At 36.4% G+C, this 144,179-nt stretch overlaps 1 long non-coding RNA gene across 2 annotated transcripts; it reads left to right on the top strand.

The window, feature by feature from the left end:
* The first annotated feature begins 22,907 nt into the window (after nucleotides 1–22,907).
* On the top strand, nucleotides 22,908–104,201 carry LOC106148750. 2 transcript variants are annotated; one of them, XR_001234421.1, is made up of 3 exons: nucleotides 22,908–22,998; nucleotides 23,193–23,330; nucleotides 104,067–104,201. It is a non-coding gene; the product is annotated as an uncharacterized LOC106148750 (long non-coding RNA). The 2 variants fall into 2 exon arrangements; XR_001234420.1 differs by lacking the exon at nucleotides 104,067–104,201 and adding an exon at nucleotides 24,231–24,335.
* Nucleotides 104,202–144,179: the final 39,978 nt, after the last annotated feature.

Raw genomic sequence — 144,179 nt, 5'->3', positions numbered from 1 at the left:
GAGCCAAGGTTTCATTCAGCTCAGTCACGGTCCTTGGAGAGCTGCAAGTGCGGAGCCCATCAAAACACAGCGGTAACAATGACACAAGGGCCTGCGGGCATGGGGGTATTGTGCCAATGCACCGGTGTGTAGGAAGTCATAATTCTGAGAACTTCAAACAGAAAAGCCAACAAAAGCTCCTAGATAGCCCAGATCATGGGGCGAATCAGCGCCAGATGGGGTAGAAATGTATCAACATGTTAATATCTTCAGTATAGTCTCTAGATAGCTAAAATTTGAAAAGAAATATTTTAGGAATGCATAAAGGAAGCTAAGAATGTTATCTTTTACTTTATAAAAATATAGAGAGCAGTGGAATTTGTAATGGGTGAATGCAAATCAAATTGAGAAATGGGAACATAGAAGATTTCTTCGAGTTTAAAACATTTATTTTTACTTAAAAGAACAAATTTCTTAAAGGTGTGACTGTGTGATAGATGTCAGAGTAGGATAAAATCGTGAGTTATAAACTTCTTTACTTGAAGAAAAAATGAATTCAAATATACATCCTTAAGACTTGACTAACTGTAAGTTAGTTGCAGTAAAGTTTAGACACCTAATTCTAATTTTCTGTTTGCTTCAGTGGGATCTTAGTTAATTATAATCATCTAGCTTTGCAGAGATACTGTGGGAGAAAGACAGCTAAATGTTTAATTTTTTTTTTTAGTCCGAACTGGTTTCCACAGATAGAAAAATTCTTGTCCTTTTCGCGGAGCTTCTGTAGCCTGGCATTCAGAGATCTGCTTTTGCAACATGACCTTCTGAGCTTCTATCTCATTTTTGCCGCTTAGTGAATGTGTGACTTGCAAGTTACACAACTCTCTAAACTTCCATGTCTCCATTTATAAACTGGAATAAAGCATCAATGTCTACCTTCTGCAATTAAGATAAAGTTCAAACAAGATAATAAACTGTTTAAACAAGTGTTTAGCACATTGTAACCATTCAAAAATGTTAATGATAATGATTACCATAAGCTAAGATCAATTTCTTATTTACTAGTCTCCAGAAATACCAGTTTTTTTTTTGTTTGTTTGTTTGTTTTTCAGTACCGGGAATCGAACTCACGACCTTGCGCTTGCCAGCCAGGGGCTGTGCCGCTGAGCTAAATCCCCAGCCCCCAGAAATACCAGTTTAAATAGTGCTATATTCAAGCCCCAGGCCAAGCACTTTGTCATCGTTATCAATAATAAAGTTTATGAGATTTCCACCGAGAAGGTCCCAATGTTTCCAGAAGATTACAGGGTCAAATCATTTGCAAATAATATATGGGTGCCACTGTTCAATTTTTCTCTTATTCCTATGTAGTTTCAGAATGTAGTAGATTTCCTTTTATACATAAAACCTTTTGAGGAAGGGTAGAAACAAGATAATGATAATACAATGGAAAGCATATGTTTTGCTTAGGACTTTTTATTTGTATTTTAAAACCCAAAATAAAAGTTGTACTTAATTGGTTAACATGTGTGTGTGTGACTGCATGTGTGTGTGTGTCTGTGTGTGTGTGTGTGTACATGGAAGTGCATATTCTGTCTTTCAGGGTGCCATTACCAAAGACATCTATAGCCACTTTCATAGTTAAGTCTTAATCTAGTCCAGAAGTGTCTCAGATTAATATGGCTGCCTTTATTAAATTAAGGAAACTTTAAGCATAAGAAACTATTTACTAATCTTTACTATATTATTAAAAATAGCTGTTTTGTCAATCATAACCTGTTGCTATTACTCAGCTGGGTCAGGTTCATGTTGTTTCAGTTACTTGCTTTTGTATGCCTGTTATATTATGGTCTCTATTCCTTATCTCCAGTAGGAGAAGTGGCTCAGAGCTGCAACCACAACCCAGAAACAGGGCTCATTTTGGCTCTGAAACAAAAAGCCAGAGGCACCAGACCTTTCCGGCAAAATGCAATCATTATGGGCATGTGTTCAGCCCTTGGTTATTTCATTTATTAAGCCAAGAAGTTCTTAACAACTTGCTTTTAGAAAACCATCGTGTTCCTTTTTTGCCTGTGTAAAATCTTGTTCCAGATTTTTCTTTTCAATCCAATCCCAGGACTTGTGTCTGGCAGTAAAATTAATTTGCAGAAAACAATGAAGTGACTTCTGGTCACAATTATTTTTTGTGTGCTCTTTTTTTCTTTTAATCTCAGTAAGAACTACAGGGAGAAACCAGTTTTGGAATGTATTTTAGGTATCAGGCAAGAACATGAAATCTTTACCTCGAAGTCTATGAGAATTCCACTTAGAACTACTGAAATTTTCAAGCAGTGTGGTCCTAATCTTCAACATAGGTGGAAGATCCTAGAAAGGAAAAATCACATGGGATGTAATAGCAATTCTCTCTTTGTGGACTGTTAAATTTTTCTAATAATTTTTGGTGCAATTTTTAAGTTTGTTGTTTTTAAGTCTTATTATCAACTTATAGATTTTTTTTAAAGGAAGCTGTGATTTTTCAAGGTAGGAATATCATACTTCTCTCTTGTCACCCAGTTAATTGACTGAATTTTGTTGCTACGTATCTCACAGTATTTCCAGCATAATATTCCTAAAGCATATTTTATGAGAAAGTGGGACCTTGGGCAAATGCATGCAGAAATGTTGACTGGTGTTTTGTTCTTTCCGGACGAAAGGACATTAGATGTTTAATACAATTAGACATATGACTAGATTATTCAGAATCTCATGGTATAAACCCCATTTTAGTTTGCCAGGGCAGCAATAATAAAGTACCACACCCTAGGTGGTATAAGCAACACAATTTTACTTCTTACAATTGTGGGGATTGGAAGTCTAACATCAAAGTGTCAGCAAAATTAGTTCCCCTGAGATCTCCCTTCTTAGCTAGTAGATGGCTGTTTTCTCTCTGTGCCTTCACATCTCTTCCTTTTATGTCTCTGGATTGTAATGTCCTCCTTTTTCCATGATACAAATTAGACTGGGTTAGAGTTCATCCTAATGACCTCATTTTAATTTTATTACCTCACCCTACCTTCAAATATCACATTTTGAGATGTTAGAGTTTACCACTACACTTTGTGAACTTGGGGGTAGGATATAATTCAACCTATAACAGACTTTGAATTTATAAAACAACAAATTTCAATCTGAAGTACTTGTAGTTCAGACAGATTTTGCAAGGAATGATCCATCTTGTATTTTTTGGGTATCTAAATGTGTAAATATGCGTTACACAGGTATTACATATCATTTTCAGTTATTTGCATAGATTTAGTTATCCCTTTGGTTTAGAAAATTGTTCAACTGAATTCCATCATTAGCTACAAAGAAGTTAAAAATCATCCTTTGTAGGGTCTGTGCCAGAATATAAGCACTGACTTTATAATGATACATAATTTGGAATATTTTCTACCCAAATATATGAAGAAATATAAAAATCAGAGAGCGTCAACAAAAATGTTAATTTTTGATATGTTTGCTTTCTGATTTTGACAAGAAAAAGCAGAGACTAATGAATTTCCAGGGAAAGGATAGAAGTATCTCATAAATACAGTGTCTGGAATTTGATCCTCTCAGGAAATGTGTGATCTCTTGAGCAGTATAACTGTGTACTAAGGAGACTCACATTAGTGGGGCTTAATTACTTTCAGGTAATTTTATGATCTAACCATTTGCCACTTTCAAAAATATTAGAATAAAATCTCTGCAGGATAACGTACTGGGGAAGTTTGATAACACCTTAGGCAGTTTCCATAATCATAGTTTTAGTTTAAAAATTTACAATTTCAACTAGATAGAAGAAATATATTCCAGAGCTCTAAGGTCCACGATAGTGACCATCATTAATAAGAATACTGTATGCACTAAAAAATCACTGAGTGTAGATTTTACATATTTTCATCACAAAATATAGCAAGTATGTGTTGTGGATTGACAACTAGTGGTTAACTTATAACACCCAGCTGAACTAAGGAAGCATGGTGCTGGGTGTGGGAGGCCCACCTGAGTACTGCTCCGAGTGGCGTAAGAGGCAGAACTGGAGAAGAAGTTAGGCTGTTGGGAGCTGGTAGAAGTTTTTGGGAGCCTATTGGAAGCTGTTGAAAAGCTGTAAGGAGCTGTTGATTCTCTTGGAGGAGCTTCTCATGCTGGCTTTCCTTATAAACTTGGCTGTTCCCATTGTCCAAGGAGCTTGGGACCTTATTGTCACTGAGAAGGGCTTTGGTTCCCTTTGGGGGAGCTCTGGTCCTCACTCTGAGCATTGCTTCCTAGCTCCAGAGGGGAAGATGGTGCACAACTCAGTCTCCTGGAGAAGCTTGTCATGTTGGCTTTCCTGATCATCAGAGTTGCTTGGGACCTCACTGTTGCTGAGGATGGCTGTGCTACTTTCTGGGGGGAGCTCTGGTTTTTAATTTGAGCATTGCTTTTTGGCTCCAGTGCAGATCCCTCAGCCTGCTAGCACAGATCTTTCATCCAGCTTGCACAGACTTTCTAGATTCCACCACTGACCTTTGGGTCTTCCCAGCACAGATCCATGAAATGGGCCTGAGTGAGACATTGTCATGGGCTCTAGGCCTCCAGCTGGATTCATGGGAGGCATTGTTATGGGTTCTAGGTCTTCAGCTGGACTCATGCAGGACATTTCCATAGGATACAGGCCCTGGACTGGATTCTTTAGTCTGTAGTGTGGACAGATTTCCTGCACTCTCTTGTATATCAGTTTTTGGGTAACTATTATAAATTATCTTATAAAATATGTGTCTTATCTTATATTGTTCACCTTGCAAAAACCCAAAACCACGTCAGTATGTTAGGTAATATATGTGAAAATTAGCTCAATTTAGCTATTCCACAATGTGTACATATTTGTAGATAACACGTCAGACACAATAAATGTATACAATTTTGTCATTTAAAAAGAAAAATTTTGGTCTACTCCAATTTTCTCTCACTGCAGTAGATAAAAGTGCAAGTCTAAAGTGAGTCCCTAGTAGACTTCTGGCTTTCTCTTTCCTCATTGCTGGCCCCTCTGAAGTAGAGGAGGTATGGCAGGTTCTTTTACTTCCATCCCCCTTGTGCACTTTAGTGTGTGGGTGAATGTGCAAAACACAACTTAGTTATGTGCCTTTCAGTGTCCTCCCACTCCTGGTTAGCTTTTCTTTTCCTTTAGTCTATAAAGTCTTGCGGAAAGGAGGTAGTTTTATCATTGTTTGATTTGTTTTGTTTTTTTTTTTTTGAAACAGGTTTCACTTTAACATCCAAGTTGGCTTTGAACTCAACATGTAGCCCATTGCCCTGCAGCTCTCGAGGCCCTCCTGCCTCAGACTGCTGAGTACTGGGATTGCGGGTGTATGCCACCACTCCAGGTGTGAAAAAGAACTTTAAAAAAAGGACACATCACTTATTTCTGTGACTGTGCTGAAATTCTGGTACTCTCTGAGAGACACCCCTTTTACACACACACACATGCTCACAAACACAGCGTATAATTCCAGACAGAGGAAACTGTTCTCATCTAAATCCCTTTCAACTCCCCTCAGCACCTGCCCTGGTGCTGAATCCCACCTGCTCTTCCTTCTTAATTTCCTTCTGCCAGCCAACATCCTTCTTATTGAGCTTCCATGGATTCCATCTAGTTTCCGCAGTGTCTACCTAATCCACAGAAAACTGCATTTTTGTGATGAAAAATGGTGGGAGTGCATAGTCTTCTATTAATGCCTCCTCTCTTACCCTACAATCAGTTTATTATTTCATTTTCCTTCTCAGGGAGCCATGTGGAAGACTAACGTGATTCTTTTTGAGTCCCCTTCAGTTTCTTGTTTGATTATTCCCAGAAGTCAAGTCATTCATCCAAAATTTCTCACAAATAACAGTCATACAGATGGAGAAAAGAGTAGAGGTTAATATGCTAATACTGGTCCCAGGGGAAGAAAGTATCTGCAGCTTTGTTTAGATTGTGGAATATGCGGAAATTTGGTCTCCAGTTCATGTCTCTATTTTCCCACTCTGAGGCATTCAACATGCATTAATGAAATATTCATGCACCTAGAAAGTAACTGTGGTGGGAATGGCCTACTTGTGAGACAATAAATTCTAACACATTGCCTTGGAATTTCCTTAGAAATTTATTTGTTAAACAATGGTAGGAAAACAGAAGTTATTGTTCAAAGCAGATTTCCACAATTCTTAGAAGTTCTAAATATAATCTTAATTGTATGGCCCATAATAGTCTAGGTTTATGTCTTTGCTTCCTAAATGTAATTCATGTATTATTGTATGTATCTTTATCTCCTTAGTTGCCATTGTCCATATTTATAATGATATTAATAATTGCCTTATTTATATCATAGTGTTTTAGGATTAAGAAAAGACATATAAATGTTTTATCAACTGCAAAATGCTAATATTAAATAATATTTTTTACTACTTACCTCAAAGCCCATTTCCATGTAAAAGTGAGCCTGCGAACAAGACTAGGCTGAGGCAGGAGTTAAAAGAAATTTAACCTCAAATTTTTTTCTTTAAATAAATCTGAAAGCAAGTCTCAGTGATGACTGATCACTAAGGCTCTGAATTAGAGACAAGAAGACATCCTTCCTGCGCCCTTTAAAGGGAAGGGTGGCGCTGGGCCATAGGTGCTGAGCTGGAGCTGAGTTTTGATCAGCCAGGTTTCCCTGAGGAGGCAGTATTTCAAAGTGAGACACATGCATTTGGAAAGTACTGTGTCTCTGTCTCAATTGCATATAGCATGACCGTAGTCAAGTAGCTTTTGCATAAATGAGCATAACCGTGTTACTACTTGGGTGGATGAAAAACCAAGGAATATGTAAGAGTGCAATTTTATCCCATACTAGTACACAGTATTAGCTTTGGCTGTATTTTAGCATTATTTGAAGGGTATTACATGTATTTGAAGGATGTTACACAGTATTAGCTCTGTCTCTCTTGGCTGCATATTAGCGTTAGTTGAAGAGTATTACATTTATGTAGTTTGAAGTATTTATATACTTTATGTGTATTGTGTACTTACATGTAACTATATATGTTTTAAGCTGAAAGTTAGCTATCTGTAAAAATAGCTAACAAAATCAAATGTGTCTGTTCTCCTTAAAACTTGTGAGCTGTAAACCATCAGGATGGAAAGCCTGGGAACACTGAAGAAGCAAGCAGAGCAGGCAGGGCTGTAGACCACAGAATTAGGGTTTTCCCTTTGACCACTTAACTTGTGGCAATGGCAGGCTTTTGTGCAGATTTCTTTGGACATGTGCTGCATTCTTATTTCATCATTTTTCATTACTATTCTACTGGACATAAACTTTGCTTATTTTCTCTCAGGATCTAGTTTCAAGCCTGAAGGACCACATAGTCACAACTAGACATGAGTATGTCTAGAATGGCTGATATATTTGCTGTGTCTAAACAGATACAGACCAAAACTGCTTGATAAACTTCTTCTTAATCTTATATATTTAATATGGTAGATCTTGAAAGGATATTAGGCATATCTGAATCTATGTTATTCAGAAGTCTCTGAAGGAACTAAATATATGTTATGATAAATAAAAGATTTTATGGTTAAAAGAATTGGAAAATCTTGGGATATATAAATTAAGTAAGTTCCCTTACTACTTCCCCAAATATCCACACTACTCTAAATGTGCTTCTTAAATCTACAAGAAGGGTATAGAGAATGTGACATCTGTCTATTTGCCCAAGAGCATTTTTTCATTGAGCTTCTCTTGGAAGTAATATTCTATGGAGCATACTTTGGGAAATAAGTCTCCCATCCTCATTTGGGAAAGGAAACTGAGGCCCAAAAAGATGATTTAGACAGTATTCAGAATGCTAGTTTGGAGTCTGCATAAAGACTGTCCCCACTATTTCCCATCCTTCTTCATCAAAGTAAAACTTTGATGTATATTTGACATTCTAGTAGGTAGGCCATTCCACTGGATGTTCTTTTAACCAATCATCTTACAAACCTAAATTTCCTTTATCTTTTCACAGGGGTAAGAAAACCACATTTCAGTGTGTTTATTTGATGTCTTATTTCTAAATTCAATAAAGATTCAACCTACTCTGTAGATAAAGGCCTTTTATCATGCTTAGATTCATCTGTCTGGTACTTAGCCACAAAATTCCTTTATAAAAGTCTTATGTGAATCTGAGAAACATTCTCTTTTGACTGCCATTTGGTTTGGTTTGGTCATGTCAAAGAATAATGGTTGGGAATGGGTGGGTAGAAAATTTCTAATAGGATTACTAGATGTGAATTAGTGGTTTCTGTAACAAAGGACTTAGCACAGAACTCATGGAGGACACGTGTCCTTGTAGGTACTTTTGTGGGTAGGGGTAGCTCCTTGTACCCTTGACTTTGAGGGAATAAGACTGCTGGACTAATGTTTTAGTCCAAGTATGTTGCTATAAAGGAATACTGCAGACCAGTTACTTATAAAGGAGAAAAATCTATTTCTCTGTTTTCTGGAGGGTGAGCTGTCTCAGACCATGGGGTCAGAAGATTTCTCTGCTAATGGCTGCACTCTGCTTCCAAGATGGTGTCGTATTAGCCCATTCTTTAGAGAGAAGAAACACTAGATCCTCATATGGTAGAGCACAAAAGGACAAAACACCAAATGCTGCAGAAACATCTTTTACAAGGACTTAAATCCCATCCACAAGAGAGAAGCCCTCATAACATAATGAAGGTCTCACCTCTTAGTATTATCATCCTGGCTACAACTCAATTTTGGAGGGAATACATTCAAGTCAGCAAGGAAAGGGTAACAAATCTTCAGTATAATTTACTTATCCTCTAACATTCTCTCTGAAAATATTATCCAAATTAGGCACACACTAACACTATATCAAGGATTTTTGATCTATAGAAAGTTCTTTCAGGACAAAGATCTTTATTCCCCACAGGATTTTTCTAGAAGTTTGTGTCATTAAATGATTTACATAGCACCATGTTTTCTCCCTTACATTTTATTGTTTCAGACATCATAATATCTTTAGAAAATCATGCATATATGACTCAGACAAAACTTTGAAGTTATATTAAACCTGCTCTTTCCACATTACTTTCTAAGATGGAGTTTCCAACCTTGCCTCTAGTTACCATCCGCTCCATTAACAGTTCTGTTATTCCTTGTCACTAGGGTTTTTGCCCAATGTCATTGTTACTTCCTGTTGTAGGATCACTTTCCTTTCATCATTAGACACTAATTTCCTCTTCCTAGAAGTGCTTCCTCAGACCTGTAGTGTGACAGTCATTTGGAGGTGTGAGCCCCTGAAACTTGACTTTAAGTACTTGAAGAGATCACTTGTTCAATTCTATTTGCTCAGAATTAAGGTGCTTCTTTATTTAACTGCATGATCTGCATATTTTACTTATCATAATAGATTTTACTTAGTACTATATAAATTAAACTAAGAAGTATTAAAAATTCTTTAAGAAGTAAAATTAAAGAAGTATACCAAATACATATATAGATACATGGTAAATTTTTATTCTATAATTTATTGATTTGAGTTAGTGATTCTTATTAGGAGTGTATTTACATATTAGATCATATCTGACCATGTCTGGAGATATTTGAAATTGTCATACCTGGGGGAAGATATTGGCATCTAGTTGACAGAGGTGAGTAATACAGGTAAACATCTTATGATTCACAGGAATAGCTCCCTACCAGTAAAGAACTTCCAGCCAAAAATGTCAATGGAACTGCTGTTGGAAAAGTATGATTTAGCTAAGGGGGTTACATTTTAATGTTCCCCAGAACATTTGCTCGTATGTTTCCTTTGTAAAATGTTCAGCAGATGAATGGAAAGCCATAGAGACTTAGTCTACCTTGCAAGAATCTTACTATTAAATAAATAGTAGGACACGTCTAAGATTGTCTTAAAAATAGCCAGAGTTAATGGGAATAACATATTTCCTTTCTCTACCTTTGACTCAGATTTCTCATGCAATCTTTCCTGTTTACCATTTCTTACTTTCTTTAGAATGAGATGGTTTGGCCTTTTGTCTATGACTCATTTGTTCTTAGACTCCATCTTTTACTTACTTAAAAGACTCCACCTTTTACCTAAAAGTTTCAAACCGTCTAACCTCAAGCCAGTTGTATTGGCAGGTCTCTCCAACGCCTTTAGCTAATCCATAGTACAGACAGCAAATTTTCTTTTAAAGCCTTAAATCCTAGGTTGTAAAGTCCCTATAAATGAATGTTTTCCTTGTGGTGGGAAAATGTCTTATTTAAAATTTGTTTAATAAGCTGCCACTGTCAAAGGCTAACATTTAGACACTCAGCCAAGATACTGGTGTTGATGCTAATTCTCTTCTGCTTTTTATAGCTCAAGCACGACTCTCACACACTCAATATTTTAGTTGTGTGCTGTGAAACTTCAAGAGAAGCAATTCTTGGAAACAATATGATATCATGAGTCTGTTACAGTTATTAAGTCATGGCAGCTCTAGTGGAAATGAATACAACAAAAACAATTTATATAGGAATATGTTTCTCAGTGGATCAGTTTCAATATTGTTCCCTGTGGTTGAATCAAGTTTATCCTAGAGGCCAGTGTTTTAGCCATTGTCCACATAGACATAAATATCACAGTGATGACAGAACTTTTATTTCCTTCAGGTTTGAGTTTAATGTAAGTAAATATCTGAAACTTACTCTGCAATAAATAATACTGTGAGAAAAGTGGGGAAGAGCAGTAATATGGGCCGTTATCTTGCAGGAGGTCATGTTCAGCGCTGGCTCTTTCAGATGGGGATGTGCTTCTGTTCCCCAGTAACTTTGTAGGACCTCAGTCCTGTCTGGAGAGCTCCAAGCTTTCAGGAGTTTTTAGGGAATTACTATTGCTTGCTGTCCTTTGCATGCAATTGCCCTTTCTATTCCTTTCTCAAATAGTCTTCCGGTTACCTTTGCAACACTTTTTTCTCTACTGTGCAGTTTTTCAGTGCATGTGAGGCATGAACAATCTACTTCCCTGGAGAACACAATGCCCTAAACATTTAGACTTTTAAAAAAACGTGGGTGGAAATCAGTTTCACCTTTTAAAGAAATATAACTTTAGAGAACCTATCTGCCTTGATGACAGTGAGATTGGGATCACCAGAAGAAGGAGAGTTTGAGGAGTGTTGACAAAAAGTGTCATAACTTTTCCATAAGAGCTGACTAAGATCCTACTCAGGAATGAAGAAAAAGTTTGTTTGCTCTGTGATATTTTTCTTTCTTTCTTTCTTTCTTTCTTTTGTCTTTTTGAGACAGGGTCTCGCTGTGCAGTTCACGCTGGCCTTGAGCTCACTTTGTAGCCCAGGTTGGTCTTGAACTCACAACGGTCCTCCTGCCTCAGCCTCCAGAGTGCTGGGATTACAGGCATGTGCCACCACGCCCGGCTTGTGATATTTTTCATTGCATGAGAAAAGATAAATTTGACACAAAATATGAAGTAGGAAGAGATTATCCTTACAGGTCAAGCTCACTTTTATGGTTTGAATACAGAAAATGTGCTTCCAGTCCTGTGTTTAGAGGTGAGGATTTGGAATATGATGGGGTCATGAGGGCTCTAACTTCATCAGGCATTGATCACTGAGGGGATCGTAATCCGATGGCACCGTTGGGAGGTGATGGAAACTTAGGAGGTGGCATAGTTGAAGAGAGTTGGTCGTGAGCACGATATAACCTGTTGGATGGCATCTTGTCCCTTTCCTGCCTGCTCTTTCCCTGGCTCTTTCTTGGCTGCCTTGAGTTGGAGAGTTCCTCTGCCACAGCCTTCAGCTATGATGTTTCTGCCCCAGAGCCAGTGGGCTATGGAACAAAACTTCTGATATTATGAGCCAAAATAAACCTTTCCTTCTTTAAACTGATTTTCTCTCTTTTTTTTTTTTTATAGCTATGTAAAATTGACCAACACATTCATTCTGAAGTCGCATAATATTTGCCCAACAAAATACCACCTCTTTATGTGATAGAATTAGCTTTGAGAATTGGTTGAGGAATAAAAATAATTCAGCCATATCTTGTAATTTTTAGAAGGGATATATATCTCTTGAAATTTTAAGTTCTATTTCATCTATCTTGTGATACTGTATTAGTCAGCTTTTCTGTTTCTGGGACACAATAACTAACACCCTCAATTTAAAGGGGCACAGGCTTACCTGACTCCTAGTTTCAGAGGTTTTGATCTGTTTTGTGCTGGTTCCAAGGCAGAAGCAACACAGTGGAAGGAATTGCCAGAGGAAAGCTGCTCAGGCCATGGCATCCCGGAAGCAGAGAGAACAGGGAGAGTCAGAGATGAGAATATAAGCTCCTGGGGTCTGCCTGCAGTGACCCCTTTTCCAACCAAGGGTCTCTTCCTCACAACATGTTCAGTATGAACTCACCAGTGGATGAGGTTATTGACCCCCTCTGGTCCGATCACCTTTAAAAAGCCCCACCTCTGAGCACATTAGATTTTGGGGGGACATTTGAGCAGCAAACGTGAAAGATAAGGACGATTTTTTTCTAAGTAGAGACCTCCTCTTTGTTTTCACTCTTGATTAATCATAATAAAATACAGATTTTTATTCTACTTGACACAGGTCCCAAAACTATCAAATAATTGTTAAGTCTTGTACTTCAGCAAACCTCCAAGATACATGCAGCACTTAACCACTTCTTCACCATCTGTCTCTACCACTTTAGTCAAAAAAGAATGAAACTCCTATCTAGCTTCCTGGTCTTCGCCTTTGTTTCTTCTTTTCTAACCAGAAGTGAATGTAATTATTTGAAAGGTCAGATTTGGCTCCTCTGCTGAAATTTTCTAATGGCTCCCACAGCTGCAGAATAATAATAAAAATCCCTTTCTGTGTTCTCCATGTTGTACGGAATCTGAGCCTCCTTCTTCCTCTCTGATTTCACCTCCTCCAACTCTCCCCTCTGTCCTGTTCTCCGTTCAGCTCACCTCCTTGTGTTGCTAAAAGGCCCAACAACCTCTCTGCCTTCACCTCTTGCACTTAGTGTTGCTTCGGGGTGGGAAACTCCTCCCCCACAGGCACGCGGGTGGCGCCTCTCTTCCTTTAGGAGCTGCTGACTAGCCTTTCTACACCGCACGAATCACTTCCCCTGATCTAGCCATCATCACTAGGCATATGGCATGTTTATATATTTATTGTTTATCTTTCGCGCAGGAAAGAGGATTGGAATTTACACTGCGTTCTTTTCTGTTGGTCCCTAGTGTCTGTTTCCTAGGGACAATAAATACTTGCTGAATGAACAGGATTCTGAGTAAGTGAGTGAATAAATGAATGAATTCATCATCTGAGAGTTCTAGTGTTAGCTTTCCTAAATTACAGCAAGAACTTGAAAATAAGAGGAAAGCAATCTGAAACACATTGTTTTTTTTTTTTTAGATTTTTCTCAGCCTCCTTTGATTTTTTTATGGTTATCTTGGCTACACTTGTTTTTCAACAATTTTATTATAGTTCTCACTAACACTTTTGGGAACAAAAATAAACTGACTCGGTAAATTTACATCTTATTGGGTGGAAGAAATAAACAGACATGGCAAAGACAGGGTAGAGAGCAAGTGTTCCTTACGTACTGATAGTGTTATACATACTACATTTCCTTAAAGGTAACTTTATGTCTAGGCCACACAAAAGGACTAGGATCTTGCAGACACACATTTAAGTGCTCATTATCTTATAGCGATCATTTAATGGGCAATGAGCACTTGGTTTTTGTTTGTTTTCTTTTTGCTTTCACTTATCCCATAATCAGTCCAATTAGAAAAGAACTGCCTTAAAATTTCCTTCAAATGCCCGTACAAAGACTTTTTGTTAGCATAACAATTTCATTAACTTTGTTCCATTTCTCTGTGAAAATAAATTAGTACTGACTGAATATGGAAATTTGGTGGAAGATAGTTATATTCATGTTCAGCTTTCAAACTTCCATTTACAAAATTCGAATCCTGTTAGAAAATGTGTAGTGTTTTTACTGTGTTTCAGTGAAATCAGCTACCTTTACTTGACAGCCATCACTCTCTCACTTACTAACATTAATTAGAAAACTAGTGGGTTTAGATCAAAAACTTGCTGTGTGTGTTTTTAATAGGAATTATAGAGGAAAAATACAATATTATATTCTCACATACATATACGGTACTATCAATACTATCAATACTATCAACCAGTAGTGGTAAAGAGAAGAAATCTTTACAAGAAGAAGGAAATATAAGGGTAAAACAAGGAAAAACCAAAAGACAAAGAAATGTACTTCCAGGAAAATCAGAGTTGCTGCTAAATAAACCGCAAAGCCTGGCTTTAGGAGACTGCATGAGACTGTACCATGAAGAAGGACTTTGGTTCTTAGCTTCACGACAGCAATTGAAAGTGCCCAGGAGTGGTGAGTAGGATTTGGGTAGAGTTGCAGCTCTTGCTGGGATCCCGTCCGCATGAGCCCCGGGTGAGAAATGGGCATCACAGTGACGGAGCATATGGCTTGGCAGGGGGAGGGCATTGTTGTTGTGTCAGTTCTATAGCGCAGAATGAAAAATGGAACTCTTAGCTATCATTGGGTGAGACCAAGACACGCAGCAGTTCTCACAGAGTGGTGACTGTCATTTGTACTCACAAATGGAAGCTGAGTTTCCCTAAGGGTCATGAAAACACTGCCATTAAACCTAAATGAACACAGGCAAGCTCAGTAGATAGAGTGATAGAGTTGTGTGTGACGTGGTGAAATAATATTCTACAAATCCAGATACACATCTTTGCAATGAGAAACAATTAATTCCACAAGTTCTGGGGCACGGTGAACTGCAGAAACGTTGGACCGTTTGGGAACAAACCTCATTTTCAATTAATCTCTTAGTACATGAAACATATAATTCTTTCACAAAGATTTAGTATGCCATTCCAGCTGCCACTACTAGCAAAATATCTTGCATATTAATAGAGGATAGGTAAAATTATTTTTAATATAATTAATTTAACAGTCTAATGAATTAGATATCATTATTTTTCACATTTTGCCCACAAAGAAACTGAGGCTTAGCCACTCTGAAGGACCAGTTTCAAGACTCAAAACAAGGAAAAAATAGGCAAAGACTCAAACACAGGCAACCTTGACCCAGAGTTAATGCCTTGCTCCATGCCTCAGGGTCTTACAATATCATATTATTAAAGAGTGGCTTTGGAGTTAAGCTTCGGGGTTCATATACTAGCTTTGCCTTTTACTGTGTGAACTGGACAAGATACTTAACCCTTCTAAACTTTGTTATCTCAAACCTAAAATCAGACTGAAAATATTATTTGCTTCATAGAGGTTTGGTCTGGTTAATTAAGGGATTTAGAAGAGTCAATGAAATACAATTAGCATTCACTCAGTGTGGTGGGTTGTCAACCTGTTACACCCAGCTGAACTGAATCAGCACGGTGCTGGGTGTGGGGGGCCCACCTGAGGCTTGTTGCCTAAAACATAAAAATGAGAACTGGAGAGAAAGAAAAAAAAGCTATTAGGAAGCTGTTGGGAGCTCTTGGTTTTCTCCTGTAGCTGCAGGTTTTCCTGGAGGAGTTTGTCGTGCTGGCTTTCCTAATGGGAACGTGGCGTTCTCATTGTCAGAGGAGTTCAGAACCTCAATGTCGCTGAAGATGGCTGTGGTACTTTTGGGGGATTTTCTGGTTCTTACTTTGAGTGTTGCTTCCTGGCTCCAGTGCAGATCCCTCAGCCCGCTAGCACAGATGCTTCATCCCGCTGGCACAGACTTTCTAGCTTCCACCACTGACCTTTAGGCCTTTCCAGTGCAGATCCATGAAACAGGTTTGCATGAGTCATTGTTGTGGGCTCTTGGTCTCCAACTGGACTCGTGAGGGACATTATTATGGGCTCTAGGTCTTCAGCTGGACTCATGCAGGACATTGTTGTGGGATCCGGGCCCTCAGCTGGATTTTTTGGGTTTTAGTGTGTGGAAAGATTTCTTGCACTCTTTTTGTGTATGACTCTTTGGGGGACTATTATAAAATAATTCTCTAAACTATGTGTCCTGCATTAAATTGTTCCCTCTTGCAAAACTCCAAACTACAACACTCAGGAATGGTTCTCTCTATCTATCTCTCTCCCTCAGCCCTGTCTTTACTTACACACACACACACACACACACACACACACACACACACACAGAGTTAGTAGGACAGATTTTGTTATTAAATCCTTACACATGACATCTTGTAGGTGACTTAGTTCAGTCAATTAGAATTTAATAATCCCTTATAATCCTAAGGTGATATGAAAACATACTCTATCATGTCTGATTTTATGTTATTTGCTTTTCATCTCTATGGAGTCAGTTTCACTAAAATTCTTCCAGCTCTCTTAAAGTACTTTTTATCTAATCATGGAATTTATTCCTTGTTTTTTTGTGTATTTTGTTTTGTTTCACACTTTGAAGCCTATTTAAAAAATCATATAATGTGTACTTTTTAGCCAAGAATGTTTTATAAAAGTAGACATAGATTCTAAAACAAATTTTAAGGTCCTTAAGTGGGAACCATACTTCTGTACTGCTTCTGTACTTTAATTTCTGTATTTAAAGCTATTCTGGTTCTGGACAATCAACTTTACTCAAAAGATGCTCATTAAAATTGTTTATTTGGAGAAAAGAAATGACTTGATTTTCCCCCAACACAGAGATTTATTTCATGCCTCTTAGAAATGAAAGAGAAAAAAATATTGTTAGGGAAAAATCGTAACTATAGCTTTAAATAATCTTTCTTTTTCTTTAAAGTCAAAAACATTAATTAAAACAGTTTGGAAGATGGTTAAGTCATTGGCTTTTGTTTAAATAGTTCCCTTGAAGATCATGTTTAAAACACTATTAACCCAAGTCTATTAAAATAATTTCCTATGGTTATCTTGATTAATGGCAATAGAACACATGTAGAAAGATTCCTGCCCCACCTGTGATAAGAAAGAAATTTACATATATGAATGCCTTATTGAGTTAATTAGCTAGTAAATCACTCTTAATCAGTGATTCTTAGAAGAGAATAGCTATCTGATTAAATTAACACTGGCATTAGTGCACCAATTTCAGTTCCAAGTAGGATATCTGAGGGGCGTCCCCTGGGACAATCCTTTTTTAACATCTTGTATGTCAACTTTCCTGCATGTTGGTAAGCCTTATTAACTTCAGCCTGTTAACTATGGACTCCACTGTCTGAAGCTGTGAGCCAAATAAATCCCTCCTGCTTGTAAGTTCCAGTACTAGGCATTTTGTTCCAGTGAAGTGAAAGTGACTAACAAAAATAATGTGGCGAGTAAAACATTTGTGGCTTGAAATTGATTTCAACACAAAAATTTGACAGGAAGAATCTAGATAGAAAAAATGAATGTCTGGCTTTATCAAGCTTTAATTCAGTGTGTGATGAAACTAGGCCACTAAACAAGAAAGAAATATGACAAAGGAATTTTTTATGTATGTCATTCATCTTTTGATGTCTTATAAGCTCTAAAAGGGACTTTGATTGTAGGATATCTCAAAGACTCCTGAGTAAACTATTACATACACAGTTTTGTATCTATTTTATTATTTTTACAATAAATTTTTTCCATAATTATAAGAGTGCAAATTTTACTAAGTGAAGCCATGAAAATATCATTTTTTTTTCTTCCACTTTTTTCTTTTAAGCTTCATGCTAAGTCTTTTTCTTTTCTTCATTTTAATTTTTAGGCCATTATTTCATATTAAAGACTTAAAATTTCCTTTAGTTTATCCAACTTTAATACAACAAATTCCATTTCTTTTTTGCATAGTCATCATATTTAAAGACAAGAAACCAAAAATATATTTAGTTGGTTAATGTCAAACAAGTAAACTTTTTTCAATAATGTATAATATTCATTATAAGAAAATAATTTATTTCTATTCTAATGTATAGAAAGCAAAATGAAGCAGGAGATAGAATATGTTCTATTTTACTTTATGAAAAGTTCAGCCGTATACAAAGTTTCATCAAATCATTTTCTTTCTACTGAATTTATAGATCACTTGGGAAAGTAAACTTCATTAGAGAGAATGGTTGTTCTAAGGCCTTATTCACTCTTCCATTAAGTTTCAAAGAGAAAATCTCTACATGTTTTATTCAGATAACTGAGGCATATGGACCAATAAAGACCCCAAAAATACTCTGAGAAATCTGATGAAAAAATCATGCTTCAATATAAAAAATGACCCTTAACTTTCAAGCCCCAAAGAAATCATTGCTTTCCTGATTTGGTACATCTCTGTCTTTGCCAATATGCTAAAAATTGTTATTTCCTCCCTCTACCACCCCCAACCTCAAACTTTTCCATTGCTACTAATCCTCTATACAACTTGGTAGGGGACTAATGCCTGGGAAGACCAAAAAAAAAAAAAAAAATGCTTTTTTTTGTTTTGTTTTCGGGTACCTGGGATCAAACTCATGACCTTGTGCTTGCCGGGCAGGCATTGTGCCGCCAAGCTAAATCGCCAGCCCCTGAAAGGGGCCTTGACTTTTTCCTTTCTTTTGGAAAAGACTTCTCAGCTCATACACAACAAGGACAAGGAAGACTGGCTCTTCCTGCTAACATTCTCCATCTCTCCTTTTCAAATCATCAGCCCCCTTCCAAAGTCAGTTTGAAATAATGAGAATGACATATGGCTAAAAGAAGTATCACTCTTATGTCCAGCCAACTGTCTTGCTCTATCATGGTGTCAATGAAAAAGGAACACAGTTATTTTTCTGCCTCCTAACAAGAGAAACTCCTGGGAAAAGAGCAGCCCCATGTGACTGATTGTCTATTCACTCTCCATTGCTCAGTCACGATTCAGTCACAGTGTTTTCAAAGTGTGGACAGTCTTCCAAAATGCAACAATACAGACCTTGCACAGTTTCCTAAGGAAGTCAGGACTTCAGGAAGTCAGATGGCAGAGCTCTCAAAGAAGAGTCTCCTCTTGAAAGGAGCAAGCATGCTTTATTTTTACTCACATACCTTTTCCCTTGCGTGTGAAACCTGCTGAAGGGGAACGTGACTTTATTTTCAACCAACTATCCATGCCAACTCTCTTATCCGACTTCCTGGCCCTACATCCACATTTCAGCAATCCTTTCTGACAGTGACGCGGTCAGCTTGCTTCACATCCTTTCCCAAAGTCGTTACAGGTCAAGCCTGAATTCTCCCTTTGATCTTTCTAATTCTCAGTCATCTGGATTATTTCCAAACAGTAGCTGGGATTTGCTTCATCCATCTCTCTCAGACCTTCCTTTCCAATTGCCATTGTCTATTTTTTTCACTTCAGCTATATGTATTGAGAGTCACACTTGCTTGATGTGTTCATTTTACCCCCAGTTATATAAGTAATAATTCATGCTGAAGAAAAACAAAAAAAATAGTTTACTATTTTTAGACTCAGCCCATTGATTTGGTACATCAATGTACCCACAAGTAGCCATCTATTTTATGAAACACTATTTTGATGAATTATAGTATTGGGAGATTGAGTTTGTAATCCTATCCATGATTTGCAATATTTTCTGTTGTTTCTCAGTCCTACAGACATTTGGAGATGGAAACAGGAATGATTTAAAAATAGTTTCACTTGAGCTGAGGAAGCACAGATCACTCAGAGTACTTCTTTTTGCTTTGGAGCAAGAGCAGACTTCCTGGGGGACTTAGAAACAGATAGATTCCTGAACACCAGGCAGCACTGAGTTTAAGTTATAAACATGCTCGATTCCTACTCATTCTATGAATGGCTTCTGTAATCCTAAGAAGGCTTAGGGATGCTAGAATTTGCCCAGAAACTTTCCTACTGTTATTTCACAATGAGAATAAGTGAAGGCATTGATTTTCATTTCCAATTACACCACCACAGAGATGATAAATATGCCATATTAATAGTTACACAGATGATAGATTATTGTGATTTTATTAATCTGAGATTTTAATGTATCAAAAACAAAGATAATTTATACTGTTGTTACTAATTTTCATATTCAAATAAAACAATTTAGAATAAATTATAATTTTCATTTGATTATCTCCTAAGCAGAAGGCTCTATGGTGTGTGTGTGTGCAAGTATGTGTATTTCAGATAAAAGAAAGAGGAATGGTATAATATGCAGGTTCTGTGAAAGGCTGGTTTTGTATTTGTGTGAAAGTAAACTGAAGGAAGTTATGAAATTCCTTTTCTGGGAAGTCTTTAATGGTACAGTGGGTTGCATCTGTTGGGATCTGTATGACAAATTCTGCCTACAGGCAGGGAAATAAATTTTTGAAGATTTTTCATTTTTATATCCTCAAGAGTATGTGAAGCTAAATTTGAAAATTTAAAGGGATAAGATTCCAAAGTCTAGTCATTTCAAGCAAGTTTGTTTTCTAAGATTTAGATTTCTTAGATTCAAGTTTGATTTCTTAGATTTAGGTTCTTCTTCTATAAAGTGACTGTGGGAATAAATCAGTAATTCGTAGTATTCTTCTTGTTGCAGAATATAATCTTGGTGAGGCTGATATCACTTATTTGGTGAATCCCATCTATATGAACATTCTGGAGTCCCTGGACTTTGCATTAAATACTACAACTAATAATTCTTAGAGTAGCATAGTTAGGTTTGATTTTTTTTTTTTTTTTTACTTTAAACATTATGAGAGTGTCCAGAAATAAATAGGAGACATCTGTTTTTAGGAAAGTGCTTCCCTCACAATGAAGACATAGCACATTATATAAAAGGCCTAGGAATACTTCCACATGTATGTAACAAGCTCAGATGTACAACTAGATGTCAGGGGTAGACAAAAGCTATGCCAAGTTAGAAGAAAACAACTTAAGTAGATTCAAGTCAAGGAGGAACAGTGTTTCAGATAGAATCAAGGAAGGATAAGAAAATAAACACTCTAAGACTCACCAATATTGTAAGAAACAACAGACATGTTTCTTGATCAAAGAAAGATGTCACATTAAAGGAAAAGGAGAACAAGTAATTGAATTTCCTTGAAGATCCAGCAGAGGAAGTTAATTTACTTTCCTAGAACTATAGATCAATTACAAAGCTACAATGAGGGGAAGTAAAGTTGGAAAAGATAATATTGATTAAATAGCAGAACAGTGAGAATGACGTATTTTGTAGAAATCCACTTATGTGGGCAACAGAAAAATGAACTAGTACCTTATTAGATACAGTGAAGTGGTATAAACCAATGTAAGCCTAAATTCAAAATTATGGGAAGAAGTTTTCAAATGAGGACTTTGGATCTGAGTGATCCATCTGTAGCGGGAGAGCCTGGCTTCAGCTTTGAAATGTGGAGGTCTAGGATAGCGATATGTTCATGGGGCATCCTACTAAGGAATTCCAGGAACAGTGGAATGGAATGAGAGGGCTTAAGTGATCTGAGACAGGTTCAAAGCACACATGTGCACACACACACCTGAACATTGATTTTTATGCTTGAATTTCTTATTGCTCCTGTAAGTTCATTTAGAATCAGAGTGTCCAAATATTTGTCTTGTAAAATATATATGTGCTATTTTTTAGCATTGAAACCTGGTTGGTTAGCTATCCATTCTTTTTAATATCCTGGGAATCCTGTCATGGGAATTCCTTCAATTTTTAATAGTTTGCAAAATAAAAATAGATTAAGCTTTCTGTTTTATAGTGAAAATGTTAAGGCCCATAAAATATTATTAAGAGAATCCTCACTGGGGCTGGGGATATAGCTCAGTGGCATAAGCACCTGCCTGGCAAGCGGAAGGTCATGAGTTCAATCTCTAGTCCAGCAAAAAAAGAAAAAAAGAAGAGGAGCCTCACTGGTCCTTAAAGACAGAAACTAAGTTTTCTAAAATAGTGCTTTTTCTTATTAAATTGTAAACTGGGCCAAATCCTATGATATGATCATGTGACTAGTCTGCTACATGTGCAGTGGTTTTAGAAAAAAAGAGCATTCTCTAGATAACAGCACGTGGGTGTATATCTGTACAGAAAATATGCACATAGATATGCATACACACACAGAATAACAACATGTCTCTTCAAAATGTATTCCTTTCATCATACTATTCCAAGCAATTTTTCACATACAAGTTTTGCAGTGCAGATCAGTATTTAGTCCAGGTTTTACTAAAAGACCTCCAAGTGCGTGAATGAAACAGACTTCCAGGGGCTGGGGATTTAGCTCAGCGGCAAAGCGCCTGCCTGGCAAGCGCAAGGTCGTGAGTTCGGTTCCAGGTACCGGAGAAAAACCAAAAAAGAAAAAAAAGACTTCCAGCTGCTTGAGGAGACTGAAGCAAAAGGAAAAATCAGTAATATATTGATCCGTTATAACGGGATTTACAAAATATTGCTCCCCTAGAAAAGGTGCTGCACTTACACCCTTCTACTGTACCAGAAAGAAGCATAATGTCTAGAGAACGTGCTTAGATTCCGGAGGGGACACAACCTCGTTTGGACATGTTTGTTGGAATACTTTATTCACTTATCATCAAAGATACCAACTTTTGCCCAGCTCAGAGCAAGAGATGTTTTCCAATATGATTCTAGCTGCTCAGGTTTTTTATATCTTGGATATGGGAGAATAAGGATCTCCATGGAGTTTGCAGCAAACTAGCAGAGGTTCTGTGAGTATGGAAAAAAGCCACTAAGTTTTAGAAAATAATTCTCTCTCTCTCTCTTTCTCGACAGCTATTCAGATATTTCTCAATTTACCTTCTTTTCTCTTGTACATAAGGACTTGCACGTATAAAGTATGAGTCACAAAATTACTGTTGGCTGAATCAAAAACAAGGAATATGACTCATACCATTAAATAAATCACTCATTTTAACATATCCTTAATTTACCACTCGCTGTATATAAACAAGTAAAGAGCAGTGGGTATGTGAGTAAAGGTATAATAGTAGTCATCAAGATACTAAGAATGCAGCCGTAGACAAGTGGGTTTGTGCTAAATAAAGGAAATATATTTCCCTTGGAGGAGAGAACCACGTCGTCAGGTATCATCCAGCATCTAGACTATATTTTAAAGTCATAACCAAAGCTTTGTACAACGTTGCCTCTTTGGGAAATTCACAATTAGGCCATTGTTCAGGGTGTCTCATCAGATCCCTACATGCACCTTGGGTAAAACTACAGCTACAAATCCCTACTGAGCCACAGATACCCACCTTTTCTTTCTACCTACCTCTAGCAAATCCCGGTGGGATTTCTGGATACTTAAATCTGCCTGACTTGGATTCCCAAGGATGTTGAGATGAAATGGGACAGAAGCCAAGAGAACTAAAGAATGCAATCAGGGACGCGGGGAGGCAAAGCCAGCTCTTCAATGGTGAGTGAATCTGTGTGTCTGCTGTCTTGGTGCCATGTGTTTCGCAATGAGTGAGGAAGTTGTTTGCAGGAGATCATAAAAATTCGTAGTGAAGACAGATTGTATTGATGTCTGTTTGCTCCTTCATTTCATGTTTGGTTATGGGTTTCAATAGCAGTGAGACTTCAGGGGCTATAGACACTGGGTAGCGAAACTGAAAAGCAAATGTGCCAAGAGAAACAAAAGCAGGCAGAAAAGTCAATAGTATCATGCAGCTTACAAATGTGTCACTTTTGCAATGTGTGCTTCCTTTCTGGGGAATGGACACCACGGTGCCATATAAGTAGTGTCAGAGGTGATGTTCCTCTTCTGCCCCATGGGAAAGAAAAAAACTAAAATTCTGTCAATACAAAAATAGTTCCACAGACTCTGAGATTTAGGTATGTAGGATCTACCCCTTCTCAGGAAAAAGGCTGATAGCCAGGAGTTTTTACAGCAAAGTGACTCACTCTTGAGGATGACAGCTCAAGTGACACGTTCACCAGTGTGACAAGCCTGATGAATGTATTTTCTCGAAACTCACCCCAAAAAGCCATAGGTCCATGGCGGCTCCTGAGTAGCTCCAATAAGCAACACTTCTCTCTTATACCTACAAAGGGCTAAAGTCAATTAGTACTGCTTAGTTTTGTGATGTTTGTGTAATTTCCAGCCCAGGCTACCCCCATCTCATCAATAGCATAAGCCAACAGTGATCACTGGAATTCACAGCTGGCACCAAAGTTAGATCTCCTTTCGCATCTTACACTTGCCAAGGCAATCAAATTAATGCTCCTTGCCAAGCCATCCAGCCTAGTAAACTCTCCTAACTTAGAAGGGAAACCTAGTCATTAATATCAGTTCGTATTGTTTTTCTCCCCTCAGTGTAATGTTGGGAATCTTGCCAAGGGGGCTGATGCCTGTCGTCTGATGATGCCATGTGAAGACTTTAATAAGCTGACATTTCCTGTTGCTGAGCTGCCATGTCTGCAGGCCAAACCAAACAGTTTGTGCTCTTTGAATCACAGTCTATGTTTTTGTCTCTCTTCCTTCCTTCTCTTGATCCAGTCCTCAGGTCTTCTCACTTCTGTTTCTCAATCTATCCTGTGTAACTGTGTAGTACAAGGGTCAGAAGGCTAATGCTGCCTTCCAACCAGACTGAACCGCTAAAAACTCCCTTGAGAACAGGGCCACCAGAGGTGTGGTCGTGCCTTTGTTCTGAGACAAAAAGAAACATTGGCTGGCAGTGTTTCTTCTAGGATGGAGAGGCAGTGTGAGGAGGAAGCCTAGGAAGCCTAAACACTTTTCTGTTTCAAAGCTTTTATTGCTGTTAATGGAAACTTAGGAGTAAAAAATAAAAATGCTGAGGTTAAAAAAGTAAAAGTTAGAGGAAGAAAATGAGAAAGAGTATTTCCAGCTCAATTGGTTTAAACACCTCTTTGCAATGTTGTTTACTAAAGTGCAATAATGGATTACATCCTCAGACAACTAAAAATGAAAGCTCCATAGAAGAATTTTATAATTTTAATATTTTTTAAATATGTGGGTTAATTCATCTTGTCGAGACTGCTGAGTTGGCAGGCAAGGACTCTCACCTCTAGGGCAGGTGAAGAGCATCTCTAGGGTTGGGCTGGGTCTGACCTGTATGGACTCTTCAGTGACTCTGCACCCTAGCACTTCAGGAGGATGCTATTGGTTATCCTTGTGTGTCAGCATCACAGGGAAGTGTGCTGGCATTCCTGGTGGCGCTTGGAATAGGGTGACGGGTATCATTTCCTTGGGAGGTCTTAAAGGTATTGTACTTACTATACTATATCCTAGCCATGGTGTCACAACCCTAAACGTATAAGCAACTATTTTTCATTTTTCCCCAACAATTTACACAAAAATATTCCTACATAAGGATATTTGGATCCTTCTGAGACCCTTATTTTTCCTCATTTTCTGTAATTTTTCAATGTGTCAAGAAATACATTTATTTTTATTACGGCAAGAAATTAACTTTCTGAGACTACATAGATCACTAGTTTTCTCTGGAGGATGACCATTTTCCCAGAACTAATTGAGTCTGACTCCTTCCTCTGTGCAGCTTCATCAGGAAATCTGTTTCCACTCAGTGTAACAACATTAACTTAGCAACTGGAGAACTCATGTGCTAATGATGCTAGACAGTTTCCTCTAAATTTATGGTCTAGGCTACAGCTTTGGTTTTAAGAATAGGACTTGGAGTAACAAACTGAAATGCCTAAAGGATCCAAGCAAGTAACATAAATAATTGGTGAAATGAGTTCCACATAAAAGTCATTAAACACTCAACATTGGAGTTCATAAGTAGAAGGCAGGGAATAGTAGTAAGGGATCCATATAGAAGCAAATATTCTGTTTTTACTGCTTAAAAAGTCTGCAAAAATGTGAGAGAACCCTAATCCCTAGAAGAGAAGCTAAGAACAATCCAGATGATGAATCATATGGGAATACTTTACAGAGAAAATGTAGGCCTAGATGGAGCTACAACATTAACCAGGGAGCAGAGCACACAAAACCAAGAGAATGAGGTGCACGGTCTCCTAGTGCATGGAAATAACCAAGGTTATTGATGACTGAACCTGAGAAACTGCATATACTTAGGACTGACTGTGGAACCATGGGTGCTACACCTGATCACCCATGAGAAAAGTCTACGTGGGAGTGGAAAACCTGGGCACCAGGAATGACAATTAAGCAGAGTGTTTGGGGACAGTGAGCTATCACTCATTTTACATCTTTCACTAAGGAGAACTAGAAAAGTGAGGCAGAAGCATTTTGGGTTTTTGTGGTAATTTGATACATGTTTTTAAAAATAGAAAATAAGAAAAAACCAATAATTTAGATTGTTATATTGAACATAAACAAGATAACTGCACACACAAATATCACAGGCATTTCAAACTCAATTTGGCCCGAAGTAAAATATCTCCTATTCTGCTTTTCAGAATATAAGATTGTCTTACTTAATGACACTGATATATAACTAATCACTTGAGCCAGATACCCAGAACTCATTCATGATTTCATCTTCTGCTATTCCTTAGTCACTATGAAAGTCTATTAATTCTTCTAAAATTTTCTACAATTTGTTCTCTCCTCCCTAAGTCCCTGCTATTGTCTTAGCCTGTAGCCTTATTTATCACACAATTGAATGCAATAGTCTCTAACTGATCTACTTGCTATAAGTCTCTGCCCTACAACCATTGCAGCCAAAGCCACTGTTCTACATCTAAAGCACAATGTTAATTCTATTTCTCTTCTAAAAGCACTTCAGTCTTCTTGCTAATTGCCTAACAGAAGTCACAAAATAGCTGCCTGTGTGCTTACTGCATCAAACACTATATGATGCTTGGTTTGAGGCAAACAAATGTATAGGATATAGAAAAACTTTCATTGGGAAATACTGATTAATTGGACTACATCAAAATTAACTATTTCCAGATACTGTTTGAGAAGAGGACAGAGGTCAAGGGGAGGGGATAGAAGAAAAAAACAGAAAATAATGGAAGAAGGAAGGATCAAATTATGTTATATGCATGTATGCCAATGTCACAATGAAATCCATTATTCTTTAAATTAACATGTGCCAGTTAAAACAATTAAATACTTGTAGTCATCAGAAAGCAGCTTTCAGAGTGTGAAACAACAGAACACATAGCAATAGGAGACATTTGCAAGTTATATGTCTGGCAAGGGACTCATATTCAGAATTTATGAAGTCTTCCTAACATTCAGACATAAAAGCCAGCTAGACTAATAAAACAGGCAGAAGACTAACAGGAATTGCAGAACAGAATATACCAATGGCCAGCTGATGTATGAGATGGAGCTCAAACTAGAAGCACAATGAGCTACTGCTGTTTACCAATCGGAATAACTAAGGCGACTATTGTAGACCGTATAAGAGAGGATATGGAGCGGGAGAAATATCCTCACACTGTTGGTAATAATGTGAGTTGGTGAAAACCACTTTCCTCAACACAACTTTATTCTCAGTGCATGCACAATGGAGTCATAAACATGCGCCGAAGACAAGCCGTCAACAATATGTTGTGTAGGCAAGCTTTGGAATACTCTATAACAACAAGAATAAGAAAACTCTGCTGTACAGAAAACATGGGTGAATCTTAAAGTCATAAGGGTCAGAGAAAGAATTCGGATGCAAAATGTTTTCACACTGTGTGATTCCACACATGTACATTTCAAAATCAGACAAAACTAATGTGTGAGGTTAGAAATCAGATCAGTAGCAACTCTTCAAAAAAGAGATAAGAAGGGGTTTCAAGGGAATTGTGTAGGGTGCTGATAGCATTCTTTACCTCTGTTACAATGCTGTGTTCACTTGATTGGAGTTCATTTACCGTCACACTTTTGACTTTTTACTTTTCTGTCTATATATTTCCTCTGATAAAAAAAGTTTAGAATATATCTTTGTAAAAGACATGAATATGGGCACATTCTTTAGTAAGAGCGAACTTCTTTAAGGAACATAATTAAATTTTGTTCTTGCTTTTAGAAGGTGTATTCTACATATAAATATTATATGTAGAAATATAGATAGATAGATGGATACATAGGTGAATATATGATTTGGAGTATTGGAGAAAGGGTGTCACTATCTAATCCAGGCTGGTCTTGAACTAGCTATGTAGCTCAGACTGGTCTTGAGCTCACTATCCTCCTGCTTTGACCTACTTAGTGCAGGGATTACAGGTGTGCACCACCATGTCCTCTTAGACTTTCATTTTAGTACTTACCCAATTTGCATTAGTTTCATTCTTACTGATTTATTTCCTTACACAGGCGCTAAACTGCAGGCTTCTCAAGGACCTTTAAATCATCCTCTGTCCTTTTCACATTATGTTTTACAATAAGAGAAGTTCTTACTGAATGGCTATTAAATTAAGTATGTTCTCCTCTCTATATCATATTACTTAGAAAAAGGGAACTGTGGGGCTGAGGATTTAGCTCAGTGGCAAAAGCGGCTGCCTGGTAAGCACAAGGTCGTGAGGTCGTGAGTTCGGTTCCCGGTACTAGAGAATAAACAACCAAAAAAAAAAAAAAAAAAAAAAAAAAAAAAAAAAAGGGAACTTTATAATCTATGAAAATTTAGGTGCTTACTTGACATAGTTATATAGCCTTTATTTATAGTGATTTGGTTATTTTCTCATTTCTATAAAAAGAGGAATAAAATATAAATTAATATTTGTGCTTGGGTGTATATAGCACAATATTAACAAACAAATCAGAATATATATATATATATACATACATATATATGTGTATATATCATGGCAGTTTGTCACTTTTTCTCCATAGTAAAGTAAAAAAAGACATTTTAGTAAAAAAATCACTATGGTAGTTAAAAAAAATCAGGAGGGTGTGAAATCAGTGTCTTCATATTTAGGAAACTCTTGGAAAGTAAATCTTCTGAGCTGAATATGGAATTCTAAGTGTAACAGTTGAAAAAAGTATTAAATAGAGTTGTACATTTATTCTTAAAAACTGTTAAAAAGAAAGAAATCCTTATTAGGTTTTACAGTTTTGAGGGAAAGAGTAAATTTCTGGGAGTTATCAGAGACTTACCTTATCATGAAAAGATACTTATTATATCAGAATATTTATATTTGTCCTTCTTGCTAATGATAAACTTTAAGAAGAAATTGGGCTGTTAAACATAAAATTCAGGTACTATTACTAAAAAAATTGACCATTTAGTAACAGGTAAGGATCAAATATTACTTGTTATATAAATTATGCTTGATTTGTAGAATTTTGGGGAACATTCATTACAAAACCTGAGACTTAACCTGGTTTCAGTTTCAAATAAACCTAAAACTCAGACAGGTTCAACAAAAGTTTTGCCAAAGTTCATGAACTTTCATTAAATGTGGGCTGATTTCTTTTTTTTTTTTTTGGAATTGAACCATTCAATAATTTTTACCATGTTTGGATTAGATTTCTTTGCAAATGAAAACTTGCAGGTGAAACCAAAAAGAGGTTAAAATGAAAACATTCCTGTGCTTACTTTTCATAAATGTAATCTGTAAAATTTTTCTTCACACTTTTTAAAAAGTTTAAGCCAATTTTGGCAGGCAAAAAACCACCTAGTTTGATATTTTATCATTTTTCATAGAAAATTAATGGATAGTAATATTACCTGTGATGATTATTTTTATGAGAAACAAATATCAGTGCATTTAGAGAGCAACAATATCAATACTCATTTAGTTATTGTTTTAAAGGTTTTATTTGAGTTGATACTTGTTTTCAAAATAACAAATGAAAAGGTCTGGAGAAGTAGCTCAGTGGTAGAGCTCCTACCGAGCGTGCATGAGGCCCTGAGTTTAATCTCAAAGATTATACATGCACACATACACAGACACACAGACACACAGACACACAGACACACACACACACACACATGCACACACACACATGATCTTTGAAGCTGTGCCTGGTGGCAAACACCTATAATTCCAGCTGCTCTGCAGGCTGAGGTAGAAGGATCCTCTGAGCCCAGGAGTTCAAGACCATCCTGAGCAACAGAGTGAGACACTGCTTCAGAAAACAAAAATTGCTTTGATTTGGGCTAAATCTTTTTTTGGGTACATCCTTCATAGACAGAAGGTGCACAAGGATATATAATAGTCTGTTTTTAGAATTCTGGCCTGTTTTCATTTACTAACTAATTCCTCAGAACAAATAGAAGATTTTAAAAATACCAGATACAGATTTAGATGACATTAAAATTTTATTCCAAATAAAATTATTGGATGTTTTGTATAGGACATCCATAATTCAAAATCAAGAAGTCAAGTACAAGCTTTCATTACATTCACTCAGCTGACTCTTGCAAATCCCTTCAGGCTTGAGTTGTAAGATTTGAACATTATGTTAGTAGGTATGATACTGGAACCTACACGGATGTGGTGAAGAGCTAGAAAAAGGAAATACATTAAATGATTAATAAACCATCCTTTAATGGCACAACCATCCAAATTCATAGCTGCCTAAACATGAGTTCAGTAACATGTATAATAACAAAATTGCAGTTGTTTACTCAGAAAATAAAACTAGCCATGTGGCAGGATAGCTCTCTAAAACAGATTCACCACTTTAGTCTCCTATTTATTGCATGCATATTCCCACTTATTATGGTTTCCTGGCTTCTTTGTAGTTCAACCTTGACAACTGTAAATCACCAGAAAAGACCAGACAGTGGTAAATCAAAGTGAAGAACAATTACTTAACTAAGTAGAAAACATGCTTGGTACTGTGGTTATAAACAACTTGTACAGCCTGTAGCAGGAAAATAGAACAGCCTCTGATTGTGCCAAGAGTATAACGAATGGCATTTTCAGCATTATAAGATTATTTTTTGCAATAAATACATACAAGAGTAATTAATGTATGGAAAATGTTAATTGCATTGTGCCTATTAGGAAGTAGGGTTTCAAAATGAAATTCCTTAGTCTTTAAAGCTATTTCTTAAGCATTTGTTTAATCAGTTCCTGCTTTGGGTAGACACTTCATCTTCAGATCAGATCTCTCACGGTAATCTTGGGTTCCTTTTGGAACCCTGTACTTGGCTGGGACATACATCAGAGCTAAAGTATTCTGTTCTTGATAGTGATCCTATTGCTTAGCCTCAGCCCTAAAGGATTTGTATTAAATGTGACACTGTTGTGCACTGTGAAATTTCTCTTAGTTTAAACAGCACTTGGAGCATATCCTGTATGTAATGCACTGAAGGCAAATGGTAGTCAATCATCAGTTTTGAAGCCTGCAAGACTGTCAGTCTTCAATTTAATCACAGTGTCTGCACTTCTTTCATTTTTCCAGAGAAATGTACTAAGCATACTGCTAGCTTAGTAAAGCTAGACGATGTGCTAGATGCTTGATTTCTCATTGAGGTATGTTGAATCTTTAATAGTGGCTAAAGCTGGAAAATTAGTTTTAAGTCCTCTTATAAAATGTCTTCCCTTTAACTCCCAAGCTTTCAGTCTTGGCCAACCTGCTGTCTTGACCTATAATGAGCTTAGGTATTTCCTCCAGGATTTTCAACATTATTTGACACACATCTTTACATTCTACCTGAAAAATATAGCATAAACTTTGCAATGATATATGTGAAATGTGATCAGAATGAATGCTGTCTATGTAAACTTGACAAGTTCAATTCATGGAACATGTTGAAGTGTCAACAAGGTCTTCACCAGAATGTTACACTTTCTTGCAATTATTATTACTATTATTATTATTTTATCTCTCATAGCAACAGATCATGGTTTGTGTAAGCTAAGTAATTCTTCAGGAGGCTGACAGTGAGATTACTTAGTGCATACTATGGCTTGTGCTTGCTAGACTGCAAAGAATTTATCCTACTAGATTTCACAAATAGCACCTGCTCAAGCCTGCTAGAGTTGTCTGTCTGCATGGAATGTGTCAGAGCAAAATTTGGCAGAACTGACAGACTGAATTCTCAAGAGCTAAGGATGTTTGCTCTTTACAAAATCTGCTGTCTGTTTATCCCAAGTGTCTGTTAGAAAATTAACCTCATATTAGCCAATCTCAAATGAGATTGCAATCACAGTATGATTTTGTATATTGTAAGATATATAATAAGTAGTATTGATTGGTCTAATATAAGTATTTTAAAATACAACAGGCATTCAGAATCTTCTAGAGTATCTATAGATATCAATATTAAAAGCATGATTAGATATCAAGAAATATTAGTCAACATGGATATAAGGTATTTTTCAGGTTCAGCAGATAATTTTTTCCAATTCATATGGTAGCATTTTTTAAATGCTACTGATCATCACCTTTCTGAGTATCATCCTCCTTGTTGTGTAATTTTACAGATTGTGAATCTCAGTTGTAGAATATTATTTATATACGTGAATCTGAAAAGGTTTTATGATTTTTCTTTGCCAATAGAGTGCTTTGCCAGTTTTATTCTTCAAGAAAGTTACCTTACTTTTGCATTCTGTCTGTCCCTCCATCTCTGTATGCCTTTGTCTCTCTCATACCCTGTCACTAACCCTAAACAAGTTTGGGTTAGCCTGCTGAACTATGACATCACTTGGAGAAGTCTCAAGGCTTCCCTGCCAGAGACTTTATAAAAAGTCAACTTTTGAAACCTGCCAGTTCCCTCTACACATTCAACTGAGCCTAGCCATAGCAGCCAAGCCAAGCTTGAATCAGTAAAATCACTATCTGACTAATGGACTCAAGAGAAACAGTAAATTTTTTTTAAGCAATTAACATTTTTTATTAATTAAATGTATTGCTACATTTTAGACATACATAATGATCATATTTATCACAGGCAATTTGTGTTCATTCAACATGATTAAGTTTTAAGATGAAATTCTTTTGTGCATCAGAACATAAAAGTGCTTGCTGGGTGATGATCAGGCTATTTAGTTGTAACAGTAGACTGATTTATAAGCTATTGTGTTAGTCAGCTTGGTTGTCACAGTGAAATACAAGAGACAAAACTCATGAGAGAGCCCTCAGTTTTTCCCCTTCCTCATCCTAAGGAGCCACATAAACAAATGGAGTCTAAGCGGGGCTATAAAGTTTGCCGAAGTGTTGAAGGAGTCCCCCCAAACAAGACTAATGTGCAAAGACTGAGAAAATATATTTTTGTTCTCTTTCTTTTTTTTGCCTCAGAGGTTTACAAACCTCTGTTAAAACAGCAGGTGACCACTGGCTAATGGAAAATGGACTTCAGTGGTCACCAAAAGAAAGGATACAGAACTTGAAAAAGTAGTTTAGAAAAATTGCTAAACAAATCAAAAACAACTCATAAGAATAAGCAACAATACATTGGAAAGAATAAGGAAAATGTGATTTCTGACACTGTCATTTTATACATTAAAAATTTTTAGTTTCGATAATAGTTTTAGGCATGCAAAGAGAGAAGACAGTATGGCCTATTTACAGAGAAAAATAAATTAATAAGAACATTTAATTCTTCCTTGGAAGAATATTAGATATTGAGCTTCCTAGACAAAGACATTAAATAGCTATTTTATATACAAAGAGCTAAATGAATCTATGGGTAAGGAATAAGAGGAAACCAGGAAAACAATATCTCATTAAATAGTAAATATTAATAGAATGAAAGAAATTATTTTTAAAAGAACCACACAGACATTCTGGAGTCAGAGACAGAAATTGCTTTTAAAAGAGCCTACTTGGAGCCTTTCAGAGTCTAAAAAATGAAACAAATGTGCAATAGAAAATTACAGTAGAAGATTTAAACTGAAAGAAGAAACAACCAGAAAATCTAAAGATCATTAGTTGAGATTCTCCAGTTTGAGGAGCCAAAAGAAAAAGGAATAACAAAAAGGAATGAGATCTAAGAGATGTACGAGACACCAGCAAGCTGACTGACATTTACATAGGGGGAGTTCTAGTGGAGGAGGAGGAGGAAAAGGAGCAGGAAGAATATTTGAAAGACAATGCACAAAGTCTTTCAAATTGGAGGAAAGACATGAATCTACACATTCAAGAAGCTCAAACAACTGTAGCTGTAGTAAATTGAAAAGGAATTCATGTTGAAGCACATTATAATCAAATTATCAAAAGCCACATCAACTGCATTATATACTTTCCCTGTGACATGTGAGTGCCTTAACCTACACTTGTTTTAAGAAGTTTTGTTTTTAATTATGGTCATATTAGTGGACAAGTACTATATTTCTGTGTGTGTGTGTGTGTGTGTGTGTGTCTGTCTGTCTGTCTGTCTCTCTCTCTGGCTGTACTGAGGATTGTTTGAACTAGGGTCTTCACCCGTTCACACTGAGCTATATCTCTAACTCTTTTTATTTTTTATTTTGAGATTCAGTCTTGATATATCCCCAAGTTGCCTAAGGTGGACTTCATCTTGAGATCCTCCTTAATTAACCTTCCAGAGCACTGATATTACAGGTGTGGACCACCATACCCAGCTTCATTTTTTTAACCTTACCTCTCATTAGAAATGATGCTGAGCATTTCTGTGTGGTTCTAAAGAAAATGCTATAACTGATAACCAAGGAAAAGCCTATTGGCATTGACCCATTTAGTGCAAAGATGATTCAGGCAGTTTCACTCAGTGAAAGAGATGAGCTTAGCCACCAAGTCAGTCAGGGATAATTCTCACATCAGTCTTAGTGACAAAACTGGCCATAAAAACTCTGCTCAGGTGAGGGTAAGTTGAAATAAGAAAACTACATGGAGCGTATGAAGAAATACTACAGAAGGAAGCAAAGAAATGTCACCAGAAGAGTCTCATATTGCCATAAAGGTTTCACTACCAGAGAAGGGCACAGCATTTCAGAATCAGAGCTGCACTTTCATTGTGTTGCCAGAAGGCCTGGACTCCCTGAAAATGCAAATGTCAGAACTACTCAACATGAAAATGTGAGGAAACAAAGAAAATTTATAAAGGTAAAAATTCCAATGTGAACTATTTTTAACCTTCCTTGGAGCATTAAAAAACGTAAATGACAATGCAGGAATCAGTGAGCAGGAAAACATACATAAACTCTCCTTGAGTTAACTAGAAAGTGACAAATGGTAACAACCTGATGGTTTCCAGAATATGCTTAGGATAAGTCCCCACCCATTTGTGTTCTGATTATACCTCTTCCCTATGGGTAAGGTGATCTTGCTCAAAAAGTGAAGATGGGGTTGTTTAGGGGAGAAGATTCCATCACAGAGCATCAGGGCTTTCGGACAGTGTGGACCCTTAGTCATTTTCCCTAGGTCTATGCCTGTTTGCCTGGTTTCTCCCACCACGCCCCTACCTACAGAAAAGGATAAAGGAAACAGCAGATAATGTACTGACTTCACTGTGTCTGTTTACAGTTCTCGTTGTCATGGTGATAGGTGCCTTGGAATTAAAGATGGTGTCAATGATGTTTATCTCCACCCCCAAATCCTCTATTACATCAACAAGGCATCTTATCAATGCTCGTGTCTAAGCAGAATTCATGTCCTCACAACTACAATGAATGCTCTTTGCATATTGACTCAGATCTTTTGAAGAGTTAAACAGCTTTCCACTGCCCCAAATCCTGATTTTCTAAGTAAGACTTCAATGAAAAGATTCTTAGAAATATAATTTGAGTAACTTGACACGGCTGAACACAGTTTATCACATAAAATATGATGCAATCCCAATTACTGTGTTGTAGTTGGGAATATTTTTGTCATGGTCTTCAAAAGAGGATAATTTTAGATTGGGACTTTAAGAAAAGACTAGGCAATAAGCACATGCAACAGAATTCTCTAAAATTATTTTAAAACTGCTTCAATAACAACAAAAAGTCAGTTGTTTTTAAACAGTAACTCAAGTTCGAAGAGCAAGAAAAATTATAAGCCAAACCATGGAATCAATAACTTAAAACTTAAAAAAAAAATTATTGAAATCTCCACAATTTGAAAAAGTATTGACTTGGCCTTCTTTAAGTGTTATCTTGACCTAAAGCACATCCTGTGACTCATGTTCCAATTACTGTTATATTCTTTGTGATCCAAATTGCTGGGAGGAAGGGAAGTACTGCTCTAGACTCTTGAAGTGGTTAAGTAACCTAGTGTACACAGTCTTGTAAAAGCTGCACCTTGAGAAAGATGTGCTCTTTCTCATTTCTTTGTTCTTGTTTCACTTTTATGAGCCCTTCTTGGAAGGAAGGTACATTTTGTCCTTACTTGAAAAAAGATGCCTAAGTAACAATAACAATGCCAGCATTTTGAATCTCCTAACATACTCTAAATCTGGCTTTTTTAATGCAATGATTCTGGGTCCTCAGTCAAAACTTTGTATATTAACTTCTCCTTACAGGTGACCATAACTGTTAAGTCTCTTCTTTGCAAGAAATTCAGCATGAGTGAATTTAGCAGCAATTTTATAAGATCCTCATGTGCAAGACCAACCGGAAAGAAGAAACAGTTTGAGGGCTTGTGTGGAGTGTGGAGCAGCACACTGTAGCAATACCACATCAACTTCAAAGTGCCCTTTGTGGAATCAGATGGAAAATTCTGTGAGATGAAATTTTAAAGAAATGCTTGCCAGCCATTGTCAAATTAAATGCCTCTTATTACAAACACCTAAGTGACAGATTACAGATATCACAGCATAGTTTTTCGTATTTTTGTATCACAGATATTCCTTTCTAAAGTCTGAGATAAGATGACCTCAGAAAATGACAATAACACAACAAAGGAAGAGACTTTATAAAATAAAATATTTCCCATAGTTCTTAAAGGAGCAACTGTACACTTGCTCAGCTTTAGAACTTTGATTTGAATGCAACTGTTTAGAAAAATGACCTTCACATGGCTCATTATGAACTTTAATTCTTTAAACTAGATCTCTTCTAGAATTGTCTCTTGTGCTTAGATACATTAAAGTGTCATTTTCACAACAATATTTTTCATCCTTTTCAAAGCAATTGTTCTGTTAATGGAAAATATATATTTTAAATATTATCTTAAATATTTTTTCCACACTATTATTCAGTTTTTTTTTAAACTGATTTCATTAGCCATGAAGGGACTGTCTGGATTTAATTATTTTATCAAGCAGCAGTTATCTGGGTTATCACTGATAAGATAATCTCAGCACAGAAAAGTACTTATTCAGGAAGTTAACTCCCCCTCAAGTCCTAGGGGTGGAAGTAACTGATCCTCTTGTACCACTGAGTTTCATCCTAGTCTTTTTTATATTTTATTTTTGAAACAGGACTTGCTTAGTGACCTAGGCTGGCCTCAAATTTATGATCCTCCTACCTCAGTCTATTGAGGAGCTGGATTACAGGTGTGTGACACACCCAAATCAGGGTTAATACTTTGTTGTTAGTGGTGGTGATAATTTACTTAAAAGTTTGAAAAAATTGAATCAGGAGAGTAACAAATCAGGGAGAGAGAGAGAGATTATTTTTGGCAGTTTATATAAACTCACATATCTAACTTAATATAGAGGCAGATTCTAAAGTTGCTGTTGTATTTTCACACCATTTTGCTAAGGAAGAAGTAGGAGTGAATGAAAGGATAGCAGCTGTTACACTCATAAATGATGGCAGGCTTATTTGAAATATACGAATATAAGTAACCCTAACACTGAAACTAACCCTAAACATATCTCTAGCCGTAGATCTACAAAAATTCCTAACCCAAAGCCTAAAGCTTCCCATAACCTTAGCCCCATCCTAGTCCTAACCCTAGCTCTAGCCCTACGCCTAACCTTACCCTAGACCAAAACTTAGGCCTAGACATAGAACTAACTGTAACCCCTCATTCTAACCCTAAACCTACAACAATCCAAACAAAAATGTAACCCAAACTTGAACTCAAATCCTAAACCTAACAATAACCCTAGTATGAGCCTCAGCCCTAGCCCTAGACCTAGCTTAGCCCTGCATCTAACCTACCCCTAACCCTAGTTAATGTTAGTGCTAACCTAACCTAGCCAAACCTTAACATTAATCCTAACCACAAACCCCAAGCAAACCCTAAAGCAACCTAAACGAAACTTAAACCTAATGGTAAACTGAAACAAGTTCATAGCCTCAACCACAACCCTAGCCCCAAACCTAAAACTAATTCAAACCGTAATTGCTACCCTAGTATAATTGAAAATGAGAAAAAAAATCTAACCTTAATAAACTGAGCCATAGCCTCAGCCATATCCCTAGCAATAACCATAACCCTAATTTTAACCCTAACTCTAACACTAAACCCTAAATCTAAACCTAAGTCCAGCCACAGTTGATTCTTTTAATTTTTACTTTTAGGTACCAGGAATTAAACTCAGGACCTTGCACTTGCCAGACAGGCACTTGTGCCACTGAGCTATATCCACGGCCCTACAGCCACAATTGTAATGCTAACAATAACACCAAATCCTAATCCTAAACTAGCTGTAAATATAGACCTGATGGTAACTGTAAGTCAAAAATATCTCTAAAACTAATCATAATCCACAAAACCTTGTTCCTGGACCTAACCTTAAACTTAACTTTAATCCAACATAAACTAAAATGTAACTACAGCTCTCTTCAAACAACAAACTAACCCTAAATTTAGGCCTACCTCTAGGAATAACACTAAACCTAATGCTAACGCTAAATATAATCTCATCCCTAAACCTAAAACAAACCCAAGCCTTAGCCTTAGCCCTAACCCTAACCCTAACTACCCTTAGCACTACGCTACCTCTAACCCTACGCCTGACCATAGCCCTAACACTGGCCCTAACACTAACCCTAACCCTACAACTAAACCTATTCCTAGCTCTAATCCTGGTCTTAAGCCTAGACCAAGTCCAACCCCTAACAATAACCTCACCCTAACCTTAACCTAGCAACCCTAACCCTAATCTTATCCATAGGGCTGGCTTCACATATAGCCCTAGGCCTACACCTAACCCTACTCTTAACACTAAAACTAATGCTAAACCTAAACCTAGCCCTGATGCTAACACTAACATTAACCCCAGACCCAACCCAAACCCTACTCCCTAAAATCCAAACCCTACTCCCTAAAATCCTAACCCTAAGATTAAAAACAGTACTAAAACTAACCCTAGCCTGGGCATAACTTTAACCCTCACACTAAAACTGGGTATAGACTCTGCCTAGGCCTAACCTAACCCTAAACCTAAACCTAGCCCTATGCTGGCCAAAACCTTAACACTCTAGTCCCAAGACTAACCCTAAACCTAAACCTAATCCAAAACCTAACCATAACAATAACACTAACCCACACACTACCCCTAAACTTAATGCCTAACCCAAACCCTAACCATATCCTTATACTTAGCCTACTCTAGCTCTAACCTTACCCAACACTAACCCTAAACCTAGACCTCATCATAGCCCTAGCCCTAACTGTACCTCAATACTAATCTTAAGCCTAAGCCTAACTTGAACCCTAACAATAACTCTGAGACCTTAGCCATAAATCTAATGACTAAACCAAACCCTAAATCTAACCATAAACATAGACAGAGACCTATCCCTATCCCTAAATCTATGCTAATGCTAAACCCTAAACCTAATTTGAACTCTAGCTCCAGCAGTAATTCTAAACCTAACCCAAATCCTAGCCATAAACCTAACCCTAACCATAAACAAATCCTAACTGTAACCCTAACATAAACCTAGCCCTAGCCCTAGCTGTAGTCCTCACCTCCAACCTAACTCTATCCTTAGCCTCAGCCCTAAACCTAATCTTATTCCTAACCTTAAACCTACCCTAAACCTAATCCTAACCTTCACCCTAGTGCTCATTCAAATCAAAATCTAACCCTAACACTAATCCTACACCTAACCTTACCCTAAACTCAGCCCTTGCCCTAGTCCTAGCTTTAACTCTAACCCCAAATTTAACCCTAAAACCTAACTTCAGTCCCAACTGCAAGCCTAACCCCAAATCCTAACCCCAACTGTAGACCTAACCCTAACCATGATCCTAACACATCCCTGACATTAACACTAATGCTAACACTACACTAACGATATGCTATCTCTAGATCTAATCCTAAACCTAACCCTAACCTGGACCCTCGCCCTAACCCTAACTGGAACCACAGCCCTACCTTCTCAAGGGATAAGACTTCCTGAATGTACACATTGCGCACAGACCTGGAGGTGTTTCTTGTCTTTGGAGCGAGCAGAACATTGGCCAGCCAGTACTGAGAGGTAGGGACCTCAAACAAGGGTGAAGTGAGTTCAGAGAATGGTGAGTGTGAGGCTGCCTATCAGCTACAAGCTGGGTCCCTGGGCTTAGGCACCAGTGTGGAAAAAGACAAGCCTAATAATTTCAATTGCAAGAATATGAGAGAGATTGTGTGCACGCGTGGGAGTGTATGGTACTGAAGACTGAACCCGCAGTCTTCTAACTGAGTACCATCCTCAGCTCTTTTTCTAAAGCTTTTTATTTTGATACAATATCTTGCTAAGTTGCTAAATTGCCCAGCTTGAGCTCAAGCTTGGGCTCCTCCTGCTTCAGCCTTCCAGAGCCCTGGGATTACAGGCTTTCCCATCACACCCGGCATGAGGAGCATTTAGTTACACATTGCCAGTACATAAGCTTATCTCCTCTCCAAATACCAGATGTTTTTTATAGAAGACTTCTGGGATGAAATATTGGTAAACAGATACTGAGTTCGTTGGGACTTTGAATTAACTGTTTAAACAAGACTCAGCAGCTTTAAGTGCTGCTCTTAAGATTTAAGTAGGCCACCAGCCAGGTTTTGCAACTCAGGAAAAGAGTAAGCACTCTTTCCTTCCGCTTTGTGTTTTGTTTTATCTTTTCCTTGTTACGTCTTTAACTCATCCCATGTCGCAGCTTGTTAAAGGCTGGAGGCTTGTTGGTGGGTGCAGCACAAGTTGAAAGACGAATGGGAAGCCTGTCCAAAAGATACTCTGAACAGACAGTCCTCTTCAGTAACTGCCAGTTCACATTTTTCTTAGTACTCCGTTGGCTATGAAACAAAGTACATTTATTTTTAATTGATTATTTCCTGCTCATAATTACGCTCATCTTAGGGAAAGCATTTTGTACTTTAAAATGACACATGATTATTATTAATGTCTCAAAAAAAACTGTGGTTCTTTTCTTTTGGATCAAAATAGATTTCTAACATTAACAATAATAATAACTGAGTGGATCAGGCTCTCAATTCTTTTTTTTTCAATTTTATTTTAAAGGGAAAGAAATAAAAACAAAGGCAAGAATGAAAGAATAAACATGATACGGAATTTTAAAACAGGGTGAAAGGAAATTAACAATGATTGTTATATTACATATTGTTATCTTCAAGGTAGTTGCTCAGATTACCAAATATAGGTATGCAAAAGTGATCAAACAATTAACTATTAACTGTTTCTTTCAATAAACCAGTAGAAATTAGTAGTACAATTATCTTAGCTATCTTTTGTATACATATATATACATGTATATATATATATATATATCTTTTTTCCCTTCCTTCTCTTCTCCTTTCCCCCACCCAAGTTCTTTCCTTTCAGAAAAAGACAAACAGCAATGAAACCTTAACTTCTTTTAATCCAGTACTGAGCATGTAACCCAGTGGCACTCTACCACTGAGCTATACCCATAGCTCATTTTTATATATTATTTTGACACATGGTTTTGCTAAGGACTTGTGATCCTTCTGCCTCAGTCCCCTGAGCAGCTGGGATTACAAGGTGTCTGCCACTGTGGCTGGCATAAGTGCTTTATTTTTATTAATTTATTGAATCCTTCCTTATCATAACTTTAATAGGTAAGTACATGTGCTTTACCCTGTTTACAGGTGAGGAAATGGAAAAGCAGAGAAGCAATTTTCCCAAGTGCACTCAGCTATTAAGTAGTAAAATCCCAAATAAAACACATCGATTGTATGTGATTATATTAATAATTTAACAATTTCAATATAAATTTCATGAAAAGATTTTATGTTCCGTCAGGGAATGACCATGATATTTAAGATTATAATAACAACTAGGAAATGTATAATTTATTTCCAGCTATATATTTTATAAATATTCTATACATTTTAACTGATTTAATCCTACCAGCCCTGTAAGCCCTGTAATTGGAGATATTCTGTTAATATCTCCAATTTGAAACTAACATATAAGGGAGACACAAAGTTAACTAACTTGCTCACAGTTGAATCAGACAATGTGACTTGTGTCTGTTTCTCTACCCACTATGCTTGGTATTTCTCCAAAGCAATGAGGAACTGTGACCTCCATCAAAATCAGACCATTTCACGTCAGCAGCTATTCCTACTTCCATTCACATTTTTTGCATATTAATAGCTGTATCTTCATTTTCTGCATCTGACAAAGTCAAGCAATCAATAGATATCTAGTTAAGTTATATGCATGATGTAACATTATCAATATAATTTCTGTATTAACATGTACTCCAAGGCCATAGTCACAAAACAGCAGCATGGACATGGTACTTGAATAAAAATGGATGTTTAGACCAATGGAATAGAATAATGGATGTAGAAACAAATCCAGACAGTTGCAGTCATCTGATTTTCGACAAAGGAGCTCAAATCATAGTGTAGAGAAAAGATAGCCTCTTTATCAAATGCTTCCGGAAAAACAGACTCTCCATATGTAGAGGATTAAAACTAGATGCCTATCTCTTACTTGGTATTAAAACAAATTCAAATGGATAAAAGACTTAGACATGAAAGATCTGAAATTTTGAAAGTGCTAGAAGAAAACTTCAGTGAAATACTTGAAGTCATAGGGAAAGGCGAAGACTTCCTGAATGTGACTCCAATAACCGAGGAAATGATACCAGAAACAAAAAATGGGACTGAGTCAAACTAAAAATCTCCTGCACAGCAAAGGAAACAATTAACAGAGTGAAGAGGCAGTTTACTGAATTGGAGAAAATCTGTGCAAGCTACTCTTCAGACAGAGAATTAGTATCTAGAATATATAAATAATTTAAATACTTAATACCAAAGCATCTAATAGCAAATCAATAAAGAGTAAATAAATTGCATAGATACAGATACTTCTCAAAAGAAGAATTTCAAATGGAAAATATCTTTATGAATAGTCAACATCTTTAGCCATCACAGAACTTAATGAGATTCTATCACATTTCAGTCAGAAAGGCTATCATCAAGAATCTAATAAGACTGGGGGCTGGGGATTTAGCTCAGCGGCAAAAGCGCCTGCCTGGCAAGCGCAAGGTCATGAGTTCGGTTCCCGGTACCAGAGAAAAACCAAAAAAGAATCTAATAAGAAAATCCAGATATGGTGGTGCACTCCTGTAATCCCAGCACTCGAAGCTGAAGCAGGAGGATCACTGCGTTCGAGGTCACCCCGGATTACAAAGTGAGTTCAAGGCCAGCCTGAATTTCATGGTGAAACCCTGTCTCAAAAAAACAAAAGAAATCTAATAAAATAAAATAAAAGCTGATGTAGATGTAGGGAAAAGAAACTGCTAGAGGAAACAGGAATTGGTGTAGCCACTATGTAAATCAGCATGGAGTTTCCTCATAAAACTAAAACATAGAACTATAGTCATACCTTGGTACTTGACTACTTTGAAATTTATCATATTGGGTACTCAGTGCATTTTGATGTGAACATTTTGTGGGTTTTTAAAATTTTATTAGTACATGTTTGCAGTTCATGATTAGACTCATCATGGGGAGTTGGTACATGTGCATAAGACATCTTTATCTTCCCAATACACTGCCTACTTGGTATTCAACATGCAAATTGGGACTTTTGGGTGTTGTCTGGTGCCTTTTCTTGATAAAACACTTTGGTTAGTACTTGTCCTTTTTGGTCCTGTTTATGTCTCCTGAAACCAATTAATGATGAGTACCCAGTGTGGAGGTACTATGTGGCCAAGCTATACCACTCTGGTAAATACCTGGAGGAATTAAAGTCAGCATGCCATGCATAAGAATACATGCATGTCCTTTTTTATTTGGTGACAGTTCACAATAGGCAAGATATAGAACCAGTCTAGTTTCCTATCAATAGAAAAACTGATGAAGGAAATGTAGGAAATACACAATGGAGTATTATTCAGCCACAAAGAAGAATGGGATCATGTAGGAAAATGGACAAAACTGAGACCATCATGTTAAGCAAAATAATCCTGACTCAGAAAGTTAAATGTCACATTTTCTCTCATATGTGGAATTTTAAAAGAAAAATTAACTAGAGGTTAAAAAGTGGAGAGGCAAATGTAAAGTAGAAGATTATTAGAGATGAGGAAGAGGACTGGGGGAGGAAGAGCAAGGAGGGAAATGAGCTAATAGGGGAGCGATCATCAAAGCATGTTAGTTACATGTATCAATACCCCATAATGAAGACTGTCATTTTGTGTGAGCAATATGACCCACGAAATTTTAAGGAAGAACCTTCTGCATTGAGAAAAAGAAGGACTTAAAATGCTGCCACGGTGAATTACCTAAAATTCAGATCAAGAGTAGTTACTGAATGGCCATACTAGATTCCTTTTAATAACCACTTGCCAGTCAGTGGTTCCCCTCCTTCTGGTTGTGCCTGAATCTTGTATTTCTTCGGGCAGAAAGTGTTCAGGAATTCCACTGCCGGTGTGAAATTTGGCTCAACAACAGATTCAAAAAATTAGCAGCATGTATCATAGGATGTTGAGACTAAATGTTTTGGTCAGAAGGACTTCCTTCTTCTGTGAGCTGTTTTGCTTTCCTAATGAACTCTTCTTCACTTCCGTTTGGAGGATCATTTTAAAAGCAGAAATTTGAAGATTTCACAAGATTCATTAGATAGGCTCTCTTCTTAACAAATCGCGTTAGGGTTTAAGCAGCCAGAAAGCTTTTCTAAAGCCAGTTTTAGAGTCAAGACCTTGAGATGGTTTAGATAAGGCTTGAGTAAGCGGCCAAATGTTCTGAACCAGAATTCCAAACCTGTTAGTAATGATATTACTTAGCACTTAGATAATTCTTTGCAGGCAGTAACCATTAATCACTGGTATCCTGCTGTGTAACATGCAATTTTTAAGATGATCAGTTTATAGAAGCAAATATCAAAGTTGAGAGGTGAAGGGTGCGATCAGGGTCAAAACCATGGTTACTGCTGGAGCCAGAATTTTGCATGTAGCTTTTCTAACTCTGTCCCTATCATATTCCACAAGACATTATCTATTTCTTTGTGCCAAGATTTTTTTTTAATGTAACTATTTGAATATACAAATTCAGTCAAATTCTGCTTGCAGCTCTCAGGTTGTTTATAGAAGAAAGCGTGGAGAGGAGAAGGAAGACTTAGGTTGGATTCCTTATGCAAACACATTAGTGTCTGTGGAATCTCGAGCAAATTCCTGATTATATTTGAGCCTCCATGTTTTTATCTGCACAAGCGATTAATATTCAACTCATGAAGATTTTGAGAATTGAATAAATGTATAACTAATCTTTTGAGTGTCCACTATAGGCAAATGTTCAAATTCTCAACAATGTGTTTATATTAATTCTGATTTTATAGATTTATTTTTTTATTCATCAGATATTTTTTTGGATCCCTGCAGTATATTTTGCCTTGTAGAATAATAAGTAAAATGAACTTTCTGGTTTTATATATTTTAATAAATGAGTATGATATCAACTAATAGTAAATGTATTTGTAATATATAAATTCAAAGTCTGATAAATTGTGTGATAAACACCATGAGAAAAAATAAAAACCAAACAGACATAAACTGAAGTGATATGGATTGGGTATTATTTTATACAGTGTGTTCAAGAAAGTGTACATATTTGAGGAAAATAGAAAATTTGAGGGACAGCCTGCTGACATTTGAGATAGGAGGATTTCTAGGTAAGGGAACAATAATGCAAAAGCTCTTGGTTTTCTTAGCTTTTCTGAAATCAGCAAACCCTGGTACCTGGAATGGTATTAGGAAAGAAAAACAATAAAGGGCAGAGGGATAGCAGACAGCAGATCGCTTGGAACTTTAAAGGTCAGAGTAGGAATTTTGGATTTTACATTGAAGTCATCTAAAAGACTTTCAAAAGGGTTAAACAAAAGACTGAAATTATTTGATTTATATTTTTAAATGTTCGGTTTGGTTGCAATACTGAAAATAGCATATGGGGAAGTGTTAAAGCAGGGAAACAATGTAAGAAGTTACTGCAATTAAAAAGTAATTGTGTAAAATGTGTGTTGGAGATGTCAGATTTAACATGTATTTTGACATGTTTGCTGTATAATAAAAATTCAACTGATGAGGCTAGAACGGAAGTTAAAATTGAAGCTGACAGGGTGCTGATGTATTAAAAATCATGGGTTTGGATGTGATTGCCTAGAGAGGGAGAGAGAAAAACAAAATTTTATGGCAAAGCCACGGTATACTGCAGTTTATCTGCACATAAAACGACCCAGCCAAGGAGACTCAGAAAGGAAGAAAGAAAGAAAGAAAAAGAAAGAAAGAAAGAAAGAAAGAAAGAAAGAAAGAAAGAAAGAAAGAAAGAAAGAAAGGAAGGAGGAAAGGAGAAAGGGAGGAAGAAAAGATTGTACTGCTGTTTATTGGTTTATTGAAAGGAACAGTTAATGTTTAAATTTTTCTTTTTTACAAGACCACTTTTGGATGCTTATATTTGGTAATCTGAACAACTACTCTGAAGACAACAATATGAAATATAACAACCATTGTTGAATCCCTACTGTCTTGATTAGTGAAACTCTGTATCATTTTTAATGTTTTTTATTATTTTTATTCTCTTTAATTGTTTGATCAGTCTTACATTCTTACATCCAGTAATCTGAGTAACTTCGTTCAAGATAACAATATGTAATATAACAACCATTGCTAACTTCCTATCACCTTGTTTGGAAATTCTGTATCATTTTTATTGTTTTTGTTTTGTTTTTAAGTTGGTTGTTATTCTTTTCTCTTTAAAATTAAAAAAGAAGCACAATGAAGATGCATGAAGGATAGATGAAGTAATATTTGGGAAAGAAATAGTGATTAATTGTGTTGAATACTTTTGAGCAGTTGGGAAAGATGAGTGATATTTGACTATGTGATTAGTCAGGTTGGTAACATTAAGAATTTCACCATGTGCCCAATCTTAAAAGAAGTGGTGTTTGTTTGTTTTAAAAAATTATTTAGTTAAAAGTTTACAGGTCAGAAACTGAGATGAGTTGGGCTGAACAATTTCCCGGCTCACTTGAATGTTTGCTGGTCTGCTCGTTACTGGCTGGGCAGCCAGGCCAGGGAGCTCTGTGAAAAATGAGACCTGCTAGAGATGTGCACATTAAAGCCTGGCTGTCTCTTTTCTGAGCTGTGACATTAGCCTTCATGCCACCTCCACTCCATGCTCCATTCTTCAGAATTACTTTTTCTTTTTTTTTTTTTTTGGTTTTTCTCCGGTACCGGGAACCGAACTCATGACCTTGCGCTTGCCAGGCAGGCGCTTTTGTCGCTGAGCTAAATCCCCAGCCCCCAGAATTACTTTTTCAAGGCGAAAAATCTAATAATGTTTCTATGGTTTAAAAATTCCAATGTCTTTCTGTCTTTTTAAAAGCTATTTATACAAAGCCTTCATTTGTGTTCTAAAATTCTGCTCTGTGGAATTCAGCCACATTGGTTTATTTTCATTTCTTATACTTCTCTCCATTTCAGAGCCTGTAGATTACATATCACTCCAAGTGTTTTATAGGGTCCCAGTTTTGACATTTTGTGTGATCATGAAATGAGGGAGGGTCTTCTGGGACTGATCACAGGCTCCATGGGGATGAGACTACGGCATGGTCATTCTGCTTAGTGTTATAACTTTAGTCCTAATGTCGCAGGGTACTATGGATCATTATGGCACTCCAGTAGTATTTATTTGAGTGAAGAAACTTAACCCAACTTTCATGGGTTTTTTTTAATCTAAGAATTACTTTTAGGATCCAAAAGATATTTCTTTGATGGGACTATCAAATATGGACTGTAATATCTATTATGATTCAACATTCTAATTACTCTGACAAAATTAAAGTATCTTAGGGAACAACAGAAATATCCAGTCCTTCCTTCTTTAAAATTGTAAGTAGAATCTTAGAAAAGGATTCAAAAAGTCATCAAGAATGCTCATTTTTCACATCCTCACTGATGATGTTCCTAATATACTGACTTCCACACTGTAGGAGTGATTGTTTCTGGCCAGAAAATAAGGTAAGAAAATAATTCTGCTTCTGTATGGCTCTCCCAGAATACTACTGTTGCTATTCTAATTCAAATGTCAACTGAGGTTTTCCTCTACCATATTTTTTCACTGATTAATCTTTCCAGTTAGCAGAAAGGAAATGTGAAGCAAGTAAACAGACATGCTTGTCAAACATTATACTAGATGAACCTAGAGCTTTCTTCATGAAGTGTTTAAAATATGTCACTCAACTTTTGTAAGCACAAGATATCAAGAACAAAATGTCATGATCTTCATTTTAAGGAACAAGCATTTTACCAGAAAGGTAAAACCAAATCAAGTTGTGGAAGAAATGCAGCCAGTCAGCTTTCTGTCCTTGTGACAGAATTCCTGAGATAATCAGCTTCAGAGGAGGAGCAGTTTATTTAGGCTCATGGTTTTGGAGGTTTTTGTACATGGCGGCTTTGAGGTTGAGGCAGTATGGGTATCATGGTAGGAGTACAAGGTGAAGGAGTCCTGTTCACCTCACAGTGGCTGAGAAGCAAAATGACAGAGGGAAATGAGAGTTCCAATGCCTCTTCAGGGGCCCGGCCCGTGACTTTCACTAGGCCCCACCTCCTAGGGGTTCCATGGCCTCTCAACTGTGCCAGATTTAGGACTAAGCCTTCCTTTAAGGACATTTAAGATGTATAAATCTAAACTATATCCAGTACTGTGCAGTCAACCCTGGCTGGTTTCCTGTAGAAAATACAGTGAATACGGACCATGGGTATACACTTCCATTCCATGCAGTAAGCATTCTATGTAGAAATGGCAGGATAGTCACAATGTATTCAACTGTGCTAAAGGAGAAACAGAATCAAAATGGTTTTTCAGAGCTAATCATGCATTTAAAAGGACAAAGTTTGTTGATTCATCAGATAATATCAGACTTATCTGATTTTAATCTGTTGTTTTTAGTAATAAATATCATGTCTGGTGGCAGCTGGGTGTTCAAATGATGACAAACACCTTAGAGAGCATTCAAGAGAAACCACACGCTTGAGACCTTCTATAGACAGAGGTATTTTGTAGTGAATATTCTACAAAAGAACGTGTTAATCACCTTTATTATTCTGTGATTTCTATAACAACTGCACAGTGGCTCATATAGCAAATCAAGCTCTAATGAAGAGAACAGTCAACTTGCTATGTCAGATGATTATAAATCCAAACTTCTTTTATGTAGAATTAAAGCCAGCTACATTATCTAAATACTTTCGGTGGACTATTTAATAAGCATTTCATGTTATTTGCTTTAGTCCCCTACAACAGTCATTGTTATCGGCATTAAACAGGTCAGGTACAGTTAAGAGAGTATAAGTTATTTGTTCAATATCATGCCATAAGTAAATGTTAAAGTTTGGTTTCCACATCTGCCTCATTCGCCATTTAATTTTTCCAGCATTTCGTATTGATAAAGCCACTCTAAAAAGAAATTGTTTCTGATTATCTTAGTTTAAATGTTAGATATTTCAGGTCACAATGGAACTAGATCATATTTTTCGAAACAAGATCCATGTAACATGGGAACAGGAGGTCTTTTGTGTCTATCACCACGTTGACTGGTAACTAAAGCAATGACATTGGGATACACTGCACTGGTTGTGTATCTTGTGTCCTGAACAGAGACCAAGTGAGCATAAAGAAATAAAGTTTAGGGAGCCCTCTGGTTGCTGAGCTCATAGTTCTGTCTGGGACCCTGCTTCAGGTCAGAAGAAAAGACGCTTTATCTAACTGCTCTGCTATTATGGGGTATTTTTTGCAATATTTCCCATTTTTACCACAGAAAAGAATCCCTTTTCAAGTTGCATAGGGCCCAGAGACATGTGCTTACAGCAATGTAAACAGAACCTGTTATTTGCATTTCAGTACCTGCAAGAGCATGGAATGCTGCTGCTAGATAAACCTTCAGAGGTATTTTGTAGTGAATATTCTACAAAAGAATCTTTGCTCCTAGGGACCTCCTGAGATGGGAAAGAGTTCCTGGATAGGTCATGGAAAGGAAATAAGGAAGTTAGCAAAGGATAAAGAATTTTTAGTATCTGAAGTCATTATGAATATGTTTAATCATAGTTTTGGAAGACAAAGCTATGGATCCTGATAATGCACTTTCTGAAAGTTCTGTTATGTTTTAAATGTTTTGTAATGAAAATCATTAGAATTATTTTAAAACTCACTTCATATATCTGAACTTCTTCCAAAGGACTGTTTAAATTAAAATTTAAGATACTTAATGTTTTGGTGAAAATATATTTTATATCAAATCAGATTGAAGGGAGAAAATCTTGATAAAGAAAACGAAAGGATGTCCTCTGAACAAAACTATTTTATAATTAAATATAGTACAGGTCTTTCTCATTTTAGGAGGTCTTTTGATTGTCAAAAAGTAAACATAAAGTAGCACAAAATATGAAATTTTATTTATAATTTTATTCTATGCATTTATATTTTTTTAGAAACTACTGGATCAGCTTATTGCTTCAATTAAGCCTTTGTTTATTTGTTTTGATGATTATAGTTATGGATATAGTTTGTTAGATGGGAGATGAATGGTTAGGGGACCAAATGCAAGAATGGGAAACATGAATTAATGACTTCAATATATACATGTTTTTATTCTGTCAAATGGCCAAATTTTGGTTTTCTAGTGTTAGGCATTTAAAGCTCTTTTGAGGAGAAAATGATTTTGTTGAGTGACTCATTCCTTGAATGCTCTCACCAGCCTTGGCTTGCCATAGTGGAAAAAATTAGGATTACAACCTTGGTAAGGATGGCTTCAAGAAACCTATTTTCCCTTAGTGGAAGTCTTTAACCTGTGTCAGTTTTCTTTTATTTATTTAATTACTTTGTTTGTAAATGTATGCTATCAAAGGTTTCCAATACTTTCTGTACACTCAAGTTAATGGCACTATATATATCCTCTGTCATAAAGGAACACGCGAATTGAATTCATGGAAGAAATGGCAGTGATTTCAGATGCTCGTGATAGGCATACTTCCACCAGGCACCAAAGAGCTCACTATTTGATAGATATGCACATTTGCAGCCATATTTTCCAGGTCAACTGCCTATGAATACCTTTCAGAACTCTGAGCCTTTACTAAATGGCCATGGAAAGAAATTAACCAAAGAAAAATTGGACAGACTCTCAGGAAAAGTTTCCTAATCGTGAGAACTATTAAAATGTGGAATAAATAACCCTCTCAAGGAGAGGATGGACGCCCATCTCCAAGGCTTTAAAAATAGGGCTAGTCCAACTCTTAGGAAAGAGAAACGAGGACAAGATTTATTACTGGCAAGGAAGGGAGCTGGATGACATAATGATCTTTTCTCTTTCTCATACTGAAGCCTATTTGATGTTTTCATGTAAATGGTAAGTTAGTTTCAAAAACAGATATTTGAATATGGAGAGAAGACCCAGGTTTCAATGAAAACATCACTGGAAAAGGCCTGGGATGAAGTCCACCATTGCTCACGTATCAGGCTAGCTTTTGTATTTGATCATGGAAGACAATTGGACAGCCAACTAATGCATTTCCTGGCACACTCTTACTGTGGTTACTCTTCTTTATCTGTATGTCTATCTTGCCCAGGCTATGTTTCTGCTTCTCAGAAAAATAAAGTGTGTTTCTGTGCTCATTAAAGCTAACCACTGCCTATGGGACTGCCAGTCTTCTGCTTTTCCTGTCTGCTCTGTGGGCAAGCCCATAAATCCAGTGTGCCTGGGTCAGAGAAATACAAGCAGCTTTTTAGCTTTAATAATGTGACGGGGAAGACTGAGGCAGATTGGAACTGTCACCATCAATCAAAGCCAGTGAGTAGGTGGTTTTCCAGGTGGTACAAATGGCCTCTGTTTGCAAGTATTGTTTTAGTTCTTTCATCAGTGTTTATTGAGAGAAAGTGTGAGGATTTGCACATGAGATATTTCCACAAAGAGCCCCAAGTGAGTGGGTAAAAATGTCATAATTGGGATCTGGTTGAAAATATAGGTCTATCTTCCATTTAAAATAATTTTATTTATTTTAAAATATTATTACTATTTAATCCCCACACCTGATTCTTATGGGCTACCTTATTTATTTCTTGTCTTAGGCTGGCTAGAGATGGTGCCTGGTTCCCAGGTGTTCAGTCTTCCATTCCTTAACCTTTTCTGATAAATTACAAGGAGAAATTTATGTAATCACTTGAACCACAGTATACTTTGTCTTAACTATTTAATCAGTAAAATTGAGATTTTAGCCAAAGCACTATGGCTATTTCTAGCTAATTAATGTAAAGGTAACAGAAAGACTTTTGAATGAAGTCATTCATGAAGGTATATTGTTGTCTTTTTTTATATCTGGGTGAATCATGACATGTATCTGTTTCTGCTGTCATTAGCAGCTCAACAGAACCATAAAATATGCATAAAAAAGCTCCTGGAAGTTATAAGATGAGGAACTGCTTCTCTTATCTTCCCTCTCTCTGCTGTAGGATCGGAAGAGTACTTACCCTGGAGCCAGTATACCCCAAGAGCAGGGGGGTGTTAGCGTATAGCCTATGTGTTTACACAGGGTAATGGGTAGTGATTGTCTCAGGCAGCAGTCTGCATGCAACATGACTCTGCAGTTTGGAGGACATCAATGTACATAAAATCCAGTGTACATTCTCAGTGCTTGTGAGTCTCTCCATTCTCAGTGCTTGTGAGTATCACTAGGAATAAGAATTTCATAATTCAAAGGTGAAGATAGAAAATCTGTTTTTCCAGGGTCTAGGAGTCACCTCAGGGTGAAATTTTAAACCTAGATTACTACAGTCCCCTGTAGATCTGATCTGCCCCTGAGACAAAAACTGGCCCAAATACTCTTTCTTGTTGACAGGATAGAATCTCAGGATAGAAATGTAAATCTGTTCAGACACACTGAAAAATAAATAAATCACACTGAGGAGAAGGAGAATGCAGCTGCCAGAGAGAACGAAAAGACAGATGCTCAGGAAAGGCACAAAAAGGAAATATATATGTTATGTGGAGCGGTGCAGAGTTGTCAGACATGGAAATGCTACCAAGTCATAAATTGCTTAGAAAAATTATAGCACCTCCTTGACATACTAGAAAAATGAGCTTATCTGTACTCATGAAGACCAAATTTAAGTCCTGGCTTTGTGCTTTCCTGGTTGCAGGATACTGGATAAGTTTCTTCTCATCTCAACCTTCTGATTCATATCTACAATTTAAAAAAATTGAAGTAGACACCAAGGCCCCTGTAAACTCTTCATTTTAATTCAGTCACATCCTGGTTGGCTTTAATTAAGATAGTCAGTAATGCGTAATACATTAGGACCCATTTGTTTGGAGAGTATTCATAGTCATTTCATGAAAACAGAATGTGAATGGTTTAGTCATGAGTTACAAAGAAGCAACCCATTTTATTTTCAGGCAAGACCCTGGTTTTCAAATCATCACCTAAAACTTGCTTATTTTCTTAAACTCTTGTATACAGAAAGTATTAGCTTCAGTACTGTGGCTCTATGTATAGGAGAATGACTGGATTAGAAAGAAAACAGGAACATTGGACTAAATTAGGGAAATACTAAGACAGTATTAATACTGCTTCCTAGGACCACTAGATTTAACTAGTTATGGAAAATATAGTTGGGAGCGTTTTCTGAGTTAAAAATTGGTGTGTTTTCTTTTTATCATGTTATTTGTGACTATACAAATATAGCTGTGTTAAGGTTTGCCTCTTCAATTTTCATCAAGGGCGCATGCATTGAAGGTTTGGCCTGTGGCTCTACTGGGAAGGATTGGAACCTTTAGTAGGTGGTGCCTGGTAGAAGAAAGTTAGGAAGTCAGGTCTAGGAATATGCCTTTGAAGCAGATGTCAGGACACTTTCCTCTCTTTTTTCTTCTCAGATCCTGTAGGGTACACAGACTTCTCTGTCACAGGTTAAAGCCATGATGTTCTGTGCAACCACAGAACCAAAGAAACAAGGCCAAGTCTTTGAAACCATGAGCCTAAATCAACCTGTCACTTTATAAGTTGATTTTCTCAGGTATTAGGTCACAGTGACCGAAAGTTTATTAAACTCAAGATGTCTCAGTGCTGGTTACTTCAGTGGGCAGCACTTGGTATATTAAAGTCTAAATATGTGTCCAAATCCAATGGATCCTGTTAATTCCCTGACTGATGTACTGCATACACTGCTGACCCACCAGAATGAGGACAAAATGCAGTGAATGATTTTTCCTCAGAGACTGAACGGTGCTCTCTTTCCTAGATGGCTTATTGTGGGAAGTTGAGTTGCTTAGATTTACAAGATATGTCTTGATTATATCTTAGCTGTATATTTGCACTATTTTCTATAGGGTATGGAAATAATGCAAAGCTAAGACAAAGCTTTAATGTCAGTTAGGACAAATTCAGGGCTTTTGGAAAGATGAGACTGACATTTGTAGTGACAGTGAGGTTGGATATACATTCCCATTACAACTCATAGTCTCAACAGTTCTTTGTAAAATTCTCTGGCTTTCTTTATGTAGTTAGGAACATTTTCCAGCTGGAAGATGTATGCAGTGACTTTCGTATGTTATCCTGCTTGTTTTGAAACATAATGGTCAGCTGATGTCTATGACACAGTTTATTTAGTCTTTTTCTTTGATGTTAATATTCTGTTTTGTGCTTGTGTTGCTTCCTCGCTTAGTGGAACAAAAAATGTTCTGGGGCAGCTTCCATTTGGTAAGACAGCTACTTTTGGCTCTGGGTAACATACAAGTGGGACTGGGCAGTGGGAAGTGCAGTTTGCTATTTTTGGTGCTTAAATGCTTCTTTCACAGTTAATAGGTCCATATGAGCCTTGGTTGAAGAAAACCAACTTGGGTATCTTTTTATATTCCTTACCTTTACTGACATTGCTGATTCATTTGTTACCTAACTTTCCTCAAAATTATGTTTCTTTAATTTCTTTGTTTCTCTCATTTGGCTTGCTTAAGAGTCCACTGATGGTTCTCCCAATCTGTTTACTTTAAAATATAGCATTCTCTATAGTTCATGCTTCTTCCTTGGTGTCTTTCTTATCTTCATGCTCTATTCTTTAAGATAATGGTTTCCAAACATTAAGTTAGTAGCTCTCAAACTTGGTTGAATTTCTTATAATTTCTGAATTGGAATGCCTGGACTACTGCTCCAGAAATCTTGATTTGATAGCTCCTGAGCAGGGACCTTAATCTCTACTCTTAGAAAATTTTGCACAGATGATTTTTATGAGCTTTAAGTTTGAGAATCACTATTTCATTAATCTCATCTCTATTCTTATATGAACAAACTGTTAATTGTTAAGTCTTTTTTCTTAGCCCTGGCTTATTATCTAAGTTTAAGAGCAACAGCTCAAATCTAAGAAACATATCCTCCTGGATTATCTATGCTCCCTGCAAATTCACTATAGTCAGTCAAACTCATTATTTAATTCCATCTCTTCTATCTGCTGTCTCTTCTTGTTCTTACTTTGACAGTGCTACCTCTTGTACCAATGGGAAACCTTATTCATCTTCATTTTCATCTTGCGTGATCCCCTCACCCCATCATTCTCCAACCCATACCTTTCAGGGTTAACTTTATGTGACGACGTGGCTGGATCACAGTGCCAAGATATGTAGTAAAACGGTATTCTGCGTGTTTCTGGGAAGGTTTCCGGGCAATACTGACATTTAAATCAGTGGACAAAACTTACTGACTTCTCTAAAGCAAGTGGGTCTCCTCTGATAGATGAAGGCCTGAATGGAACAAAAAACTGACCGGCTTTTGAGCAGGGAGATGCTGCAGCTGTTGACTTTTGACAGGAATGGCAGGCCTGGCTCTTTCGTGGGTCCCTACACTTTCCTCTCATCCTCCAGTTTTGGGACTTGCCAGTTTCCACAGTAACATGAACCGATACATTGAAATAAATACTTTTTTCTTACACACATACACAAACACTCACACACATATGCACATGCACACACGTGTAGTTTCTTTTTAATGGAAAACATTGATTAATGCTTGTAACAATTTACCTTGAATTTCTCTTTTACGTGTATCTCTCTTCCTTGTGTCTCCACAGTTTCTTCTTTAGTGTTGATCTCCGTCAAATTTTGCCGAGGATAAGCCTACCTGTTTCCTCACTGTTACCTGTCTCACTTCCACCAACTCAAATGTCCATGCTGACTTGAATATAATCTTCCTAAATTAGTTAATTGATTGCTGAAATTAGGAGGACTTTACACTTCACTTAAAAATGAATAATGAGCATAATTATGGGTACTTAAAATTAAAAGTTGCTTATTTAAGGTTCTCTTAATTTCAGAATATTTACTAAACGGCTCACTGATAAACAAACATTCCTATTTTCACATAATGGGCCAGCCACCTTCCCACTGCCACAGACTGATTGAAAGTCAAGCCTTCTGCCATGCTTCCAGACCATAATGTCCTATCCAAAGTAATTCTAGTTCCTTAAGTTTTAAACCCTAATCTATCTTGCAATTAACACTCATAAAATCTTTCCCTTCCAAACAATACCAATCTCAGGTATCCAGTCATTCTGTTCATTTCCATCTGTGGAATTCTGTTAATTTCCTACAGTACCGGCATTCACTCTGCAGTAAGGGCAGAATACTTGTTTAACCAAGAAACCTCAACAACAGGGCATTTTCCAATTTAATACTGACTGGAGCAATCTCCAGAGCTCAGGTTATGTGCAAGAGATCAAGGGACCTGCTAATTGAGGGTTCACAAACAAATTTCCCTATCAATTCTTCTTCTTAGTTAAAACTTATAAGACATACACAAAGGATTTCTCTAGGCACAATGCACAGCTCAAGGGAAATTATTGACATTGGAAATAGTAATTTTTTTTCTATTTTAATCACACCATACACTATTTAACACAATTTTTATTCGTGTTATGACATATCAAAAATATTACATTTCCCTTCAAATTCAAGCCAACCATTTGGCTCATCTGGGACAGCAGACATATGAAAAGCTTAGATGAGTTTTATTTATGTATTCATTTATTTGACTAAAAGAAAAACTGAGGAGAAATTTCTTAGTTCTCCTTTCACAGCTGTGATTCGTGAAAACAAAAATATGAAGTAGTGAGATTTATAGAATTATAAATCATATTCCATTTTCAAATCCTGAAAAATTATGGGATTAGGATCTTGATGAAAAGATCTTTATTCTGGCTTTCATGGGCATATGTTAGTTAAACTACATATATATATGAACGTAGACCATCTTGGGGTGCCCCAGTGGGCCACTCATGTGACTTTAGGCTCACACATGATTTTGAAAAGGCAAAAGTTAAAGGTAAGACATTAATGGTGTGAGATACTGTGCAGGTTGAAAGTAGGGTTCCACTTCTTTGGAAATCTTTAGTTCCTCAAAAACAATGAGAACAACATCCTCCAAATTGTTTTTCCTCCAAATTGATTTTATTTTAGAATTCCTTATGTTACTAAGATTTATGAGTGTTGCTTCCCATGAAAAAAATGGCATATCCTTTAGCTCTTAGTGTGTACTTTAATGGAAATAGTGTGCTTTTATGGAATAAAACCTCTCTGAAGCTCTGCCTAAAGCTCTTTCAAAGCAGAACCTCTACACTCTGTCTGGAAAATCACTAACAGACAAACAGACCAAGAGGGAATAAGTCTGGTTTTTCGATCTTCTTTCTGAAACTTCCTGTGCACATTTCTTGCTAGGATTTTTATTCCACCATAACTATAGAATATTCATGATTTGCATTTTAGAAAGTTATCCCGTGTGCTATTTATATCCACTGTATCTGTTTCTGTTATGCCCTCAACAGCTGCATCCCACCTGACCATTTAAGGAGCTGTGAAAAAGCAAAACCTTTTACAGATAAAGGTGCATAAAACTGCAAAGTTAATTTCCCAATGAAAGGCAAGAGGAGAGTGATATTTTGAAATAATGATAGTTCTAAATGTTTTATATACATCAGCTTACTATGATTTCATTCAGAAGGCAGACCTTTTGGTAATCAGATATAGCTGATACTCCCCCAACGGAACAGTGGAGAAGTAGGGTAGAAGCCTTAGGGAGTTCTAGATGACATAACCTACAGCATGCTACATCTGAATGAAATTGATGCATAGGTTCTCCTTCAAGAGTTTCTTAATTATTCTTTGGTACAAAAAATTTCTGATGATGATGATGATGATGATGTCATATGATGATGATGATGAGGAGGAGGATTGATAGGGCCTCACACAAGCTGAACTAGTGTTCTACCACTAGGCTGCATCCACAACCCTGCACATTATTTTTAATCCAAGCCAAATTCCATTTATATATTCATGCTTTGTGAATCATAGAATTTTAAATTTGTCACACATCTCCCTTAACAATTATCCCAACAGGCTATCAGCCATCTCTAGGGATGAGAAGTTTACCACCTCAATCTGACTTCTCCCACACACACACAAAATTCTTCCTTGCCAGAATTTGCTGTCACAACACCTTAGAAACATGGTGTACAGCTTTTAAAATATGAATTTTCAGCCTCACTAAAAATATGTGTAATTAGTTGAAACAGGTATAGTTTTTATTTCACACATTTCAATTTTCTGTACCTGTATACTTTGTATAACATTATGTGACAATTTCCATATTAAATAAGCACAAAAAAGTTAGTTATATAGAACTTTCATAATACAATTACCTATCTTAACAATTTGAAGTGAAACACTGTGTCAACATTCTATTATGATTCATTAATCTCTAGTTAATGTATAAAATGGTAAATTCATTTCAGACTCACATTACTTTCTGAATTTCACATTATCCTCCATTTCACAAGGAAAATTGGAAATTTTTGCCACATAAAACTTCTTTTGTCCTCTTCTGTTCCTCCCTCCTCTCATCACCAGATGACCTAATTTACTTTGCTTTATGAAAGGATTCAAGGTGGCTCTTTCTCAACTAAGAATAATAGCAAAAGTCAAATGTTTTCTGTGAATTAGTACCTCTTATGTAGGAGGAATATAAAATTTCCCAGATAAAGGCCCAACTAAATCAGATAATTTTTTGACTGAGATGAAAGAAATTTATACAGATTATATTCTATTTCCAACTCTAACTGCCTTTTAATTTGAAGTTACTGAAGAAAATTGAAAGGAAGATATTTGATTAAGTAATGAGATAGTTTTGATATACAACATTCACTTTCCACTGATTATTTTTCATTTATTAACATATATCACGACTTAGGGGAAGTAGCTGTCCTATTGGTTACTTTGAACAGGTTCTGAGAAATAGGGGCCCAGAGAACAAGCATTTTAACTGAAAACAATTTCAACTGAAAATGGCTAAAAGTATAAGTTAGCTTTACAGTGTGTAGTGATTCCATGTGTAGTGATTTTAACAGCATTGCCTCAAAAGTTATATCCATATCCTAATCCCCAGAACCTATGAGTGTTAGTTTATTTAGAAAAAATGTCTTTGCAGATGTAGTTAAGTTAAGGATACTGAGATGAAAGGGTTATTCTGGATTATCCAGAGGGGCTTGAATTCCAATGACAAATGCTTTTATATAAGAGAAAAACAAGAAATCTGAGACAAACCCAGGAAGAAAAAGAACAGAAAAGGGATGTAAAGAGGGAAGAGCAGAAGGTGTATGGCTACAACCCATGGACTGTCAGCCACCACCACAAGCTGGGAAAGCCAAAGAGCAGACTTCCCTCAAGCCTCCAGACATAGTGTGCCCCCGACAGCCCCTGAATCAGGACTTCCTGACTCCAGAGGTGTCGCAGGCTATATTTTCATAGTTGCAAGCCATTCAGATTGGATAGCTTATTTTTGCAGCCACAGGAAACTAATAGATCATGTGAGCTCACTATTATAAATATCTGTGGGACTATCAGTTTCACAAGAGGAGAACCACTAATGTTTTGTTGACAACTGTAAGTTTTGCACAGCTTGCCTGCTGAGGGAGAATATCTAGGCACATGATTAACCAGAAATGAAGTTTTGCCATATTCCTTTGCACCTGCATGTAGCCCCAGGACAGTTCTGAACCTAAAAAACAAAAATCCATGTTAAAATATAGAGGGCAATAACATAAAAGTGTTGGAATTCCTAAATCTCTATAAAGATTTCACTACTGACTTAAATTCAGTTGTGGTGGTGGTTGTGTAATTCTGCAAAAGTGCTGGGGCCTATGGAATCTTATATTTTAAGCTTGTAAATTGTGTGGTATGCAAATTTTTTGTTTAATAAAGTTGTTTTAGTTTTAAAAAGAGAAATAAATATCTACTACTTTCTTTTAGCTAGAGGAAGGTGAGGTTTGTCATAACCAAACTGAGCTCTAATACATAAAATAGTATTTTTTGTATATGTCTTAAGTTTCTGTATAATTATTCAATGTAAATACTTCTAAGCTTTTGTTTTAAAATTAATTTTATTGGTACTCTTTACCCTTTCCCCCTGCATTATTCCCCTTCCTATTTGAACACTTTCATCCTACTTCCCAATATCTATCATCCATGTAGGTCCTTCTGTATGCTTTTGGTTTCTCACACAAGAAAAACAATGCAATATTTTAAAATGTAAGTCTAATTTATTTTCCTTGAAAGTATAGTCTAATGGTTCATCCATTTATCTAAAATCATCTCATTTATACTTCGTGGCAAAAGAAGGATATAAATACAGAAAATATATAAATACAATATTTTTCTTCATCTGTTCATCTGTTGATGGGCATCTGGTTTGTTTCCAATATTTAGCTATTATAAATTGTGCTGCTGTGCACATGGGTATGCATATGCTGCTGTGGTATAATGTTGTTAATTCTTTTGGGAAGATACCAAGAAGTGGAATAGCTGGGTCAAATGGAACCTCTAGTTTTAGTTTTTTGAAGACTCTCCATGCTGGTTTCAATATTGCTTGCATCAGTCTACACTCCCAGCAACAGTGGAGAAGAGTTACATTTTCCTGACAACCTTGGCAGCATTCGTTATTGATTGATTTCTTGATAATAGCCATTCCTTCTGTAGTGAGAAGGAATCTCAGTGTTGTTTTAATTTGAATTTCTTGAATGATCTGTTCTGTTGAACATTTTTGAATATGTTTATTTACTATTTGTATTTCTTCCTCTGAGAAGTGTCTATTTATTTCAGATGCCCAATTTTGGATTGGGTCTTTAAGCCAGAGGATTTGACTTTTTAAAGTTCTTTATGTATTGTAGATATTAGTCCTTTGTGGAATAGCTGTAAAATTTATTCCCATTCTGTAGGTTGTCTCTTCTCTCTCTTGATGCTTTCCTTTGCTGTGCCAAAGCTTTTTGATATGTTGAGATTGCAGTTGTTGATTCCTTATAATATTTCCTGTGAATTTGGAATTTTCTTTATAAAATCTTTGCCTGCATCTATGTCTTCAAGAGTTTTACCTATTTTATCTTACAGCAGATTAGGTGTTTTTCTGTTTTAATATTTAGATCTTTGATCTATTTTTATTTTAGTTTAGTGCTTGCTGAAATACATGGCTCTAGATTTAATTTTTGCCATGCAGAAAGCCAGCTTCTACCCAGTACCATTTATTAAAGAGCCTATCTTTCCTCCAGTGAAGGTGTTTGACCCCTTTGTCAATGAAAAGGTACTTGAGTGTATTTGGAATTGTTTCTGTATTTTCTATTCTGTTCCACTGATCCATGGGTCTGTTTTTTTTTTTCTTTCCAGTACCTTGTTATTTTTATAAATAAATTGGGGATTGTGATTCAAATTGGGGATTGTGATTCCTTCTGCCTTGTCTTTTGAGGCCCAGAATTGCTTTTGCTATTCTAGTTCTAATCTGGTTCCAAATGAATTTTAGGATTGTTTTCTCTAGCTCTGTGAGATATGCTATTTGAATTTTGATCAAGATTACATTAAATTTGTACTGTAGTTTTGGAACTATAGGCATTTTCACTATATGTGTTCTCCCTATCCAAGAGTAAAGGTTATCTTTCCATGTTCTGATCTCCTCTTCATTTTCCTGTTTTATTCTTCCTTTGTTAGATTGATTCTTAGGTATTTCATTTTTTCTTGATGCTATTGAGACAGGTATGGCTTCTCTAATTTTTCTCTCAGTGATTTTTCTTTATCTGTATACAGGAGTGCTGTTGATTTTTGTATGCTTTGTATCCTATTACCCAATAAATTTGCTTCTCAAACCTAGGCATCTTTTTTGGGTTTTTAGGGTCATTATGTAGAGTATCAAGCCATCTGCAAATAATGGTAATTTAACTCTTCCTTTCCTATTTTTGTTCCTTGTATTTCTTAATTTTGTCTAATTGATCTGGCTAATGTTTCCAGATTATACTGAGGAGGAGTGTTGATAGTGTACATCCTCACCTTTGCCTGATTTTAGAGTGAACGCTTTCAGTTTTTGACCATTTCGTATGGTAATTGTTCTTGGTTTGCCATAGATGGCTTTTATCAGATTGAGATAATGACCTTCCATTCCAATTTTCTGTAGGACTTTTTTTTTAAACCATGAATGGGTGTTGGACTTTGTCAAATGCTTTTTCTGAATGTACTGAAATGATTGTGTGGTTTTCATCCTTAGTTCTGTTAATGTGGTATATTATACTTATTGATTTGTGTGTGTTGAACCATCCCTGCATCCTTGGGATGAAACCTACTTATTTATAGTGTATAATATTCTTGATGATTTATTGAAGTCTGTTTGCCAATATCTTGTTGAAATTTTTTACATCAGTGTTCATTAAGGATCTTAGCTTATAGTTTTCTATTTTGGTTGAATTATTCTCTGGTTTCGGTATCAGGGGTATGCTTGCTTCCATAAATGAGTTTGGGAATATTGCTTCCCTTTCAGTCTCATTAAAGATTTTGAGAAGTAGTGGCACTATATCTCCTAAAAATTTCTTGTGTAATTGTGAATTGGTCAGGATATGGGCTTTTCTTTATTGTAGCTTTTTAATTACATCTTCAATTTCATTTGACTGATATTGGGTTATTTACAACTTTTATACCTTTGTGATTAAACATTGGTAATTTACATGTATGTAACTAGGAATTTGTCCACTTCTCCTGTGTTTTCCATCTTACTATAGTATAGGCTCATGAAGTGGGTATTGATGATCTGAATTTCTACAGAACTCATCGTGATTTCACCCTTTTAATTCCTAATTGCATGCATTTGAGTGTTTTCTTTCCCTTTTTGACAAGATTGCCTAAGGATTTTTCTATTTTATTTAATCTTTGAAAGACCAAACTCTTTAATTCATTCATTGTTTGTATTGATTTCACAGTCTCAATTGGATTATTGTTTGCTCTGATCTTTAGAATTTCCTCCTTCATATGCACTTTTGATTTAACTTGCTCTTCTTTTCCTAGAAGCTTGAGATTCAACGTTAAGTTGTTTATTTGAGCTAGCTGTTTTTCTGAAGCAGTAATTCACAACCATAAACTTCCCTCTTAGAACTGCTTTCAGTAAATTGCATTGCATTATCATTTCACTGTAGTTTTAGGAATGCTTTCTCTAGATATGTGAGGTATGATAATGGTATTTTGATCTGGATTGCATTAAATCTGTATAACAGTTTGGGGAGTATGGCCAGTTTCACAATGTTGGTTTTGCCTATTTATGAGAAAGGGATATCTTTCCATTTTCTGATATCCTTCTCATTCTTCTTTTGCAGAGTACTATAATTTTCAGTGTATAGATCTTTTACTTAGTTTGTTAGATTGATTCCTAAATATTTCATTTTTTTCCCCAATACTATTATAAAGGGTATAGTTTCTCTAAATTCTCTCTCAGTGAATTTGTTGTTTGTGTACAGGAATGCTATTGATTTTTGATTGTTGACTTTGTATCCATCTATGTTACTAAATTTGCTTATTAATTCTAGAAGCCTTTTGTGGAGTTTTTGGGATTTTCCATGTAAAATATCATGTCATATGTAAATTGTGATAATTAAATTTCTTCTTTTCTGTCCTTATTGCTTTTATTTCTCTCTCTTGTCTCATTGCTCTGGCTAATATTTCCAGAACTATGTTGAATAGAAGTAGTGGTAATGGACATTCTTGTCTTGTGTTTGATTTTAGACTGACAGGTTTCAATTTTTGTTCATTTAGTATGATGTTGGCTGTTGGTTTCTCATGGATGGCTTTTATCAGATTGAGGTAAAGACCATCTCCAATTTTCTGTAGCGATTGTATCATGAATGTGTGTTGGACTTTATCAAAAGCTTTTTCTGCATCTATTGAGATGGTCATGTGCTTCCCAGAAGCACAAAGATATTTCATATCACTTGGGGAAAATGAAAGATTTTTTTTTAACTTTCCCACTTACCTGCACACTAAGGCAGAACGTGTCCTATTTCTTGGATTTTAATAGGAACACAGTATCTATGCTGTACTTATACTTCTCCCCTTCCTATAGGAAATATTTTTATTGGTTTCTTTTGAAAATGTAATGCACTTTATCAATAGAGCCAAAGAGAAAAATCACATGACCATCTCAATAGATGTTCATTATAATGCCTACAAGCTGAAGTACAAACTTTAATTTCTCATGTCTCATACTAGGTTGTAAATTTCTATAGAACAATAAGTATAATTGCATCATAATTGCATAAGTATAATAAGTATAATTGCATCATGCTTATCATGTAAGTACTGTAGAATTACATATTTCTACCTTAATTATGAGAAACTCACTTTGCTTGAGTACATTTGAAAAAAGGTTTCTAGAAAAAGTCTTGGCAATGCACCCAGAGTACCTATTATCTCAGCAAAAACTGTGACACTGTACAGTTTAACTGTTACTTCCTTACAAACATTCACTGCTTATTACTATCTTCTGCATTGCTGTGTATCTGTCAAGTAACCCTCGCAGAGAAACTTCTTCCAGCAATACTAGATGGCTATGCATATTCTGATATTTAAATAAATTCTGTATTCTGCAGTTTATCCTGTTACCTTTAGAAATGTTAGCCTAATCCATCCCTAACAGGTGATGCCTCACTCTAAATTTTCATAGCTCTGTAGAAAATCTTCCCTTTCAGCTGTCTATTCTTGAGCTCATTGTGTCCTCATGGTAGTCAAGAATAGGACAACCAACTGGCACATTGAGAAGAGGTTTTGTGGAAAAGCCCAAAACATATGATGAAGCAACTTTTCCCATTACTCTTCTGTTATTTTTCTCCATTTAAGACTCACAATCATGTTCCCATTTTTAAGATTCAAATCAGTTGTGTCATGTACATGTACCAACTACTCCCAAGGAATGTAAACATCATGTACTACAAATATGTAAAAAAATAAAAGAAAGGGGGGAAAAGATACATGGAAGGGAGAGGGAGAAAAGGAAAGGGGGCTGAACAAAGGAATTAAGAAGTACTATGTACTTGTACCAACCCCTCCCAAGGCATGTAAACATTATGTAATACACACATATATTAATAAAAAATGAAAAACAAAGAGATTACAAAAAGATTCAAGTCAACAAAAGTTTCCTAATGCAGATTAGCAGAATTAACTACTTGCCTTTTTCTCACTACTTAGGTTATAATCATTTGTACGACTTTTGCTTTTGTTGAGGAAATTTATAAAAGAGCACACACATGGCAGTTTGTTACATGTGGTAGTTTCTAAAACTTACTGATATTCTTGAAAGAAATTCCTTGAACAATGTCGTTGGTGCCTGATCAGGAAAATAAAGCCAAATGATGGTTTCAAGCACTAAATGAATAAAAGAAATGGAGACAGAGCTGCTTGGGGAATGAGGATACCCCGACAGGTAGGATGAATTGGCAAGGATGTCAAATCCACATGCTGGAAAGGCCAAGCTTTCAGTGGATCTGATACAGATTAGCTTTGCACACATACTCAGCTATGTAAGAAATATGTTGATGGCTCTAAATAGTTGAATCTTCATCAAAGTTTGCCATGGATGAATTCATTCAGTATGGATAAATTCAGGAAGGAAGAATTCCCTGCTTTTTCACTTAGGATTTCTCAAACAAAATAAAAGCCATAAAGAAATTTGAACTTATGAAGAATGTTAATGCCCTTTAGAATTTACTAGAGATGGTTACAATGAGACATGTACTTTTTATATTTTATGTATTAGTTGAGGTCACTAGACAGATGTTAGGAATGCAATGCTTAGAGTATAACCTTCAATTCTATGGTTTATTTCTTTTCAGATTTTTTTCAGGGGTTTCCCTGTGTTCAATCATATGCTTGTCACTTTTCAAAATATATTAAGCCAGTACCTTTGTCTGGTGTCAGTAATCTGTCTCATACAATTTGTAGTAATTATTATTTTCCATTTTAGAGCTATTGATTATTTTACCACCTCAGTCTCTTAACTAAATTGGACATTAAAAATGCGTTCTGGTTGAGTCACATAAAGTAACTTAGAGAGTTGTTTTGCAGTAATGTAAACCATAATACTGTTGACCATGTTTATTGCTCAACTATTTTAATGCAAAATTCAGTTTGGTCAGTTTTATAAACATTAGAGCAGGAGTGCAGACAGACTGCTTGATTCACTCCTTACCGCAAGAAACACACAAGCAATTTCAATTCCAGCTAAGCATTTAACATTTGTGTGTTATGACCTTTCCAAAACCTGACAAAAATATCATCAATGAAACTGAGAAAAAGCATTTTTGACAGACTTTTTGTTTGGCTTTTCTGGCATTCCACTTGCCAAATTCACCAAGAAAAAAATGCTGTATACTTCTCAGATATTTACTTTTGTAAAACACAAATTTAAGAGGAGGAAATAATGAAATCAGCAGCACAAGACAGAGCTGCAAACAGAGCTGTCGTAATAATCAAGAGAAAGGAATAACTGAAAGTCCTGGCTACCACTATCCAGGATGCTGAGTTGGCTCTGAAATAATAGGAAAAGCAATGTGAAGGATCATTAACAGTACTTGGAATTCTCTGCACTATTTGACAACTTCAACCATTAAATTTATATTTATCAGGGTGAAAGTTTAAATCAGAAGTATAAGTTTTCAAAATTTCAGGATACAGCATTGAAAAAAATTGTTATTCATCTTAATGAGATAGACCTGGTCCTTTAGAAAAAGGAAAGTCTGCTTTTCTATTACATAAACTATAAATCTAGGCCCTTAGGGTAGAAGATGTTTATCAGCTTAACCACTCACCACATAGCTGCATTACCCCAAGGTACCTGCCACCAGGCAGCTGTCAATAGCTATTGAGTTTTGGAGCTCAAATGTGAATCTGAGTCTTAACTTTGCTGTCCTTTCTCATGGTGATCACACTACCATGGTCCATAGGAAAAAGTGATACACTTCCTTTAATGTACACTATGAGCAGAAGATGATGCACTTTGATCAGTACATAGGAATTAAAAGCAAAGTTTAAAAATATCTTGAAACATAAGACACCAAAATTTGTTGAATACAATGGAAGAACTTCCAAGTGGAAAGCTGGCAACAATAATTGCCTATATAAAAGAAAAGAAAGATCTCAAATACTCAAAGTCACTTTTCAAGGAAGCCCAAAGAGATAAGAAGGAAGAAGATAATAAAGCTCAAAGCAGAAATAAGTGAAATACAAACTAGAAAAATAGTATAAATGATCAACAAAACTAAGAGTTAGTCTTTTGAAAAGGTAAACGTAATTGATAAGATGAGTTGGACACTTAGAGATGACAAAAAGAGAAAATTTAATTTTAAAAAGTCAAAAATGGAAGGTATTACAATTGATACCCCAGAAATATGAATGATCATAAGGCTACAGTGAACAATTGTATGCCTACCAGTTGAGTAACAGAAGAAATGGATAATTCTTCAATGTATGCAAATTAGAAACAATGAGTGATGAAGAAATAAAAAATCCAATTTTGAATAAGATATTGAATCAATACTAAAGTATCTTCTACAACAAAGCAACAAACACAAAACAAAAACTAAGGACCTAGCTTCATTGTTGAATCCTACCAAATATTTAGAAAATTACTACTAATCTTTCTTTCACCCTCAAATTGAGAAAGGACAGCACTGCCAACTCTTTTTACAGGCCAGCATTACCCTGATAATAAAGGCAGTCAAGAATATTGCAAGAAAATCACAAGCCAAGCCATCTGCTTTGTAAGTGAAAAGCTTCTGGCTGCTTCAAGCACACACTGTCACCATCACCACGGCACCTGAGAGAAATATGGGATAGCCAGGAGGCAAATCGGAGTGGGACTGAACACCCTGGGTCCCCATGTCCCTTTATCTCCTGTCTAGCCCTCTATCAGTAGTACTGAAAAATGCTTTTGGGAGAGGTGGAAGGGAAAATATGAGACTGCAATTAAATATATTTCTCTGCAGATCATGCAGTGTTAAAATTTGCAAACTCCCATTAAAAAATAATGAAGTTAGATTTATCCTTGCAATGAAAGAATGGTTTAAAATGTATAAATTCGTGTGATATATCACACACAGAGAATGGATAATGAAAACATATGATCATCTCATTAGATGCAGAAAAAGAATTTTCAAAATTTAGCATCCTTTCATGATGAAAGTTCTCATCATATCAGGTATAGAAAGAATGTACCTTGACACAATAAAGACTACATATGCAAAGCCAACAGCTCATGTTATACTCACTACTAAACAATTGAATTTTTTTCTCTATGACAAGGAATAAGACAGGAGTTCCTATTCTAAATACTTTGATTCAACATAGTATCAGTAGTCTGTGCTACAACAATTAAAAAAGAGAAAGAGATGAACATCATCCAAGTGAGAGAGGAAGAAGTAGAATTGTCACTGTTAACTGATGACATGATCTTATGTATAGGAAACCCTGCAGACCTCTCCGAAAAGTTTAAAACTGATAAATAAATCCACTAAAGTTACAAGGTACAAAATTAACATATAAAAATAATAACCTTTTCATAAATTAACAGAAAGCACACAGGAAAGAAATCAAAAGCGTAATCTCATATACAATATCTGCCAGAAATAATAAACTTAACCAAGAATGTAAAGACATGTGCATTGAAAACTATAAAATGTTAGGAAAGAAACTGAAGAGGATGAAAATAAATGTAAATATATCATATGTTCTATGGACTGGAAATCTTACTATTATTAAAACATTCATACTATCCAAGGTAATTTACAAATGCAATGCAAACTCTCAAAATTCCAATGTCACTTTTTCATAGAAATAGCAAAAACATCTTTAAATATGGAATCACCAAAAAAAGCCTGAATAGCCAAGGTAATCATGGACAAAAACAAATAAAACTGGAGCCATCACAGTATATGATTTCAAACTCTGTACTGTAAAGCTATAATAATTAAATCAGCATGCTACTGGCACAAAAACAGACACATCAATCTCTGATGTAGAATAAAAAGTTCAGGAATTAATCCATGAACTTATGGTCAATTTGTTTTCTTTTATTAAACCTTTTTTTGTTTTAAAGAGAAAGAAAAAACCAAAATAACAACCACCAAGACAAAACAAAACAACACAAAATAATAAAAATAATAGAGAATTTCAAAACAAGGTGATAAGGAGTTAACAATGGTTCTTATATTACATATTGTTATCTTCAGCAAAGTTGCTCAGATTACCAGATGTAAGAATGCACGATTGATCAAACAATTAAAGAGAATAAATAATAATGAAAAAGGTCAATTGATTTTCAACAAAGATGCCAAGAATCCACAATGGGAAAATCAATAAACAGTGTTGGGAAAACTCAATATTTGCACACATTGGATTAAAATGGGACTCTGATCACAGACTGAGTTGAGTTAATAAAAAATTAACTCAAAATGAATCAAAGATCTACTTACAAAGTTAAATCTATAAAATTACTAGAAAAAACATACGAAGAAATAACATGACATTGTTCTAAGCTGTTATTTTTGGATTTGACCTCAAAAGTTCAGGCATCAAAGTAAAAACAGACAAATAGGAGCGTGTCAACCAAAATGTTTATCTGCAACAAAGGAAACAATGAACAGTGCAAAGAGACAGTCTATTCATTGGATTAGAAGAAAATACTTGCAGTCTACACAGCTCATAAGGGGTCAAGAGCCAAAATATATATGAAATATGAATAGCTTAATAGGAAGAAAAAATAACCTATTAAAAAATGGACAAAAATTATCCCCTAAAAATTATCCCCTAGTAACTTACAAAAATGGTCAAAGATACATGAAAAATATTCCTTAGGGAAATGAAAAGTAAAGCCATAATGAGATATCACTTCAAAATTCTTAGAGTAAGCCAGGGATATAGCTTAGTGGAATAAAATGCATGCCCAGCAAGCACAAGGTCCTGAGTTTGATTCCCGGTATCAAAAAATAAAATAAAATAAAATAAAATAAAATAAAATAAAATAAAATAAAATAAATAAAATTCTTAGAGTGGCTATTACTAAAAAAAAAAGTGGCAAAAAACAAGTATTGGGAAGGATGTAGAGAAAAGCAACCTCTTGTATGGTGTTGGTGAGAATGAAAACATGGCAGCTATTTGAAAAAGTTTTATGAAGTTTTCGCACAAACTAAAAATAGAAATTACCATTTGATTCAGCAGTCTCACTTCTAAGTATTTAGCAAAGATTTCAAGTCAGTTTGCCAAAGAGATACCTGCATCCCCATCTTTACTGCAGCATTATTCGCAGAGCCAAGAGATGCAAACAGCCTCACTGATCACTGGCAGATGAATGGAAAAAGAAAACATGGTCAGTATATGTGGTGGAATACTATTCAGCCTTAAAAATGAAAGAAAGGTCATTTGCTACAACATGGTGGAATCAGACAATATTATGCTGAAGACAATAAATCAGCCAAAGGATGACAAAAGCAATACCACAAAAATCTCACTTATAGGTGGACCTAAAGCAATCAAACACATTCGCAGAATAGAGTAGATTGGGTTACAGAGCCTGGGGGTGGAGGAATGAATGAACAGGTCAGAAAACCCTCCCCTGCCCCTAAACTAAACCTCAGTGTTGTCTATTCATTCTAGAGCTGAGGAACAAACTTTAATATGAATAAAAGATCTTGTACAGTCCTCTGGTTGTCCAGCCTTACTAACATTCCGCTCCCTAGTCTTGCTTTCTGCTGCAAACATGCTGGCCTGTTTCAGTTACTCACATGCTTCTTCTCTAAGAAAGCCCTCTCCTCTTCTTTCCCCTATCTGATGAAGAGCTGCTCACTCTTCAGAGCTCAGTTTAAAGGTCATTACTTCAAAGCAGTGTCCTTGACCCTACAATCCAGGCCAGGAGGTTTTTTTTCAATTCAGTACTATAAAACCACATTCCTTTCCTTCAGGCAATTTTTTTTTTTTTTTTGTCTTTTTGAGACAGGGTCTCGCTATGCAGTTCAGGCTGCCCTTGAGCTCACTTTGTAGCCCAGGCTGGTCTCGAACTCACAACGATCCTCCTGCCTCAGCCTCCTGAATGCTGGGTTTACAGGTGTGCGCCACCACGCCAGGCCTTTAATTTTAATTATATATCTAATATGGTGTTTTCCCATCTCCCCGTAATTCTCTCTATGAAAAATAGTAATTATGCTTAATTTTGCCTAGTTGTATTTCCTAAGCAACTTTGCAGTTTAGAACATAGTTGGGATTTCAAGATTATTTCCCAAATGAATGAAGGTGAAAAATTGTTTTAGCTGGTGATACCAGAGGAAAAACATTGTAACGTAACTATGAATGAAGGAACAAAAAGTAAATAAACTATGTACATTATTAATAAAGAAGAAGAGATAAAAATGATAGGAAAGGTAATTATTTTGTCCTTTAATTTCAGTTCCTCAGTTACCATTTTTGTGATCCTGCATGTGTTATTAACTTTCTGAGATTAATATCAGCTGGGTGTAGTATACCTCTTTTGCTTGTTTGTTGGGGAAATTGAATAAAATCACTGGTGTAGCTTGCGTTTGGAATCCCTCCTCCCCGTGACCCATGCCTTCAGGGCATGGCCCCTATTCTGTGTGCTCTTGGGAGACTGTGGAACTTTTAAGATGTAAGATCAAGTTGGAGGATTAAGCCATAGAGAGTGTGCCCAGGGGAGGCTATTGGGACCCCTGAGCATTTTCTGTCTTTCTGTCTTTGCTTCCTGCCCGCATAAGGTGAACAATGGTCACCTGTCCCGTGGCATTGCTGTGATGCTGTGTTGCCAACGGCCAAAGTAAAAGAGCCACACAACCATGCGCTGAAACCTCAGAAACTGTACATCAGAATGAGTCACTTTACCCTTTTCACTTGATGACTTCAGGCATTTGTTATAAAAATGGAAAGCTGATTAATAGCATCACCGTAAGTAATTATCCCTAAACACAACTTCTTGCATAGCGGTGTAACAGAAGTGTTCTTCCCAGAAATACCACCGGAATAAAATTCTAGGAAGGAATGAAGCAGAACGTAGTGCTGGGTGCCAAGATAATTTTGGTTCCATTTCAATTTGAACACAATTCCTTAGTCTAGAATCTATTAGATGAGCAATAATGCAGAAGGATTCCAAAAGCTCAGGAAGGCCAGCATTTGATATATACAAATCTTAAAACTACTTGAATCCAGCATTGCAGATTGTTATAGTCTTGTAATTCACCTAAGGCGCTGCAAAATACAAGGAAATATAAAAATTTTAAATTCTATTTTGTAATTCTTGGCACATACCATAGTGTCATTGTACTGTCATCCAGTGAAAGGAAATATGTATGTGAAGGAGAATCTTTAGCAATAGGTCACATTTACCGAAATCATCTGGTCCACAGAGAAACATCCTGTTATTGCTGCATCGGTGCCTGTGTCCTCTGATGTAGGTTCAGATCTGTTGAAAGGAATGAGACAAGTTTTCCAGTGGCCTTGACTTGATGTCCTTAGTGAGCCGCACATGGTGCACAGCTGTGGGCTTATTCTCCAATCTGCAATCTCTTCTGGACTTTTCCTTTTTTTTCTATTTTGCCAAATACAGCATGTAATTGTGATAATTTATCAGCCTGTAAAAATAGCCAGAAAACACATTATGACAATAAAAGCAAACTCAAATAAAATTCTCACTTCTAACAAAACTTCATCGACTCATTCAGAATAACGTGGGCGTGTGTGTGCACATGCGTGCCTGTGTGTGTGATCAATAGCATAACTTTATTACTTCAGTTGCATTTAACTCAGGCAAGACAACATCACATGTGGTATCACCAAACACCATTTTATTGGAAGATTAAAAGAAGCATCCCACTATAGTGAAAAGAGTATGGACATGGAGAAAGAAAGATGAATTTGGGACCCAACTTTTCACTCTGCTAGCATTGTTTCTTGGGCTAGAAACTTGAGCTTCCCAAGCCCTCAATGTCCTCATTAGAAAATTAAAGTGTCAGGTTTTATAATGATCACAAAAACATACTAAAGTACTTTAAAAAATCAAAAAAGAAAGCTTCCATCTGTAACCTAATTATGTAATTGCTTGCCACTGTATGATAGAAATGATAGAAGAAGCAATGAAATTAGAGCTGATACATGGAGGGATAAAATATATTCTTTTTAACATTAAGAATGTCCCAGTAACACACAATGAAAAATAGACATTTATTATCATTTAACAGAATTAAGAAATATAACTATATACCACTTTCAGAGAAAAATATTTTTTTCCAGAAAATGATGTAAAGCTTTGTAAAATTTAAAATAACTATAAACTGATGCTTATGTTTTGTTTCTATAAAATTAAATTATGATTAAAATTGCAATTAAAGAACCCTGGATAAAATCTTTTTGGGTCAAATATATGACTGATAGATGTACAATTTATTTCAGAAAGAAACTGCTTTGTAATAATATTATCATATACCTAAGGATACTGCTCTTATCTTTGGCTTATTACAATATTTATATGTAGTTCTAGCCAAGGCCAATGTTTTTAAAGTTGAAATTGAGCTGTACCTATAGGTTGCATGGGTTGTAATCACATATACATTCCACATGATTGTATAAATACAATAATAACATTTTGCTCAGTGAAAAATCCATACATTTTTAGCCTATCTACGAGCTGATAGAAACTATCATTTCACCAAGTGAGTGAACAGAACATGTGCAGACCTTTACACTTAATCCCAAAGTAAATTCATTTTGAGTTCTATTTATAAAAACAGATAAACACTTCACACTTCATTTTTGTAGTGCTTTATTTTGGGTACCGGGAATCAAACTCAGGACCTTGAGCTTGCTGGGCAGGAGCCTGTGCTACTGAGCTATTTTCCCAGTCCCTACAGTTCATTTTTGTATGTCAAACATGAAATTCACACCAAATGCACAAAGAGTTAACACAGAATTTTATCTTGGTTACTTCTAGTTTGCTTTGAATGTCTCCAGATAATAATTCTCAAGTTGTATTCTAGAGAAATCGTTCAGTGTATTTCACTGGTGGCCTTTTAGTAGAAAACAGGAGATTTTTGTTGCACCTTCGTCTAATCCAGAAAACATTGAGAAGCACAACTAGTCAGTTACATTTATGCTCCAAAGCCCATAACAATTTCTTTCATTAGTAATTTTGGTTGTACATATGAACAATTATCTATTTTAAATCTGAGTTACATGTGTACAAAAAATTATTGTATCTTTCAAATTCATTTACAAATTATCTTTTAACTGAAAAAACATGAGTAGCTGGAATACAGTAAGTATTAAATATGCTATTTTAAATCCTTCACTTGAGACAAATATAATTTAAAATTTCAACCCAACACTTAACACTTCCCTGTGTCAGGTGTACTGCATTTGGCATTTATACCCTGCAGTTTACTCTGCCTTCCGTTCCCTTTCTGCTGCGGGAAGCTGATCATATGGACACCACTGGGAAATGACTTCCTGCTAGATTGATGCTTTGGGTGCCTGGCGTTCAATTAGAGGAAATGAGGTCAAGGTACTCGTTCATGCTCCTGGCTCCCTGTGTGCGTCCGCAACCCATGCTGGTTTGCTTCTGCCGCCTAACAACGCCTTTCTTCTCCAAATGACCCTCTATAATATTATCCCTGGAGTTTCTGTAGTAATCATTTTCTCCCTCTTCCTATTAAGTCTTACCTATCTCACTTCTTTTCTTCACTGCAACAAACTCCCAGTTACTTAAGTATTCTCTTCTACTTAACCTATACTTCCGTAAGTAAATTTTTCGTAAATAAGTCTTCCTCAAATTATTCTGATTCAAATGTGCAGTCTGCTTCCTATTGGTATCCTGACAGATATACATGGGAAACAAATATTAATATTTTGGAAGAAAATTTATCTACAAGCGAATGACTAAAATTGTTTTTGAAGATCTTACAAAACACTTGTGATGTACACGAGCAATAGTGATTTATAAATAAGTATTTATTAGCCTTACAGTTGAAAAAGGGCCCTGGAGTGTGAGAAAACAGTGTAACATCTTGGTGTTTCAGTCTCTTTGACAGTAAGAGGAGACTGATACAAGAGTAGATTTATCATATTGATTGAGTATCTGCACGATCAGTAGTTATTTACTTAGTATCTACAACTTGTAAGACTCTTTTGTTAAGCACCAAATTAAAACTCTCCTTTGCTTATAGATTTGACAGCATAGATACTATACACATTTGATGACATTTCCTGGGAAGGGAACTAAAATTTCTTTTATTTTCAGGTTTTATTTATTAGAAGAAATAAAATCATACCTCCAAAAACTGTATGCTATTACACTAAACATTTTTTAAAAAGCAATCTCAGTGTAAACTTTGGATTTTCCATTTCTTAAAAGTTGCACAGCTGGAACTAGACATATATGTTTTGCATTGCATAACAGATGCCCTCTGAGAATACAGAATACATTATTATTCAATCCCTCACAAACTGTTAATAACGGCCACATGGTGTTCATCGGACAGCTTTCTTTGCTGCAATCCCTGAATCACTGCCATTTGTTTATTCTAGAAACTCAACCTATTTTGAGAACAATTTGAAGTTAGGTTTGCCAAATAATATATTTTAAAGCAGTCTTCAAGTCTTTGACTTCATCATAATTTGCTTCTGGCTCATGCCAATAAATAAAGGGATTATATTTTCAAACTGTAACAGACACCACTGAATTAAGAGTCAAGGTAACTTGCCTGCCATTTGCATGATTGTTTGTGCTGCAAGAGGACCTGACCAATTCCAGAGGGTCCTCCACTCTTTTCTTTGCTCAGCTTCAGTATTTGCATTACTAAAAATATTTTATGATCGTGGCTGTAGCTTGGAGACTAATGAATTCTATTGTTTTCTAACAGGAATTATTGTGTAAAAGCCTGTCAATTATTACTAACCATCTTTTTGAAAAATCATAAGGGCTTATTGAGGATAATGTCCTTAAATTAATTAGGATGTCTATTATTTTCAATAAGAATATGAGAGAATTGTCACACGTACACATGTGTCCTGAAAATTATTGTATTATTCTGGTTAACATTTAGGATATTGGTAACCAAAATTATTATGCTTAAAAGCAAATGGATACATCATAAATATATATGATATTTATTTGACAATTATACCTTAATAGAGACAAAACATTTCCCATGAGTTTATATATAAAGCATTAAAGAGAAGCAAAGGGAGTAAGAGAAAAGTAATAGAGGCATTGCTTCTCCATCAGAGCTTATTGGTCTGAAATTTGCTTAGCTCCTTCACTGGCTTGGGGGACAATGGTTATCTAAAACATTAAGGAGTAAAGATAGTTAACAGTCTTACACAGGCTTGGAACTATGATGCTGGACAGCAAATATGAGTCAGAGCCTTTTTTGCATTGAAAAGAGATATCATAACTATTCATGTTTGCTTTTGATGTATAATTTTAATATTTCATTATCACCAAATGTTGTTTATTGCAAAAAAAAAAAAAAAACAACAGAGACTATAAAGTTATCTCTAGGTAGGCGCTTGTATCACTGAGCTATATCTCCAGCTAAAGTTATCTCCAGAATCAGGCAGTAAACATTTTAATGTATGTGTTTCTATTTACTGGTTGCTCATCATGTGGCAAGAAATATGCTAACCAATTTGTATTTGTCACAAATTATTTGGTTGTCAAAATAGCTTTATGTGGTAGACACGGTGACCAGAAAAGCAAATCTGTAAGAAAAAGGTATATATCCTCTGTAGGAGAATGTGGAACCCCTTTTTGTGCCCTGAACTCATCTAGTGATTCATATACATTATTTCTAAACCTCATAGTTGGTGCCATTTTGTATTTTATATTGTGTCAGTGATGAAATGCTTGTAGAGCTGAAGAATTTGTGCAAGCCTACAAAGCTCTAGCAAAGCAGTGGCTTGAACCTGGTTAATACAGGCTAGGGTTGCACCCCTTACCTGAGCCAGGTGGCTGTACTATGGCTACCTGTCCTCCTTGCCCATTTGAGGAAGTTTCCAAAGTTGCCTTTATATGAATCCAGACTCCCCTAACCTTAAAAAAAAAAAAAAGACAATGCATGGAGATATATGTGAGATCAAAGCATAAGCCATAAAAAGAGTAAAAGGATCAATGAGATTAGGCAAATGAGCTCATTTGAAAGAAGACAAATCAATCATCAAGTAATTCTTTGATTTCCCATTGTGAGGTGTTCTTTTTACCTAGTTCTCCCTTCATCTCATTTGCTAAGGCTGTAAGTAAGCTGTGGCTCGGTAGTTGAGATGGCCAGCTAAAAGGTATGTTCACTACTGAGAGCTTCTTTGTTGTCTTATTTCTGCATTTCTACACATCATATTTTCCTTCTGCCTTCTAGCAGATTGCTCTTTACCACTTCCTTTCCTCTCATATTTCTCTCCATTTAGCTAGTGATTCTGAATAAAAGGGGATAAGACAATTATAAAATCAATTCAGAGGATAAGAATAATAATTACTCTTAAGTATAAAAAACAGAAAAATTCAAAAAAGATGAGATTTGGAGAATAAAGAGCACTTGACCTGGTAGAGGGGGAGGAGATAAAAGGGAACTTGGATTTACATCTGATAATCAACTGAGAACAAAACGGATATTATTGTCTTCCTTAGTAACATTGTAAGTACTGAAACATGAGAATATGTTACTGCCCATATTTTCCATTTGAAAAGAATATTATTAAGAAAATAGGGCATAAAACATTATAGTCTTTTACCAACTGACTTCAATATGTGGGAGATAAAGGACTAATTTCTTTTCCTCTTTCTCTACCTGACCATAGATGATGACCAAGTAGCTTCCATTGGTGTGCAAAGGGTAGGACCAGATGTCAGACCAAGTGTCTTCGTGTTATGGACCTGTAAGTACCAACGCACTACTGTTCATTAAAACTCTAGTTTGTGGTTCCTAAAAATTCAATCTTTTCCCCTCCTTAAACATTCTGATTGTCAAGAGGGAATATCTATCTTGAAACAGTTATTCACTGGTTCCTGTTTTGAGGTTCTTTTGCCTAAGATTTAGGGAGGTGAAACTCAAGACATACTCCCTGTCATAGTCAGGGCTTATAAGGGAAAAGATTTAATACAGGACACATAATTTAGAGGATTATTTAATAATATTCACCCAAAAAGTCAAATGCAGAAGAGTGCAAGAGATCTATTCACACACGAGACCCAAAAAATCCAGCTGAGGGCCTGGATCCTATGACGTCATCCTGCATGAGTCCAGCTGGAGGCCTAGAGCCCACAACAATGCCTCATGCAAGTCTGTATCAAGGATCTGCACTGGGAAGGCCCAAAGGTCAGTAATGGAAGCTAGAAAGTCTGTTCCAGTGGGATGAAGGATCTGTGCTGTCATGCTGAGGAATCTGCGCTGGAGCCAGGAAGTAACACTCAATGTAAGTATCAGAGCTCCCCAGAAAAAAACCACAGCCATCCTCAGTGACAGTGAGGACCCAAGCTCCTCTGAGGATGAGGACAGCGAGTTCATATCAGCAAAACCAGTGTCAAGCTTCTCCATCTTGAGAATCAACAGCACACCATCTTCCCCTCCAGTTCTGCTTTTAGGCTGTTAGCAACAGTCCTCAGGTGGGTCTTCCACACCCAGTACCACACTGACTCAGTTCAGCTGAGTGTCACAAGTTGACCATTAGTTCATCCAACACAGTCCCCAAAACAAAGCTGCACAGCCACTAACACTCTTCACCTTTGCTTATTCGTCACCATCATAATGAGCACTCTAGCGATGGTATACAGTCCACACCATACTTGACTCTTTGTGCTTTTCTTATACTTCTTCCTCTGGTCCAGTACAGACCACCTTTGTTTCCGTGAGGTAAAAATAAATTGGCAATAGGGAGGGAGAAAAAAAGCTGAATCCCAAGATGTGGGCTTTACCGGCTTGCAGCCCAGCCACACCACTCAGGCCACATTTTGGTTTTATTGGTGAGGTGCTGTGATCCTCTGGGGTCCACCCTCAATTCAGCCATCAGTGTGAGAGAACTGGCATTGCCTACACACTGTGGTGAGGACAGAGCTTCTCAGATCAAGGTTGTTTTTCTTGGGAAAGGTTTATTTCCTCAAAGCTCATCAGGAATGAACAGATGTAAATCTAGCAGAAGGATATATGGCTGTTTTCCAAGAGTCAAGTTTCCAAAGCCCGTGTATGTACATAGTAAGAAATGATGACCATCATCCACATATCTATCCCACTGCAAATGAAGAATCACATCCAAAGAAGGATATAGAAAGCTAGAATACCAGACGAGTTAAAGAGAAAGCAGAAATGCAATGGTGTGTAAGAAAAACTAGGCTTAAGGCAGTTCTACGACACCATTAAGTATAGCTGGGGAAGAGTATGAGGTGAAACACAAAAACTAGTGAGGGAATGGGTGATAGACATCTGCATATGCTCTGTAAGATCATTTGAATTTTATTCTTAAATTAATCTTAAGTCATTAAAGCAGAAAATTTATAATAGTGTTTATATTTTAGCAATCTCTAGCAGGAGTGGAATTTTTGATATAAAGAGAGCATAGATATTATATTCCAGGTAGAATATTATAGCACAAACATGTATTGAGGACCTGAGCTGATGCCACACTAATTAGGATAATTTTTATGGAAATGATATGACAGAGCTGAGCTAGGTTTAGCTTATAATACAATCAGCTTTTGGTGATTAATGAGATGTGGCAGGCGGCACAGAGGAGAATTTTAGGAGGACTCCTGCATTCCCGTGTTGAGCTCCTGGGTGCCTATTGGACAGCAGGAAAAATAGCAGGGAGCTACATGTGGAAGCTAAAGTGAAAGGATGATTTGGGGGAAATACATATTAAGTAAGCATTATTAAAAGAATATATAAAATTGCCCAAGAAGCACATGAAGAGTAGATTAAAGATGAAGCTCTTTCCTTATATCTGGTGGCCCAGTCTCACCCCAGCACACCTTTTGTGTTCCTCAAGTATTTCACAGGCCCCGGTGAGTGTCCTCATAGTCTTCATGTTATTCAATGGTTGTGGGTCACCTTGCCGCAAGTTGTACACTTCAGGATCTGAGTTCACTATATTAAAACTATAGGCCCAAGCTACATTAAAACTCAGTTTCTCCTAGAACCTGTCTTCCTGGTTCATTCTGTTTCCACCAGTATTCAGCTCCATTTCAAAAATCTGACTAGTCGTCTACAGGGAAAAGAAACAGCAGATCAACTTTCAGAACTGGATACCAGAATGGACGCTTTTATTATTCTAGGACAGCTTAACATCCAGCAAGAAATGTGATCATTTGAACTACTTAGAAAGGTCTGTGATTTCCTCACGATAGGAAATACATTTTCAGTGTATTTTCCTGTCTTCACCAATTCTTTATGGCATATTTCCTGAAAAAAAAAAAGAATATATGTAAGACATTGATTTACTGCCGTTGATATTTCTACCAAATTTGAATGAAGATCTTTCATGAAATATATGTGTAAATAAAATAGAATTTTGGTATATTTAGCACTCAGTGAGAAACTCATGTGGGCAACAACTATTAAAATGAAGATTAAGTGGAATTTCAGCAGAGCAAAGGAATGAACCAGTGAGAGATCTCAGAGGGGGATGTGGCAATCACTATCAGGAAGCCAAGAAATTAGAAATTTTCAGGAAGTAAGAAAAATAATATTCTACAGTGGAGGGTGGGTAATAAGAAACAAAAGAGAATAATTCACTTAAATGTAGTCCAGCCTGATACTCTATTGGAGCAATAGATCCAAGAGAACACTATTAACAATGTCTCTCCCTTCAGAAACTCTGCTGTCATCACAGGTTGGAGGAACTCCAACAGCACTAAACATCAATAATAAATTAAATAATATTAACCAGAGTTTTGAAGTGTTTACTTAAGATTGTGTATCAGCCTGTCTTTCACAAAAACCCAGCAACCGCCATAACACTTTCTTCTGTCTAATAGCCAATGGTATTCTAGAAATAGAGAATATTTAATATCCATTGCAGAACAAAAGATGGAATTATTTCTTTTCTGTCTGTGCAAGAAGACTGAACAAGAAGTTCTTTTTTTTTAATTAAGGAAAAGTTAACATAGGAAGAAATTACAAAATGCTACCAGACTATGGCATTTCATCACATTCTTCTCAGTATAGCTACAAAGTTAATGAGAGAAGAAGATTTGGGTAATTAGCTAATTGTGTTAGCTATTTATTTTCACAGATAATTCAGTAAGTACATTTATTGAGAGAGAGAGATGTTCATAAACAGGCCATGTATGCTACTCATTTCTGGAAAGGATTGTTGAGCTTGGCAAAAATGTCCTATTTTGTTTTCTTTTAGATACTAAATTGCATGTTTTCATCAGCCAAAGGCAGAGAATAGTTAAGACATTCCACTTGATACCTGTATTTATACGCTTTATGTTTCTAGTTTCAATGCTTAAAATTAAGTTAAGAATACAATGGATAGAGTTTATTTCTCATTTGTAATTTGATTTAAGTGTTTATGATGGTGAAAAAGATAATATTCACCATGGCATTAATTTCAAAGAAAATTACTCCTCAAGTTCTTCCTATGTTTTTCCAAAAGAAAAATGCTATAGATTCACATTACAGATTCAGTATAAAGTTCATCTGAAGCTCTGTCATTCATTAAAGTATTCGTCTGACTTTCAAAGTTGCATTTCATGAACAGATTCAAATTGTTTAACAGCATGCCCAATTCTATCCTACACAGTCATTCTATGGTATAGTCAATTTGCATTTGAACTCAAATAACTTTTGAAAGAATATGTAAAATTTCAATGTCATTAGAGGAAGATGGAAATTGAGGTAATTGAATCAAGGAGAAAGGAGACATTGATTTTGTGGTTGGACCATCCCCTGTCTCCCATAATCTTTCTACCATGGTTCTATTGACTTTCAATAATCATTATGTAAGAGCTTGAGGCAATTCTGGTTGATACACAGCCTGTTAAATTGAATTATAGTATTTAATCCTTGCTTATTGAAATACTAAGAATGAATGAAAATGTGTTTGTTTTTTCCTGTAAAAATATGTATTGAACATGTACCACATACTGGAAAAGTCTTGCAAATTAACCAATGCCTGACTCTACACCAAACTTCAGAGCAAAAAAAAAACCTTCTGTGTTATTCCATCTTCCAAATCTTACAAACATTTCTGATGGCCAATTACGAACTGGGCATGTGGGTTGTGGGAAATGTGGTTCAAGCTTAGCTAATGTCCAATTCTACAAAGCTAGAAAAATGAGTAATTTGGGAAAATATTAATCAAATAAGTACATAGACATGTACAAATGCCCTAAAACTAGTACCAGAACATAGGAAAGAGTTCACACATTAGCTTTCAAAAGGCAAGTTGACTGGTGGGTGTGGTGGTACACAGCTACATTTCCATCACTTGGGATGGTGAACCAGGATTGCCATGAGCCTGAAACCAGCCTGTGCTACATAGAGAGTTCAAGTTCATCCTAGCTTACATAGTGAAAGCCCCATCTCAAAAAAGCAACAAATTAATGAATTAGTTAATCAATAAATAATTTGACCTCTGCTTTAAAGGATAAGAAAGATTTATTAAGCAAACTTTTCTAAAAGTAGAAAGGGTAGGCTCAAAGTCCTGATGAGAAGCTCCACAGCACCCACCTGACTATATAGGGAAACTTATACTAAACTTTGAAATGTAAACATTTATATATACATGTATTATGTACTTACATGAAATATAATTACAGAAAGTTAATCATTAAATATGGGTATAGATAAAATTTACAAAAAGATGGAAACCATTGAATTTATAAACAAATAGGATGGCAGATATATATATGATGAAGAAAAAACAATAAACTTGTTCTTTAAATGCATGAATCATTTTAAATCAAATTTACTTGTTAATTCTTAAATTGTCAAAGTTTAAAATCAATCAAGTAATGAAAATCAGTCTACTAGAACAAAATACATATGTAATTACAAAATACCAAATTCATTTATATAAAATTAGTTATGAGTATATTAGTTATAACTAATTAGTTATCAATATATAGACATATATTGCCAGATTATTGTAGCAAGATCTGAGTACGCAGATGGATGGATGGATGGATGGATGGATAGATATGTAGATGAATATATAGATAAATTCACTCAGGGAGTTTGCACTAGAAAGATACGTACACAGAAATCAACAACAATGATTACGTTCATAAAAGACAATGTGGAGTGGATTCATCATCAGAGGAATAATGTCAGGATGATTTCATGAATCATTTAGAAAATGACCTTCCAAGAAAAATTAACTCCATATGAAAATATACTGAAGAGAGTATGAGCACATTTATTCAGTCCAGATACCTCTATATGGCAGATATTTTTCAAGAGCAAAGAATGAATAGAGACTGGTGTGGCTGAGGGGAGGATAGTAACTAAGCCTCAAATAGGAAGAAATTACATATATTAAGAAATTAAAACTCTATCCTATAGCAAAAGTAGGAAAGAAATTTTGATCATTAATGATCAATGAATAGACATACATCTAATAAAAATCAAATGGTAATAATGAAGACAGACTGAAGATACACAATACAGAAGCAACAGTATTTCCACCAGAGTTCCTTCTTGATTTCTCACTCTCTAGTCTTTTACAATCCTATAAAAAGATTTGACTGATTTCTGACCTCCCTCTCTCTTGCATTCTTTTAATCAACTGTTTGTTCCACTGAGTCTTCTGTGCAGGTATTGGCGTCTCCCATATTTACAATACATGGATCTAGTTCTCTTCATTTATTTGCTAAATTAAGTATATACATATTTTGTGACATTGTGTTCAACCCAGTACTATATTCAGCAGGTAGTCGAGAAGAGAATGGAAAAGAAGAAAAAGGAGGCGGAGAAAGAGTAATAGAACATGTAAAACACCTAGCGTAAACTCTGGTATAAACTACTGGTATAGATGCATCATTGTAACAAGCGTACCACTCTGGGAAGGACATTAATAACGGGAGAAGCTAGGCCTGAGTGTGGGCAGGCAGTATACAGGAAACCTCTGTATACTCTCCTCAGTTTTGCTGTGACTCTGACTACTCTAAAAAGTAAAGTCTATTACAAAAGGGATTTAAATGATACCTCAGCAAGTTTTTAGTATGCACTCTGCAGGTCAGAAAAGGAAAGCCACGAGAAAGGACTAGACAGGAGAGTATTTCAAAAGGAATAAGAACATGCATAAATATATCAGTGCATTCCAGGAGTTAGCATTATATTGTTAGAAAGGCACAAAGAATATATTAGATTCTATATAAAAAGGTCACCAAATTGCTATATTTTTCAGATAAATAAAATAAAGTGACAGAAATAAAATAACCCTGACAGGTATCCCTACAGCTAAATATAAAACCATTGCTGGTTATCCAATTTAAATAGAATTTTTTTTCTGTTTACCATACTTGTTTTGGTTTCTATAATTAGTTTATTGGTATAATTAAGATATACAAACATCACATTCATCATAGGGAACCTGTTCCTGTATATGATATATCTTAGTTCATCTTTTTTTTTCCCATTCGCCTCCCCTCCTTTCAACCTTTCTTCCCCTCCCTACTTACAAAGCTTTGTTTCCATTTTATCCTTTTTTTCTTGTTTTCCTCCCCCTCCCTCCCTCCCTCCCTCTCTTCCTTCCTTCCTTCCTTCCTTCCCTCCCACCCAACCCCAGTTCCTTTTTCCTTTTGAACAATTTATTCCTGTTTCACGACATCTATTAAACATTTTGGTTCTTACTTATACATTCAGTTTCTCACACCAGAGAGACAATGCGGTATTTACACCTGTGTCTGACATATTTCACTTCACTTAAGAGTATGGTCTCATGTTCCATCCATTTAGCTGTAATGTTTGAAATTTAGCCATCTTTATGGCTGAGTAGTAGTACTCCACTGTATAAGAAAAGCACATCTTTTTAAGCCACTCATTGGTTAATGGGCATTTGGGTTGTTTCCAAGATTTAACTATTATGAACTATGCTACTTCAAACATGGGTAAGCATATATCACTGTGGTCTGATGCTTTTTATAATTTTGAGAAGATATCAAGAAGGGGAATAAATGGGTCAAATAGAACCTTTTGTCCTAGTTTATGCTCCAGCATCAGAGCAGGGGGCTGCTTCCAGGCCTTTGTCACTAGGGCTAAGACTGGCTTTTGGGGACTTCTTGAATAGAATCTGGGTGGGCCCAGCTCCTGCTTCTCAGTAGAGCTCTCCCCAGTCTGCTGTCCAACTGCTACTACTATGACTGGATGGCTCTTCCCCCATTGCACTTCAGAACAGTGGCAGTAAAGCCACCCTGGGATTGTTCTGCTGCTGGAGTCTGAGCCATGCCGTCTGCCAAGTGCTGCTCCTCCATGCAACTGTGTGCCAGGTGCTGCTCTAGTCCACCCACCAACTGCTGACTCTGGGGGTGGGGTACACTTGGGAAACAGTGTCTCTTGTTTTCACTGCTGCCTCTGACTGCACAAGACTCTGGACTCTGTCCTGGGCAGGTCTCAATCTTCCAGTGAGGAGCAAAGTTACTTTCACTGCCTCCTCACCAGCCAGTTCGGCCACAGAGCCACTCTAGCTATACGTGGTCTCCAGTCTGCGGAGGTGAGCTGTTTCCTCTGTAACAATGAATCCTATTTTCCTCTGTCATTTCCCTTGTGGTTCTCACGTGGCCCACACTCCCTTTGGTTCCTCTCAGGGCTGTGGTTTTCTGGACTCTGACCACTTTGTTCTAGAGAAACTGATTTGCAGACAGTAAGCACTATCCCATTTCTAACTCTCTTAAATAGAAGCTTTAAAAGGTGTAATTTGCTCTGAATACTTCCTCCAGCTCCAGAAATTATACTTTTGTAGTTTTCTTCACCATCAATATCCTAGTCATGTATTCAGTAGTTACCTGAAAACAAGAGTTTCTGATGCTTTCAGTTGCCTAACATACATTAATTAAGACTGAACTATGTTCATAGCATTAGGTACTACGTAAGAGGACATGTGCTGGATTCTAGAGTAAAGCATTAAGCTAGATATAAAGCACACTGATCCTCACCTCACATATGTCCATGTAATGAGTTACAAAGCACAATACATCTGGTTTTTCTCTTTTCAAGCTATGCATGGCTTCAGCCAAGTTATCTATGGATTTCATACATAAATATGTTTATTATATTTAACTCATCAAAGTGTAGAGAATTGGAAGAGTATATATAAAGTACTCAATAGACATCTGATACAAAATATGGATTAAATAAATACTTACTAAGCACTTCTTTTACTGTGGATAAATACTTGGTTCATGTGTCTTGTGAGTGTAGACTTTAGCCATAATAACAAGTGGCAAGTGACTTTGATATTTCAGCCTTCACAGCAGTTAAGGCGTGTGCATGTCTGTGTGCTGGTGTGTGTGTACATGTGCACTGTAAATGACAGGAAAGATTATCCTCAGAGCATGTGTCGCAGAGAGCAGGACAAACATTACCCCACTTTGAGTCCCTACCTATCTCCCTGGGCTGTTGTAAGAATCACATTAGAACAAGAACAAATCTGGCAGCATCATAATACCTAACTTCAAATTATACTACACAGCACGATACTGGCACAAGCATGTACATGTGCACGCACACACACGCACACACACACCCCAGATATGTGGATCAGTGGAATTGAATAGAGGATGCAGAAACAACCCCAGACACATTCAGCTATTTGATCTTTGACAAAGGGCCAAAAATATACATTAGAAGAAGACAGACCCTTGAACAAATGGTGTTGAGAAAAATGACTGTCTATATGCAAAAGACTGAAGCTGGACCTATCTCATAATATACTTAACTACAATCAAATTGGGTCAAAGATCTAAATACTAAATTTGAAACAAACTATTGGATGATAAAATAGGTGAAACTTGATAAGTGTAGGCAAATATTTTTAAACAGCACTCCAGTTGTGCAAGAAATTATAGCAAGAATCAACAAATGGAATTTTATCAAATTAAAAAGCTTTGGCGTGGCAAAAGAAACAACCAACAGAGTGAAAAGACTACCTACGAGATGAGAAAAAATTTTGCCGGCATTTGTCAGGCAGGGAGAGTATACCTAGAATGTACAAAGAGCTTACAAAAATTGCACCCCCACCAAATGAAAGACCCCATCAAAAATTGGCAACTGAAATGAATAGACATTCTTAGAAGAAGAAATACAAATGGCTAATAAACACATGAAAAAATATTTAGCTTCATTGTCCATTAGAGAAATGCAAATTAAAACATTGCTGAGATTTTTATCTTACTCCACAAAGAGTGGCAATCATCAAGAAATCAAATAATAACAAATGCGAACATGGCTTCAGTAAACAAGGAAGCCTTTCATAGTGATGGTTGTAACGTAAACTAGTACAACCATTACAGAAATCAATATAGAGATTTCTTTAAAACCTAAAACATAGAAATTCCATTCATCCCAGCTATTCCCCTGCTAAGTATCTTCACAAAAAGTTAAAGATATCCTATGATAGTGATAACATATATAGACATCTTTATAGCAGTGCAATTCATAATAGCTGAAGCTTGGAAGCAGCCTATATGTCCATCAACTGATGAGTGGGTTAAGAAAGTGCATCTATACATAATGAAACACTACTTGGATATAAAAAAGGATAAATTTTGGAAATTGTAGGGAAATGTATGCACCTTGAAAACACAATGCTACATGAATTAATTCAGACACGCAAGCTTAAACTGTATACAGCTCCTCTCATTTGGGTAACTCAAAGTACAAACAAAGAGCAAAGTAAAAGATATATAACAGGAAACAAGGAGATTGGCCTTATACAAATGAGAAGGGAACCAAGAGGCCAAGCATGAAGGGACAGGACAAGGAGAAAGAGGTAGAATGTGTCATGCACACATGTACCAACTACCTGCAATGAACTTCAGCATCATACGTCACAAACATGAAGTAAAATAACAAAGATGATGAAAACAGGAGAAAGGGCTCTAGAGCTGGAGGGTTCAGCAGAGGGGGAGGGGAGAAAAAGAATGAAGATATGTTAATTTTACATTGGGTTTTGGAGAAAAGATTGTTTCAGTTTGTGTTTGCATAGAAACAAGAGTGTATTGCCTTTGGCTATTTGTCTTTGGCTCCCTAAAATAAATATGAATATCACGTAAAGCCAAAATGTACTAGTAAAAATCATAAATACAGCACATAAAAGACATGGAAAGAATTACATTAAATAACATATGTAATATATAGCATAGATTATTATAAGTACCTGGTGTAGCCTAAGCGCTCAGGCCAATTACTGATTTCTAGTCCCATTCTTCTGGGGTTTGAGTTGTGCTTTGTTTTACCAGTTACTGAGATCTGGAAAAGTACAAAAATGGGATGGGAAAAAAACTGCAAGGAAAGATAGGTTGTTTTATTGCCATGGAGAAAAGAAGTAACTACTAGAACTGATTGTAAACCTGCCTAATCTATAGCCATAGTAACAAGTAAAACTCATAACTGGATTTACATCTGTCTAATTGAGCAGTGACAGCTTGCTTCAGTGAACATGTCCCTGAAGGCCAATCAATTAGTAATAACTTCATGCTTTGAAAGTCACCCAACTGGCAGTCAACTCAATTCGGTGAACGTGCTTCTAAAGCTCGCATTGAGCTATCACTACCTATGTAAATTATTAAACTATGCCTCTAAGACTACAACTCCTGCCTCTGCAACCAACACAAAACATACTTCTGTAACCAACGCAAAATATGATTCTATAGCTGAGGGCAATACACTCTTGTTTCTATGCAAACACAAACTGAAACAATCTTTTCTCCAAAATCCTATATAAAATTAATAATTTGTAATGCACAGCCAGGCTACATCTGATCAATATAGCTCTTTGCTACCTAAATTAGCCATAAATCCAACCCCTTGACTTAATATTTTGACTAGAAAATTCAGGCTTTTATAATTGATATAGTTTTTCCAAAATAGTTTTCAACTCTTGCGTTAAGAGGTATAGCTTGGGATTTTCAGACTAATAGATATACCCAGTCCCCTTTTACCCAAATTTCATTTGTCCTTAAGATTTCATGCCAGGCACAATTATTTTTAATAATCTGAGTTCTAATTTGTTTCACTGAATTCACATTACAAAATGTATATTGCTACCTTAGAATTTGTTTTAAGTAGTTTTGATGTGTAAAGTTACCAGATGCTTTGCGTGCAAGTGCATTATTTGGTAAATACTTTTGCCACTAATGCTTTTGTTAGTGGTTTGCTTTGTATTTTTGTCTTTACCTTCTTTTTGTGTACAGATGTCTCATTTTTTAAAAAAATATGAGTCATCTTCCGTATGGAAGTTAAAATGACTTTTCCCCTCAACAAATTTACAAGATATCAGGTGTCTTTATGAATTTTAAGAGAACTCAAGGCAAGATCTAATAAATCATCTTAGTACAAATTAACCTGCAGCCTAATGGACTTCCTATCACGATGCTTTTGGGCTAGCTCAGATTATATTGGAGATGAATCATCATAATTTACTGTGAAGAATTTGCATCTTTCCCTACTACACACTGTTTTGCTGTGGCATCTTCATGATGTTAGCCTTGAAGAGAGAGTTGGTAATTATTTTCTCCTTCTTTGCTTTTAAACAAGTATGCATAAGACTGGTACAATTTCTACTGAAATATCTGATAGAATTTAAAAGTGAAGCCGTCTGAGCCTGAACTTTTCTTTGTGGAAGAAATTTTCACTGTAAAATTGATTGCACACATGTACATATACTATTAATATTTTTATCTCTTCTTTTTAAGGTTTGATTATTTGAATCTTGCATTTGTTCATTTCAGGTGTAAACTTGTTCATAGATTGTATAAAAAGAGTCCAGCTCTATTTTTCTCTGTTTAAGTGCTGACAGCTTTTGAACCACACTTTTCTGTCTCTTCTGTCCCACGTCTGGGAAACCAGCACGAGAGTCTGCACATTTCCTTCTCTGGTGCCAGCTGGAGTTTCAAAACAGGCAACTCCCCATCTGCACAGGGAATTCCCATCACAGCCCTAGCCATGACCACAGTAAAGCTCCAAATCATTCTCCTTGCCCTGTGTTCTCAAAACATTTTTGGATAAGTCTCCTCCTGAAAAACCTCATCATAGGAGTAAGAAACATTTTTATGACTTCTTCCTGTGTGTGTTGCTATTGTCCACTTTGACATCTGAACTGAATTTTGGGTAGTGGTCCATCCTGCTTCTGAGGAGTTGTCCTTCCTAAAGTATTCACTTTCTATTTTTAAATGTCTATTGGATTATAATGATGTCCCTCTTTCAATTCTCATCCTGGTCATTTTTCTGACTCTGTCTGCCTAGATGATTCTTTTGTTATTTATCTGTAAAATATCACTTTTTGGGTTTCTCTATTGATTTTTTAAAGCTAATGTAATGCCAATTTTTCATTTGTTTCCTGCATTTTGTCACTGAGTTTAAACTGTACTTTTTTCTTACTATTTAAGATGTAATCTTAGTTTTTAACTGTACGGGTTTTTTTCTTTTTTCTGAATAAAAGCAGTAAAAGGTGTTATAGTCTAGAGGGCTACAGGTAGTATGATAGAGTTATCTCATAGATTGAGTGATGCTGTTTTAAATATCACACCTCCCAAATTATTTTCTAAGAGTATGTCATGTCATAAGAGCTATGAATATGTCAGAAGTTAAATAGGTAGCTGATACTTTTCTAAATATTAGAGTACTGTGCACATAAGAATTTATATTTTGTTATAAATATATATTTGGTATTATTTATTAGACTTTCAAGCACCTGCATATGGTGTAAAATTGTAACTATTTCAGATTATTTTTGAATCTATCTATATTCATCTGTTGTTCAATTGAGTATTTTATAGATGGCACCTAGATCCAAGTGGTTGATAGTATTGTTCATTTTCTGTATGCACACTTATATTTAGTCTACATGTTCTGTTAATTGCTGGGAAGGAAAGGTTAAAATCGCCACATGCATTTTGTATACAGCATTTAGTTTGTTTGAATGCATTTTTTTCTTTATGTATTTTGACACTCTCCTACTATGTTTGTAGACTTTGAGGGTTTTTTAGGTTGCCTTGATTAATTTAACTTTTAATATTAATATATCTTTTGTATCTGGTGCTGCTTATCCTGAAGCCCCCATAGTTTGACATGGCATGACCACTTAACCTTTCTGATGTCTAGTGTTTGTGTGCCTGTATCTTTTATGAGTCTAGATAGTGAAAAGATGTTTCTTATTGATATTGTATAGATGGCTCTTCTATTTACTCAGTTAATAATCTATGCCTTGTAGTTCAAGCATTAAGACCATTTATGTTTAATAAAATTATTAGTATTATTATATTTAACTACGTTGTTTTACTGCTTCTCTTCTACTATTTTTGCTTCTGTTCTTTCATTTTAACCTGCTTTTGTATTTGTTTTAGTATTCCATTTTATCTGTTGAATAAATCATGAGCTGTGATATTTTCTTATCTCACTGATTTGAGTTTGTACTATACCATCTCTAACTTTCTATAGTCTGTCTTCAAGTTATATTGACTCTTTCATCTATAATTGGGAAGCTTCCAACACTATTCATAAAGTATTCCCTCCTTTCTTTCATGCTAACATTCTTATAAAATCCACAATACATTATGTTCATTTTTGGTTAAAAGAACAAATATGTTTACCAAGTATTTTGGCAAAGAATTGTTGTATTTATCAGTTTTTATATTTTTAGTCCATTCTATGGATCAAAACCTTCATGTGAAATGCTTTTCTTTCTATCTTATTTTTTTGAAGGCAAGTGTGTTATACATACATCTGCTTAATCTTTTTTAGATTTCCTTTTGGGCTTTCTTAGGGCATATCTAGAATAGCCTCTACTGTAGGATTAATTTAGACAATTGAATTTAGCAGCAAACCATGATCTTTTGGACCTCTCTATTAAAGCTCTACATATTTACTGAGGTTCTCTATTCTTATCACTCAAAACTCCGTCATCACTCAACCTCTCGGAAGTTGTGGAAATTGCTGCAGTTAAGTTTCCCCCTAGTTTTCCTCTCCCTGATACTCATTCTTTTGGCCTGGCTTGCAGTGTCTCATCTTACAAATATGTAGCTTAGTATTCATCAAATTCTGAAAGGGGACACTATATAGAGATTTTGAACTCTCCTTTTAATAACTACAAGTATTCTACTTTCCAAACTCCTCATCACAATCTCCCGGAACTGGGAGGCCTGTCTCCCCAGCTAGTGAGTATGACACGCTCCACATACATTGCCGCTCATTATGCCAGAGAAAGAAACACAGGAAAAGCAGAACATACTTTGATTTTCATTTTGTCAGGATTAACTGTCCTGATCTTCATTTGTCCATAAACATATAGAGTTATCTTCTTTATTTTGTCTACTATCTGATTGTTTATGGAAGGAAAGTAAATACAGTAACTTTTCCTCCATCACTTATAAAAAAGAAGTTATTCCACTGTGTTAATTTTTAATGTATATACACATTTGTCTACATTTCTAAAGTAGAAACTGTTTCAAATAATTGTTTATGCTAATCTAAAAACACTAAGCTATTACTACAATGATGCATTGATTGTTTTATAGAGAAATTTTCTTACTGTTTTTTAAAGAGAAAAAACCCAAAATTTCAAAACAATATAATAGGAGAGAAATAATGATTAATACATGGTGTATTATTATTTTTAAATTAGCTATTGAGAGTACAAGACCACATCTTCTTTATCCATTCCTGGTTGATGGGCATTTGGGTTGTTTCTAAGATTTAGCCATGACAAATTGTGAGGCTATGAACATAAGTGCACATATGTCGCTGTGGTTTGATGATTTTATTTCTTCTGGAAAGATACTCAGAAGGGGAATAGTTGGGTCAAATGGGACCTCTAATCCTAGATTTTGAGGAATCTCCAGACTAATTTTCACAGTAGTTGCACCACTACACTCCCACCAGCAGTGGAGAGGTGTTCCTTTTTCCCCACAACCTCTCCAGCATTTGTTATTGGTTGATTTCTTGATGATAGCCATTCTTTCTGGGGAGATATGGAATCTCAGTGTTGTAATTTGCATCTCTTGAATGACCAGTGATGTTCAACATTTTTTCATATATTTATTTTCTGTTTGTATTTCTTCATCTGAAAAGTGTGTATTCATCTCAGATGCCATTTTTGGATTGGGTCTTTAAATTTGGGATGTCTGATGTTTTTGAGTACTTTGTATGTTCTCAGTGGTAATTCTTTGCCTGAGGAACAGCTGGCAAACATTTTATCCAATATTGTAGGTTGTCTCTTCACTCTGTTGTTGATTTCTTTTGCTGTGCAAAAGCTTTTTCATAAGATGAGATCCCAGTTATTGATTCTTTGTAATAGTTCTGTGCAATCAGGGTTTTATTCATGAAGTCTTTGTCTACACCAATGTCTTCAAGATGTTTACCCATTCTATCTTCCAGCAGATTTAATGTTTCTGTTTTAATATTTAGATCTTTAATCAATTTTGGATTTAGTCTAGTGCACGGTGAAAGATATAGGTCCAACTTTAGTCTTCAGCATGTGCACAATTTTTCATAGAGAATTATTGAGGTTATCTATATTCTCCTTTTGAGGTTATCTAAAGTCACCAAGAAGCTCGCTTTGTAGTTGCCAGATATTTCATTTTATATCAGATTGCTTAGATTCTTTTCAAAATTGGGTGCCATGCTGATTCACCTATGGTAGAATTGTTGAATATCCCATGGACATTTTGATGTTGTTATTATTGTTATTCTCTAAGAGAAGCTTGTATAAAGCTATTGATCAGATCAACCTGTTTAGAGCAATAATCTCTTCCTTACTTTACCTTTCTCTGTGAGGTCTTACTTGATGACAGTAACTTTGAATAGAAAATCTCTAGGTTTTCCATAGCTTCTCAAAGCCATTACTTAATACTAAAGAAAAACAACCACTAGCATTTAAAGTCTACCTTTCACAAGAACAAGTTAGCATGCTTTTGATAAAATCACAATTAGGCCATTTATGACAATTTGATTTCTGCTAAGAGACTGGAAGTTATATGAGAGTCTAGAGTAGTTAGGATACTCTCTACTATTGGCTTTTTAAACTGTTAAATAAAGCTACCAACAAACACTGTTAGGTCAAAATTTGTCATGGTCTTTGCAATGAACTGAATGTCCCCTTCTAAAATTTATATTCTGAAATCCCAACCCTGGATATTATGATATTAGAAGGTGATGTCATTGGGAATTGATAGTGCATATGGGTGGAGCTCTCCTCATTTAGGTCAGTGACCTTATAGAAGGGACTCCTGAAAGGTCTCTCACCCTCTTCCTGTATTAAAGGATCCATGAAAAGTCAGGTGTTTATAACCCAGAAAGAAGCCTCATCAGAACTGGACCATATTAGCACCCTGATCACTTGATTTCTTGCCTCCAGAACTTTGAGAAATAAATTTCTGTTGTTTATAAGCTACTCAGTCTATAGAAATGTGTTATAGTAGCCAACACTAAAATAAGATTATCCGAGATATTTGTTCTATTAACGAACACTTAATCTTGATAATGAAATTTATGAGGTTCTCTTTCATTGTTTAAAAGCAAGAGGGTTGCTCTATATAATATATAATAAGCTCAACCAGTTTGTTGTTTTTATTTAGCAATAGAACTGTGTTGAATATAGGAATCTAAGATTAAAAACTGTCTTTGACTGCAAACTGAAGATGATTTTGTAATTGAGGCTGCAGATCCTTTGAGACAAATGAAGAACTTTGACTAATAGATCAAGCTATGCACTATAGTAAGCACGTCTTTACTTTTTGCCACATTTCTTCCTTTAATCTGATATTTCTAGAATGTGGCCTAATATATTCACTTATGTGCAGAGTTTAAAATAAATTGGTAAGACTCATTTAGATTCTCATGGAGTCTTTCCCACTAGTTTAGTGTACATAGCTTCTATTTATCAAAATTTTGGATCAGACGCCCCTCTTTATTTACTTCTTGAATCACTCATGGTATAGGTATATTGATGACAAATTCAGTTATAACATGCAACTTGTAAAAACAATCCTTCTACAGTAAATTTAATCTAGCAGTTCTATTGGAAAAGTAGAATCCTAGCTATTAAATTTGAAAGGGCTCTGTAACAAATAGTTAAGTAATATTCTGGCAACAGAGATCTCAAAGTCATAATTACATGTTGGGACAAAAAGAGTTGGATTATAAAATTTTCAATACTTGGATGACTCAAATGAACTGTAGTCAAAGTTTGCAAGGGAAAAGATTTAATATAGGATGCATAATTTATAGGATTATTTTATAATATTCAACCCAAAAGTGAAATGCAGAAGAGTGAAATAGAATTTTTTGCACAGTAGAGACCCAAGTAATCTGGCTGAGGGCTTGCATCCCACAGCAACGTGCTGCGCAAGTCCAGCTGGAGGCCTAGAGCCCCTGACAATGTCTCATGCATATCCGTATCAAGGAACTGCACTAGGTAGACCCAAAGGTCAGTGGTGGAAACTAGAACGTCTGCACCAGCAGGATGAAGAATCTGTGTCACCAGGCTGAGGGATCCACACTGGAACCGGGAAGTGACACTCAAGGTGAGGACTAGAGCTCCCCTGAAGAAAACTGCAGCCATCCTCAGCAACAGCAAGGACTCCAGTACTGAGAACAGCTGAGTTTATATCAGGAAAACCAGCACAACAAGCTTCTCCAGCAACAGAATGCCATCTTCCCCTCCAGTTCTGCTTTTATGCTACTGGCAAAAATCCTTAGGTGGGCCCTCCACACCCAAAGCCATGCTGACTCAGATCAGCTGAGTGTTCTAACCTGACCATTAGTTAATTCACCACATAAGCCAAAGCAAAAAAATAGGTACATGCTGCCCCTGAATTTTTAAACCACTTATTATATATAAGCACAGCTGTATTTTACTGTCTTCTGAAGAAGCCAGACATTTTTAAAGAAAAATGATATTTTTTCTTTCCTTTTCTTATTATTGGTCATTTTGCTTTATTTCATTAGTTTTAGAGAGTGTAAAAGCTTTTCTCTTCAACATAAAATGCTCTCTGATAGTGGGAAGGTGAAATATATGGCATCCAAGTTAATTAAAAAGATATGTTAGTGCCCACTTACATTTATAGATAATTCCCCTTGGGAATCAATTGAGAATTGTTGAGGATTAGGCCTTCCTTAAAGTAAGAACACTATAGTTTGGACTTCTCTTCTGCTACTTAGCAAGAGTAAACTGTTTCTTCTAAAATTCCTTCAGCTTCAGATGCCTATTTGTATGCCTCTCTAGGATCTTGATTCAAAGAAATTATATCTAAAATATATATTTAAAAAGTCTAAAATATGTTGTGAGCATGTATGCAGAATGCTTAAAAAGCTAGATTCAATAAAAGAACAAATAGCCTTAATTTAAATTTTTTGTGAAATGCAAATTCTTGGAACAGATACTTCACAAAGAATCTAAACAAATGGCTAAATAAAAAGATCCATAATATCATTAATCAATAAATTACCAATGATATTAGTGTAATTTTATCACACAGGGAATGCTCCTAACACATGTTGACATGACAAAATTAAATAACTGTTAATGCCACGTGTCTAGGAGAATATAGGCGACTGGAATTGTCAGGCATTGCTGAAGGGAAGAAAAGTTGCAAGAGTAGTTACAAATACAACTGGGAAGTTTCTAATAAAGTTAATGCTTCTCATAAAGTCCCCACAAGACCCAATGACTCCCCTCTAGATATTTACCAAAAATATACAAAAAAACTGTGTCCAACAAAAATAAATGATCTTGGCATGAATGTTTTTGTCGACTATGTTAATAATAGCCCCGACCCAAACATTCCACAGATGAGAGGACATAATGTAATATATTCATAGTAAAGTATATTCTTCAGTCATAAATAGGAAGGAGTTCTTAATACATTACTCAACTTGTATTATTCTCAGAAATGTTATGCTTAGCAAAAGAGACGAGTCACAAAAAAAGGTACAGTGCATGATTCCATTTACACAAAAGTGCAGAAACATAAATCATTTGTAAAGTACACACAGGAACATTGTGGGAAGGGATAATCTACAATGGAATTCAATTTGACCATAGCCTTTAAGGATGTATAGATCTTCTTGCGTGTGAAATACTATAACAAAAACTACGATGGAATAAAAATATGTTTTCTACAAAATTTACATGGATTATCTTTACAAAGTTAAATTCTCCAGGACATAGTGTTACAATTAGTTTTCCTTTATTCATACATAATACAAAATGAAAGAACCAATTTTTAAGTTTATAGCAAGAGGTAAGCTAGCGTAGAGCATATTTATAAATTTATATCAGCAAAAAGAAGATTCTTTTTATTTATTTGATGAAAATAATCAACTTCATTATTCTTACTGTAATTGAAATAATATGATTTCTCTAAACAGGAATTCAGTCTATTAGATTTTATAACAGCAAACTAGATATATACTCTTATTTTCAGTGAAAGTGTCACACCAAAATAATTATAAGGATAATAATTATAGACCAGTGGTGGCAAACCTATGATATGCATGCTGCAGGGGGCTGTTTGTTATTGAAATCTCTAAAAGACTCGCCATCACTGTCGCAGACTAACTTCTAATTACTCACTGAAGACACGAGTATCCATATATTTATATATGATTTCTTTTTGAACTGAGCACGTCAAGGAGTCTGTCATAATTAATGTACGGAAGCAGCCAAAGCAATCCTAGCACTGAAATTCCGATTTCATTTTTAGAGTTGTGCTGCCCTCTGCTGCTCCTACATCCTGCATGATGGGAACATGGATTCCATGGTAACTGAGACTCCTTGAATTTTTTGAGCCTCCCAACTGGGCACAGAGGTGTACACCTGTTACCCTAGCACTTTGGGAAGCTGAAGAAGGAGGACCATAAATTCATGCTCAGCTTTGGCAACTTAGTAAGACCCCATATGAAAATAGAAAACGGCCTAGAAATGTAGCCCAGGGCAAAGGCCTGGGTTCAATCCTTAGTACCATCCTTTCCCAATAAATGATTGAAGCTCTAAACTTGAAGTGGCCATTGATAAATGACATGATCCTTAGTATTTATTTACCCTTCCTAAACCTCAATGCCTTCATCAATGAATTAGAGATGAAAATAACAACAAAATGTTGTACATGGCTTCTGAGTTTTAAAACTGGGAAGGCTCAATTATAATTCTTTGAAACCTAAATTTTATACTTATCAAAACTGGTAAATATGGGCTTAAATATTCAATGAATTTAGGAAATATCCAGTAATAAAATACAGATGTATTAGTGCTTCTGCTATCTTGTTGTGCTTTTACTCTCAAATACTATACTTAAATATTTTTAATATTAATTTTCTCTGGCCCAACATGTCATATGTAGTATATTTCATATATTTACTCACAAAATCACTTTAACCAATTAAATTCACCAAGTTATTGGTGAATCTAGGAATAAGATACACATGGAGTTTGTCCTTATTCAAACAAAGCTTAGCCAGCGTTCACCTCTGCTGAACAAATTATTTGTAAAATAAATTAAATTATTTATAAAAGCCAGATATATAAAAGAATGCTTTATTGCATGCTCGCTTTCCTTTCCCTGTTCTTTTCCTCCTTCTGTCCCTCCACCACTCCTTCCCTTCTCTCTTCTTTCTCCTTCCTTCTTTTCTTTCTCCTTCTCTTTCTTTACTCTCCCTTCTTATTTTTCTTTCCTCCCTATTTTTCTTTCCCTTTCTACTCACCACATATGATTGTTGTTATTTATAGGAACAGTATGCGGTAAAGTTAAAGTGCCATAGCTTTGACAATAGATGTATGTTTTAGTCCATGTTAAATGTAGCTGTTGCTTATCTGTGTAATGTTCCATTGAATGAATAGACAATAATTTATTCAGTCTACTGTTATGAACTTTTTTGTTATTTCCAATTTAGGACTGTTACATTACAAGAAAATTTCTTATATCTTTTGTAAACCATATACACTCATATTTATTGTAAGTGTATATTTATCTTCAGTAGATATTCCTACTTTACCTTTGTTATAACATTTTCTGTACCACCAAGTAATACATTTTTTAGCATTTGCTAGAAATTTTAAACATGCATAATTTAATTTAACAAAACCCATATAAAATCAGGACTTTTTTTTCTCTTATAAATGGCAAAGCTTTTACAGTGCTTTAAATATAAGTTGAATTGTTTCTTGTTCTTGCTAAGCGCATTTAATTTACACTTTTTAAAGAAATAGAAAAATTGTGTGCTTTTATGGTCAATATTTAATTAAGTTCCTAATACATTTTTCTGTTTCCATTGTTGCTGTGTTATGGTTTATATCTTACTCTGTCTCTGGTTCACAACGCTTTGTCGAAGTACCATTCTTATAGCGCGTGTGTGTTTTCGGACATGCGGTTACCATTCAACTGAATCCCCTGCCTGAAGTACATTTTAATAGCTACTTTAATTAGACCCCATGAGTCACAAATTGTCATAGTTATTTTATATTCTGAAATGTCTTAATCTTGCCTTATTCTTTAGTGGTAATTTGTCATGCTCCACATTTCTTGAACAACATCTTCTTCGGCGCCTTCAAATATATTTTTAAGATGTTCAGATAACATTCTTTATTCCTGGTTATAAGACGGCAGATAGTCTAAGTCTAGTTACTTTATAGGAACTCCACTTTTTTTCTTGGTTAACTATTAAAACACTTCCTTGGGTTTTCAGATGATCTGTGAAGTCTCTTATTTTTCTTTAGCTTAGTAATCAGAATATACTTTTTCTAGTATTTGTACTTTTTAATTCTGGATAAACTTTAAATATTACCTTGTACTTGCCATTCTCATTGTTTCTGAAATAGGCATTCATTTCCTTTCAAATGCCGAATAATTTATGCTTCTTGAGGTAGCTTCGGTGTATGTTGGCTATTTATTTTATATTTTTCTATATCTTCATTTTTTTTTGTTTTGAGAGTCTTCTCCCTTACCATTTTATATGTTCTGCCTCCAACTCTAAGTAGAATACTCCATATTAATATGTATATGTTCCCATTTCAGAAGTTATATTCACTATTTTAAATTCTTGTCTCATTTCTGCCCTAATTTTTCTTAATAGTATTTTAACTTATTAAGCATAACTGATAAATTACTTAAGATGTTTTCAGGTAGGTATATATTGTAAAGTGATTACTGCAGTCAAGCAAATTAATATATCGTCACTTCATATACTTACAAAAATTCTTAATTTCCTTCACTAAGACACATTTTATAATAGCACAAGTGAAAAAGTACTCTTAAACAAAAATATGCTCAGCATCACACGCCCAGAAGCAGACTAAAGCAGTTACATGCACACCATTCTGCACCATCTCTTGCTATCCTTATAAATTAATGCATTTTGAAAATTTAAAATTAACTGTGCCATTTATGCTATTTTGTAACCCACTGTCTCACTTAATGGACATGTTTCATTTCAATACATTCATGTCAACATCATGATATTTTTATGATATAATTAATAGCCCTTTTATCCTTCCTGTTATCCTCCCCTTCACCTTCTTTCTTCTCTCCCTCATTTTCTTTCTCTTTTCTGTGATAGTTTTCCTCTATTTCTGTGTCATTATTTTTGGATTCCATGTATTAGGGAAAACACATAATACTTGTTCTTCTGAATATGGCTTATTTCACTTAACATGACCTCCAGTTGCATCTGTTTTCCTGCAAATTACAAGATTTTGTTTGAATATATTTTCCACAATTTCTTTATCCATTAATCTGTTGATGGCACCTAGGCTGGTTCAGTATGCTGACTGCTGTGAATTGTGCCACAAGAAACATGGGTATGTGGGCATTTCTACAGTATGCTACTTTCATTCCTTGGATACATACCAGGCAGTTCTGTTTTCAATATTTCAATGAATTTCCATACTGATTTCCACAATGGCTGTACTAATTAAATTCCCACCACCAATGTTGAGTGGTTCCTTTGCCAGCATTTATTGCTTTTCATATTCTTAATGATAGCCATTCTGATTGGAGTGAGATGAAATCTTAATGTAATTTTGATTTACATATCACTGAAGGCTAAAGATGTTAAACATTTTCATATATTTATTGGCCATTTGTCCTTGTTCTTTTGAAAAGTATCTGTTCATTTCATTTGCCCATTTTTTGATTAGCCTATTTGAATTTTTGGCGTTAAGTTTTGTAAGTGCTTTATGTATCCTAGGTATTAATCCTCTGTTTCAATAGTAGCTAACAGATTTGTTTCACATTCTGTTGGGTGTTTCTTCATATTGTTTGTTGTTTTTTTTTGCTGTGCAGAAACTTTATAATTTGATGTAGTTCCATTTGTTGATTTTTACTATTCTTTCCTATGCTATGGAATTCCTATTCAGGAAGTCTTTTCCTGTGCCTATAATTTTAAATGTTTCCCTTGTATTTTCTTCTAGGAGCTTCAACCTTTTGGGTCTTATACTAAGGTCTTTGATCCATTTCAAATTGATTTCTGTACTGGGTGAGAAATAGAAATCTAGTTTTAAAATTCTACATATAGATATACACTTTTCCCAGTATCAGCCGTAAAAGAAGTTGTCTTTTTTCCAGTGTATGCTTTTGGCTCATTTATCAAGAATCAGAAAATTGTAATCACATGCATTTGTTTCTGTCTTCTATCTTATTCCATTGGTCTATGCATCTATATTTTGTATCAGTATCATTCTGGTTTTGTTTTATTTTGTCTTTTTCTCTCAATGTGACTATGTTGTATAATTTGAAATCAGGTAATGTGATGCTTCTAGCCTTGCTGTTTTTGCTTAGGATTGCCCTGCCCATTCTAGGTCTCTTGCTTCTCCATATGAACTTTTGGATTGATTTATCTAGTTCTATGAAGAATGTCATTGGAATTTTCATGAGGATTCATTGAATCAGTAGATATCTTTTGGCAGCAGAGCTATATTAATAATACTAATTCTGCTGATCCATGAACATAAGAGGTTTTTCCACCTTCCAATCTTTTGTAAATTTTTTTCTTCAGTATTCTACAATTTTTGTAGAGATCTTTTGCCTGCTTTGTCACATAGATTCCTAGCCATTTTTATTTTGTGAATGGAATTTTTTCCTGATTTTTTTCTCAGCTAATTCATTATTGATATATAGAAAAGCTAATGATTTTTAGTGTGAATTTGGTGTCTTACATAGTTTCTTGTTATTGAATAAGATATTTCAGATGGAATGAATCACTTGATTGATTGCATTTGGACCTAAGTATATTTTTCATAAAGTTTAGGAGGTAGTTGTTGGAGAGATTTTAGTGAAATGATAAAAAATTCCAGTTAGGTAGGAAGAATACAATCAAAAGTTGTATTGTATAAGATGGTGGGTCTAGCTAATAACTATTCTTGTATTCTTGAAAAATCACAGAGGTAGATTTTAAGTGTTCCAAATTATCAAAACTTATAAGTATATGAAATAACGAATATGTGAACTACCCTAATTTAACCATTCCACAATGTACACATATTTCAAAACAATAAATATATATAATGTTTGTCAGGTAAATGAAGGAAATATAGCCATGGAGGGAGAAGAGGGGAATGAAGGAAAGGAGAAAAGAAAGGATTAAAATGTAATGTGTATATGCACCAATTATCCATGTTGAATGAATTTACAGTGAATCGCAAGGGCACTAACAATATTGTGAAAGGAAAAGAAACTGCTCAAAAGGAAAGAACAACTAGGATGAGGGAAAGGAGAAAAGAAAGAAAGAAGGAAGGGAAACGTGTATCTATATCTATCTAGCTATATCTATCTATCTATCTATCTATCTAGATAGATAGATATATCTCTACATATATCTATATGTATATACATATAAGATAATTGTACTACTAATATCTATTGGTTTATTGAAAGGAACAGTTAAAGTTTAATTGTTTGATTAGTCTTGCATACCTATATCTGGTAATCTGAGCTACTACTTTGAAGATAATTGTATGTAATACAATAACCATTGTTAATTCCCTATCATCTTTTTGAAATTCCATATTATTTTTGTGTTTTGTTGTTTTTGTCATTTGTTTTGTTATTTTGTTTCTGTTCTTTACTCTTTAAAATAAAAAATAAGTAATTTAAAAGTTTTTTGTTTATTCCATGTATTATTTTAACATGGAGTAAGTTAAATTACTGATAATAGAATTTTTTGGCATTGTTATTAACATTCTATTTCTTGTTATATTTTGGAATTTTAGTTTGCAGTCTCATTTTGTAAAAAAATTTTTTAAATTTTCACCCCTATTCTCTCCTTGTTGTGAGGTTCTATTTCCTACCTGTTGGGGCCCTAACAGGTAACTCAGCACTTACGAATGCTGAGAACTGAAACCCATATGCATGAGAGATTTATTAGGCCCAAGCTCTTGGAAAGAATCTTGAAGCTGTGGAAATAGCTAACACCCTCAATCCCTCTCATAAATGCAGGCCAAAGAAACTGCTCTTCCTACCACCAGAAGCCAATATTAAGAAGTTATAAACCTGAAGGGAAGCAGCAGCACCTGTTATGGTTTAGAACTACAATGTTTCCCTAAAGCCTCACGTGTTTAGAAGTGGAGCTTTTAGAAGGTAAGTGGACCATGGGGTTTCTACACTCATCAGTGGATCGATCCATTGTTGAGTTCATAATTAAGTGCCCTGTTAGGAGGTGGGGCCTGGCTCGAAACGGTGGGTCACTGGCACTATGCCTTTAGGGGGTATATCTCCCTACCCAGTCCCACCCCCTGTCCACCTTGCCTCTTGGGCGCCATGAGGTGAACAGATTTCCTCTGCCATATCCTTTCGCTATGTCACCTTTGCCTTGGAGCCAGCAGACTATGGACCAAACCCTGCAAATTGTGAGCCAGATGAAACATCTCCTATTTTACACTGTGAATGTTAGGTGTTTTGTCCCAGCAGCAGGAAAGCTGAATACCAGAGCACAACACTTTGCACTAAATATTACCACATTTACACAAAAAAATATTTGTCTTATGTTTTGGTGAACTCTTAAGCTTTTTCTTTCTATATATTTTATATATTACGTCTATAAATAAGGCAGAATCAGTACTACAATGTATTATTCTAATCTGTTGTTTCCAGTAATACCTTGCACCAAGTTTGCCTGATTTTCATTCTGCCTTAGAGTTATTTTCAAAATTACAAGTGATTTTTTCCACTTAACTCTGGTACGTTTTCTTCAGTTTTTCATTAAATAAATATTTTTACCATATTTGCAAATTAGTGTGCAGGAAATGGTAGATCTAACAATGCATAAAATAACAGATAGTTACAAATAATCCTTGCCTACCATATTCAAAAATGGATAAGAAATAGGAGAACTACCAATTCCCACTTGGAAAAGGATAAATAAGCACAGTCATAATAATAATGAGTCTCTAAGAATAAGTTGGAAAGATTTTTTGCCCAGGCAGTAAAGAGTGCTGGCTAGCATCTTTTTCTACTCTCTGGAAGAACTCTCTATTGTCCTCCATGCCTAGCCAATCAGCTGAGGGTTCTTTTGCTCAATTCAAATGGAAATCATAAATCTGCAAACTGTAGTAGTCCTGAATGACCACAACTGACATAGCCAGTTGCTGGCATCACTGTCTGATGCCAGCTTGTGCTGAACGCTGTAAGTTGTGTCTGCCAAGTACAGAGTCACTGCTGTTGCTGGCTGTCACTGTCTGATATCAGTTTGTGCTCTACACTGTAGGTTCACTCTGTCAGTGTTGGGTTATGGCTACTGGTGTTTGTTAACTGCTATTTTTTGTTGACTGCTGATCTCTGGAGCTCCATCTCGTCAGTGTTAACAGCCTTGCTTATTCACTTTGTCCACACTGCAGTAAGTCCACAACTTATGAATATTCAAATTGTGAACTTTCACAGATATACTGTGTAAGACTCACTTCTTTGCCTTACAAATAGTTTCCCAGAATGGAAGAAGTAAGTTGGGGACTCACTATACTCAAGATAAAAATCTTGAGTAGATTTATAGGACTGTTTGGAGCCCATACTACTTGAAAAATAAATCATAAGCAGTTTTATAGGAACACCACAGCAAGTCTTTATTTTAAACAGGGCCTGTGCTTCAGCACAAGGTGGCTATACCACAGGAAGGAACCCTCCTAGACTAAACCCCTGGAGTGCTTGGTAAGTGTTGCTTATGTAGCAGCTCACAGAACTGTTTCAGTGAGGGAGGGTTGAAGCCAGGGAATCTCTTGGTAGGCTTCTCTGTAAAAGCTGGGTATACCAATAAGGGACACAGATCCTCCCCTTTCTGATCTTAGATACTCCTGAGTGCCTTTTCTGTTCCCCAAAACCAAACAATATCAGCTGCAGTAGGCAGAGATGGGAAGAGACACCACGTGGCCTGGCTGCATTCCTGTTGGAGCAGAGAATGGCAGGTTGACAGCCAGGGAAAGCACTGCTAAATTTCCAGGAAGGGCAATGAAGTAAACCAACCCAGCCCACTGGGCTGCAAAGAGGAGAAAATGGGAGCAAAGGGGAGAAAATGGGAGGGGCAGACAGCCACCAGTCAAGCCACACTCCCCATACCCAGCACAGGAAAAATGAGAGACAGGTGCTTCTTGTCTGTCTCACATGTGATCTCAGTGAGTTTTTCACATCCACTGTCATTTGTCCATTTTGGAACTCTGCCTTGTGCCATATACATGCTTAATGGGGACTGCACAGCATTTTTTTGTGGATTAGAGGATCAGGATTTACTTGGAGTAGATTAACCATTCACATTTGTAATTCAACATTTCAACGTCTTTGCCAATATAAGCATCTCAAACTAGTAGGCTTCCAGTGCACATGTTTGCAGACAGCTTCATATGAAATTAACTACAGCCAAGGATCTTGTCTCTTCATTGATCTTAAACCTGTCCAGATGCTTTATAGGTTCTGATGTGTGAGCTGACCCATTTCTTTTCCTGAATTGAATAGCAGCTACGTTGGGGCTATTGTAAATAACAGTAATTAAAAAGTAATATTTTAAATTTAGTCTAAGTCCTTGGCTGGCTTTCGTTGTCTACTCAAGATCACTTAAATCAGACAGAAAGTTCTCTAAGCAGGCTCAGGTCCTTCACTGTACTTAGAGCTAAGCAACCCAGGCTTTCCAATGTGTGAATTTCAAAATTACTTGACACATGTAACAGTTGACTTAAATTTTCGGTGATAGGTGATGAGAACTTCTCCTATCAAAACATAAATCTCTCTCACCTGCTTTTTTCTATTTCTTTCCTAGTGTTTAGATGATGCAAGCATTCAGCTTGCATACAACAATATTTTAAATTTTCTGAAGAGTTTTGCTACAGTTAGAGGTTACCATCATATTTCATTAGCATAACTATCAGAAGCAGAGTTTTACCAAATTGGGTTAATGGTCAGAGAATCACTAGATCATATGGATTGTTGGATTTTTAATGAGTAATTTTTATATTCTCAAATTTTGATGTTTAATTGCTAAGCCAGGTGCACATATTTAGCCTTATAGTGACTCTAACTTCCCTCTGAATATGCAAACATTTAAATAGACATCAAATGCAATGACCTAATAAAAGACAAATATTTATCACACTATCATGTAACAGTCCAGATGTGGGGTGTTGTTCCAGGGTACATCAACATTTCTGTCATCCTAACAAAGAGTTTAGGGCAGCTTAATCTCTGGTTCCCAACTCCCAGCCAGTAGGAAGATATAAAAGAACACCAATGTACCTTGCTATGGTTACAACTAGATGTTCCCCTAAGAGTCTCCCCTGCTCATAAGAAGGTCTTTCAGAAGAGAATTGGACCATGGGGACACCATACCTGACTTGTTGGTAAGAGGTGGGGCATGGCCAGGGAAGATGGGACGCTGGAGGTGTGACATGAAAGAGCATATCTCCTGCTTTTCCTCCTCCCTTTCCTTTTTGCTTCCTGAGTGCCATGAGATAAACAGTATTCCAACATATTGCCAACCATGAAAAGACTAAAACTTCTGAAATATAAGCCAAAATAAATCTTTCTTCCTTTAAATTTTGGTGGTCAAGTATTTTGTCCCAGGGATGAGGACAGTCACTAAAACATGCACATATAATTATTTCAAGGGTAAGCTTAAAAAATGGCACATAGTATCTTTCATTTGGCCTTGGGATTTTTCTCATGAGATTGATTTTAAAACTATAACTCTACCTTGATGGACCATTGGTTATGGATCCATATCCTTGTAGAGAGTACAATGCCTAAGTGTCCTTCTCACAAAAAAATGTGCTTATATAGGTAAATGCCTCTGTGGCTCTTGTACGACCTGTGTCCTGTGTAGTCCTAACTAGATTTCCACTTTCTTGGAGAGTGCTGACAGGAGTAAAGTCAGGTTAGGGTATGTTGGCCAGGTGAAACCCAAAGTAGACTAAACACAGACAGACAGACAGACAGACAGACAGACACACACACACACACACACACACAAACATGCAAAATACTAGAAATAGGTTTCTTTTTTTAACTTGTATATTCTGAAAATGAAATAAGATAAAATAAACTTGTATACTCTGGAAGAGAAAGTACAGCACATATGGGATAGGGGAGCCAACAGAGAGGGAGAGACCATGTAGAACAGGCACGCTTAATCAGCAGACAGATAATGAGAGAGGAGCAAAGCCTTATGGGGGTCCAGAGTGTACACAAGCATGTATACACATATGTTTCCCACAGGAGTTCTAGTCGGTAGGCTAAAGGCAAGTGGTCACATGTTCCTCAAAGGTCCCAAGTGGCCAAGAGATGGTCACTGGTGTACATCTGCACAGTATACAAAGGGTGTGGGAGCCTGTGGGACAGTTAAGTATGTTGCACCAAGTTGAATCAAAGGGAAGTAGTCACCAGGAGAAAGCTGTGCAAGGCCAGTATCTGGAGCGATCACTTTGAGGAACTAGAAGAATATTGAAATTTAGAATCTGTGTTGAGAATGACTAAGCCCTCCTTCTATATATGAAAGTGCAACTAAATGGATTCCAGGACAATGTACAATTATAGATGTTCCCTGACTTATCATAGTGTTATATCCCAATAAACCCATAATAGGCTGAAAATACTGTAAATTGTAAATGTGTTTAATATTGTTAAACTGTTGAGTATTGTAGCTTAGCAACTCAGTAGATTGCAGAGCCAGGTTTTTACCCTTCGGATCATATGGATGAGAGCTATGGCTCAGTGCTACTGCCCAGCATTGTGAAAAATTATATGATCATATGTCACAAACCCTGGAAAAGAGCAAAATTCTAAAGCCATTGTATGGTTTATACTGAATGTGCATTACTTTCTCACCCTTAGAAAGTTGAAAAATGAGACCAGCCATTAAAAGTTAAGGATGGTGAATAAGTATAAGACCTCACTACCTATTAACTCCCTTACTGGCTAGAATTACCTCATTGTCACATTTAGATACAGAGAAGACTGGGGAATTTATTTGCTAACAATACATCCATGTAAAGAGCCCTAACTCTGTTATCATGAAAAAAGAGAAAATACATATTTAAGGTTAACTGGAATTATTCCATACAGAGACAACATGGTTTGTATAAAAAGCACAGACTTCCATGCCAGACATTGTTTTAAGTCAGGTAGTTCACTAAAATGGATGGTAACTATATCAGTTCCTCTCTAGTGAATGCTATCTCTTTTCGTAGTAACAAACTCATATTTATCTTTTATTAATTTTGTTATTTACTAATACTATACTAAGTGTAAGGATTTTTATTATAAAGTTTATTGGTATAATTTAAATATAGGCAATGATCATCTTCATCACAAGGAACTTGTACCTCAACGTGATATATCTTAGTTCCTCTTTCTTTCTAGTCCCCTTCCCCTTCCTTCAAGCTCTCTTTCCCTCCTTACTTACAAAGTTTTATTTCCATTTTATTTTTTTTTCTTTTCCTTTCCTTCCTCTTCCCCAATTTCTCTTTCCATTTAAACAATTTCTTGTCACCAGAGTGACAATGAGATATTTACACATATGTGTCCAATTTACTTCACTTAAGACTATGGTCTCAAGGTCCACCCATTTAGCTATAAATGCCTCAAGCTTACCCTTCTTTAAGGCTGAGTAGTACCCTGTGGTATAAAGAAAAACATATCTTTTTTATCCATTCATTGGTCGATGGGCATTTGCAATATTTCCAAGATTTAGCTATTACAAACTGTGCTGCTATAAACATGGGTGCAATGCACTGTTGTAGTATGATGCTTTTAATTCTTTTCAGAACATACTAGCAAAGGGAATAGCTGGGCTAAAGATAACTTTAGTCTTAGTTTTTGGAGGAATCTCCACACCAATTTCCATAGTGGTTGCATCAGTCGACACTCCCACCGACAGCGGAGAAGGGTTCCTTTTTCCCCAGAACCCCTCCAGCACTTGCTATTGGTTGGTTTCTTGTTAACAGTCATTCTTTCTGAAGTGAGATGGAATGTCAGACTTGTTTTAATTTGCATCTCTTGAATGATCAGTAATATTGAATGTTTTTTCATATGTTTTTCTGCCATCTGTAATTTATCATCTGAGAAGTGTCTATTCATTCCAGATATCCTTTTTTTCATTTGGGTCTTTAAATATGGGGGGGGGTGATCTTTCTAATTCTTTATATGTTCTAGACACCATATCATCAGTGCCAAAGAAAAAAATCACATGGTCATCTCAATAGACACAGAAAATCATTTGAGGAAGACCAACACCTATTCGTGTTAAAAAAAAAAAAAAAAAAAAAACAGAATGCAGAAAATCAGAATGCATGGTCTTTATCTCAATCTGATAAAAACCATTTGTGACAAACCATTGGTGAACACCATACCAAAGTGTCAAAAACTGAAAGCTTTCACTCGAAAATCAAGGATAAGACAAGAATGTCCACTATCACTTTTTCTATTCAATCTAGTTCTGTGAACATTAGCCCAAGCAATTAGACAAGAGAAACAAATAAAAAGAATAAAGATAGGAAAGGACGAAATTAAATTATCATTATTTGCAGATAACACTATACTCTATATAGAAGACCCAAAAACTCCACCAACTACTTCCAGATTTAATAACCAAATTCAGTCCCATAACTGGATACAAAAATCAACACTTAAAAATCAATAGCCTTTTTGTACACAAACAACAAACTCATTGAGAAAGAAGTTAGGGAAGCCATGCCTTTCATAATAGCACCCCAAAGAAGTGAGATACTTAGGAATCAATCTAATGAAGGAAGTAAAAGATCTCTACACTGAAAACTGCAGTATTCTGATAAAGGAGATAAAAGAAAATATCAAAAATTGGAATAACCCTTAGTCTTGGGGAGGAAGAACCAACAGAGTGAAACTGGCCATTCTCCCAAAATTATTATATACATTTAATGCAATCTCAACAAAAATGCTATTATCATACATCACAGAACTGTAGAAAACATTCCTAAACTTCATTTGGAACCAGAAGAGACCTAGGGTAGCAAAAACAATTGTTGGCCATAAAGGCAAGGCAGGGGTCATCATAATCTCTGACTTAAAATTACTATTGTAATAAAAACATCATGGTATTGTCAAAAAAACAGACATGATAATCAGTGGAACAGATTAGAAGATAAGACCCAGCTCCAAGCACACTCAGCCAGCCACCTTATCTTTCACAAAAGGGCCAAACATGTTCATTGGAAGAAAGATAGCCCCTTTAATAAATGGTGCTGGGAAAACTGGCTTTCCACCTGCTGAAGACTAAGGCTAGAAACATGTCTATCACAATGCACTAAATTAAAATAAAAATGAATAAAAAACCTAAATACTAACACAGAAACACTAAATCTTCTGGAAGAGAGTAGGTAGAACCCTTGAAGACATAGGTGTAGGCAAAGACCTCATGAACAAAACTCTGATAGGGATGGGAAATACAATAATCAACTGGAATCTCATGGTATTAAACAGCTTTTGCACTGCAAAAAAAAAAAAAAAAACAAAAAAACAAAAAAACAAAAAATATCACCAACAGAGCAAAAAGACAACCTGCAGAGTAGAAAAAAATCTTACACAGTTGTTTCTCAGACAAAGTGAGCATTATTTCTAAAAGGAAATTTTGTACCACAGCACCTAGATTGGGTAGCCAAAACTGTCCTCTGATGCTGGCCTCCAGATCAGGCTTACCTAACTGGGCTAATCAGATTTCAGTTTTCAGAAATGCAGAATTGAATCAAGCCTAGCAAGATGAACTAATGAACGGCTGTCTCCCATAATGGAAAAAATCACTATCATGTACAAGTATGAGTAAGAAGAAAACCATGTCTGTGATAGAACTGAGCAAACTGAACTGATAAATGATGTAGAGACAAAGGAGCACATGTACCATAAAGCAAGCGTGAAGAAGAATGTATTTGCTGATCAACTCCCATTTTCATGACTGTTCCTGACTTCATAATTTAGACTTTGTTTCCATGAGAGTCTTCTGTACCATTCACTAAACATATGACTTTTCTTCCTTAAAAGATTTGATTTTCCTTTCTCAGCATCACTAAATATTTCCTCTATTTCACCATGTGAAAGCCAATACCTGCAAATAATCCTTGACACTGACCTCTTTCTTGTACCAATATTTTCTGCTTCAAGAAGTATTACTACAACCTCAAGATCCCACACTCTGACTCAGAGATATATGCAAATAAATATTATGTTGCAGTACTTAACATGAGGAATAGGGAAGTACTTAACACAAGTACTTATGGCAAGGACCAGGGAAGACCAGGTAAGGCTCAAGAGAGAACATGGCATTTGAATTTGATCTTAAAAGTGAATATGATTTTGTCACTGGGATAAGAAATGTAATAGATACACAAGATATGGCAGAAATCTTCAGGAAAAAAGAATATTTATGAATCAGGGAGTAAGACTGTGGGTCCAGAGTTTTCTCTGTTCCATATACGTTAATATCAGTAAATACGTCTGCCATTATTTTCAAAACTCAAAATTTGGTATTGCATGAGTTTTAGATTTCCTTCCTAACATGGTTAGTAACTTGAAGAACTGGAAATATGTACAATGAAATTCAGTGCATATATTTTTTTTCAAGAACCTAATCCTCTTTGTTTTATGTTGCTTTGTTTTAAGCCTGATATTATAGTATATAATAAGAGTTCTTCTCTGAGTTCATTCAAGTTTCTACTTGCAGAATTGTGTGGCAAATAACACATACATTAAAAGAATCTATTTTGTGCATTAGTAGTGATGTTTTACTTAATTAGGAAGAAGAGAAGATTTATTTTTGAAGTCAGAATAACATCTGCTTTAAAGTGACAAATCCCATCATTAATTGGCAGGCTACAGTCAATTCGTGTATAATATGACAGGGCCAGGTGGCTAGATCCTCAGCTAGATTTCAAAAGAAAGGACATAAAGTAAATATGTACCTTCCCATCTGGCAGACTGAAGGATTTGGAAGATGTTTCAAACTGGGTATTAAAATATGTCAGGCAGAGGATCATGGTTGTTTAAACTACCGTATTAACCGCAGTCGCGTTTGGTTTGGTTTGGTTTGGTTATAGGCAACTTCAAAGGTGCAGTTTGGAACTTGAACACGACAATTAAATTTCAGTTTCTGGTAACTACCATGGAAATAGTTAGAACTGTTTCCTAAATACAAAAAGAAAATGTAAACATGGTTCAACTTCCTCAAAGTTTTCTTGGAAAGAAATTTTAATTTCTTTTTTAATTACATTTATTGGTAGAATTTAGATACACATAATGATCTCATTCATCCTAGGATTTTGTACCTGTACATGATATATCTTGATTCCTCCTTTTTTGAGGGGGGAGGGTAAGACACTAAGAAGCTTTGTTCTGAGCTCCACGGTGATATATGCCATTGCCTACTTGACATCTCCACTTATTTGTCACATTTATATTGAAAACTAAACTTTTGATCTAACTCATCCATAGCCAATCCAATGTTTTAATCATCTCATTGTTTCTTCTGTGTAACTCCATACATAAACCAAAGCCTGAAAACAGTCTTCGACACTGACCTCTTTCTTGTATCAATATCCATTCTACCGCCAAAGTCGTCCTCCTTCACCTACAAAGATATGTTACGTCTCCCCACTTTTCTCCTTGTCTATTGCCTCCATTTTATTCTAAGGTTGATCTCTCTCTCCAATGACTGGAATAGCTTCCTAATTCTCCCAATATCTATTCTTGTCACTCTGAAGCAGAGCAAAACATTGCTTTAGAGCACCCCTGAGATATTTTCTCTTATGTAAAATATTTTCTTGTCATCTCTCAGGGAAGAAAAAAATTCTTTGCTTTGTTTGCCATACTTGCTTCTCTGGACTACTATGAAGTTATTTACTGTGTACATTTCCCCCTTCTCTTAAAAATAAATAAATGTTATGCTGTTTGTCCACTATTCAAGCATGTTAGGCCAAGTAAGCGGTAATTACTACCTTCATCCTTTTGTAGGATATTTAGAATAAAGGTGTTGCAAAAGGCTTGATTGATCTCTGGTTATCCAACAATGTCATGTACAGAGTCACTGATTTTACTGTAGTATTTTCAAATTGAAGAGAACCATCTGTCTCTTATTACCATGCTATTATCAGAGAATTAACTACCACTGTACTGGAGATTTTGATAAAGCAATTGGCCATTTTGTCTGCATTACATGCTGCTTTAAAAGACTGTAGTGTTTGATAAGCCTCTGTGCCAAATATCACCAATAATGTAGAAAAATATAAAGACATGTTTAATATTCTAACCACTGATCTGGGACAAATTTTATTTACTTACTTTTATTTCTGTGATTGTTGAGTCACGGTCTCACTATGTAGTCCAGGCTATCCTCCACCTCATAGTGATCTTCCCAGGTGCTAGTATTACAGGTGTGTGGCATCATACCCTACTCAGGTACTGGGTAAGTTTTACAAGAATTGACTCCAGATAAAAAGGCACTTTGGATACCTCAAAAACTCATTAACTTGTTTCTTATATTGTTCCTAATAGTTAAAATAAGATTTTAAAGAATATTTTTATAATTTATTATATGATATTTTCAGGCTTTTTGTTTAACGTATTAAATTGCATCCTGTGCTAATTGTTTTAAATAGTTTGAAAAATATCTCAGAACAGTGATTTGTGAGTAAAATGATGAGAAAATATAATTCCATTTTTGGGGAAGAACATCAAAACTTTCCTTCAACACTTTACTAAATACTCAAATATTTTATAGTCATTTAATATATAGTATTTAAATATTAAACCACAATAAAGCAATTCAGGCTACAATATGTTTGTAATTACATAGGCACATAGTGGAAAATCAGAAAATATTTTTGAGGGGATAAAAACATGGCTAAGTGGCAGGTTCCTTTTGCTCCTCTACAAAGAAGACCCAAAGCAACAAAGACAGAAATACATATTAAGGTGGGTGATCCTGGGAGAATACTGGAAAGTTGTAAGAGAAATATGGAAATCTTTTTAAATCCAGAGATCTGCAACAACAACATAGTGGGAGAAACAAAATATCCTGTCACCTAGCACCCCACCTCCACAGTTACTGGAGTGAGTCTTCCCTCCATAGGGGAGAGGGTAAAAGAGGACAGCAAACTCTACCAGTGCAGATACTGGCAATCCCAACTATTGGGCAATTTGACAACTCTTACATACTTGTAGCCTGAACAGATAAACCTGAAAGTTGTACTATATCATGCTTCATTAAAGAATTTAGATTATCTCCCATCCTCAATAAACAAGCGACTGGGAAGCTTGCCCTGTCAGTGTCAACAACAAAGGCAGTTAACAGTGTCCCTGTATTAGATTGCTTCCTTATTGGACCCAGTGCCCCAATCCATGATTTAAAGGAAGACAAGCTTAATTTGGTTCACAAATTTAGGGATTCATCTACAATCAACTAGCCGCAAGAACCATCATGGTGGAAAGGCATGACAGAGCAAAGCTGCTTAATGCATAGCAGCCAAGAAGCAGAGAGAAAATAGAGGAGATAGAGGAAAAAATATATATAACCTTTTTGGTCATACTCTCAGTGACCAGTCTCTACAAATTAGGCCCCACTCCTTGTAGCAGTTCAGCTATAAACCCATCAATGGATCAACTCAGTGATGATTATAGCACTTCCATGATTCCAACACTTTTCAATGGCCCCACCCTTGAATATGCAATTTTTTTTTTTTTTTTTTTTTTGGTTTTTCCCCGGTACCGGGAACCGAACTCATGACCTCTCACTTGCCAGGCAGGCGCTTTTGCCACTGAGCTAAATCCCCAGCCCCTGAATATGCAATTTTTGAAGGACATTCTAAGAGCTAAATCATAGTATTCTTCCCCTAGGCTCCAAATGACTTGTGTCCATCTTTTTTTACAATTACATTTATTCCACCTTAAAGAGTTTCCAAAATTTTAGGGCCTGTCAAAAGCTAAATAAGGAAAAAGCTCAGTGGTTTTATTGCTCATTGACTCAAGATGATTGCTGGAGTAATCTAGAGCAATACAGTGATGCTGCCTACCACCCTTCCCCCAAAGCATATAGCCTAAGAAAATCTATAGAGAAATTGTCCCTGGTGTTGGCCATGTTTCACTCTTGCTCACTCTTGTGATCGCCTCAGCTGAGAATTTTGCTGAGCTCCAGCTGTGACTCACTCCACTTAATCCCTAGTGGCTGCTACAGCTAAAAGAATCTGAGAAAAGCCCCTAGTTGTATTCTTCCCCTCGAAGTGCATAGTTGGGAGAGGGTCTGAGGTCTTCCTCTTGAGCAGGCATGCCTGAAGTAGCAAAAGAAATAAACATTACTGTGGCACACTGACTTAGTTATCAACTTGATGGGCTTGGGAGTTGCCTAAGGGATTAATAAAACACATATCTGGGTATGTCTGAGTGAGTCATGGGGTCATGACCTTGGGGACTTTACATGGTATCCTGCCCTTTTGTTTTTGGAACTGCTACCCTATTCTGCTCTCTAGCCACAATGAACTGAGGAGCTTTGCCATGCCGCACTCTTCCACTATAATGTTTCTGCTTTGAAGCCAGCTGACATAGGCTGAAACTTCTGATACTATAAATCAAATTAAACTTCTCCTAAGTTGTAGGTTTTGAGGCTTATGTGCCAGCAATGGGAATAAGAACCAATATTTTAAAATTGTCACAGAGATGTGGAGTTGTTGCTATGATTATACCTGCCATGTGCTTCAGAATTCTTTGGAATTGATCTGTGAAAGAAACTTAGAAAGGTTTGGCAATGGAAGCTAGAGAAGCCCCAGAACGCTATAAATAAAGCCCAAGGAAGCGTCTGATAATAGCTCAAAAGAACAGGATCCTGTTAGGAATGTGAACAGAAAAGGGCAGAGTAACAAGCCTTCAGATGGGGACTCTATTGGGCATTGCACTACAGGTCATGTATATCATATTCTAGGAAAGCTTTTATTTGAATTTTTCCCATGTCCTAAGATTTTGGGGAGTCTGAATATAAGGGCAATCCACTGATTGACCAAGTGGATGAATTTTCAAGGCAGCTTAACTTTCAGGCTGTGGCATGAGTACTGCTTCTTGCTTTTTACCAGATTTATAGTGAAGAGCAGGTCAAAAATGTTTACAAAGGCTAAACTTTGGTTTGAGGACAGCCATATATAAAATTAGGACTAAAGTAAATGTGGCTAATGAAAAGGTTACATTAGTAAAATGAAACCAGGTACAGTAGTACCTCAGTTTATGAACTTAATTTGTTCTACAATTTGGGGGAAGATGGCTGCATTTGTATTTATATGGAGTAAAAATGGGCATGGTTGTGTTTGTCTCCTGATGCAGAGTTTGCTAATGGACCAAAATTTTGTGGAACATTTTTGTCTGTGAGCAAAATTGTTTACAAACAGAGGCATTTGTAAAACAGGGTATTACTTTACTTTCAATGGGGTTGAGGAGAAGAAAGATACCTTAAGGGCAATTCAGACATCAGCAAGATCCCATCTATTGCAGGTTGAAGGGTACAGAGACTTTTATTTGAGAAAAGAGACCCTAGTTCCTTGCTTGAGAAGAGCCATCTAAGGAATTGTTTCCCCAGGACTTGTTTCACTGTATTTATCCATCCAGGAGTGCACAGGTCACTACAGCCATGGTTTGAGGGTGTCTAGTTTACTCCTTGAGCTGGTAGCTGACTTTGATTTCGTCTACATGATGCTCATTGTTCAAGCCCAAGAGAGAGGCCTGGTTTACTTAAACTGGTAAATAACAGGAGTAGACCTCCTAATCCCTCTGGAACTTCAGTCTCACCACTATGTGTCTTGGGTACTGGGCACTGAGCTACAGGATGTACTTGGACTGTCCTGATATAGATTCTGTCCCTACTCATTTCCTCCCTTATTGTCATGGTTTAGATCCAGAATTCTCCCCCAAATGCTCATGCATGTGGAAAGTGATTGGATCATCCTATCAGTAGAGTCATCATTGGTGAGTTCAGTAGCTGAATGTGCTATTAGGAATTGGGACCATGTTGGAAGTGGGCCACTGGGTGTGTGACCTGAAAGGGTATGTTCTTTATCCTCTGTTCTTCCTCTGATTCTTGGGTGACATGACCTGAACAGCTGACCACCACTCAGGCTGGGTTGTACTTCTGCCTTGTGGCCAGATGACCATGGACTGCAATATGAACCAAAAGAAACTTGTCCTCCTTTACACGGTGGTGTTATGAATTTTGTCACAGCAACAAGAAAGTTGATAAGGCACTTATTCTGTCCTTTCAGAATGGGATGGGATTGTTTACCAGCTAACATTGTATTTTGTGATTACATAACTTGATTTTTTAGTGTTCAGTGATTTACAGCTAAAAGTTCACCTTGAGTTTTAGAAGACATGTTGAAATTTGGACCTCTGAGCAGTGCTGTTGCTGTTGTAACTTGTGAAAGGGATTACTGTGCTTTCAGTTACTATATCAAATTATGTGGAGTTAAGAATTTGTGTTTATTTGGAAATTAAGTGTGATTAAGAAGCTATATTTGAGTGTCAAATTAACAAGATGTGAACATAGGTTACTGCAATTCAGAGGTGGTCTTAATACTCTTTTCTTTTTTTTTTTTTTTTCTTTTGTCTTTTGGAGACAGGTTTTGCCATGCAATTAAGGCTGGCCTTGAACTCACTTTGTAGCCTAGGCTGGTCTCAGACTTACAAAGATGTTCTTGCTTCAGCCTCCCAAATACTGGGATTGCAGGAGTTCACCACCATGCCCGGCCTAAATTAACAGGATGTGGAATGTGATGGTTAAATTAATCATCAATATTATTGTCTTGAGAAGTTTTCAGAGAATTAGTAAAACTTCTGAATATGTCTGTGTGGGTCATGCAACCATAACCTTGAGAACTATATCAGGTTCCTGGCCACTTCTTTTGTGGCATTGTTTCCTACTTTGCTTTCCAGCTGCAAAATATGCAGCTTTGATCTACCATGCTCATACACCATAATGTTCCTTCCTTGGAGCTGAGTTGTCATGAAACTGTGAGCAAAACTAAAATGTTTCTCCTTTAACTTGAGTGTGTTAGGTATTCAGTCCTAGTGATTAAAATTTGACCAAGGCAACTCCAGAACTCCTGCCACCTCCACACCAATGCGGGTCTCCACCATTACAAGTGCTGGCACTTTGATAACAAACTGCTAGCAAGCCTGGATAAGAACACCACAGAGATGTATTGTAATTCCTACCCCCATCTGTCCTTGTAAAGCCTTTGGGTCTGCACTGGTGTCTACTGAAAGGACCAATGCTCTAGGTCCCTCCTAACTACTGGTGTAACTACTGTCAAAGAGGTTTACCTGTTATAGAGCCAGCATCAGTATTCTGTAAAGAAATCCCTATTACACTATGTGGCTCACCATCCCATTGTAAGAGTAGCTACCCAGGATGCACATCACACAATGTGCTGTCTATTCCATGTCTGACAGAACTGCTGAAGTGTCCCCACTTGTTCATGATGCAGAGAAATAGTAGTTCTTTTTTACTCTATTATGATACATCGTTTTTCAGTTAAAGTGTTTCTGCTTAAAACATATAAGATGGAGTGAAATCTCTGATGTTCAGGCTTTTGTGATCCTTTGTCTCATGTAAAGCCCAGAAACTACAGTCCTCACTCTCTACCAGATCAGAGTGATCCTGAGACCAAAGATTACATGTGGCTAACAGGGGAATGGCTTTCCAAATATTAGACTATGCTCTTAGACATCCGTGAAGTTATTATAAAACTTTCACTACTCTTAATCCTGCCTCTTTGATGTTTATAGGCCCAGAATATAGCCACTCTTGTGCACAGGTGATCTCCCACGCCTATGCAAATGGGCAGGACATCACTGACCTGCCCCTCCAAAACCTGAGGAGGTGTGATTCACTGTTGGAATTAGCTTGTCCAAGAAGGACATCAAAATGCAGGTTATGCAGTTCAGTTCATAAAAGGTCATTGAAGCAAAATCTCTTCCTGTCTCTGCTGAAAAAGCAGAACTCATACCTCTTATTTGGGCATTGATATTAGGTAAAGGAAAGAAGAAACATATATCTATGCAGATTCCAGATATGTCCTTTTGGTGCTACATGCCCATGTGACAGTGTGGAAAGGAGCTTGCTGACCGCCCTCGTTACTTTTCTCTTGTGCTGAGACAAAATACCTGACACCCAAGGTTAAAAGTTAAAAGGTTTATGTAGCTCACAGCTTGTAGAGGTTTCGGTCCATAATCAGCTAGCTCCAAGACAGGGTGGCATGGCAGACAGGGAACACAGAGGAGAAAGAGTTTTTGGTGGGCAGAAGCTAGCAAAGCAAGCAAGTGACAAGACAAGCCTCTTTGTGTCCCTTATATTATATCCAGGGTTCTGGGATTAGGGCAGTGCCAAACAAATCAGTGGACTGATTTAGTAATCACACACTCTTAGTCCCAGCATCACACAGTCTAAATTCAGCCACCTCTAAAATAGTCCCATCTATGACCACATGAGTCTTTGGGGGCGGGCATCTAGACCCACCGACTCATCATATATGTTCCCTTATGCAAAAGGCGTTTAGTCCATCTCTAAGAGTTGCCAAATTCCTAATAGTTTCAGTATTACTGAAAACTCCAAGTCCCAAGTCTCCCCTGAGATTTAAGGAAAACTCTTAGCTGTGAGCCCTTGTATAAATGAAAAGAAAGTTAAACACTGCCAACATACAGTGGCACAAGATAAACATTACCATTCTAAATGATACAAATATGGGCTACAAAAGAATATGACCAAAGCAAGTCCAAAATCCAGCAGGGCAAACATTAAGTCCAGTAGTTCCACGTGCAGCATCCAAGGCAATCTGTGGCAACTGGGAAATCCAAAGAGTTTGGATGGCTCCGACCCTATGTCATTTCCAGTAGTGGTAGCTCCCAAGGCTTCTCCCTTGGGCCAGCTCTGCTCCCTGCTTGCAGCTTTCACCAGACATCCACATTCCTGGCTTCTCCAAACTTCTGAGGTCTCCAACGTACCTTCAGCTTCACACTCACAGCTTCCCACGCTGCCCTCTTGAGGGCACACTGCCTGACCTCTCATGCCTTCTTCTGAAATCTGGTTAGAAGCATTTCTGACCTCACAACTCTTGTATTCTGCATGCACCTAAAATCAGTACTACAAGGTCGTCATCAGCTGGAGCACTAGCTACACTTCTTTCCCTTTTGGCTATAGGGATGAAGTATCTGGATCACTGGGCACTCTGAACCCAATCCCAAGGAACAGCTGTCCTAGGCTGCCTTCATTCCGGAACATGGTGCATTAGGCTCTCTTCTTAGAACAATGTTGTTCACCTTTGCAGCTCTGAAGCTACAAAACATGGAGTTCTGTTGGCTTTTTTGATGTCCTCAGGCCATTTTTTTCTATTGTCTTCTTTTGAAATATTTGACTTTTTCTTGCTAGTCTTTTCAGCAACCAAGTTTTCCTCTGTTCCATCTTTGCTACTGCAACTTCACTAGGGCTTTCTAGCCAAGTCCACAACATCAGAATCATTCTGTAGGGATCTTTGCTTGTGATTCAGAACGTAAAGCCCTCAACAATATCCATGTCACCACTTCAGCATTAGACTGCCTTAAAATTTCTTCTGCAAGATTAACTAGTCTGCTGCTCTAATCTTAGTCTCTAAACATGAGCATAATTCAAATAAACTTTCTGGCAAGGTATAACACACATTGTCTACAGCCCAACAATTAGTGCAGTCCTTCTCCCCAGCAGAAACTTCCCAACCCTGTTCTTTACCTGAATGATTTCTGTCAGCCTTCCAGTTTTCTGAGCTCTAACTAAAATCTCCCGTCAAACACCACTTAAGGCATTCCAGTTCTATTTTTTCATCTGGCATCTCTGAACCTTTCCAAACTCTTCCCCAAGTCATTCTCACAGATTCCTGAACCACATGGTCAGATATAATCACAGCAACAATGCCACTCCTGTGGAACAAAATTCTATGCTAGTTATTTTTCTCTCATTCTGAGACAAAATACCTGGCACCCAAAGTTGGAGGAAAGACTTATTTACCTCACAGTTTTTAGAGTTTCAGTCCATAATCAGCTGGCTCCGAGGCAAGGTAGCATGGCAGTCAGCAATTGCAGAGGAGAAAGAGTTTATGACAGGAAGAAGGTAGCAAAATCAAGTTGAGACCTTAGCACCTTTTTTCTGCTGCTTTTATACACTGTCTAGGCTACTGGGATTAAGGCAGTGCTAAACCAATCAGTGGACCGATTTAGTAATCACACACCCTTAATCCAAACATCACACACTCTAGATTCAGCCACATCTCAAAAAATGCCAGCTATTAATGTATGAGGCTTTGAAGGGATGTATAAGACCAACCATAAAACTGACTAACAAGCAGTCATCTATAAAGCACAAGCAGGAAATTCTACAAGTTTTAGAGGTAGACCACCTTCCCAAGTAGGTTTCTGTCATTCATCGCCAGGGATCTCATAGAGACATGACTAAAGTCTCCTTGGGAAGTCTCAGTCCCTGTGGAGCCATTCTGGCTCTTCCTCAAGGAATCAGTGATAAACTATAAAAATCCTACATGGAAAATTGTCACTGAAATTTTCACAAGACTAAGAAGAAATCTATTCCTGAGAACCTCTGGAATACCTGAGGCTGTTCTTTAGAAAGCAAGGCTCCACTGTTGCTCTGGGTGCAGATAAATACAGTCATTAATGGAGCTTATTCACCACAGTTTAAATGGACCTCTGTATTGAGGCTCCTATTTTTAATTAGATTCTTTATGTGGCTAATTGTGCTAAGGTAATGGCTTTCAGGACCTTTACCATTTATCTAACCTCCCTCTTTGCCATACTCTGCATCCACAGACAGCCTCATATTTGGGTTCTTACATCACCAACATAATAGTAAACTTACCCTCTCTCCGCATAAAACAGGTAGCTCAATAGACAGCTAATTATTTTCTTATTGTCTTCTAATAGTTTTTCTCTTCAACCCAGCTAGTAAGCCACAACACCATAAAAGGAGTAAGTAATGTAATCTGCAGTAGGTAGAGTCTATACCCTCCTTCCACTCAGAAGAAGCTATAGTATACAGAGACCTCCACTTTTATCATTCCATAAAGGATTATAAGGATTTCTGTCTCTCAGAGGGAAATGAGACAAGAAGATATAGCACAGATAAACCTGACTGGGAATGAAGGCATGACAAAATCCCAGGACACATGCATGGAACAGTTCCCAAAATATTGTAGGTGGACATCTCATGAGGACTCAAGCAGATTTTTGATAGGATGGCATAGATCTGATGTTGTGGTTTGTAACTAGATGTCCTTCCAAAGCCTCATGCAGTCATGAGTATGGGCTCTATAATTTATGAATGATTCATTGTCCAATGCTGGGATTATGGGTGTGAGTGCTACACTCACCCTGGTGCAGGCAGCCTGCATACAATATAAGGGAGGGAAAGAGGCTTTCTCTCTGCTGCTCCTCCCTTTTTGCTCTTGTTTCTTTCACTATTTTCCACTGCCATGAACTTTTGCCCTCTGCTGAGTGCCACCCTGCTTTGGGGCCAGCTGAGTATAGACTGAAATCTCCACAAACGGTGAGCTAAGTAAACCATTCCTTCCTTAATTTTGGGCATCAGGTATTTTGTCTCAGCCAAGAGAGAAAAGTAACTAAGACAACCTGAGTATAGACAGGATGATAGAAAAAAGTCAGTCTCAAGTGAGGTTTTTTACCACTGGGTTCTCTCGTTCATGGTAGCCCACCCTCATACTACAGGATGCATTACTTTTCCTACTTTTGCTTGGCACAAACTCACTTGGAGGAACCTGTTTCTTTCCCTACCTTTAATAAAAATGCTACCATTAAAAAAAACTCAACTTTGCTTAATAATTCTGTCTTCATATAGTTTCTCTCTTCTCACACTTTGCACTAGGCAGTCAAGAGTAACAGAGCTGCTTCTTTAACACTTTGTTTAGAAAGCTCTTCAACTCAATACTGAATTCTGTCACTAACAAGTTTTACTTTCCAGCTTTGGTAATGGGTGGAGGTTTCTTGTAAGAGTTCTCAATCACATGCTAGAAAAAGCAAAGATCTCATGATATAATTTTGAAGGTAAAGTTTTCAGGACCCAGAATGAAAAGAGAGCTGTTTAGAAAATTTCTCTATTGGAGAATACCTAAGTGACATGATCACAATATTGGTAAAAATATGAATAATAAAAGACACTCTCCTTTAGTTGTATATAGAAATGAGAAGCCTGTTTTTGAACAACAAATAAAAAGCAGTCCTTACTATAATGTGACAAAGAAACGGACTAACTTGTACTTTTGTTCTAATAGCTTTTTCTCAATGGATTAATCAACTGATGAGTATAGAAATCAACTGATGAGTATATTTATTCAATCACCCTCTGAAATCCCTTTCCCAGGCCCTCTAAACATACAAATTTGGGGGAACAGTTTAGTTTTAAATGATAACAGGTATAAATGAAAACCATAATAAGTTATATTAGTAATACATAAGGGAATGAAAATAAGAATTATACATAAACTTTTCCTTCAGTGAGACTTATTATCAATAAGTTACATAATAAAGGAAATGAAGTTTCTATGGTAAGTGGTTGTAGAGAAGATAAAATAAAAAGATCAGAACATACAGTGCTGAAAGACTGATAGGGGTCAGGACTTCATAAAGAAAAAAGAGGTGACTATGCTATGTTTAAGTGAATCTGAACCTGAAAATGCTCTTAGTGAGATTTTTTGCAGCATAATGCATTAACAATATAAATATATGCAAACAAATATTCAAAGTCTTCCAGGAATTCCCAGGCTATAATTTCAGATGCTCTTTTCTTTGATTTCCAATGGACTCTATATGAAAATAAGACCTAATCTAAGCAGCTTTAAAGTGATGACTGGGGATTTATTTGTTAAATATTTGTGTATTAAATTTAAATAATTTATTCAGGTGGTTAATGCTTCCCAGGAATTTTATACCTATCTGTCTTTCTAACTTAATCATATAAACAGTGATAATAATTTAAAGCAAATGATTTTTCATTTTCTTTTTAATGTATGAATTTTATTAACAGTTTCATTTATCTCAACTTCCTTGACATTTTGTTGCAAAGCTTGGAGTTAGAAATGAGATGGTTTATATTTTGAGTAATAGGTCTCCTTCATTATTTGATCATTTATAAATGATATGGAGAACTTCTAATTATAAACCATCCTACTTTTAAACCTTGTGTAAGTAGTCATACAAAAGCAAGTAATGACTTAGTCCATTTTACTTAAATACTGTGTTTGTTGTAATTAATGAATTTTTTAAAGAAATCGGAAGAAAAATTTTATACATCAGGTAGAAATTGTACAGATTTAAAATAGATCTCTAACTCCTCATTTGATTTTGTATGTGATAAACCTGAGACCAAAATGTGTAAAATAAATTTTTAAAAAGTGTCCACACCCAATTAGGGTGAAATATCAAATGAGAAATTCAAACATAGATCTTCCAAATATTGTCACTTTTTTCTTGAGAATTAGGTAATAACGATAATTTCTCTTTAGTTATAAGCTTTACAAGGACAAACATGTGATTTAGCCCCTATCCATTAAACAGCATGAAACTCTCTGGATCTGACCACATTTAGGCAAGAGGGCTAATAGCAAACATATTAAAAGGACCAATTAATACAAAGGTATACTTCTCTGAGAATCATCTGAAGAATTGGTTATAGTGTGGTATTCACCACTCCCCTATGTCCTGCTTTCCTACAGATTTAAACAGCACCTTGCAGGAAAAACTCCTATTCTCTGTGGAAGTCTTAAACATATCCATTCTGATGTCAGTATTGCAGATATTCAGACATTTCAGAAATCACAACAGGACTCCTTTCCCTATATCTACTGTATGCCCAAACCCTGAGAGCTCTAAAAGTTTGCAGTTGCAGTCCACACTTGCCTGATGAGAAATGTGTATATTTCTTTGAGATTGTTAAGACAATTATTCAGCTTTAGAGTGCAGTGAAAATATGTTATTGTTAAGCATTTAAACACATCATTCAGTGTTTCCCTGGGACAAATCACAAATAGCCCCACTAAGGAGACCATACTTGTCTCACTCTAACCTATTCTTTTAAATCAGCCACTTGACTTAGGGATTATTCTTTAAACTTGTGATTAGCTCAAGAATTAGATGTATATTCCAGATCAAAGTGCATATTTATACATTGAACAAGGAGAGGCTTGTTCAGATATTATTTTTTCCGTAGGAGTGAAACAAAGGAAGAGACCTGCGTACTCACAAATAATTGTGCTTTGCCACTGTTTTACAGCCACAAGGTAGACCAGCACTCTGATGATTAATCTTGATTAACTTAACTGGACTAAGAGATGCCCTCCCAGGCCAGAAAAACACATTTCTGTGTGTCTGTCGGATGTTTCTAGAGACTATTGACAAGTAGGCCTGCAAACTGAGAGAGAAATCTTCATTGTGATTGACACCATTCAATAGGCTTGCAACCTGGATAGAATGAAAAAGGAGGAAGGAGGAAGTCACCCTGTATTTGATTGACTGATTGATTGATTGGTTTTATACTTTAAAGGGAAAATAAGAAATACAAAATAACAAAAACAAAACAACACGAGACAAAAAAAATAAAAATGATACAGCCTGCATTTGTTTGAGTACATGTATCTTTTGCTGATGCCATCCCTTTAGATATGTCTCCAACTTCTTTTTTTATTTTAAAGATATAAAAAAAAACTAACCAAAACAACAACAATGAAGACAAAATCAAAACAACACAAAAACAACAAAAAAGATACATGACCTCAAAACAAAGTGATAGGAATTAACAATGGTTGCTACATTACACACTGTTATCGTCAACAAAGTTGCTCAGTCCACCAGACGTAACAATGTAAGATTCTTTTCTCTTGGCCAATTTTGCACACTTTTATCTGGTAATCAGAATGACTGATCTGAAAACAACAATATGCAGTATAAGAACCATTATTGAACGCCTACCATCTTGTATGGTGAAGCTCAAACTTCTTTAGCCTTTCAATGTAAACTTGTATTAGTGACTTTCCAGGAAGTTTCCAAGCCATTAGTCGAGGATGGCACTGCATCATTGATCCCTTTTGTTCTGAGACTTCCAGCTTTTAGGACTGAAAACTCATTAGATCCTCTGGCTCTGCAGTGTGCAGGTGGTCACTGTGGCCTATACAGCCTCAGATTCTGTAAGCCTATCTTGTAAAGGCACATAAACATACACACACACATATATAATAATATGTATGATATATAATATATATAATATATTCTACTCCTCTAGAGAACCCTAACCAATACAAGCATTGTTATTCTGTAAACACAAAGATGTAAAGGAGCACATAGATACCAGATGACATTATTGGCAAATAAATCACTCAGCTCTACCACACACCCTACCTTTTAAGTCAAATTTAGGATGTAATAGATTCAATACATAGGTTATTTTTATTCAGGTTTTCAGTTACCAAAGGTAAAAATGTCAAACTGATCTGATTTCCTTCTCTTTCAACATCATTATCTCCCTGATATGCAGCCATCAGAAAATATATCCAAGGGCCAGGGGTTTAGCTCAGTGACACAGTGCCTGTCTGGCAAGCCTGAGATCCTGAGTTTGATTCCATGTACCAAGTAAATAAGTAAATAGATAGATAGCTTAGTAAATAAGGAAATCCATTCAGGGAGAACACAGAGTGAGAAATTAATGTATGCCACAGAATGGTAGGCAAATAGAAGCTGAAAGTCTGCTGTAAGGGGAGCATGGGCACTTGTAAAGGGCCAAGAATCAGGAAGGAAAAAAAAAGTTTTATGAACACACAACCAATTCAAATATGTGTGGTTTAATGGTAGAGTGCTAATCAGACACTGGGAGTAGTTGAAGCTGGAAATCAATCACACATGTTGGGCTAAGACAAAGCCTGCCACAGAACACAGGGAGCTCCTCCAGCCATGTAAACAACTGTTACAGCTTGCAAGCTGATTGCTAGGCAGAGAGGTCAAAATTGACATGAGCCTCCCAAATGTACAAATAAATGCCCCTATGGTGATTGTCCGGCCCTCTTTTTCCATTCAGACAGAAGACTCGCCTGGCCTTAGCTTTTGTCTCTTGTTTTTATTTTCTAAATCTCATCATTTTTCCCCGGGACCATCGAGAGCTGTGTCAGTTCACAGCAATCAGACTGGGATGAAGTCCTTGGGGGAATTTTTAGTACTAATTAGTAATGATGTTTCTGGGAAAAGGAAAGGCTAGTAGCAGACACAAAATCAATTTCTGGATCAAACTGCATCCTGGCAGGACAGAAATGGCATACTCAGGGGCTTTCACAAATAATGTAATAAGGGACTATTTACAGGAACATGTGCAGTGTTAGTGGAACACATAAGGGATGATTCTGCAACAGAAGGGAAAGTTATCATCTCTAGACCTACAGTCAAGGGAATGGAATCATAAAATTAGAGTTTGATAGAAACAGTGTGGTTGAGGTATTCCAAAAGGAATTATAACTGCACAACCACTGCCAGGGGTATAATAGGGATTCTCAGGCCTTCTACCTCTCTGACATGATAATCTACCAATGCCAGGTGTAGACCAAGACCCCTCAAAGCCCTAACTCTCAGGGGGAGTGTCAGTGCTAGAAATTAGTTGCCAGATTATTGAACTGACCTGATAAAGTGGGAATAATACAGAGATTCATCAACATAATCTTTTTGCTATCTATTAAGAAATATTCTACTAACTACACAGAGTCAAGCTGTGCTTATAATTCTGAAAATTCACATATTCTTATAGACAGAGAACAAGCTATATGGCATAATTATTTAAAGCATCAATAAGAGTTAATGTAGTCATCTATGTTGTCTAGCACCCCTTATATGGTGATTACAAAGCCATTCTGTAGAATTAAACAACATCTTATTTCCCAATTCTGTCTTTAAAAATTCTAAAAGTGGAGCAAGGACTTCTGGATCTTGGTCATTAGGAATCAAATTCTACCTCATTCATTGCCTCAGAATTCCACACTATCTAGTAGAGAACTTCACAGGTTTTACCTTGCACATATGCCTGCCCCTTGCAAACAAGTCACAGGAAGCATAACTGTTTGTAAATGAAGGTACCGAGGCTTAAAGAAGATAATGAGATTGCTGAAGGCACCAAGGAATTGGCCACAGAATCCAAGGGATGCTTCCTCTACTCCTTGCGCCTAGTAACCACCTGAGCCTTTCTGGGAGAGACGAAGCAATTGCTTCCACAGTAGTAGGAAAGTTATCTCAAAAAATGAAGCGATCAGCTTTCCGCCCTCCTCGTAGACTCTGCAGAAGTTTTGAGCCAGATTCAAGGGCATGAGACCCTGCAGATCTTGGCTGTCCCCAAGCTGCACAGCGGGGCAGTTTTCTGTCCTCTTCAGGGTTGTCTGAAGTCATCACCAGGGCATACAGAACAGCGTTGCCTTTGGGCTGCTGGGCTGGCATGGATTCTCTGGGAGGGAGCTCATCACATCGCACGCTTGGTGGATACAGCCAGAGAGATGGGCAGCTCCTCTATGGACCAAGAAGGAAACTTGGGTCTTGGGCATCCCACCTTCCATCTACATACTCATACTGCTTCTGTGACAGAAGGCCAGAGCTCTCTGAAGTGACTCAAGACTCTTTACTCTCTGGGAGTGCAGAACCAGTCCCCTGTCTCCTCTTCTTCTTTGCCAAAACCCAGGCACATTGCCCCTGAATTAAAGCTCTACACGACTGAACACTTTTCTTTATCCAGGGCTCAGGATGTAATCTAGGGTCTTCAACTGCACATGCTAAGCACATGCTCTACCACTGAGCTTCAGCCCAGCTCCCCTTGTTGACATAGGTCAGTTCTAGCGTCTGTCTCCTAACCCACCCAGTTATGGTGAACCTTCTCGATCAAAGGAGGATAAAAATATCTCTTAAGGTAAGTTGCTTTCTTAGGCAGCCTAGTAGTTAGAAGCAGGATGTCAAGGTCAAGCCAACCTTGGCTTAAATGCCACCTCCACCACACATTAACCATGTGACTTTGGACAAGGCCCTTACGATGGCTTATACCCACATCTCCCTGCAAAGCCTCCTGTGCTTACAGGTGGAGCTTTTGGAAGATGGCCGGATTACGGGGTTTATAGCTGAGGTGCTATTGGGAGCGGGGAGCTGGTTGAAAGAGATGGCTCCCTGGGAGCATGGCCTGGGTTTGTCTCCTCCCATCCTCCGTTGGTCTCTCTCTCTGCTTCTCACTGCCACGCCAGGACTGCTTCTCCTCTGCCATGTCCCTCTGCCAGGCTGCCCTGCCTTGGAGCCAGCTAATATGGACTGAAACCTCTTTAAAGTGTGAGCCAAAATAAGTCTTTCCTCCTTTAAAAAATTCTACAGATGACTAAACTAGAATGACAAAACTTCAGGTTTGTGCTTTCTTAACTATTGTAATTATTGAAGCAATAATTCAAAATTTACTTACTTAGAAGGACACTGAGGAAAAAATCAAACTTTTCAGAATCTTTTCAGTGAGTACAAGAGAAAAAAAAAAAAGAACAAGGAACAAACTCATCATGAATAGAATTTTCATCTTTACAAATAGATGTGAAAGAAATGTAGCTGTCTTTATGTTTTCCATTATTCAAGTTATTTTTAAAATTTCACATTTAGCCTTATTGTGAAAGTAAATATTCAATTATCTAAAATGTAAGAAATTTCATGCCTTTTAATTTAATATCTCTCCCACTGACAAAAATTGTATACTTTTAAAGATTACACTGGGCCCCAAAGAGCAGAACTTGACCCACACTCTATTCTGTGTAAGTTCGTTATTTCTGTATTGGACACTAAACCTTGCTTGGCCAAATAGTCTCTCTGCAAGTCCTTGGACCCTCAAAGCCCTAGACATGTTATTTTCAGGTATCTGGGAAAATATTCTTATACCACACTAAAAAACAAAGACCCTCCCCTCAGAGATGGGTATGTTGTAAATTCCAAATAGCCACTCTACAACTATGCACATCGTAGAACAAGACTAAATACCGGAGATCCCTAAGAGACTTGCAACCTTGTGAATGAAGGGGCCCACATGTATATTCCTATTCTTGGATATTTAAGTCAGTCAGAAATTTCTACCCTCCCAACTTCAAAGATGACTATATTTGTCATCTAACTAGGTCACTTTTAAGAGTAAGAGGGAGTACTCTTAATTTAGACCAATTAGCAATGAATTCTTTACTGAACACTAGCATGCAATTCACATGGATTTTGAAAGATTCCATTTTCTTTGGTGTCCAGATTTTGATCTCAGTCCTCACTATCTCTTGAGCTGTTTCTAAGTCATGCAGTCCATGTTGGACTGAAAATGTAGTTTTGATTGCATTTTCCCTAATATGGTAGCAAGGAAGAATAGAGGAGATTCTACACAGAGTTGAAGAAGAAAAAGAACAAATGAATGAACTAAAAAAAAAACGCATGAAAACCTATGGTGCAGAGCCATATATCCTAAAAAGTGAAAATTAGCCCTGGATTTGAGCCAGCACTCAACCTGCACCTTTATTTACATACGAGACACATAAATTCCACCCACTAACACAGAGAGCATGCAGTGGTGTGCAGAATAGTTTTCCAAGTCTGTCATCTCTTTCTTAGTCTACAAAATGTCTGCTACTTGTGAAATTCTTAATTTGCATTCATTATAAGAGAGGTGAAAGTTTCTTTTGCTGAAGAATGGTACGGTAAATTAGAACTCTTATCACGGTTCTTGAAACACAATACCTGATGCTCAGAACTTAAAGTAGGAGAGATTTGATTCACCTCATGGTTTAGGGATACAGTCTGTAGCCAGCTGGCTCCAAGACAGAAACATCTCTGTGAAAGGATATGGCAGAGAAAAGCTGCTTACCTGATGGCAGGAAGGAAACAGAGAGTGAAGGGAGGAGTGAGGTGAAAAATACATCCTTTCAGATCTTGCCCCGGGTACCCAGGCCTTCTGAGAGCACGATTCACCTATGAACACTTCAGCAGGTAAGTATAGTGCCCTCCCCCAGGACCCAAGTACCTCTTTAAAGCCTCAGATCTACATACATGAAACCCTTGGGGACATTTTCTATCTAAACCATAACACATAACTAGGAAAGTAAACCAACGTGCCATAAGAAAAATATCTTTGGTTAGAAGCTACCACTCTGCATTTATTCTAATTCATTCCTACATAACTTTCTTCTCTTTAGCACTATATATTTTCCTCATGATGTTTAGAATTTCTACTTTAAATAATCTGCTAGGCAAGAAAAGATATTAAAAAGTGAGAAAAGTTAAAAGTGCAGAAATTAATTGCCACGAATATGCCTCTGGATTTCATTTAGTCATTTTTGTCTTTCATTTCAATTCAATCATTTTCATTTTATCTTCATTTTGTTTTAATTCTATACTATGAAGAATTAAAATATACAAGCATAGCAAAAATAAAATTACTATTCAGAGAATCAGAAGGTAAAAATACAGGTTGTATTAACTATAATAAGAGTTCAATCCAAAGCAATTTTATTAACACAAACTTATTCTCCAAATTAATGATACTCTATGTGATATTTTCATACGTGCATATACTGTGCTTTGATCATAACTATGTACACATCGTTGCCCTCATCATGCTAAGCTAGGGGACCCTTTCTACCCACTAGTAATCACTCTTCTATTTCTGATTGACTTTGTCTTAGTTTCCACACATGAGAAAGAACATATGATATTTGTCTGCATCTGACTTATTTCCTTTTATTGTGTCCAGCAGGAGGCCTGCGGAGAGGAGTTAGGGGTCCCTAGTAATAACCATCTGCCTTTCTTCAGGTTCTTGCCCTCACTGTAGTGAAGAATGAAGAAGTGGGGCTCTTAGCAAATAGGGGAGAGTTTATTGAAAATATGACAAAAACAGAGAAAGCAGAAGAAGAGCTATCTTGGCAGCAGAATGAGCTGCAAGACAGGAGGTATCCCAGTCAGCAAGTCTGAGGTGTATTTCATATTTATGAGGGTAAGGTGGTTTCTAAAAATAACTGTTCCATTGATTGGTGTGGTCTAGGCACACCAGGATATTAGCCTTTGTTTCTGAGAAGAGGACAAGGTTAGTTGGACTATCTTCATAAAATGAGCTGAGAAGCAGAGAGTGTCCTCCTGTGTTCACTCCCATTTAGGCTGACCATGCCCAGTGTTTGATGGTCATTTCTTTGATGTCCCAGTCAATGTACTAAATGTTGCATCTGGCAGAGGGTCTCTGAGGAAGGCCACTAGGTCCCTCATAATGACCCTCTGCTTCTCTTCAGGTCCTTTCTCCTACAGTGAAAAATGAAGTGGGGCTCTAAGCAAAAAAAGTAAAAGAAAGAAAGAAAGAAAGAAAGAAAGAAAGAAAGAAAGAAAGAAAGAAAGAAAGAAAAAAGAAAAAGAAAAGATTCCATATGGATGTATTGCAAAGTAAAAGTTTATTTGAACTATGGCAAGTGGAGAGAAAGCAGAAGAGCTATCTTAGCAGCAGAATGACCTGCAAGATAGAGGGCATCCTACTTGGGATGCCTGGTGATTTTGAGCTGGTTTCTGAAACTATTTCATTGATTGGTGTGGTCTGGGCTGATCAGTATCTTAACCTCTATTTCTGGGAAAGGAACATGGTCAGTTGGGGATTTCTTACGCATAAGTAACAAAAAGTACATTTCTCAAGTATAAAGCAAGTGCATTTTTCAAGTACATGCTACACACATATGCGTGTGATGATTTTACAATTGTCAGTCACAGATAAGCATGTGATAATCATCAGCCACAGAGAAACATGTAATTTTGCAATGTTAGTCTTCTGGGTTTTGCCCTGGGTTTTTGGTTTTGTCCCTCTAATCGGTCCCTATATTTTTATATGATGTCTTCCAGTTCCTTCCATTTCCCAGAAATTACATGGATTAGTTTGAAATTGTCCTCCAAATTCTCATGTTTGGATGTAGGACCTGGATGAAGGGAGTGGGTTACTGAGGACATAATCTGAAAGAGTATTTTTTATTAATTAAATTTATTGGTGCATTTTAAATATACACAATGGTCACCTATGTATATGACCAATCTGAACCTATGCATGACTTGGTTCTGTTTTTCCCCTTCTGCTACCCTCACTTGAACCCCTCTTCCCTTTCCTATTTATAAAAGTTTTGTTTCATTCTTCCCTTCTTTTCTCATTTTTCTCTTTTCCCTGCCTTCTGAAAGGGTATACTTTTGTCTGTGGCTCCTCCTTCCTCTCTGGGCCTCCTGGTCATCACAAAGTGAACTGTTTCCCTCTACCAGGCTCTTCTGTCATGTTCTGCCATGAAGCCAGTCAAGCATGCACTAAAACCTCTAAAACCATTTGCCAGAACACATATCCCTCCTTTATGCCACAGGTGTTGGGTATTTTGTCCCATACTGGAAAAATGACAAATACAGAAAATTGGTACTGACAGTGAGGCCATGGTTATGACTACACCTGATGATGTAGTTCAAAAGCCTTTGGAACTGCTCTGTAGGAAGATTTTGGAAAGATTTGTGATCGTTGGCTAGCAAATCCATAGGATGCAATAATCTGAGCTTGATGGATGATGCTGGTGGGTGCTCAAAGGACCAAAATGATGATAGTAATGTGAACAATAAAGACTAATCTCGTGAGATTTCAGATAGGAGTGAAGGCTGTATTAGAAAATGGACCAGAGGCCATATATCTTAAATTCTGGCAAATAACTTATCCATATCCTAAGCCTTTGTTTGAAACAGAATTTAAAAGTGATGAACTAGTTAATCTTGCTAGAGGATATTGCAAGGCAGCCAGATCTACAGTAAGAATCAATAGCAAAAACAGAGCTGAATGATTTGAAAGTTTTGTAGCTCGGCCAAAAAGGACAAATGTGTAAAGGTGTGGTCAACTAGATTATGGTTGCTAAAACAATAGCAATAAAAAGAAGCCAAGAGCTTTGCATCAGCACAATAGGAAAGATACTTTGAGGGCATCTCAGGAAATGGCTAGACCTCACTCACTTTAAGCTCAAGGGGGTTTTTGCCAATCTTCTATGAAAGAGGTTGGCCTGAGAAAAGTGTCCCTGGGACAATACCTGCTCATTCTGTACTGTCTAAAAAAGTATATCCCTGAGTTCTGCTATCCAGGCATTGAGAGGACAATGTACCCATGGACCAGGGTTATAAGTTACTGCTCAATCTAGTGGTAAGTTCCAGGGTCATCCACGAGGTGCTGGTTCTTCAGGCATGCAGAATGCAATAGCTATGGGGTCAAGAGGCTTCCACTGAGATTTTAGAAGGAGGCCATGAGAACTGGTAAAAATGTGCAACAGGATACTAATCCCTGCTAGGAGTGCCAGAGAGGGTGATGTCTGAGACTGTGAGAGTGAAGCTAAAGGTGCAGTGGGGATCAGGAAGTTGGAAATGCCCGAAATAAGAAATATCTGCTGAGCAAACAGGCAACAAGCAGAACCAATCCAAAGAGACAACATATGAACTACACCTGGCAAGGCCATAGAAGCAGGCTGCCCAAGCCCAGTGAAACTCACATCTTGCCATAATTTGCCATGGGTATTATTTAGTCATAAAAAAGAATTAAACCACGTCATTTGCTGGAAAGTGTTGGAAATTTACATTAGTTACTATGGATTTATATTTGTTGTTAGAACAAAATACCCAGAAGCCTCATATTAAAGGACAGGATTATTTTGGCTCATGGTTGCAGAGGTTTTGGTTCGTGGTTAGTTGGCTCCAAGGCAGAAATTTCACGGTGGAAGAGCCTGGTGAAGGAAAACTGCTTTCCTCATGGAAACCAGGACACAGAGAAGGGAGGAGCTGGGAACATGAATACCTCTTTCAGCCACACCCTCAGTAACTCACCCTCTCTCACAAATCATAGCATTACTCCCCCATTTGAGGAGTTATGTTAAATCTAAACCATAATATTCCAACCCTAACCCCCTCAAAGCTCATGTCCATGTCTTTATGCAAAATGCATTTAGTCCATCTTGAAGAGTTGCCAGAATCTTAACCTAGGTACCAAACCTGATGTGAACTATTTAATTTAAATATTCTTATAGCTTTAGTAATGACTAAAGAAGATTAATTTTCAAGTTCTTCTGATTCCAAAGTTCTTCATCTCTCACTCTCTTTTGTTTTTTGTTTTCTGGTTTTTTTTCCTTTTGAGATAGCGTCTAACTATATAGTTCATGCTGGCCTTGAACTCACAGTGTACCCCAGGCTGGCCTCCAACTTACAGTGATCCCACTGCTTCACGGTCCTGAGTGTGGGGATTACAGGTGTGTGCCACCATGCCTGGCTAAAAGACCTTAATCTCTTTGTCACACTGTCTCCCTCAGAATTTAGTGTTATACACTCAGCCACCTTATCTTTGACAAAGGGCCAAACAAGTGTACTGGAAATAAGATAGCCTCTTTAATACATGGTGCTGGAAAAACTGGCTTTCCACACGTCAAAAACTAAAACTAAACCCAAGTCTATCACCATGCACCAAAATAAAGTCAGAATGGCTTAAAGATCTAAATATTAAAGCAGAAACACTAGATCTACTGGAAGAGAAAGTAGATGGAAATCTTGAAGACATAGGAGTATGTAGAGAGTTCAGGAACAAAAACCAAACTGCATGGGAAATACTTCAAAGAATCAACAATGGGGATCTCATTGAAAAGTTTTTGCACATCGAAAGAAATCACCAATAGGGTGAAAAGAACACTCAAGAATTGGGAAAAAAATTTAGCCAGCTGTCCCTCAGACAAAAGACTTATGTCTAGAACATAGAAAGAATTTTTAAAAACTCAGGCCCCGCAAATTCAAAGATCCAGCGCAAAAATGGGCATCTGAGATGAATACACACTTCTCTGATAGAGAAATACAAATGGCAAATAAATACATGAAAAAATGTTCAACATCATTAGTCATTTGAGAAATGAAAATTAAAACAACACTGAGATTCCATCTCAGCCCCAAAAGAATGGCTATCACCAAGAAATCAATCAATCACAAATAATGGAGAGGTTGAGGGGGGAAAGGAACACTTCATCACTATTGGTGGGAGTGTAGACTGCTGCAGCCACTATGGAAATCAGTCTGGAGATTCCTCAGTAAACTAGGATTAGAGGTCCCATTCAGTCCAGCTATTCCCCCCTGGGTATTTTCAAATGTGCACCTATGTTTATAGCAGCACAATCTGTAATAGCTAAATCTTGGAAACAAATCAAATGTCCATCAGCTGGGGCTGGGGATTTAGCTCAGCAGCACAGTGCCTGTCTGGCAAGCGCAAGGTCGTGAGTTCTGTTCCCAGTACAGGGAAAACAAAACAAAACAAAACAAAACAAACAAAAAAAAAAAACCAAATGTCCATCAGTTGCGAAATGGATAAAAAACTTGTGTTATTTCTATACAATGGAGTATTACTCAGCTATAAAAAAAGATAACCTAGAGGCTTTTGTAGCTAAATGGATGCAACTTGAGACCATACTCGTAAGTGAAATAAATCAGACCCACATGTGTAAACATCATATTGCCTCCCTACATAATAAGAACTTGAAAGAGTAAATAAAATCTGAAAAGTACAATAGATACTGTGAAAGGGAAATAAACTACTCAAATTGGAAAGAACAACTGGGATAAGGAAAAGACAAAAAAAGAGAAAGAAGGAAGGGAAAAAAAAGGTACGTTTATATACGCAAGATAGCTAAAATAATTGTGAAACTAGATTCTACAGTTAACGTTTAACTATTTTTTGATCTATCTTGCGCCCCTATATCTGGTAATCTGGAAAACTACTGGGAAGATAACAATATGCAATATAACAACTATTGTTGATTTTCTTTCACCTTGTTTTGAAATTCTGTATCACTTTTATTGTTTTTATGTTGTTTTATTTATGCCTGTGTTTTCCTTATTTTGTTTTTGGTATTTTCTCTTTAAAATTAAAGAAAAAAAAGAAAAGATATATGTGTATATACAAGGATAGTTAGGATAAGTGTGCTGCTGATTGTCTACTGGCTTATTGAAAGGAAGAGTTAATGCTTAAATTGCTTTTTTAAATTTTCTCTTGACCAATTTTGCATGCTTATATCTGGTAATGAGAACAACTAATTTGAAGACAATATGCACTATAACAACCATTGCTGAGTTCCTACCATCTTGTTTGATGAAACTCTGTATTGTTTCTAATTTTTTTTATTACTTGTTATTGTCTTTAATTGTTTGATCAATCTTGCATTCTTATATCTGGTAGTCTGAGCAACTTCATTGAAGATAATATGTAATATAACAACTATTGTTAATTCCTATCATCTTGTTTTGAAATCCTGTATTGTTTTCATTGTTTATTTTTTGTCTTCATTGTGTGTTATTTTGTTATTGTTTTTTCTCTTTAAAATAAAAAATAAGAATTTAGGGTCATACAAAAATCAATGTATATACATATGCTGTTTTTAAATGCATTTTTACTTCCAATTTAGTTTTATTTTAAAGGAATAGAAGTCCAATAGGTGCTTAAGTCCACTAAATGCAGTAGCTTCTCAAGATGGGCTATAGGATATCATGGACGCAATCACATAGGCCCTGTCATAGAAAATATGTGTTTTCAGCCTGTCTTCATTCATTACCCAGATCCAGGAATGGCCAAATAGCTCTGCATCTAAGTTTGCAACTTCACCATATTTTTTACTAAGCAAGTCATAATGTCTTTCTTTCAGTATTAAATCTGATGTTACAATGAAACCACACTTGGAAAATCTCAAAGTCTAGAGAATGGCCAAAGGGGAAAACTTACTATTATGGGTTTTTGCTCCAAAAATCTTTTCTCAAGTACATTAACAGCCAGGACTATTTATGATAAAAACTGTGCTCTCTATATATGTTCAGATGTCACTCATAGGTGCCATCATTCAGTAATTCTTTAGGGAAAGAAGTATCTCCCCTGGTCTGACTGGAATGCAGCAAAGCTCTGTTTTTACATGTTCAAAATTTTGGAGTGCTGACATTGCTCAGGTGTGATCATTTGGGCTGACACTACTACTTCCAGGTGGTTGTAAACCTGTACAGTATAATGCAAATAATGCATTTGAGATATCTTTTAAAATGCTGCTTCAAGTTTTGTAGAGTGAGGAGGTGGGAGAGAGAGCAAGTGGAAGGTGGACTACAAATTGCTTTCTTCTGCCAGAAGAATGGAGAGTGGAAGAAGTAATGCAAATAATAAAAGTAAGTAAATTTCTGAAAGCATTTCATAAATTATTTAAAAAGAAAACAGTTCCCACTAAAATAAGAAAATGTATAGCCCCTGTTCATAATAGCTGAAAACAGTATGCCTGATGGTAACATAAAGTTTGCCTTTGCAGCTTCATCAGTTGCAGCTAAGTTCGATGAATGTTTCTATATTATGAAGTATGCTGTTTTTAAACACCATGCCATTACTCATAGTACTCTATTTTTCTGAATCTTTTTTCCTTTGGACTCACCAGGCTAATACTAAGTTATGCTCTAACTCTCATCTTAGATTGCTCAAAATTTCTTGACTTCCACAAATAGATTATATATTTTACTGCTAGAAGTTGTTACTGACTTTACTCTTAACTCAAATGCATTCAATATTTAGAGGAGTCTCTTCTGATAAATGTCTTACTCATATTCCTAGCTTAACTTCATGGCTCACAGTCTTATGCACACTATTTGCTCCATAAACATTTGTTAAAATAATAAATTTCTGTTAAGTTAATAGCTTAATAATTTCTGTTAAATTACTAAATTATTAATTAATAATAAAGGGTAATTCATTTTGCTTCTCTGGTTGTTCACTTCTTCTCTGTAAAACAAAGAGATCACACAATATTGTTTCCAAATTTCCACTTATTTCTATATTTCTATATTTCTGGGAGTTACAATTCTGGTGTGGGGTTGGGTTATCAGTTATTAGGCTATAAGCATTAAGTTTCATTTTACAAAAGCAATGAAATAAGATAGGATATGTGTTATAATTGTAGGCCTTATGTTCACTGCAGACTCCCATGCTTAGAGAGTAAAAAAAAAAAACATGCGTGCTTCAAATAATGTGGCCTTAATGTGTTCTGATATCTCTTTAGTAATATAGATAATCATTTTAGTATATAGGACCTCTATCTAAGATCTAGTTTTCCTCTAATGGGAAACAAAGTTAGGGGAGGATCGTATAGTCTATTTTTTCTGTTTTATGTTAGATTTAATGGTTTTAAATTACAAATATCATTACACAACTTAAAATAGAAAAAATAAAAAGCTCAGTTTTGGGGTTTGTCAGGAAGCAAGTGGTGCCTATTGTTACAAGATTTCATTAAATATAACTACAGTCAGAGACAAAAGCCTTCTATTTGGTGTTTTGCAAACTCTATGTCTAATAGGAAGATAGATTTATATTGAGGTTCAGAATAAATTTATTAGCTTTCCTAAAAAGATTTCTGCAAAACTTGACATGTTTTCATACACTTCTATCCCAAAAGAATTGAGTCTCATATAAACTCACAGTTGTGGAACCAACTTTTCATGAACATGAAAAGCTATGCTTTTCATCTTAATTTAAAAATGAGTAAGTGTAAGAAAACCAGGTTATTTCACCATGGTTTCCTCCATAATACCATCAGGGCTTGGTACCAGTAAAATTATGAACTTCATGTTTGGTATCTAACGGTTGTAGCTGAAATGTCCTGCTCTGGACTATAGAGGATAATGAATATTAATTTAATAACTGCGCCATCCATCCTCTGTTCACTTTGTGGCAAGGAAGAAGTACTCTTGTGGCTGCATGGAGATCCCTAGGGCTCCAGTGTGGCTGTGTTAATTGTTCTCGTGTAAATTTAGAACAAAGAGAAACAAAACTGGAGGTTTCCCAGGAAAAGGTGGTGAAATATGATGGGGAAGATAGGCATTTTATTTCACTAATAATGATGAAAAATGGTTCAGGGTGACAAATAAGTGTCATGCCTGATTTCTGTATTGGTCATCTAGGAAGCTACTGTATGTATTGCCTCTGGATTGCCAGCAAAGAGATGGGACTGAATTCTCCCCTCTCTGGTCCAACTGTCACTTACCCCCACATGAGAGGTAAGGGGAGCCGGGGAAAATAATTGTTTTCCAATGATGACAAAATGAGCAGGGTAAGCAAATAACAATTGCTTATAGGTAGAATATTTTAATATCTCAGATTAAGGCTCCAGTTCTCTGTTAAGTGATTAAAGTCTAAAATCTTAAAAGATTTGTCCAACTTGATGATACAGACAGTACATTTCAAAATCATACCTCTTAAAAATCATCCAAAAATATTCAGTAAGCCAAAATGGTAACTTCTTCAGAAGACATAAATATTTTGCATCAGAAAATCCAAATGACTGACAGAATTGCTTTTTTCAAACTGCTATTCTCATTTAAAAGCAAATAAAAATTACCATTAAAAAGATTCAACATAAAATATGCATAATAATTCTACATACTATCTTATAAATGGGAGAGATAGATATGTGTTTTATTTTTAAAATATAACATTGCCCTTTTTTATCACAGCAATCCAATGTAGGAAAGGGTGTTTATTTGGAGTTTGCCTTCTTTTCCCCCTCTTATTCTTCTTCCAGTTGTTAGTTTTGTATTATGTATGTGTGACTCAAAGAAAATGCCATTTGGAGCTTCATAAATCACTTCTAAATAAACCACAAGTGCATCAGAAATCAGTACATTTAGGAGGTGGACTCAGTTACCTTCCCAGAGAAGGCCAGGCATATGCGTATTGTCCCAGGTAAGAATTTAGGAAATATGCAAATGAAAGTCGCTGTCACTGAAAGCTTATTCCATTTACCCCAAAAGTTTACAAATGGGAATGATCTCTTCTCCGTAGGGAAATGCCTAGTCACCTCCAGGAAGGCTAGTGGTAGTTTGAGGGAGTGGTATCTTTCAGCAATCCTTCAATCCCCCTCCCCTCGCCCTGGTACCGGGAATCGAACTCACGACCTCGCACTTGCTAGGCAGGATCTGTGCCGCTGAGCTAAATCCCCAGCCCCAATCTTTCAACCTTTTGAGGACTGAATTTAAATGGCACTGAATGGGGTTCTCATAGCCAAATAGGTAATGAAACTTGTCAAATATCAAATAGATAATTTATTATACATGCCATATTACAGCTACCATTTCGTTATATTTTCTAAGAACATTTACAATCTTTTTTCAAGTGGATATAAAGAATACAGGCCCAGACTTTCATGAAGCCTGAAATTCTTTGTCTCAACTCAATATAATTTGCTTTGTTAAATGCAATAATACTGAGAACTGTAAAGTTATCTATTCCAGTCTTCAATGGGTTTAATGCTCACCAGATTCTGAATGGTAGTAGGGCATCTATTTCTACGCACTGAAAAAGATACTGCATATCAGGAGTCACACAGACAGAGGTTCATATATTCACCCACCCTGGGACAATGAACTCACCTCAAATATTCCAGCTGTAAGCACAACATCTTCAAAATACTAGGCTGTACCAAAAAAGACATTCATATTTTGGGATGCGTGCCTAAACTGAGCTTGTTTCTGCACAAGATTTGGTTTGGCAAGGCTCGCCTGAGGAAATCTTACCCGTAACAAGGTAAAATTCAGCACTTTTTCTTTCAAGGCTCTCACCTGAGACCACTTTCCTGCCTCACAGTTACACCTCAGTAGAAAGGACCGCACACTGTTTGCTCATAAGTGCTGTGGTGAAAGGCAAGTAGCTGCCCCTGCAGACATCTCCCTCTCCCTTCTCCTGTTTCTGTCCCCAGGCTCTTCCTCTGTTTTCACAAATTCCCCTGAAATTAAGGAGCAATCACATAGGCTCATAAATCAGCCAGTGTGAGGGAACCTCTGAGGAAGGCTTAGGCTGTATGCAGTCTTGGAACAAGAAGACCAAGGAAAACTTAGGATCAGAACCTGAAAAACCACAAAGAACCTGGGGTGGCATTCATACTCGATGGTCAGGTTGCAGACCAGAAGAACAGAGACCAAAAGGGGGGTGATTGACCTAGGTCACATCGATGGCAGCAGCAGAGGCAGGTCTACAAACCTCTTCTCCTGTCTTTATGTGACAAGGTTTATCCAGTAATTTGTCCTAAGAGGAGAGTTTTACCCAAACACTGCATGGTCATAACTTTGGAGGAGCAGCAAACGGGCCCAATGTCCAGTGTTTAAATGCTTTGGTCAGTCAATCTTTGCACAACTACTTACTGAGCGCTTTATAAGCACTTCCTCTAAAGGCTTCCTCTTTACTTATTTTTAAAGTATAACACAGAACGTTTGCCAACAGTGAACTGAGACTGACAGTAGCAATTTATTTAGCAATTATAATTACTTCACATAAATTCAAAGTGAAAGGCAGATGATCAATATTTTTGGGTGCAAACTTACATTTATATTTAGATATTTTGAAATATGTCCAGTTTATGCAGCATATTTGCTTAGATAGTATCGAAAGTTTTTGTTTTTTACTTTCTGTTTTTCTTTTAAAATGTCAAGAGTGGACACCTGACCTATATATTTACTTTAAAATGGCAAACAAATTATCTGACTCAATAGCATTTTAACTGATTACCACTTATTTGTAAAATGTCACATCTTTGTCTCACTCATATATGACTATAAATCAAGAAATTATTTTACCTTATGTTTATGAAAGTTGAGAACTAAAATTCCTTTATAAGGGAACATGTACAGTAATTGGAGTGCCTAGTGCCTTTTAAATTAGAAATATCTAAAACCTCAAAGATGAAAATTAGCCAAAAGTACAATAAAGAGTTACAACAGGTTACTGTCACATCTGCTTGTTTAGTTAAATGATGTATATAAATATTCTTAAGCTTTACAGACAAGGAAAGTGGAGAAAAGTTACAAAGGTGCACATGCACTGATAATTCTGGCATCAGTTTAAAGCACACGAAGTCAAGGAAGCAATTCCTCACATCAGAAGGAACTCCATCAGACACCACTCACGGCTTACTCAGAAGAGAAACTTTC

Source organism: Chinchilla lanigera, unplaced genomic scaffold, assembly GCF_000276665.1.
Source record: "Chinchilla lanigera isolate Chin_1 unplaced genomic scaffold, ChiLan1.0 scaffold00027, whole genome shotgun sequence".
Lineage (NCBI taxonomy): Eukaryota > Metazoa > Chordata > Mammalia > Rodentia > Chinchillidae > Chinchilla > Chinchilla lanigera.
Note: the sequence above shows the minus strand (reverse complement) of the source record. Positions and strands in the feature narration are given on the sequence as shown.